The sequence below is a fragment of the Colius striatus genome, chromosome 3 (assembly GCF_028858725.1).
Source record: "Colius striatus isolate bColStr4 chromosome 3, bColStr4.1.hap1, whole genome shotgun sequence".
In the NCBI taxonomy this organism is placed as follows: domain Eukaryota; kingdom Metazoa; phylum Chordata; class Aves; order Coliiformes; family Coliidae; genus Colius; species Colius striatus.
This window is the reverse complement of record NC_084761.1, coordinates 64,289,655-64,433,833: the sequence shown is the minus strand read 5'-3', so window position 1 is coordinate 64,433,833 and position 144,179 is coordinate 64,289,655. Positions and strand designations below refer to the sequence as shown.

The 144,179-nt window shown below is 42.0% G+C and overlaps 4 protein-coding genes and 1 long non-coding RNA gene across 7 annotated transcripts in view; 2 read left to right on the top strand and 3 right to left on the bottom strand.

The window, feature by feature from the left end:
* STOX2 (storkhead box 2) overlaps positions 1 to 42,583 on the bottom strand; it is a 142,924-nt gene extending 100,341 nt beyond the window's left edge. Inside the window, exon 1 of one of the 2 annotated variants that reach the window (XM_061992899.1) lies at positions 42,166 to 42,583. In XM_061992899.1, coding sequence (XP_061848883.1) covers positions 42,166 to 42,526 — 361 coding nt within the window. In that variant the 5' untranslated portion in view covers positions 42,527 to 42,583. The remainder of the gene's footprint in view (positions 1 to 42,165) is intronic. The other variant, XM_061992901.1, reaches the window with a different exon arrangement.
* Positions 42,584 to 62,516: 19,933 nt separating this feature from the next.
* Positions 62,517 to 91,087, bottom strand: TRAPPC11 (trafficking protein particle complex subunit 11). Its single transcript, XM_061993102.1, has 29 exons — positions 90,463 to 91,087; positions 89,393 to 89,562; positions 88,894 to 88,964; positions 87,930 to 88,044; positions 82,704 to 82,803; positions 81,899 to 81,972; positions 81,573 to 81,669; positions 80,642 to 80,775; positions 80,157 to 80,304; positions 79,205 to 79,298; positions 77,813 to 77,892; positions 77,643 to 77,721; positions 77,488 to 77,542; positions 75,372 to 75,517; positions 74,196 to 74,257; positions 73,954 to 74,086; positions 73,204 to 73,334; positions 72,688 to 72,843; positions 71,947 to 72,134; positions 71,162 to 71,310; positions 70,169 to 70,290; positions 69,377 to 69,496; positions 68,967 to 69,032; positions 68,718 to 68,874; positions 67,056 to 67,164; positions 66,269 to 66,360; positions 65,248 to 65,381; positions 64,842 to 65,009; positions 62,517 to 63,430 (listed from the first exon to the last, which is right to left on the bottom strand). Exons 1-29 carry the CDS (start codon positions 90,664 to 90,666, stop codon positions 63,386 to 63,388), a joined length of 3,399 nt encoding a protein of 1,132 aa, XP_061849086.1. The 5' UTR covers positions 90,667 to 91,087; the 3' UTR covers positions 62,517 to 63,385.
* Positions 91,088 to 91,258: 171 nt separating this feature from the next.
* Positions 91,259 to 98,323, top strand: RWDD4 (RWD domain containing 4). The gene is made up of 7 exons (XM_061994033.1): positions 91,259 to 91,381; positions 91,659 to 91,739; positions 94,108 to 94,217; positions 94,566 to 94,710; positions 95,487 to 95,601; positions 96,521 to 96,570; positions 96,728 to 98,323. The coding sequence occupies exons 1-7, from the start codon at positions 91,358 to 91,360 to the stop codon at positions 96,809 to 96,811; spliced, it is 609 nt and encodes a 202-aa protein (XP_061850017.1). The 5' UTR covers positions 91,259 to 91,357; the 3' UTR covers positions 96,812 to 98,323.
* An 11,608-nt stretch (positions 98,324 to 109,931) lies between these two features.
* Positions 109,932 to 134,909, top strand: LOC133625194 (uncharacterized). Of its 2 annotated transcripts, XR_009818496.1 has the most exons (5): positions 109,932 to 110,114; positions 120,758 to 120,916; positions 124,576 to 124,785; positions 130,751 to 130,875; positions 133,115 to 134,909. It is a non-coding gene; the product is annotated as an uncharacterized LOC133625194 (long non-coding RNA). The 2 variants fall into 2 exon arrangements; XR_009818495.1 differs by having other exon boundaries at positions 130,751 to 134,909.
* Positions 134,910 to 138,230: 3,321 nt separating this feature from the next.
* On the bottom strand, positions 138,231 to 143,067 carry ING2 (inhibitor of growth family member 2). The gene is made up of 2 exons (XM_061993691.1): positions 142,553 to 143,067; positions 138,231 to 139,051 (listed from the first exon to the last, which is right to left on the bottom strand). The coding sequence occupies exons 1-2, from the start codon at positions 142,740 to 142,742 to the stop codon at positions 138,381 to 138,383; spliced, it is 861 nt and encodes a 286-aa protein (XP_061849675.1). The 5' UTR covers positions 142,743 to 143,067; the 3' UTR covers positions 138,231 to 138,380.
* Positions 143,068 to 144,179: the final 1,112 nt, after the last annotated feature.

Below are 144,179 nucleotides of genomic sequence, written 5' to 3'. Positions count from 1 at the left end.
TGAACCAGAGACCTCCTGAGGTTCCTTCCTACTCAGCTTCTGGGATCCTCTTCTGTTTGACCTTCTCACTCAAACCAACACACTACTGGCCATTTACTGTCCAGGCCAGCAAGCCCTCACAAGCCCAACACTCACGCAAGGATTTCAGGGCCAACTCATTACAAAGGAAGGCCCAGTGAGCTATCCTTCTCCAGCCAAGGTTCTCTTAATGGTCCCCACTGAAAAGCTCCTAACAAACACAGAGCTGGGAGTCAAGAAGTGCAGAGACAAACAATGTTTCAGCTATAAAGAAGAATTTTCTAGATTTCTCTGTAAGCTTTTACTTCTACAACTTTCTCTGCAAGCTTTTACTGCTCAGTGTACTTTTTTGCATTGAAAGAAAAGTTGTATAGCAAGAATAAATATATCACTTTTCCAGTATTTAGAATAACTGGAAATTTGTGTCATATTAATATCTTAAGGGGAATTAGGAGTGAATTTTACAAGTGGCAATAATGAAACAATGCTGAGAAGGAGCACCCTGACACCTCTTTTCACAGGCTTTTCACTTGAAATTCCAATTACAGTGATCTAGGTACGAAGACAATTCTGACACTAAAAAAAAAAAAGTTTTTGTAATAAAAGAAAACACCGTTTTCAGTTTGCAGGTAGATCCTGAATCACAGATACACCCGAACCACCAAGTACATGCTGCAGCTGGCAGGATGGGTCTGTCAGTTGCATCAAACAGTCCCCGCCAGGCTGCTGGCTCATGTAGTACTGGAAAGCACTGCCGGGATGACCAGGGCCATGTCCCACTGCTCAGCAGCACACAGTGGTGAGATATCTTCTCCTGGGCAGGAGCACGGTTAGCAGCAATGGTGAGGTAAGAACAAAAGCTAGTTCTGTCTGAAAGACACCTCAAGAGTTGTGGCATCTCCCAACACCAAGTCAGTCTATCACCCTTCCATCTGATTCATATCCACATACCAATGCAGTTGGTGCATGGCTGTGCAGGGAGGGAAACGACCTTTCTCCCCTAAAGGAAAACTTGATTCATGCTAAAAGGTGTACCAGTCTGGGCCTCAGGAGAGGTGTCTCCCTGTTCTCACTCACATCCAGGTTTATTTACCTCCCTCCTACTGCCCAACTCAATATCCTTGGCACTTTGGGCACATCTCACCTGAGCAGCAGTGGTCCCATGAGGGGCAGAGGGATTTATGGACAGAGTGATTCACCTGAAACGTTCAAAGTCCACAGATCCCATTTAAAGTTTCACAGCAGGAGAGGAAAGGGAAAAAGAGGAGAAGAAAAAAATAAAACATAAAAACTAAAATACATGTGTCCACAGAAGCCTGAAACACAGATAGTAGCCCTGTTAGCATTGCTGCAGCTCATTTAAAGATAATACTTTTCCACACTGCAGTCATATTTCCAGCTCTTTCACAGACCTACCTGGAGGGACCGAATAATTTGCATCTATCTTTTCCCAACATTCCACATATTATTTGCATTTATCGTGAAAGGGTGAAGAATAATAGTGCTTAGTGTAAGAAATAAATACATTTAAAAAACAAATCAGTCAGCGCTGCCAGTCAGACAGATGCAAAAGTTGACAAAATACAGCCTTTCATTATTTTTTCATTCCAACCAATGCACAAAATACATGAAATATAATAGAGTGCCTCACATAGATTTTTTCCAGCTGAATGGAGCTTTGACAGTCGAGAACACTGCATTTTTCACATAATAAAATGTGATTTTCCATCAATTGTACCAGTAATGAAAATGTAGCATACAGCACAATCCCTTGAAAGCCAAGAAGTCAAAGCCAAGGGTGAGGCTGAAAGTTGCAAACCAAGGAGCCTCAAGGGAAGAGAAGCAGGGGATAGAGGAGAACTGGTCTTCTGCTATTCATTTACTTCTCTGCCAATGCCCCCTCAAAAAGGGCTCTCCCTTCTCCTGAACCTGGTGTTCAACGAGAGGGGCAGCAAGAGCAAAACCATCCATCTGGTTCCCATCACAGCAGACTGCCTAGGCTAGCTCCTGCCAAAGCCTGTCATTAGCAATCAGCATGAGAGAGAGCACGAGAAAACACAGCACAGCTAAGACAACAAACCTAATACTTTTAATACGGTAATCATAACAGTACTACTCAATTTTGTTCTTTATAAAAATATCATGGGAGTCAGATGGGTCATCCCAGTAGCCTCATTTTATCAGAGAAATTAATGTAACAGGCAACACAAATGTTATTTTTTTCTGCCATAGTATATCCATCAGCACCTATTAGAAGCATCTACAGGAGTGAAATATGGCAAGGAGGGAACATTGCTGCCCATGAATATACTTTGTCTCCTTTTAGCTACAGCATAACAGACATGGCTTTTACATCCTGATGCAGTATTTTATGAAAGCTTGGAGAGACGACCGTCAAACTGTGCATGTTCTCTTGCCACAGAATTTCAGGATAACCCTTCCTACCTCCCCTAGCCTTGCCACCCAGGCAGAACAACGTCAGTATTTCCACAATTTCCACAAAGAAATCACCCTTCTTGTGTATCATCCTTTAGTATTTGTTTTACACCCTTTCATTTCAGGTGATCAGGAAAAAAAAAAAAAAACCCTCACAACAAAACCTAATCCCACATCCAAGTGCCCTATAGGAATATGTCCCATGACTTCTGCCGTGGGGAGTGAAGACCTGGAGGGGTATGAGGATCTTGTACTGCTGGACACCATAAGCAGATGAAAGCAGCGCTGCCAGTTGGATTTTTGTAGCCACAACTTTTTTACGCCCTTGGGAATATAATCATGCACATCCCTACTTTCTGATCAAGAATGTCTGTTAATTACGTATCCAAAGTAATTAAATCTGACTGGCGTCAAAAGTGATCTGATGGTAGGGAACAGAGAGAGAGAGGGCAAGCCCTAACCTTTTGCTACTCTCCAAATTTGCCACAAGCCTCAAACCAGACCTCACAGGAGCTCATTATCCTCCCCGCAGCCAACACAGACTCCTTGTTTGGGGCATTTCTCAAGCTGTCTACAAGTCACATTTTCCCCTATCACTTTGACAAGAGCTGCCCCGGATCTGCTGGCTCTATCGGTCCTGCCATCTGAGAAGAGTGCATCAGAGCAGAAGAACACACTGGGATCTCCAGGAGAACAACCTGAGATCAGCTCTGTGTCATGAGCTCCTTGCATCAAAGTAAGAGCAACACTATAACTGACAGCCAGCAACAATCAAAGCTGCCGAGTTCCTTTTCAAAGACTTCTCCTCCCTCCCGTCCCCTGTACTGGAAGCAGAGGACAGAGATGGAAAATGGGGAAGAAACCTCATTTGGGAAGAATTACTATGTCTCTGCCTAAGGATGACATGGCTCCAATTCCCTCAGAACTGTCCCCATGCACATCACTGTCACCTGGCTTGCCTCTCTCAAGCTTCTTTCTTTTGTTAGGCTGTTCCCACACAGATCTAAGAATATCCTGAACAGATGAGTGAATACAAATAACAGCTCGCTCTTCCTTCTTTCAGGAAACTATTTCCCCATTTGTTTCTCTCATCTCTCTGCTGTGGTATTTAGCTCCAAACATTAATGACCCATTTAAGAAGGGAAAAAAGGTCTTCTAGGAATGACTTGCCCTAGGCCATTCCATAGACTGCTCATAAGTGAATCTCATAATTTATACTCTTTTTAGTTGAAGAGGAACATTCCCAGGACCTAAGTACAACTAGACACACAGATGAGTAGGGAGGGAAGATTTTCCTTGTCTCATTCTGTCTCACATGTTTTGCTGTGTTTATTATCCCAGTACTTTAGAAAGTAAACATCACTGGGAGATCAGAGCTGAACCCCAGCCCAAATCTGCTCTGACCTGCTGCCAGATAATCAATGGGAAACTTTTCAAACTGTCTTTTATCTTCCCCTTTGTGAGACAGGGACTTCATGTCTCATCCTAATACGTTGAAGCTAACACAAGCCTCCAAAGAGTCAGACAGGCTTCAGTGACACAGCCCAGAGTGGGACCACAGGAGAGGGCAAGAAGGAATCTTGCCAACATCAGTCCTGATCTCCAGCCTGGCTGTGCTCCCTCACACCTCTGGTCCTTCATTCCTACTGCCTTGGCTTGACACTGCACATTCACCTGCGGGTTGGTAAAAGGTTGCTTGCCAGCTTGACTCCCTCAGGTTGCTTGTTGTATCCCAGAGACCATTCTCCCTACCAGGAAAGAGGTACACAACTGTGGGACACAAGTAGTAATCAACCATAGATTACTTCAAGTCCAAGAGAGCTGGAGAGCAGAACATGATGGAGAATGATAGACAGCTCTGTAAAAAAAATCACAGGAGCAGCTTTGAAGGGAGAGATACAGTAGAAAGGGGTTGGCCCCTAAAAAGGGAAAAGAACAAAAAAGGCCATGGAAGAGCAACCTAAGTGCTGAAGAGTAAGCACTTAGGATGGGGGAAGATACAACCAGGTTAGAGCTGACAGATGAGAATTCAAATTCTCTCCTTCTAATTCAAATTCTCTACCATCATAAGAATATGGAAAAGGGTGTGTCAAAACCCTCAGGTTCCAGAGCTAGTAGAAATGTATCTTTATTTTAACCCTTAAGAGTCATGGATCAAGAAAGCTTTGTCTCCCTTTCACCATTCTTCTCATCTCTGACACATTTTCCTGATGTCTTTCCACTCAGAAAACTCTTGCTTTAAAATAGCACAAGATACTGTGTATAGGAAGCCAGTCTGTTGTTTAGACATAGTCATTCAAATCTAAACAATATAAATAGAAAAAAAAAAACCCAAAGGGGAAGAGATAGGCAGATGGTGGTGAGGTGTGCAGACAGGCATTGCAGCCTGACTGCTGTCGCAATATGCTGAAGCACAGTTTGCCAGAATTTCTAACTCTCTACATTTTACAAGCTTAAAAATGCAAATAGAAAGTTTTCATGTGAGGCAGAAAGTTGAGAGCTCAAGTTTCAGCTTAAAACTACATTCCTAGTGCAAGAATATAAAAACTATGCATCTACACTGAAAAAATCTGATTTGTTGTGTCTCTGAACTGAAAAAAAAATACTGCATTGGAGAGGTAAAAAAGGGGAAATCAGTCTAAAATATGCTTTTCATCAGCTGATTACACACACTTGTTTTTAAGTGACTACACATAAATCATTTTCACAAAAGTGTTAACCCAATGTTACTAAAGCTTCTGAATGTGAAGGAGTACCTCAATACTATTGAGTTACTCTACATTTGAAAAATGGCTTTGAACAGTTTTTAAAAGTCTAATGGTCGCTATTATCTGTACTAGGTACACTAACAGGATAGTGCCTGACAACTGTAAAAATATATCCAAGGATACACACATTAGAAAAAGGGAAAAAAATTTAAAGTATTTGCCTTCCTTTTAACTTGAAATTAGTGCACGCCCTGATGTGGCAGGCTGTAAGGAGAGAAAGCCCCCAGCAACAACTTCCCCAAACATGCTGAGCATCCAGGCTCTGCTCTCTGTGCCCTCCCCAGAGCTCAGCTGCTGTCTCTGCAGCCCCAACTATGGCAGGACAGCCCAGCTGTGATGAACTAGCCTCATTAACAGTGAATTTCTTTGTTTTGATGAGGAAAACGAATAACTATGTTTGCACTCTAAGTGGACTATAAATCACCAAGGCATTTAGCCACTTAGCTTAGCCCTGTCAAATATACTTGGCAATTGCCAAACACAATCCGTATGATAAATTTATGCAGCTGAAGTTTTCAGACCACCGGTAGTTTTCTGCCTTAAACCCCTCAAGACCGAGAGGGATGATGAGAGACATGGAAAAAAAAGTCAAAAGAAAAATAAGGAAACAGGGAATAACCGAAGGAGCGGTGAGCTGAAGTGTCACAGTTTTCCCTGAGACCGCGATAAAAAACACCGTAGCGGTGATAGGATCCGCCGGGCACTTCTGCCACCTCGCGTTGGGCCCGGAGGAGGGCGGCCATCCCCGCGCCTGGAGGGGCCTCTAGCGGCACTCGCCCCCGCCCGGCGGTGAAACCCGGATTCGCAACACCATCTCGGTCGTCAAACAGTCTGTCAATGTTCGTCCATCACTTTGGTAAAGGGGGATAACGGCGAGGCTGAAGGCTAGGATGGCTTCAGGGCTCTTATTTCCTGCACTAGAGATAACCACCCGGCTTGGTCTCCCAGTACAGCCTGCGTTCTTGCCATGGGTTGCAGAGGGGTCTCTGGTCCAGTGCATTTCCTTCCTTCCTTCCTCCTCTGTGAGGTTCGCATGGTCACCTCCATCTTGTACCACTCCTCCACCTCCCCTTCCAATGCAGATTTCCCTTCTTAAATAATGATCACAAAGGCACCGAGATTGGCCTGGCCAGGCTGTTAAGTGGGTCCACCTTAGAGCCAGGTGATGGTTTGAGAACTGCTCGGGGGGGCGCGGGGGGAGGCAGCACTGCAGTCCCCTCCCCCTGTTGCCAAGCAAAAAAGCAGCTCCACACAAACCCATGACACTTCCCCCACAGGTAGGGACAGGCTGCTGTAAGGTCCCCTCCAAAGCCATCTCCTCTCCAGGATGAACAAGCCCCTATCCCTCAGCCTCATGTGCTCCAGGCCCCTGGCCATCAGAAAACCCAGCAATTCAGCTGTTTTATGTGATGCATCACTCATATTTTTAAAAAATTCATACAGTGCTAAAATACATGCATGAAGCCCCAGGTCAAACATTCAATAGTTCTCCAACAAAACAGCAACAAACAGTAACAAAAACCAAACAGCTAAGCATTTGTTTAAAAGGAAGGCAGACAGTAGATCATTCATGGTTTTAAAAAAGGGGCAAGCCTCCTTCAAGGCAGCTAGAGGGAACCTACTTACCAGTTTTCACATGCCTCGATGTGAAATGCACATGAATATACTTAACTCCTTGAAAACTTAATGCCTTCAATATGAGTCATGCTCCAAAATGCTAGTGTGCTTTATACCAAAGGAGTCCTCTGATTCACATACCAGACGGGAGTATAATGATCATATGATGCAGATAAATTATTTGTAGCATGATAGATGTAGTATTTGAGAAATACACACTGTGGTCCAAGAGACTGTGCTCAGCACAGTCCCGTCTAACAGCTCGGGAAAGCTGAAAGAATTATTAACACCTCCATATACATTGATGGGAATGACAGTAATTAAATATTACAAAGCCTGAATAAAACTCGAAGGTGAAGGAAGCACAGGAGGCATATCTGGCCAGGCTGGGAGGTTACTCTGGCAACAGCCCTCTTCCTCTGCTAATGGCCACAAGCCACATCCTTGGGCAGAGCTGCTGAGAAATGCCAGCTGGAGTGAGTACTGCACCCAAGCCTAGCTCATGTACACATTCAGGTGCCCTGGCAAGTCATTGCTATAGATAAAGGAAATTCAGCCTCTGTGCAATAATGACTTCAGCAAGCCAGTGAGCTGACACTGTTAAAAGCTGCTTCTCAAAAGTAGGGACAAACACAGCACCCTGGCTCAGAGACACTAAATAAAACTCACAGATGAGTTGCCTTTCTGCAGTCCGGGAAGATGACACCAAAACCACCCAGCCAGACTGGTTAGCTGGCTACTCTGCTCCTCTGCATCAGAATCAGGATTTCCAATTTGCTCCCTAAGCAAGCTGGAAAGATGAGTTACCACCATGACAAAGCTGCACTGAGACATGATGAAATCACCAGCAAAACTCCCATCAACCTGAGGCAAACTCAGCCACTCACTGCAGCAGGCTCCAAAGAAATCTGACAAAGCCAAAAATTAACACCACTACTATTTTGGATTAGAAAAAAAAAAAAAAGTTATTTCTTGTTCTTTTTCCTTACATTTCTGGAGACATCATTTGGAAGCTTATCTTCCACTAACAATTAATAGGGTTTTTTTTCCTGTTAGCTATGTTTCAAAGGGAAAAGCGTCACACTAATTCAGAACAAGGAGGTATCAGAACAATCAGTGGGCTGCACTGTCCAGGAGTTACAAATCTGGAAGACACACATCTTTCTTCTTTCCATTGCAATCAATCACTATTTTCCCAACTAACCAATGCAGAAAAAGGTCTCCCTTACCATTCAACAAGCAAAAGCACACTCAACCTACTATGACACATTATGCTGGAATTAAAAAAACTAAGCTATTTCTGATTTGTTTTATTTCCTTGCTAATGTGGCAACTGTTCTAGGATCTTTTGACACGAGAGCTATCCTTTGCTGAGAGCTAATAGAGTTAACATCAAAAGCAGTTGTGTCCTGGACCAAACCAATACCAGAGATCAGGTGAAAGCTCCCTGGCTGAGCGGTGAGGCACACTGTGGCTTGCACCAATATGCTATTTAACACATAGACGAGATACTATAGATTCTGTACTAATCAGAAGTGAATTCAGACTGTTGATACATTTAGAGAGTAGCTTACTGAACAAGACAGACTTCTCAGTTTTAAAGGCAGCAACTTGCATCTCAGGATGCTTTGGAAAGGAGGACATGAGACACCAATGTCTTGCCAGTCTTGGAAGGAACAAGCAAGGTAACAAATTCAGTGGCAAGGGCAACAGCAGGGCTTGGGTGAGCAAAGATGAGTTCCACCCTGTATGCAAGAGGCTACCAAAAGGCTTTGCGAACAATTACTGCACCATGGCAGAGGGAAGGTCTGGACACAAATGCTACAGGATCAACAGAGAGACTCGTGCCAGCTTGAGAGTTTTCACAGCACAGGAGGCATTGCAGCAGCCTGCTGGAGCCAGGACCCGGCTACAAAGGGCTGGCAATCAGGGTGCTAATTCATAATGCATCTGTAAACACCTTTATTTTTCTGGAGCTACATCAAGGTCTGGAAGCAGAAAAAACAGTTACCCCAAACCAAAACTTGGCACAGTGGCCCTGCTTGTGATTATTTCAGAGCCAACAAATTCCCAGGACAGTTAATAGCACCATGCTCTGCTTAGAAAGCAGGACTCCATAGAAACAAAATTGGAATAAAGGAGAGGCAGCACTATCATCAAAGTTACAGTTAAAGGGGATTGCAAACAGGTCAGGGATCAACGACACAACCTTTGCAAACACCACCAAAGCACAGACTTTGAGGATATTATAGGCACAGCTTGAGAGGTTGCTATTTCTCTCTGCTGAACAGGCATGAGGCTTCAGATGGAGACTTTTTCTAGACTGGGAAATAATCATTTCAGAAAAAGGCAGACACATTTGGAATAGTGTCCAAGAAGCAAGCAAAAAGTGCCAAAAGACATTTGTAAACATGACCTATTAGTAAAAGCAGAAGATTAAGAGAAGGTTACAGAGGTGGTGAATACATCCTGAGAATATGCAGTCCCGAGACCAGATAATTGTATGAAAAGGAAGGTCATCAGTTGTTCTACTGCACAAAGGAAAACAAAACCTCACTCTACATCTAATAATTTCTTTAGTGTATTATGAAAAATCTTCCTGACTACATGGAAAGTGAAGGCCTGGCACAGGATTTGTTGACAGGTTGTGAAATCATTCTCATCAGAGGTTTTGAAGATAAACATCTATCCTTCTTGGGGGCAAGGAGATGGATTAGAAGATATCTTGAAGTCCCTTCTGGCCCTGAATTTCTAAAAGTATTCCAGTTTCACTAGTATGCTATTTCTTGTCAGTAGCCTTTCATTATTAGCCTTTAAAAAAAAAAAAACAAAACCAACATAAAAAAAATCTTGTCCTTCATTTATTTCTGTGACGTCAGTTCTCATTTTCTCTCTTCTTTTTTATTATTTTATGGAGTCATCAGACCATACCTCTATATCAAACCTCAATGAACAGAACTTCTTGTGTTCATACATATAATGAATACAATGGACAAAGAAAACATCAGCCTTGACAGCTTTATAACAAAATATATCAAATTACTCTGTGGCAGCACACCCTTGAGTCTTTCACAATACCCACAGATATCAGCTTATCGAAAATAAGTAATTTCACTGAGTGGACGAAAGAAAGTCAGAGGTGAGAGACAGTTGTGGATAATTGAAAGATTTAAAACAAATATGTAATAGTCAGATCTGTTTCCTGTTTCCAGAGGTAAAGGAATTTCCTGTTTCCAGAACTGGCTATTAAAAGAATAACCCTCTGACAACAGAGGGTTTGGGGTTGGGTTTTTACCTAATAATGCCAAATAAAATAAATTAACAGGGCCAGTGTTCCTAAGCACATTCTTCAGAGAGGAGTGGCCGCTCATTTGTGAGCCCCGCAGATCACCATACTGCCGGGTGCCTTGGTGGCCAGGCTCAGGTAGAGCACTCAGCAATGGGGGAGAAGGAGCTCTACTTCTTCATGGGGACTCTTGCCATCAGCCTCTTCTTTCAGCCCATGCTGTAAGTTAATACTGAGGTCAATCCAGACTGACGGGTCTGGCACATGAGAACACCAAATCTCAGTTATTGCAATTACTCAGCAAAACACCCAGAGACTCCTTTTCTTCAAGCACGAAGCTGGATGTTTTTCATTCCAGATGTTTTTACAGATCAGGCAGTCAAAAAGAAATATTTTTTTTTAATGTAGATTGCTCACTTGTAGAGCATTTCTGTTATGTTGTCATTTTAGTAGTTTTCATCTCTGCTCCAGTTCAAACTGGTTAAAATAAAAAAATAAAGGGGAGGATCTCTTCAGTTCACAATAACACCTGAAGGCATGCAAACAAGGTTTGAAATTGTAACTATATCTGTGTCCTATCCTGTGCATTTTGAAAACTTTAATGTTTCATAAACTTTACATAGTTAGAATTGTTTCTTAAAAAAAAATAAAGACAGAAAAGTTATATTTGCAGGTTTTCAGGACTTTGAAGCAAATTCCAGGTCAGTCCTGAAGAAGAAAAGCTGCACAGTCATTTGTCCTGTATTGTAGCAGGATTTCATAGTGATTTGGAAAGGAAAACTAACTTGATTGCAGAGAGGTTATCTGGGCCCAGGACCTTCCTGCAGGAGATCATAAAGGTAGACAGAAGCTGGTGCAACTCTTGTGATGAGACAGAGCTAGGTGGTGTGATACCCACCACTCTGCTCAGCTCACACATGCACAGGCTTGCAGCTGGGGAGCCTTCCAGGGTAGTAGAAGAAAAATTACAAAATAAGGAATTTCCAGTGATAGAAGGAAGGCAGCCTGAGACAAACCTCCTCCTTCCTGCTCTTCACAGGGCCCCACTTCCTTCTTCCATACCTAAAATGACATGAGACTCATAGCTGCAATAGTCCTAGCCTTCATCTTGGTCAAAGAGCCTTAAGCAAAAATGTTAGCCCTCTGCAATCACCCTGATCTAGAAGCAGAGAGCTGAGCTTGAGAAGTTCCTCTGGTCTTCATAACACAAGAGTTTCCTGACACTTCTCTTATTCCTGACACTTTTCTTATTCCTGATTCCACAGCAACCCACAGACTTACCCATCTGCCAGTTACACAAAGCATATTTAAGCAGATACAAATATTGTGGAGAGGGGAGGGAAGTTGGAAAAGAGTGCCAAGTAACTACTCTTCAGCTCCCTTGCATCACTCCTGTGATTAAGGGAACTGTAAAGATTTGTTAGAGTGAAACGTGAAGGGTGTCCAAACCCAAAAAGGGGAGCAGGAAACAGTGACAAATAGGTAGAGGAGAGGGGCTAATACTGTCTCTAGATATCACTTCACATGATGCAGAGCTACACATAGTGCTGGTTTGGCAATGGTCACTTTGAATGACAGCAATATGAAAAAAATGTTGTTCCAGATTTTTGCAACACCAAAACTAAACGTTATTTTGTTATTTATATTATCTTGGCTGCAAAATATTTGGGGCATTTGAGTTCAAGCATGAACAAGTGTCAAAGGGAGTGAAAGACCAGATTTCCTGCCATTTTGCATGGAGAAACAGATGCTGAATGGAAATACATCTGCTCACCCAAGATGACAAAACCCAAAATGCCTATGGTAAAAACCTGGCCCATTTTTCCTGGACACTTTTTCCACCTGTTTCCTGGTAGGTAATGACATCCAGCAGCAGTATCAGGAAACAACAGTGTTTAAGGGTCACAGTGATAGCACAGTCCATATGAATTGGTGTAAAATCTGTACTCCAGAACCATTCCCAGGGGAGATGCTTTTACCACATCATACTTCCCACTTGGTATTCTGCACACCAATGAAACGCATTCTTGGCATAAGCACTTTGCAAAGGGTGGTCTTCCTGTGGCCAGCACGAGGGAGAGTTCACTTGAAAATCAGCAAGATGATGTGGCAACATCTGCTTGCTGAGCCTGCTCAGACGTGGCCCGTCCATGGTCTGTGATGATCTGAGAGGCTGCTCCAGGCAGCCCTGAACATGGAAGATCCTGGGCTGATGTGAAACCCTCTTTCTAACATCCTCAACAGCGCAATGCTTTTTCTGGACTGGACATACAGGGAGGGCTAGGCACAACCATGCCAAGGAGACACAGGAAGCTTTGCAATAACTTTTCACAGTGGCATTTGACTTTCATTCCACAAGTTAAGAGACCTTCTTGCAGTCTATAGCTATTCACAGGGCTTGGATAGAGTTATGAAGACACTGTGTCCATCCAACCATGCAGGAGCTGCAAACATTATTGCATGCATTTTGCAGAAACGATAGTGTTAGCCATGATGCCATAGGACTCTCAGAGTCCAGTTCCCAGGATCTCAGGGCCTGGGGAATGGCAGCAAGATGGGGACATGTTCAAACAGCTCCAAACCAATACAGATGCTAAAAGGCAAACTCTCACCTCTTTACTCACTCTCCCTATGTAGGAGAACACGGAGCCAGCCAAATTGAGTGAGCCCCTGACAGCATTCAAGAGCCACATGAGATGTTTCCTACCAGAGGACTAAAGCTGCCTCCTGAACAAACATTTGTCAGAAACAGAGCTTACACTGAAACAATCCTGCAGAATCTTGCCCAAAAGTCAGGATAATACATCACAAGTAGCAGTAAGTTATTCAACGATCTGAAGCACTGAACCTCCAAGACCTACAGTCATTCAGGAAGTCTGGAAGAAGGCAAAATTAGCTCTGATTTCAAAAGCAGTAGAGCAAGTGCAAGCTTGACAGCAAGAACTCTGCATTTCCTGACCTTCAGAAAACATTGGAAAAAGGTATTAAGCAAGGGGAAAATATAAATTAAAAAATAGTACATGCCTAGACTGCCTCTACCCTACTATTTTTCAGCTGAGCACTTCCCAACATACTTCTCCCATGAGGAGGAGGTGGCTTCCAAGGCCAAGAAAGCAGGGTTCCTGAGGCCAGCGGTAATGACCTTTAGTAACATGACTAATGAGAGCAGGAATCAGTAAGCTTTGCTTACACACTCATCATCACCGCCAACACACCAGCAGGAAGCATCTGCCAAGAAGAAAATCTTGTCTAGACCACAGCAAGGCACAGAGCTGTCTACCAGCTGGGGAGTGCAGCGACTGATGCCTTCAGCTCCATTTCTCACTCACTCCACCAGACTATGACACCTTGCTTCATTGGGAGAAACTTTGCAGAAGAACCAGATGTGATATTTTCTTTTCAATGTCAAAATAATAGACCAGAGCAAGTTTCTCCAGTTCTTGGCATATAAGCTGTGTCCCACATAATGCAAGTGAGGACATCAGGTATTAAATCAAGGGCTTGCTGAATGGGAGTTTTAAGTGTAGGATGCCACAGGGTTTTTCTCCCTCACCGTGTACAACTAATGGCCTGGGTCCTGCATATTTCTAGCTTTCTGCATTGTGATTTAATGCTACCATGACTTCAGTCTGAATTAGTAAGACAGCTTGCACACCAAGAAAATATTTATCTAATATTTAAAAACCAGTTCTGAGTTTGGGTTTTAAGCATAATTGAAAAAAAAAAACCAAAAACAAATCAAAACAAAATGCAGCGTGTAGGCTAGATGCTTGAAAAAGCTATTGTGAGATATTTTAACATCATTACTGCAAAAATCCTGTGATCATCATTAATTACTTGGTGCACAAGTAATTCTCCAAATCTAAGGTGAATCTCCTTCTGCAGGGACTAGATGATCTCTAGAGGTCACTTCCAACCCTACCATTCTGTGATTCTGTGAAGTATTTGTACACCATATGCATTAGCAGAATCTAGATGAAAGTTTTTCAGTCAGATAAACAAGCAACTGCTTATGGTGTCAAAACCAAGTACAGAGTCACTTTCTCCTTGTTCTTTTAACCAGTTTCATTGTATGTACTTAATGTTTAAGTGCTGTTGGGATATCATTTACAATTAATAACTTCCATTTCACATAGAAGCTATGGAGGTCTGTCAGCTGGAAGAGAAAACAGCAATGATAAAGAGCAGGACGAGGGAAGAAGGCAGCTTACACTTGCAGAAAAGAAAATATCACCATCATCTCCACATAGTAGGAAAGTAAAACAGCAACAAAACTGGAACAGGGCAAAAGCAGTGGGAAGGGAAGCAAATACTATGTCGGGTAGGTGACACTATGCAGGAAGATGGTCAGACACCAGGGAATAAGACTTTTTTCAGATCACATCAATGAATTTATATTTCATCTACCTCAAAGAGAAATAGGGGGTCTCCATTTTATCCAAAGGACATAATGTTCTTATCACTATTGGCATAAACTCGATAAGCACAATGAAATTAAAGAAAGGATGCAAGGCAGCAGGTCAAAAACATGAAAGAAAGGGTAAATATTTCATCAGCTGGATGGCAAAGCACCTTAGGGCTTTTAAAAGTTAGGGACACTCTTAAGTATTTATACTTAATATTCATTTTACCTGACAGCACTCTCATATTTATATCTATACAAACCCTTTTGAACACTGTCTCCTCAAACTTTTTATGGAATAACTTGCAACTCTCCAGATTTCTCCTTGAAGACATTGTAAAAATCATGTGACTTTGAAGATAGCTCGAAATCCCTTAAAATTACCACATTGACTGCCCGTCACTTTCGGACTGAGCAACCTTAGAGTTAAGAGACTGAGGAATCACTAAAAGCAACAGGTCTTGCATCTTGAAACTGTCTCCTCCTACATGCAGTTTCTACAGTGAGACCAAGACACCATCTACTCTTTAAATCAAAGGCATAAGCTTTTGCCTGTAGGGTTGGTATGGTTGGTGTAGTGCTATAGCACAATACAATCCCTCCACTTTACACTTTTATTTTCTAAGCTACTAGTTTATCTGCAGGGTTTAAACATTTACTTTTAAATGGGAAGATTTAAAACATAATATATATTATCTAACATACACACAAAATCTATATGTATCCGCAGGAGATGGGGACACATCTGGATAGCACACACACCTTACTATCAGCCCTCCAGGGGCTGGTTTAGCCTGTCTCCAAAATTTCAAAGCCTCTTCCAAAGCAGATTCTTCCTGTGCTTAGTTTTATATTGTAAAAAGTAGTAAAAACACACTATGCGCGTTAACAGAGTGTGTCTTAGGACCTGATGGTCATTCATCAGTGACTCAAAAGGGAAAGAGAAATCAGTATTTCTCCTTGTGACACTGTTCCCATATCACTCAGGGAAATGGGAGCTCTAACATGCCTTGCCCCAACCCCACACAGCAAATTCTCAAGGCTGATAGACATGGATTGCACCATGTACCTATGACAACAGTTTACATGGATTAGCTGGTTTGATTCAATTCTCTTTTGAAATATTAATACAGTTTCAAATTATCTATGAAGCAGAACTGCCCAATGTATTCAGGCTCCCTGGTCAGAAGAGGAGAATTTTGCTTTATTTGGGTCTGAAGCATACTTTCTTCCCTGCAAGTTTTCACTCCCTTCTCACTCTTTGAAGTGGCCGGCTGGCTAATACCAGCTATATTTGCCATTGTTGTAGGTCACGGCCCAGCTGGGCAGGCTAGTACCACTGCCTGGATGATGCTCAGTCAGAAGTGGGAAGACCAGGCTTCCCAGTCATGGGTGTTCCCATTGCATGGTCATACAAATTGACTACAAGCAATAGGTCCAATAATTAAATAGCAAGCTCACGCTTGGTGCTTTTCATCCACACACTACAAACACATTAAAAGAAAAGTTTACTATCATTGTTGCTTGCAGTACAGGGACACTGAGGCATGGAGAGGTGAGTTTCCATACTAGGTTCACGTAGTGGGTTGAAGCAGAGCTTGGGAGGGGACCTGTTAGCACAAGTTTGAACCTAAATAGCAAAGAAAATGAAGTTATTATCTGCATTCCATCGACTGCTGTACCATATGGTTAGACATGGGCACGAGTCCAAGCTAAGCACCCAAACGACTCCTTCAGCTCTAATACAACAAACAAAACCCAAAACTCACGTCCTTGTATCAGAGTAATCCTTTAAGCTTTGCCTACGTTTCTGCTGACACCATGTTATAAGGATCTATGCTGAAAATCTAACAAAGAATAAACCCAGCAGATGAGCACAGTCTTTCACACTACATATACCTGATCTCATTTTCCCAAACCCCTCAGCTTCAGAAAGAAGGATTGTTTTTTTATATGACTACAAGTTTTTTCCATTCCTGGTAAGATAGTATTTTAAACTATGCTTTAACAAAGCTTTTGCTAAGAGCTCCTTGGCCCCTGATTCCATCTCCCGCATGTGTCAGGAAGACACTATACACATTAATTACTCTTAAGCAAAATCAGAGAATCTGAAACTTAATAATTCAGTGTCTGCAATACAAGAACTAGCAGTCTTTTATTATTCAATACTGTACAATTTACCAAATCAAAGAAAAAAATAAACTAAAACTAAATATAAACTGTCTTTATTTCCTTCAAAAATGGCTTTGTTCTGCTCTCCCACTGACTGACAGTACAATAAACATGTACGGCAATAAATAGGGAAAATGAACCAGGAGATGAAGGATGGGAGAGGAAACTCTTCACATGGCTGTCTTGTACTGATGGGCTGGATATGCAGAGGGGTTTTTTGTATGTTAAAAATGACACTTCCTTGGGTTTCTGCTCTCAAATCTAGGATCAAGCCACCCTGGATTGCAAACCCTGCCCTCAAACACCTGCCAGACGGCCACCAAGGAGAAGCAGGGAGAAAACAAAGAGTGATAGCAGGACTCTCCAATGATTCTGAAATCAGACAAGCACATTCAAGCCAAAGTGCAGCGACAGTACTTCATGCCTCACATCCAAGGGCTTTTCCTCCTCTATATTTTAACAGTTAAGGCACTTAACCCAAGAAACAGTGGTGACAATGTTCACTGTGCATCTAGGGAGAGAAAAAGTAGGTATAATGACAACAAGCCGTTTCTCCAAGAAAACCTACTTCCTTTTTATGCCCTCCATAAATTCATAAACACCCTGGCAATTTATTTCCCAAGTGATTTTTTTCCTTACAAAGGTCAGCATAAGAATTTAACCTCACTGACAGGCAATGTCACACTAGCGACGAGTCCACCAGAGTTGTTAATAAATATTTCAGTACCAAACCGGATGCTGTGCACTTCTCAAGACAGACTGAAATGTGAAAGCACTCTTATCTAGAAGGGTTCTTGCCCGCTTTAGACCACAGGAGAGCTAAGAGAACAACAAAAACGAAGCAGTTACTGTGAGGCTGGGTATCCACAAGGGGCAAGAGATGCTGAAGAAAAGGCACCTCCATGTAAAGGTGATCACAGAATCACAGAAAGGTAGGAGTTGGAAGGGACCTCTAGAGATCCTCTAGTCCAATTCCCTGCTAAAGCAGGTCCACCTAGATCAGATCACACAGGAACACGTCCAGGCGGGTTTTGTTGTGAAGTTATTCAAAGAAGGCAACCACCAAAGGTATTTCAATACGGCAAAAGTAAGGCCCAGCCAACCCAGAAAGACATTGCAGACATGCAAGAGCAAGTCCTTCCTCATCACTTTGGTGGGGAAAGGTAAGGTGAGGGACGATACCTGGCTCAGCGGACAGCAGGAAAATTAGGCAGAGGTCAGAGCAGCTGCAGTAAACATGCCAAGAGTCACAAAGATCCAGTACAGGTGATCTGATGGTTGCACAGGCTAAAGGGCCGGGGCAAAAAGGGCTGCTGTATATGTATGCGTGTGTGTGTGTGTGTGCGCGCGCCTGCCTGTAACAGGTGAGCCAGCAGGAAGGAGGTCTCAGTGATGACGGCGAGAGGTAATTACAGCCTGCAAAGGTCTGAGCTCATAAAGAATGAATTAGATTTCCTCGAAAGTTTGTAGCCAAAGATTATGTTTGTAGTCCAGACGCATGGGATGAGCAAGAGGTAGAGACTGAAGAACTACTCACTACATGCACAAATGGGATGAGACAGGTAAAAATTGTGAAGTGATTAAGAAAGGGAATTTGAGAGGGAGGGTAAGGACATGGTCCATATCACCAGTAAGCTACACAGAGGAATGTCGTGAGAAAGGCAATTAAAGGCTAAATGGAAAGAGACAAACAAGGGAGATCAGGCAAGTGATACAGAAACAGTAGCTGTGACCCTGGAGCAGGCTGGTGTACAGCAGGCAAGGGGCCTGACTGACCAGAGAGCCAACAGGAACGTGCATGGTGACCCAGAAAAGGGGCAGCAAGAACTGAACCAAGGAAATGCTGACAGGACTGCCAGAGAGGTCAAAAAAGATCAGGGGATAAGAAAAGAGGAATGTCAAAAGCAAAACAGCCCAATACAGATGGTGAAAGGTACTGACCTGACCAAGAAAGGGTATTGAGGCAGAAAACATGTGAAGGTAAATCAGAGTTCAAGAAGAAAAGTTTTCTTATGTCCAGAAGAACGATCATATGGAAAACAGAGGAAAAAAATCCCCCAACTTTTATACAGTGTTATTACCAGAACCCCAAACAAAGGTAGCCTGCAAGCACAAGAGGGTAGGAGTTTATATAGGTGTTTTGCCTTCTGCCTGACCCTGAAATTCTCAAACCAAACACACACATTTTGCAGGGTACATTTGAACTCTGCTCACCTTCTCACCTCTCTGCAGAGGAAAACTACAGTCTGTCAAGACCCCTTTAACTTCATTATCTCCTTTCTCAGTGTCCCACAAGGCTGAATGAGCACAGCAGTTCAGAGAGATCGGTGTTTATTTCCATAGGCCCTGTAGGGCAGGGTCCAGGCAGAACACAATGACAATTGTTTCCTACAATTATTGCCACGTTTCACACCCTTTCCTCTCGTTTAGGAGGAACAGCACCCTTTCCTTGACAACAGCTGCAGCATTTCCTTCCTCATCAGAGACCTGTAGATGGTCAGCATCTTTCTGGGTTTGTTGCTACTGTCCAAGCCCCCTTCCCCCTCCACAAGAAACAGGCTTTCCTCATCTACCAGAAACAACTTGGTTTAATACTTCATTTGAAGAAAAGAATACACTTGGTATTTGTTAAAATCATCTACAAAAATATTTACAAAATTTCATTTCTATAATTACTGCCCCATCCTCCCTAAACCATTACTAATTTCTGGCAGAAGGCCACGACTGGCCCATCACAAGCAGTCTCACAGTTGGGCGTTTTTGTGCAAAGCAAAGGGGACTGCTCTCTTGCACACCTTCAGCAAGGAAGGCTTTGGTTTAGCTTCCTCGTTACTTCAGCATGCTACAACATTCAGTCCCTCGATGACATTACCAGTTACTTTTAGAAGGATGGTCATTTTGCCCCTACAAATAAATTCCCATCATTTCAAATGTGTTAATTTAGGCAGACAGGATTTCCCAACTTCTTAATGTGATTCTGAACTTGCTTAGCGTCCTCAACCCATAGATCTTCCAGAGATGTGTAACCATGGAGTCAGAGAGCACCAGCCATTTTCAAGAGCTCTTCATTGACATTCCTGTCAAGGACTCACTCCAAGGGAATGCCATAACAATAGGAGGGCACACAACAAAGACTTGAACCTTATTTTCTTGTAGTAGATGAAGGAGGTTGAAACAAAGACAGTTTGTTTCCTTTAGGCTTGAAGAATCAGGTTACAGCTCACAAAGCAAGCTGTAGATAGTGTGAGATGATAAAATACTTCAAACTAAGCAGATACACTTTGCAAGTCACATTTAAACTCCACACACCTCCTCTCTTCTCTGTAGGGAAAAAGAAATAAGTTTTATAGGAGGAAAATGTTTTATCTCAGAGAGAAACACTCCATACCCTGATGGGGGAGATTTGAGGAGAACTATGCAGAAGTTTGCACCCAGTGGCAAAAAATCTCTTAAATTAACAGTGTATGTTGGGTATTTCAGTATCAGTTTTCAGTATAAAGGCAGTCTGATAGCTAGAAGACACTTCCAGGCACCATCCTTGCCAGACACTTCCTATCTACAGGCCCAAACACATCCCACCTTGGATCCAGCTCCAGTTTCCTGACCCACCTCCTCTCACTCTCTTCCAGGTAACACTCTTTTAATTATAACTGAGATAAAATAGCTAAACAGTCACTAGCAGGCTAATAATGACAACACACCTACGTGCCTAATTTCAGAAGATTACATCAAGCATTCCTCATCGAGTTGAAACTGCTCACACAACTGCAGGGGGAAGACAGGGGAAGCTTGGCTCTTCACCAAAAGTTGCCTATTTTGCAGAAGAGAAAAAGCAGGAGGAGGAAGGTCCTTTATCACCTTTAATTGAGGTAATGGGAGCAAAATATGGCTATTTCTTAGCCTTCTTTACCTGTCAGAAAGGTCTAAAATACAGCCCAGCTTGACAGCAGCACTTAACCATCCTGCATTCTTCGTTGAGATAATTAAGCCCATAATAGCTGAACCTCTCCTCTGCACTGCGTCAAAGGGTTTTACATTTTGTAAGGTGAAGTCAGGAAATGGCTTAGAGCAAAATGACTTGGGCTTTACCAGTCAGCCAGCAAGACACACATATCTTCCCTTCCACAAGGCAATTAATAGGCTGGACAAAGGCAGAAACAAGAGAGGGCAAAACCAGTATTGTTCATACAGATCGATGCAAGTGAAGATGTATGCTGCTAGACTGCTGCCTTGTAATAACAAAGCTCACACAAAGCAAAGACAAAGGTTCTATTTTATAAAGCTCTGCTACTATTTTAGAAGTGAAGGGTGAGTATCCACAATGTGAACAGAACCACACAGGAATAAATTCTCCAAAATACTCATCAGAGCAATCCTACATGATGGCAAGGAAGCCACCAGCATCCACACTGATACATCTTACCTTATCTGAGCTTTCTAATGGAGGAGAAAAGTTTGGAGGGAAAGGAGACTGAGAATCCAAACCCAGTCATAAAACTCAGCTCCTCAAGAAGCCACTCCTTGTGAAGGCGTGTCGAAGTCTACTCTGTTCAAGTTTTGATCATTAAATACTCTACATTCAATATCACATTGAACTTAGAAATGAATTCTAAACCTGCAAGACAGAGTCTTTTTGACATTCTGCTTCCACAAAAGGCCAAAGCACTGAAATCTGAGCCACATTGGGGCATATGGTCACAACAACAGCTGAACATCTAAGTACAGAACTCAGAGGACGACATACATTGGCTTTCCTCTCCAAATAAATGCATATACCAATTGTTAATTTTTATTGATTCTGTCCAATTCCTTTCTTTCCATTCTCTCTTTTCTCTATTCTCCATAACACTGACTTAAAACTAGACATGTCCCATACAGAAATGCTGTCTCTCAGTCACAAATCTATATGCCTGGGCCAGCTGGGTCGTGCAAAGGACTAAGCTCTGACATTAAGATTTGTTTCCAAAACTTTTCATTTTATTAAGCTTGAAGGTGTGATTCTCTTGCACGCAGTTATGGCATAAATCCTCCTTAATATACATACAATCCTACTTTGCTTTTTCACGTATCAGTGCAATAAGGGAGTGGCTATTCCAAAGCATACCCAGAGATTTCACAAAATCATAGAATCATTTTGGTTGGAAAAGACTTTTAAGTCCAACCACTAATCACACACTGCCAAGCCCATCACTCAACCATATCCCTCAGCATCTCATCTATGCATCTTTTAAATATCTCTAGGGATCGTGACTCCACCACCTCCCTGGGCAGCCCATTCCAATGCTTAACAACCCATTCTGTGATAAAGTTCTTCTTAATGTCCAACCTAAACCTCCCCTGGAGCAACTTGAGACCATTTCCTCTTGTTCTACACTTATTACTGGAAATAAGAGATCAACCTCCACCTCACTACAACTCCCTTTCAGGTAGCTGTAGAGAGTGATCATGTCTCCTCTCAGCCTCCTCTTGTCTAGGCTAAACATCCTCAGCTCCCTCAGCTGCTCTTCATTAAGACTTGTGCTCCAGACCCTTCACCAGCCTTGTTGCAGATCTCTGCAGATCTCACCAACACCTCAATATCCTTCTTGTAGTGAGGGGCCTAGAACTGAACATAGTATTCAATGTGTGGCCTCATCAGCACTGAGTACAGGGGGACAATCACTTCCTTGGTCCTGCTAGTCACACGCATTTAAATCCTTCTCCTAGGATGTGGCATTTCATAAGGCACATTGCTGCTGTAGGATGTGATCTGGCTAAGCCACACTAGTACGCACAAGAAAAGAAACAAGGATGTGATTCTGAGAAAAATATTCAATAATGCTGAAACTATTGCAAATTATTAAATTACTTTTTAAATTGTCACACCAACATCAACAACCCTTGTTCTTAACACTGTCATCAGCCTGTCTTGCAGGCGAGCACAGTGGCTAGGAGCACAGCCCATAACATGCTCAGCTTCCCCTCTTACTATCCCAGCAAATTTCCATTACCTGACATGGGCTGGATCTTACACCCCAGCTTGTGGAAGCAAGCTCCTCCTCTGACCCCTCCACTCTGGCATTTTTGCCATGTTAAGTGTGCATACAGTTCAGCTGCTTTCTTTAGGGCTGACAAAGCAAAGCAATTATTTGGGACACCCCATTACACCTCATTTAAACAGAAGGTAAGCCAAGACACAGGAGCACACTGATGAGCTCTTCATTCAGCATGTTGCACCCCATGAAACCACTTCTCAAAGCACTGCATAAGATGGTGTAAGAAAGGCCACTCTCAAGTGAGCATCTTGCTTCTTCGTATACTCCACGTCACTTCAAGGGCCCAGCTATCACTGTTCTTCCCACCACCTGCTATTTATAGCCCTACAGAGAAAGCCAAAATTGGGAAATTATTCTTATTGGTAGATTCAGCCTTAAGGAATGATACCAACAGAGAGCCACCCCACTATAATTGCGTCATGGTATCTTATTTGCCGTGCTAAATTATTCCTCCAGGAACATTAAAACAACAACAAAAAAAAAACCCTAAGCAACAATCAGAGACCCTATGTGAGACTCTATGTTCCACAAGAGCTCAGGGGGTATATTTTTACTTATCAAACTGTTTCACATCACAGAGGTGATTTATTGTTTTATTGATGTATTGTTTTCTTCTTTTATTGGAGTTATGAAGGAACTATGTTATCTTTGTTCCTCTCGTGCTATTCAAAAGAAGTGACAAAAGAATTCTCCCCACCTTCACAGAGTACACGTTATTATATTTCACATTCACACTATGGAACATATTCACATGAGTAATCACATCAAAGGCATGATAACTACTCACGTGAAGAAACATTTCATCTCCTTTTTGGGCATTTACAGAGATCATGGCCCAAAACTCACTCATGTGCTGCACTCAATTTGTTCCAAGCTCAGTATTTTTAAGTAAACCAGTCCATTTTTGTATGAATGCTGTAGTAAATATCTCCTTTTGTAGTGAGTCCCCGATACCAAGAACCTTTGTCTTCACATAACTCCTCATAACTCTGTAATAAGCTCTTGGGAGGTCTTTCAGTGCCGGGTGCAAATTCCACAGGCTCACTTTCCTGCTCCTTGAAGCAAATTATCAGACAAAGGGAATTATGTGTCTGTAAAAGTAGAAGATCTTATAATAGGCAACATACCAGTGCACTGACCCCCTTCAACCCATAATGGGGAATTCAAATGCAGCGTTTCCAGGGTGGGATCTTCCACTCAACGCATCCCACACTGTAGCTTGCAGCAGGAAGGACTCCTTCTCTCCAGTGCCTTCTGCCCACTTTCTCAGTCAGGTCAAACTGTCATTGCTCTGAGACCACAGGCAGGGTTCTCTTCCCCGGCCCTTGGGACTCAGAAACTACCAGTAGCAGAAAAAGGAGCGTCTCCACAGGTAACTCCTCTGGGAGCCAGTCACCTGTGGCTACAGAAACCGGCTTGGCATTAGTCACAAGGGGAGCCACACAAGGTCTCCCCGCACACAAAGAAGTTGTTGTGTATGCTGGAATTTTCCTTCTGTGAATGTATCCATTTACTTTTGAACATAAAAACTTTCAGATTTTGGGGAGTTTTGGTTATTTTATTGTTTGTATTCGGTTGGTTTAGGATTTTTAAGAGAAATCTTTCATATAAGATATAGAGGATGCTAAAAAAAAAAAAAAAAATCAAAAAAGGACTTTCTCAGTGATTTATTATGTTTTCTGAAAAAGTTACTCCTTTGTTTGTTTCAAACAAACCTACCTCCCAGTAATTTAATTTCATGCTCCCAGATCCTTTCATCAGAAAACACAGAAAAACACCTTCTCCACGGGATTAATAATTAAATCGGCTTCAATAATACAGCAGCTCCATGCTTTCCTCTTGTTATTTTTCCTGCATCTTTTTGTAGTTCTCTGGCTTTTTTCATGCCTCTTTTTGTTTTCCAACTTGGGGAAACAAACTTCATACAATTTTCAACACACCTAATGCACCACAGCAGTTACACACTGGTGTCCTGTCAAATTCAGATTTATTTTCTACTTCTTAACTGTAAGTTTCCAGAATGAAATAAAAATAATCATATATTAAGTTCAAATCAAACTGGTAAAACACTCTAAGATTCAAAAAATCAAAATGGAAGTCTAAGTTCCTGTCCGACTAAAGAAGGCTGAGCAAAAGCTTGGTCCAGTTGTCTTCTAAGACAGAATAAATACAGAAGTCCTCAAAAAATCTGTGATCTCAAAAAAGAAGAAAAAGACACCAAACCAAAACCCAGCTGTAGTTATGAAGGTAATTAACACCTTTGCATTTAAGCACACCTAACAAGCATGTCTTTTAAAGGCAGAAAGACATCCTAATTGTGCTGCTTGTGTACCTGCATTCTCAGCACTGTGCAGTCATCAGCATGAATACCTGGTCATGAGTGCCAAGAGTGTGGGATGCCCAGCACTACCACCATACCCAGTAATACAAACTCTGACACCCAACACAAACATGGGATGGGGAAAGAAGGAAGATTTCATTTAAATGAGTGGCAAACAGACTGAGAGAAGTGCAAGCTGCACCAACCATTCTCCTTTTAACACAACATCTATATTTTTCCCTCCCTCTTTATGATGTATAGTAATAAATTTCAGAAACTGTCAAAGAAACAGGACAATGCTTTTACATTCAAGGAGTCAGGAGGCAACAGTGCCAGACAGCTTGCCCAGACACTGCTAGCTAGTCAGAAGGAAAAAAAAAATTAAAACAACAGATGGGAGTCTATTCTTTGATCAAGTCACTAAAGCTATCTAACGAAGCCAAAGAATAGACCCCTATCTAATAAAGTCAGACGTGCCCTTACCAATGTATTAGTCAGACAGGTAGCTCTGGATTCTACATTTAGAAAATCTTACATATAATGGCCTGGGCTTGCAAATGGCACTATATCATATTTCTAGTGATCCTTTGGGCAGCATATTTTGTACGAATTATACCATCAGGAAAGGTATACAATCTTGTTCAACTGGAAGTAAATTTTGCTTACACACATACATAAACACACACTTTGGAACTGATTAAATGTAAAGCAGAATAACTGGAACAAATGAGCAGAGAATTGCTTGATTTTATCCCATAGTATCTTCCAACAGTTCACCCAAAACCAGTTACTTAAGGCACTACAAAGAACATGACAGTTTGTCCAGAAGATAATAGAAGAAAGTATTTACTCTTGATGGCAAGTAAATAACACAAGTATTGAACTTTACCAGCAGCCTTCACAGGTAACCTGGAATATCAGCAAAGAGCATGACCTCCCCTCTTTACCAAGTCCAGCGTGAGTTTTGCTCCAGCACTTAACAGAACAGTTTCACCCAACTGTCATTATTCATGTCATCTTCACAACCATGATGAAAAGCTGTGAATTGTCTGTGAAAGTGTGTTTTCATTTCTGAAGACTGAGAAAGTATTTCCTGGCTGGACCTTCACAAGTTGATCTGTTAATAATTCATCAGCAATTTTTTTTTTCCCCCCACTAGGGCAAGAAGAGAGGAAATAGATATTAAAAGAAAGAATAAGACCAATTGCAAAGTCTGTGTTTTCATATACTCTTTCTCTCCTGTGATCCCCTAAGCTTAAGGCATCTCTATTTTTCATTTCCCTAGCAATACAATCTAATTGCTACTATCAATGGAAAGCTACCACTTTGGAATTTTTAAAAAGTCTTTATGTAAGATGGAATGAGAAGGCCTGTAGTTACCAAGGTTGCCTCCTCCAGCAACCCACCAGGATTCAAGTAACAGCTCCTAAAAGCTAAAGAGTTGTTCATCTACTTGGCTTCTTCCTTTAACTAGTCTCTTTCCACATCCCCTGAGGTGTAGACACTCAAATCTGCTGACCAGTCACACTGAACATGACCAGTCTTATCCTGCATTAGGAGCAGATTATCACATCTGTTGTATTAGGAATTGTAGCAGATGGGCCAAAAAGCTTAAAAACTGTGTGTGTTTTCTGTGGCTTCAGTGACATCTCAGTCTATGCAAAAATACATAAACAGAGTTTCTTTTTTGTCTTAATCATTTATTCTGAAGAATTCTTTGAGACTTAATGAAGCACATATTTTCATAGCCCAGAGGGCATCGATCATGCTGCAGACACACTGAAATTAAAGTGTGAATGGTCAATGTCTCCTCCTTCCCTCTATTCTCCAGACCAACTTCAAGGCCCACAGACTCCATTAAGTGCTTTCTGCCCAAAGGCTGAGATAACAATGAAAGGAAGGAGATAAGAAGGAAATGCTCACTAACAAGAGTAGTTTGTGAGTCTAAAGCCAGATTGAAAACATGATTTAATGAGGTGAGTTAAACTACTGTGGTTGCACAAGGAGCAGGTCAACTGCAGACAGAAAAGTCACAAAAGAAGTGGGAAAATGAGGTTAGGACAGAAAGAAAGTGAACTTTCCAGTAACTTCCATTTACCAAGTCATTGCAATCTAATTTCTCTGTGTTTAAAACTAAAGACCAGCAGGTTTATTGGTCATTTCAAAACATCTACCACAATTACTTAAAGCAGCTATTGCTGGGTTTCTGGCAAAAAACAAATTAAACCACAGATTAAGTGGCTGGCAAAATGTCTTTCCCAAGAGCAAGTAGCATGGTAAGAAGAGATCCTCCTATCGAAAGATGCTGGCAGCTATGACTCTGTCAACCACATTCAGGATCTGTCAAAAAAATAAACCAAATACAGGTGAGGTAGGCCAACATTGGGGGGGAGTGGCAGGCTTTTTTTTGTTTGGTTGGGGTTTTTTTTTAAAGAATAAGAGCACTGAAATCAAAGGCATCAGCTGTCTAATCTTGTTCATAGCTGTGCATTCAAGCACAGTCACGAAAAAGCCAATGTCCAAACCGTGTGTGGGTGGAAGAGCCAGACAGAGAGTGCTATGTGCTTCTGAGACTCCCATTACACAGAGCAACTGGAGGCAGGAGGACGAGGGGAACCTGTTATACAGGAGCAAGAGTTACAAAAGGACCCATCCACAGCAAAACATGCAGGAAATGTGGAAATCATCCACAAGATTTACCAGAGCTACTGCTAGCTGTGGCTGTTTCCAATGGGGCATTACAAGCTCCACGATGGGAGGAACCTGACCCAACGTCATGGCTGCGAACACGACATTGACCAGAGACCTCTGGAGGTCCCTTCCCACCTAAATCATCTTATGATCCTACAAATATCTGTTTGCAGACTATAAATGCACAGAAGATAAGGCTGCATGTTCAGCAGCAACTTATCCTGATCTCTCTTCTCCTCCTCCCTCCCACCACGTTAGGTTTTGGCTTGGAGCTGGCTCACTGTGGGCTTCTGTGTTAGACCAAAAGTGAGAGTAAAGGCTGAGAGACCTTTATGGTGCTGACCCACACCAGCTCAAACCACTGTGGCTGTACAGATACAGAGGTAAGTTCTATTTCTGTTAAAAATAATGAGGGACTACACTCCTGCAGTCAAACATCTGAAAATGGACCTGTGCTTTCCTTAACAGAGATAAAAGAGGCAAGTTGAGGACAATACTGGTAAAGACTGACTCAAGCACCTTCCACCTCTAAGTTATTAGGTCCCAGTGGATGGTTTCTCAAGCTCGTTTTCTCCCATGTTGTTCAGCCCCATACCTTGCCTTCACCATCTCATGTTTTCAAGGGCCAAAACTATACCATTTACACAGTGCATTGTCTGAAGCAAAACAGCACCATATCCATTCCAAGAGACAACTTAGGAAAGCTCAGCCCTAGCTAGCACCAAATGCTGTCAGTGATATTTGTGGAGCTATCAGGAGAGATGTCTCCAAGGAAGGTGGAGATTATAGAAGCAGCTATAGCAGAGCCAACAGAACTATGATGCTGCAAGCAGTGGAGTGGCAAGCTGGGGAGGGACACTTCATGACACTTCATAAGGCTGCCCATGATCCTGGCACAAAGCCACTGGTAGAGAGGAAGACAAGAGCTTCCATGGTGATGCAAACTTTTAAACAGAGATTGCATTGAGAAAAGGTCAGTCACAGACAAAGGTAAAAGCCACACTTGCTAAGTTCACAGATAAAAAAATTCAAAAGGCAGGAAGAGGAAAGCCCTGAGGAATTCACTGCAACAGCTCAGTTTGTAAAGGAGCGTTACAGATGCTGGGAGGGGATTGCAACTCTCAGAGTTGCAATGTAGTCCAGATAAGTCTGAGCTAGCTCTAACCTAGGGACTTAAGCCACTTACTGCAGAGGCTCATCACAGGCTGCCCAAATAGCAAGAAGAGTTGGCCTCTGCCAAAAGCCATAATTTTTGCCGAAGTTGAAGAATACAAACCATAGCTGTGTGGGCTAGCTCAAAACTATCCCAAATACATTTATGTTCAGCTGCAACACATGCAGAAAAAAAAAATCAAAGAACCTAATGATAAAACAAAGCTTGGTAATTTTTCGAAGGCACTGAGACCTATGGTTTCAAGAATGGAAAAGAAATTGCCACAAGATACCACTTCAAATTCCACCCTCGCTTTCCCAGGATAAGAGTGGGTCACTTCCACTGATGTACTTCTGGATGTTGCTACAGAGAGAAGAGAAACAGATGGTACTGACAAAACATTCTTCAGTAGAACACACAATATTGCCGTGAGGTGCAAATCTCAACTTTTCTTACAATAATTAGTAAAGCACAAGCCTGTAATAAGTCACATACAGTACTAACGCCGATAGGTAACATCACACAAGAACCATTATTTTGCAATTTAGTGAAAGAAACACCATATAAAACCATTACAGGTTCTGGCTCCCTTCTGCAACACTCTGTGCAATCACTGCTGGTGTTTTCATGGTATATAGCAAGAGCACAAGACCACAGACCAGGACCAGATGACATTCCTACTCTTTTGCCTCCGACCTAATGGGCCCTGCAATCATTTTCTCAGTGAACAACTGGAACAAATAAAGTAAGGATAGCCATTTATGAAATATTATGTGTTTATGGCTCCAGATTCAAGCAAACACTTATCTATGTATGTGTGATTGCGAACTCACCATAGTTCTACTAAAGCTCTCAAAAGACTTAAGCATGTAACTCATTCATAAAGCAGGCTGAAGGGGTGCCACAACAAGTAATTACTACAACCCAAGCAGTGAGAAAACAGGTACGGCAAATCCAGGCAGGTTTTGAGCAAGAATTCTTTGTCCAGTGCCTATTTAGAGATTACCTCTCATTCACAAGTAATCTCATACATGCATGTAATTATTGAGGGGTTTGCACTGCGTAAGTACCTATGGGCTTCAGCTCCAGAGCAGAGCCCAGCACAAGATCGATCTGAAAGACCCACCAATTTCTCTGCCTCAAAGCACGTGTACTGTGACAGGGATCAATGTCTGGACCAAGCTTTCCTGTAGACAGTTCTCAGAGTGCCAGCCATCCGTGTGCACAGTTAGTTGGGCTGCTCCAAAAGTTACCAAGTGTCCTCAGAGTGAAGAGGAGAAAGGGAAAAGTGCAGAGCGATCACTGAGGTTCAGGGTAGTTGCCATAGATGACAAATTAGGAGAAGAGAGGAGAGGAAGAGGGAAAAGAGGAGGGAAGGGGAAGGGGAAGGGGAAGGGGAAGGGGAAGGGGAAGGGGAAGGGGAAGGGGAAGGGGAAGGGGAAGGGGAAGGGGAAGGGGAAGGGGAAGGGGAAGGGGAAGGGGAAGTCTGCAGCATGCTGGTAGGGAAGCACCAGCTTCAGCTGCACAGGTACCTGTACAGTTAGGTGTTAAATGCTGGACTTGGTGAGGTCAGTGGTTTTCAACTTGGGGTCTACAGAACCCCAAATCACCTGTGAACTCCTTTCCTAGAAGGTGTATAGAAAGATAAAAGTGTAGCTTATATTTGCCATATTTCTGCTGGAAGGTCATCAATCTGCAAACTAAAGAAAGCTGAGGATCATTACACTAGTGGCTTATTACTCACCAGGACAGAAGGCAAGGGAAAATCCTCGGGAACTGGAAATGGGTACACAAGGCATTGAGCGAAAGTGTTCACCAGCATGAAAAAAAAGTTAAAAAAAAAAAAAAAGAAAGAAATAGCATGTCCCAATTGTTCAAGATTTTCCTAGCCAGCGGGAAAAAAAAATCTGTCAAAATTATTTCCTTCTTACCCCCATCACTCATCACAAAAATCAGCTCTGAAGTCTGTAGCTCGCATTTCTTCCATCTCACAAGATGATTGGTGTCTAGTGGCTCTCAACAGACAGGATATGTTTTGGCCTCTCTCAACATAAATATTGAAGAGATTGGAAAGAGGAGACTGGGATTAATTTAAGTAGCCACTGAAACATGAAGCCCAACAATTATCTGAGCAGAAAAAATAAAGGCAGTCACGCAGTGGCACTCAGATAAATCTGCTTTCCCTCTTTAAGATCAAACTTGTCACTGAATGAGACTAGTTATTGACAGAGAAAAGCAGAATAATGATAGATGTAGTGATTCTGACACTAAAACAGTTTACAGCCTTGCTGCACTTGAAAAGTAGCCAAGAAGCAAGTCCCTACAGACCTTCCAACAGCTATTCAGCATCAGCTTCACTGAGGAGCTCTAGCTATATACCTCTAACAAAGACAATAACAGATAGAAAACACCTTGGCTTGGAAACAAAATTAAAGAATTTGAATTAATAAGAAATCAATAAATGAAAGGCTGCAAGCTACTGCTATAAATAAAAAAGGACAAGATGATAGTAAATAATTCCTTCCCAAGGAAAGAAACCAGAACGAATGTAGGTCAAGTTGCCTACTTTTTGTGACTTCATCTTAAAGTATTCATTAAGACTTCCTCTTTGTATTCTTCCTGAAAGCACCTACAGACCCTGGATGAACTCTGCTGTTTGTTTTTCAGAGTATTGTACACACCAAAAATAAAATTGCTACTCATCCTGATTTTTCAAGCTTAATTCTCAAAGGACTTGCAGTTTAGTCTCAGATGACCCACTCTGGGATTAACCAGGAAGAGATTCCGCCAGTGAAACTCTTACTATGAGTCAGGCAAATACAAGAACATAAAACACACTTGTATTTAAAAATATGAGTCCTCTCACCAGTCAGACTTCACTTGCTATAGGCACATATGGGCATCTGCATCTTGTTGAATCAAAGTAATGGGAAACCTCTGTTCACACAGCACTTAAGATAATATATACACCTTCACACACATACCTGTATGAAGGAACTCCAGCTGAGAAATGCCCTAAGCTGCTACCTTGGAATGCTTAAGCACACAAAATTTCTTTGAGAAATGCTGCAACATTTCACAGCCATACAAGTCCTATGCTCTTCCATTCCCACCTTGTGGGCACCTCCCAATCTGCTGAAAGATGAAGGTCATATCGTATAGCTAGACCTCCTAAGAAAATGCATTAAGTACTACTAAGGTCTCCTCTTTTGATTAAAACAGAGCAGACCCAACACCTATCTGATTTGCTTCCATGCCACATGAAGCACTACATCCAAGATTATCTGTTCATATCACTGAACACCTGGCTGACTTCCCTTCTCTTTCAGTCTCCCACTCCTTGCAGATGTTCATATTCATAAAGGAAGCTTCTCTACAGTGCTGATATCTAGCTTAAAGATGCCTGTTTAAAAAATATACTTGTTTCTAGAACATCTAAGATTGCAGAGAGTGGAATTTATTATTTTCCTGCTGCCTGTTTACACACTGTTTTCGTGACCATTCTTCTCTGCAGCTTCTCACAAAACTAACGTCTTCCTCTTTCATAGCATAGGATTTTTTAATCAGTAACACCAAAAAGGTATTTCTTTTTAATAAAAAGGATAACTGTGACAAATTAGCAATGATGCTAGGAAAGCTCAGTGTCCTCAAAGCTCTTTTCAGTCACACTTCAGAAACACTGGGTGAATGTGCCTCTTTCTCAAATTAAACTGGGAGAAAATTCACACTCTTAAATTTTTTTTTGATAACTTCTCCTGCTAATGACACCTATTATGTTATACATAGTCTTTGCTTTAAAATAGACCTTAAAATCTTGTTTTCCAACTGGTTAAACCACCTCATGAACATGAGGGTAATTAGGACATCCCTACAGCCCAGACAAGTTGCTAACTTCTCACAGCCGGACCAGAGCCACACACAATGTGACACTAGGCACCTGAAAACCTCTGTTCAGGCTCATTCCACTGTCCACAATTTGCTCCTCTTTTGCCTTAAACTGACATATAAACACCAAGTATATGTAAGTCTACCAGAACCTCTTTCCTCTACTCTCTCTCCCAAGGCTGTGGGTGTTCCACCCTTTTCTTCGGGATCTCAAGATTGCCCGGATCAGCCTGGACCACCATGCCAGACAAGGGCCACACCAAAGCCTCACCAGGAGGCTCCAACAAGCGGGCACGCCAGGCAGAGGAAACCTTCACTTGGGTGCTGACCCACTTTTGACTTCAGATGCTAGAGCATCTTAACAGCACCCTTGGATTAAGCAAGGTGTACAGGTTTCCCTGAGCAGAGACAAGGAGGCCCTTCAGGGAAACTCAGAGAAAACACTCAGCTTGCTCTTAATGCCAGCTATTGTTATTTCATCTGTCAATGAAAAGGGAACTTGTCTGGGCATTAACCCTGCAATACGTGCAAGCAGGAGAGCAAACATTTAATGTTGGTGTGCCAGAGTGGGAGGCAAGGACAGAGTCCACTCCCACACAGGCTGAGGAGCAGCTGGAAGGCTTGAAGACAAGGCCGAGCACTCTGGACAGACAATTAACACACCAAGAATCCTTTGACTAAAACATCCTTCCCTAAAAGAAAAGAAAAAATCCCACATTTGAAAAAATTGAGAAAAAATTTGAAAATCAAACAATTTGAAAAAAAAGCAACACAACCAAAAGCCATCCCCAAAACAAAAAACCCAAAACACTAAGCATATAGAAGTTCACTACAGCATCATATGGAGCTTAGAGGACTTGGGTTACCTCTCTAGAATTTGAACAGAGTAAATTAACAGGCAGTGATAAATCCCATTTACGTTGAGTTGATCTCTTTGGGAAAGAATATCGGTAATGAAGTGTACACATTGCTATTGGCACAGTTGCAGGAGATAACGTAAGTAAACACAGTAGTAAGACAACGTAAGTAAACACAACATATTTATTTGGCTATTAAGTCTTCCTCACAATGACCTGGAGAAAGGCTGATGTATCCAGAAACCTATCTATTTCTTCCGTATTCTCTGCATATTGAAAAATATTCACAGATATTTTGACCAAATTGATTTTGACATTCATTTATCTTTCTTCTTAAGCTAAGTTTCACTAGTCTTGGTACAGACGTTTTTAATGGACAAAAAGTTCACATTTATTACAATGAAAAATTCATTTTATAGCCCCACAGTAACAACTAAGACACTGCAGCCAAATCTAAAACATATTGGCAGCACCCAGCTGCTCCTAATGCTAGCAATACACTGCAAGCTTTACAGATGCAGTGCTAAACATCATCTTTGCAGTCTCACTTCTTGAGAGCCTCTAAACAGGCAGTGAGAGCGTATGTTACACACATACAACTTTGAGGCTGCAGATAAGGAGGAGTTACAGGGGCTGCGGTTACTGGTGAGGATGGTCGCAAGGATGTGCTGCCTCACTATCAATGCAGGGACCACCACAGGCTCAGCCACAGGTCTTCCCCTCCCAAAACACATCTTTCTACATTTTTCACTGTCACAGTATAAAGATTTTGTAAAGAAGCAAGTACAGCTATTTCCTAGAGTTTAAGGGAATAGGTTTGCCTTTCTAAAAAAGCAGTGTTTGATAGAGTTGGACATTTCTTTGTTAATCATCTAATATGGTCAAGCTAAAAGGTTTAGCAAAAAGGCTGCTGTATTTTACTCAGACTTCTGCTGTTTTGGTGTCACATCTTATCCCCCCCACAGAAGTCATCTCATACTGCATGGGTTAGAAGAATATCCAGCTCCAGAGAACACACTACAAAAGTCACTATACTGTGAGTATTTAAATGCACAGTACAGTAACTTTCTTTCATAAGAAAAAAAACAGGCTTAATAAGTGCTGATGGCAATATTACACCATTGCTTTTCTGCTATAGAAAAAAAAGCGACTAGAAAAACCATTATTCAGATTCCTTGGGTAGTTACCAATCTCTGAATGGGCGTTCTACTGCTATTGTAGCTCAGAAGAGGAGCCTGATTAAAAACAAAGCCATGAAGACCTGCTCAAATGCCAACAGGAAAGCACTTGTTTCATCAAAAGATATATATTTGTACATTCTTAACATTTACATATTTCTCATCACAGGTCTCAGGTGAAATCCCAGGTCATAAACTGAGGGATCATGTACACCAGACAGAAGAAAGCATGTTTACATACTAGGTAAAGGGATTTTATTCCAAGAAGAACAGAATATTCCTAAAAACCCTTCCACATCTGGCCTACCCAGGGAGCAGTTTCAATATTGGAAACCGCAGTAACATCCCCAGCAGTCAACAGCATTAGAAAATAACCAAAACATTTACATTTTTGTTTGTAAAACAAATAAATAAATTTTGGAGAGAGCTTGAATTTTCAGAAAACTGTTAAATTTCTGCTACTGAAGAAAACAATTACTAATAAGTTCCCTCCACTCTCACGTTTTGCAGCCACAGTTTCTGCAGGGGAAAACACCATCTGGTTGCAGCTTTTATTTCTTCCAAACATTTCATCCTTTCCTTGGCCACCAAGAAAAGATGAGCCTGGCCATCACATGTTTGATGAAGCCAAGGGAAGGTATGACATTGCTCAGAAGGCAGCTTTGGATGCCAAGAGTCTTTAAGGACATCTGATCCATTTGGGTTGCATCTTTTCTGCTACCCTCTCTAAACGGATGCCTCAAATGCAGACAAGAATGTGGTAAATCTTTGGTATGCCCTACTGGGAGACACTACAGACTTGTTAACTTGACCTCGGCACAAGGGAAGGTTATGGAGTAGATCATCTTGAGTGCCATTACAAGACACATACAGGACAACCAAGGGTTCAGGCTCAGTCAACATGTCTTTATGTAATGCAGGTCCTGCTTGACTAACCTGTTCTCCTTCTATGACAAGATGACTCACTTAGTGGATGAGGGAATGGCTCTGGACATGGTCTACATGAACTTTGGTAAAGCCTTTGACATCATTTCCCACAGCATCTTCCTGGAGAAACTGCCTGCCCACGGCTTGGATGGACCTACTTGCAATGAGTGGAAAACTGGCTGGATGGCCAGGCCCAGAGAGTGGTGAGGAATGGTGTTCCCCGGGGCTCAGTGTTGAGGTCTGTTCTGTTCAATCTCCTTATCGATAATCTGGATGAAGGGATCGAGTGGACCCATGGCCATCCCTTGCCATGGCCCCCAGGCATCACCTCCAACTCAGACTTTTTAAAACCAAAAACACAAAAGAACAGTGGGACAGATGGAAAGGTGATTTAGCAAGCAGTCCACCAGCACATGATGCTGGCAGCCCAGGAGCCCAGTGAATAACACCTGACAAGGGCTTTATTCAGTGCACACCCGCTGAGACACTCCCCTGCAAAAACAAGGGCCCTTTGAGGAGGGAAATGTGGAGAATTTAATTAAATATTGGACCCTCGTGCACAAAGAGATGAAGAGAGTGAGGGCCCTTGTGCCACTTCCGCTTCGGCAGAGCCCCACGGCCGAGAGCTGCTGTCGGCCACTGTGGTTCCCTTACACTATCACTTCTTTATACGCAGAGTGCACTTAACTTACAAAGCTGGATGACTTATTTGCCACTGGGAAGGACTCTACAATGAAGCTCTTTGTGGAGGGGAAGGAGGTGGGGAGACAGTACTAGCTGGCCATTAACCTTGTACATCACTTGAGTTGCACAATGAATACCATGCGCCAGTGTATTTGAATTTGCTTCTTCAAGAGAAACTGCTCTTGATGAAAAAAATAGATCAAATTTAATAGGTCAGATTTTTACTTCCTGTGTGTTTTTTATTTTCACAATACATATTAGATGACCTGCATTAGTCTTGCAGAATGTCTACAGCTTTCTTTAAAGTGCAGAAAGAATTTCTGACTTCAAGATGTCACTCCCAAAATACAAACACAAACCACATACTGAGAAATCAGGCACTTTATATGCCGGCCATGCTTATTTAGCTCTTGCCTCTCTTTCTCTCACCAGTCTCTAAAAGCTGCTTTTACAAAGTACATTAAAGGCCCAACCCAGTGCTCAAATTTGGGAGTACATTCATAAGCACCTTGGCCAGACCATCAACTTAAGTTTACCCTCTTTTAGTTTTTTTTCAGGCTGCAATACCCACCTGACAGATTTCAGTGCTCACCAGATCTCTAACTGGCTCTAAGTTGGGGTGGGAAAGATAAAAAAAAACCTGTAGTTTAAAAATCCCTAAAGTTCCCATGGTAATACCATGAGGCATACAAAAGGTGTAGATGAGTGTGCAGTAAACTCCTCCTCAGAGGTTTTATTACTGTGAAACCTTATGCTCCCTCACTGAAGAGTAATTTTCATGATATAAAGGAGATAATTGGGAGGAAAAAAGACAATTCATGTTTTATGACTGGCTGTAGATGAATAACATTTAATGTCCAACAGTCTACACTGCACCATAATCATCCACTAATGACTGCAAAACTCACTGTAGAAATTACCAAACCTAAACTGGTGGAGTGTTAATTTAATGTTGGGTGGCAAGAGAGAACACGGCAGGGAGAGAAAAGAAAGAGAGCGCTTAGCTCCAGCTCCCAGAGCAAGAAAAAAAGTTTCCCCCCATGCCTGGCCGAGCAGGAACAATGTACAACAGCCCAGCCCCGCCAACTTTGCTGAATTATAACTCCTGCTAGTTAGTTTAATTGTTGCACATACATTTCTTGAAAATTCCATTTTCAATATCAGCTTCTAATTGGAGAAATTGCTCTGGGCATGACGGACAGGTTATTATAAAGTTTGGTCACTTCTTTTCAAGCAATCATTACAAAAGGGCATGGCCCTTCCATGAAGCGTATGAAAACCTCTGAGAGATGTCTATTGTCTAAGACATAGAAATCAAGTTCAAGAGATAGAGAGGGAAGTCTCATCTAGGAATACAAAAGGGAAGGAAGACACAAAAACAAGGTGGAGCATCCTGCTACACCAGCAGTCTTGCATAGAAGAGCTGAAAAGGGGCAGGGGGTGGGATCAACTTCGAGGATGACAAGTATCAGTGAGTGCAAATGGAAGGTGTGTCAAAGACAGAAATCGTATTAAAATAACAACGCTCATTAAAGACTTAAGTTGCAAAAGCTTTGCAAAGTTACAGGAAAGCTTCAAATCGCTCTTACCAAAGACAATGAATTTCATCATGGGACCTATAGGTTTGCATAAGGTTTCCTTGACCCTCTAAATCAGCGCATTTGGCATGTGCTGCTTTGGAGGTGTCATTTACTCAAAGGCTGATTATGTTTCCCAAAGCTTCCCCTTCAGCCAACTCAAAAGACTAGATACATCCACCAATTTCCTAATATCCAAGTAATTCTGTTCACCACAAAAATGAAGGCAGAGCAAGTTTTTACGGCGTAACCATTTAGTTTAAGAAAACTGACAGAGAAGTATGTTTTCAAGTCACACACGAAACACTTCATCCCTTGCGTCCTCCAGCCTTTAGCTATCTAGAGCAACTAAAGCAAGCGACGTGCTTCATATCGCTGCCCTATTTTGTGGTACAGTCTAATTTTACAATTCAAGAGTTGGATCCCCAGACACTGGAATCTCATGTGGACTTCAATCCATTTACTTCCCAGCTCAGATACACCTGCACCAAGCATATTAGGACTGCCCAGTCCCTGTTAACTATACACTACACTTTCATGAACTTTTCTTTATGAAGCCAGGGTGATTTAAATGTGCAAAGACTACTCAACTACATGTCTTCTCCTGGTTTACATTTTACAATCCCAGCAGCACAAAACATGCTATGCATATTAAAGGTTTAGTATTCCCTCCTTCCTCACCAGCCACTTTTTCCTCCAGTTACTATCTCTTTGGCAGTCACAACCCATTACTCACCAGACCAGACAAGGCTCTGGGTCATAACAAGAAACATCAGCAACACCAGCAGAGGTTTAAAAGTCAGGCTGCAATCATAATTTCTGGGTCACATTAGCACTTAATGATGCAGGTGAAGGGAAACGCTATCCAAGGCTCTCCAGTATCTGTGCATGGAGGTCGTGCAGCTGAGTGGAGGCTGTATTTCTGTCCCTCTCCTCCTGCCAGGCAGCAGTGGGAGGTCAGGACCCTCTTCCAGCATAGCTTTGGGGCAGGCAGTTTGTCCTCCAGCTACACCATCCCTGCCAGGCCCCAGAGGCAGGTGAGGCAGGAAGCCATCCACATCTTTTTGTAAGCAGCCATATAGCCAAGGGAAAATGCAAGAATTGACATTGTCCCAATACCCCAAACAGCCCTAGGGTGCCAAAAAAGCCTCCCCACATCAGTCCCCTGCACCTCCTCGCTGCTACACCCAGTTAGTCCCCTGCACCTCTTCGTTGCTACGCCCAGCCACGGCAACCTTCTGTTCCCACCATACCATCGGAGGTACTGGCTGGGCCAGAGCAATAGAAGACAGCAGCTTCACCTTCATCAAACATACCATGGCACTTTTTTCCCCTTGACCACAACAGTTACTTATTAACAGTAGTAAAACATTACAGTTTCTCACCTCCTAGCCAGGCAGGTTTTCCTCTCAGCCCAAGATACCCACCTTTTTTTTAGAAAAAAAAAAAAGCTGGAAAGCATGGAGATTTTTTTTGTTTTAGGTGTACTGTTCACTGCTTTAATGCTGCAAAGTCCAGAATAAAGTGTGAGAGAACTCCTAAATAAGTCACAGCTATTTACACATTAGGCACCTAATTATGTCAAAAATACAATTACAAACATTTAAGCTCATGCCCACCGGCCAGGCCCGTTACTTTGATTCTTCTATAACTACCTAACTTTACAGTAAGTGCTAGCTGAATCTACTTAAGATATAAGACCTCAATTATAAAGTCTGGGCATGGAAAAGAAGTGGGAAAAAAAACCAAAAAAACCCAACAAAAAAACCCCAATGTTCCCATCTCATTTACAACAGCTAAGAACATTGTACAACAGGTAAGACTCCAGCAGGTCCCTGCTCCTCTTTAATCAAATACTTAGAGGCATTTTCTATTTTCAAAGTCAAATTAAAACTTTTAGCTCCAGTCTTTTGTAAATTCACAGTGAAGATAACCCCAGAGGAATGCATATTATTTGCACACCAGTGAGCTTACTTATTAACATGAACTTCTAGCAAATGTTCTGTTTCGTGTTTCAAAACAGGCCACAAAGACCTGTTTACATTCCACGTCTGGCTTTAGTAACGTCAAGGTCAGAGCACACCCTTCAGCAGCCCTCCTGCTCAGCAGGATGAGGAACGTAGGGTCCAGAGACACCACAAAAATCAAAACACTAATCCTTACATTGCATTAGGAGATAGCACCCGCTTGGGAGCTCTTCTTCCTCAGTCCAGATGGAGCCAAAAACCCCACAAGAGTTGCACTGACCAGCTGTCACTAACCACTGCCTGCATCTCCAAGCTTAACATCACACTTTGTTCCAAAAGTAAAGCCATAAGCATTTACCAGCCTTGAGTGGAAAGCACATGCAGGTTTTCTCCCCTTGTTCGCTGGCTGCAAACTGCGGTTCCATCGAAATCTCAGCCACAACCTACCTGTCTATAAACTTTTTGCTTCCTCTAAGTATTAGTGGAATGCAGAAAGCTTTTCCATCACCAGAATAGGATTTACCACCAGTTCCCCAATGCCGCTTTGTTGTCAGAGATTCAGAGGGAATTTCTCTATGATGAGGGAAAAAAAAAAGGCCAAAAATTCATTTTTAAATGTCCATATTTAAATGGACAACTTGTCCTCAGCTTTCCCCTCAGCATCAAGAAATGGTAACATTTAAGTAAGTCTGACGGGAAAAAAAAAAAAAACCAAAAACGAGAGGGAAGTGTCTGAAATCTAGGTGAGACACAAAATTGTAGATGAACAGAGTGACCAGACTCTGTATTGCCTGTTCAAGAAGGGCAGTGACAGCTAAAAACATTCAAAATTGAGATTTTAAAAAAAGGAAACTGAGATACACTGAATATTCATCGTCCATTCTTTACAGCAACTTTACTCAGGTACTTATTTAAAAGAAATATACAGGAGTATCCCCTTTAAGGATCTGAAACTCCTAATGCAGAGATAGCATCTCTAGCTCCATGACCTGTTCCAGATGTCCACTGTCACTGCCACGTATGATAGAAATCGTACACAAGGAAGAGACAGTTTGCTTCACCATCACCACTGCAGTGGCTCTGGGAAGCAAAAAGACCTTGACAGCAATAAAACAAATCTTCACAATTTGTTTTCTCTCCATAAGAGAAGCTGCTTGTTTCAGGCTATGAATTCTCCAAGTTACCTCCAATCCTACGGAAAACTTTAGGTCTGCTGCTTTTCACAACTTCCCAGTACATTCATCAAATAGCTACAGCTCTGTTTCTTGGTAGGGGGATTTTTTTGTATGGTGTATGTCAAAATAAGTGTTGCGAAATTTTTTGCTCTTCACACTAAGACTGATTTTCTTTTCCTGGGCCCTACTGCATACAGACAGGACTCCCTTGGGGGATCACACCATCACTTGAACCTTCAGCCCACCACGGCATGACACACTTGCCATTTACTGCTCCAAAAGTCACCTGCCTTGCACCACAAACATCCATACATTCCTCCTCCCCTCCTACTGCTTCTTGCTATGGAAGACACATTCACAGCAAAACAGTGACACCAGTTAGAGCAACCAAGCAGATCCAAGCATAAAGTGAAATAATGGTTTAGCAAGTCTAAAAATGCTAAAATGAACTTTTAATGTGTCTAATGCCATAAATGATTACTATTTCTAACGAACCGATTATAATATAACTCTAACAAAAAAGCTCGCACTCTTTGTAAATGTTAGCGGTTACTGCTGAAGGGTGTAAAGCTCTCGTAGCTCAGGAGGGTGCGGGATCCCTCGTAGTGAAACGCCAGAGCCCAGCGCTGCCGGCAAAAGGACAGCCGGCATTTCGCCCTGCCGGGGGTACAGCCCAAAACGTACGATGCACGGATTTAAACGTCGCCCACCGGAGGAAACGGCGGGAGACAGCTCTCCGCCCTGACCCTGCAGCTGCTGCCTGGAGCTCTTCGGGCCAACCCCGACGACTCGCAGCGCATCCCCGTAACGCCGCAGGCCCCGGCCCGCCTCACCCCTTTCCCGCCTACCCACTGTGGGGGCTGTAAACCCCGCGGCGGGAAGGGACCCCCCACCCTCGTCCCGCCTCTGTCCCCGACCCTGCCGGGCGCAGCCAGGGCCAGACGCTCCGGGGGCAGCTCCGAGAGCCGCCGCCGCGACCCCTGCCCGGGATGGAGACCCGCTCCCGGCGGCACCTACCCAGGCACTTGATCTGGAAGCCGCTGGGAGGCTTGAGGGAGCGGCGCGCCCAGCCCTGCCGCAGCACCTCCAGGTGCTCCTCCTTGCCCTGCACCAGCAGCACCTGCTCGTCGATCCAGCCCAAGAAGAAGGTCTCGGCCACCGCCGCCGTGGCTCGCCGGTCCCAGAAGTGCTGCATGTTCTCCCGCTTGAAGTCCGCGAAGATCTCGTAGCCGATGCGGTGCCGGCCCAGCTCCGCCGCCGGCCCCGCGCCGCCGCCGGCCCCCCCGCCGCCCCCGGGCCGCCCTCCGCCCGCGGCGCCCAGGACGATGGCCAGGGAGTGCGGGGCGATCTGCAGACACCGCTCCGCCCTGCGCGGCATGGCCGCTTACCGCCCGCCGCCGGGCACGGGCACGGGCACGGACATGCCTCCCCGCTGCCGCCCGCGGCCGGCTGTCCGCGCTTCGCGCCGCTCCGCCCCCGCCACGGCCCGGCCCGGCCCGGCCCGCTCCGCCTCCGGCACACCTCCGCCACGGCCCGGCACACCCCCGGCCCGGCACGGCGCACGGCGCTGCACAGCCCCTGCACGGCAGGGCTCGGCGTGCGAGGCAGGGACGTTACCTCGCGGGTGGCGTCCCCGCAGCGGGCAGCGGCCGCCGCCTCCCGGCCGGGAAGCCCGCACCCCCCTGCCGGCCGCCTCCCTGTCCCAGCGAGGGAACACGAGCACCAGCCCCAGAAACGGAACGAGCGTGTTCTGGCTGGCGGTGTAGGCTTCTCGGCACTCGCCAGATTCGAGCGATCTCAGCCTTCCCTTCCTGGTGGGAGACACGGGAGCATCTCCCAGCCACCTCTAGGTCATCCCAGCAGGTCTCATTGTCTCTGTATTTATGCTGCTTCCAGTGGTTATGCAGCTATAGGTAAAATACTTTGCAAGCAGCACTGACCCTGCCGTGCCCAAATACCTATAAACCACCTTCACCCATAGTAATCCTGTGTCACTTTGTGTCTTATAGCTACTGAAATCTGCTAGTGGTGGAGATGGTGCAGGGTTCATTCCTAACTTATGCGGCTTTTTTTCCAGCAGCTTAATATTCTGCTTTCGCTCTGATCCAGGCCACTGGCTGCCCGTGCAGCTGGAGGGAGAGCTCAGCAAAAATGGGCAAGGCAACAAGCAGAGATGGAGACCCAGGTCGTTACCTGGCCTGGGCCATGTGTGGTGGCAGTAGGTGACTGCTGAGCTGTAGGTGCTGGCAGTAAGGTGCCACTTCACATTTGCCAAAAGGCTGACTGAGGGACCTCACAAATATCTTCTGAAGAAACCCTGAAACCCACAGCAAACCCAGGTCTTCATTGGTGAAAAGAGGGCTCGAGCTCCTGAACTGGTAGTGGCCACTGGACACCTTGGAGCTATGCAGACCCTGCAGGCCATGCAGGTGACTCCAGCAGCACCCTCGCTTGGGCCCACGGAGCACGGCACTGCAGCACTGTGCAGGCACTGCAGCACTGTGCAAGCGGGCAGCAAAGCACACCGGCGCACTGCAAAGGCGTGGGATGCAAGGAGGAAACTGCGGTGTGGAACAGAGCAGCAAGAGTGGAGGCAGAGGAAAGGGGAGAGAGGAGAGGCAGCAGCCACTCTGCCGGACAGTGGTGTGAGGCAACTGAAGTGGCTGCAGCCACCACATGCTTTGCTGTGCACAAGCTGCAGTGTTTTACCAGTTGCTCCCTAATCCGCTCACATCAGCATTCCTTGTCACTTTTGGCCCATTTGGTTCTGTCTTCATTCAAGTCCTGTGGTGCTCTTCCTCTGGTTCCATCCATTTCCTTCTCTGGGGCACTGTGTAACAGACTCCTCTGCTATTCCCACTCCCTACTTTTTGCATTTCATCCAGTGCTGTCTAAGCATTGTACTGAGGAAGGTCAGATTTACCAACAACCCATGAAACCAACATTACCAAAGGGGAAATTAGAGGTAAAATAAATTGTCCAGAATCACAGTGAGTCATTTCAAGCCAGCAGCTGAGTCTGTTAATGCTGCCTTGCAAGTCTCTAACCCCTTCCCAAACATCCAGTATAGCAAGATCTCAAGATGCAACTCGCCCCAGCCAGCAACAGTTTTTGTGGTGCTGCTGTCAATATTTCAAAGGAGCACTTTCATATTGTCCTTCAGCCCTGTGCTTTGCAAGAGGAGCCCCTAGCACCCTCCTTGTCCTCCAAACTGCCTCCCAATGTTCACCTAAGTCATCAATTGCCTGGTAAAAGAGCTAGTCTTAGTGTGTTGAAACTACTGTCATGAGCTTGTGATACTTGTGTTATTCTTACCTTGTGCCTTCCTCCTGTCTGCATTATATCAGCCTTTTATCTTGCCCATCATACTTGCATTTCAGTTCTCCTGGGCAGGGCTCACCTTTGTGTTGCCTTTGTGTGGAGTACGTCACATTGATATCTCAACTGCTGCTCAGAGTCATTGGGTAACTTAAGGGCTTGGATAGGTTTTCAGTTTTTATTCCTACTTGCAACAACAAAGGAGCCAAATTAAGCTTTTTGACTGTCTTTAAGTTTCTGCACCAGACCATATGCAGAGGACTTAGATGTGGGGCTGTACATTTTGCCCACAGCCCCCAAATCCCAAGTGCTAGTGGAATTTGTAGTCTTTCTGCTGCCTCTGGAAGAAGCACATGTTCGGTGCAGCATGCCTGGCAGCCTCGGGTCACAGCATCGGCGTGGCTCACTCCATCAGCTGAGCTCCTTTGCCTTCCAATATTTCTGAAGTATCTGGTGTGGCGAAACATGCCACGCAGTCATTTTCCTCTCTCTGTGAGGCATTTGCAGTAACACTTGTGGGCTGTCAACATCTTCCCTACCTCTTGTTCATTCTCCTGTAAAGGCTAGTCCTCAGCCTGCTAATCCTCTCCCACCCTGCTTTCATCACCTCTTCCCCCGCACCACTTCATGCCTCTCCCCTGCACTCCCTCCCTCTGTCAGCATGCTACCCCTCTCCGCACCTTGCACACACGTAATGCCACACACAAGATTAATCACAGAATCACAGAATGGTGAGGGTTGGAAGGGCCATTCAGAGCTCATCCAGCCCAAATCCCCTGCTAAAGCAGGTTCCCCTTTGATCACAGGGCACAGAACCACATCCAGTCTCCAGAGAAGGAGACTCCACACCCTCCCTGGGCAGCCTGTGCCAGGGCTCCTTCACCCCTACAGGAAAGAAGTTTTAACTTGTGTTCAAATGGAACTGTTTGTGTACCAGCTTATGTTCATCACCCCTAATCCTGTCTCTGGACACTACAGACATTACAGTGTCACCCCATCCTCTTGACAGGTTCCTTTAGGAACTTATAAGTGTTGATGAAAAGTAATGGCAAGTTAACGAAAGGGAGTACACCATAATTTCTCCAAAACATACTTGTGGCACAAATCAAATTACACCATGTGCTGAAGGTTAGGTGCCCTCCATGTAAAAGCCAGTGCTAGGATTGCCTGAGCGGGACCTTGAGGCCTTAGTTAAGAGACTCCCTTTGTTTCAAGGCCCTGGGAAAAGTCTGTGGACAACAAGTATGTACTGAGTAAACAATTCCCCATTAATTATTCCTCTTTTATCCCCATCTAATTACTGATTTGAATAATTATTTCTCCTCAGCATTTTGCAGGATTTTGTTTATTTTAGTTCATTTCTATTTTGTAGCTTGCTGGTTTGGGGTTGAAGAGCATATCCTTTTTTGTCAGCTCTCACTTCAAGGGACCTCTTCCAAACAACCGAGATCTATAGACAGACCAAAGCTTATCTGATATTTCCCCATAGAAATACAAGCAAGCAGACAGCTTGCCTTCTTCCAATGGCCAAGTAATGAAGGTGGGTAAAGCGGAACTCCCAAGTGCCTCTGAAGTGTTTGGAAAGGCAGAAGTTGACTCTGCTAGTGGGGCAAAACCCTTGAAGATTTGCACATCTCTGAAATGCAGCAGCAGGAAGCCCACAGCAAACCACTTTTTTTTGGTCTAGGTAGGAGAAGAAAGCCAAACAAACCTGGTAGAGCTGTGTTTTCCACCTGTCTGAACCACCTGATCCAGAGTTGAGGTGTAGTACCTCTGCCTGTTGCAAACTTTGTCCCATCAAGAACTCTCCGGGAAAAGCATATTTCCCCAGAATTCATCCAGGCCTCAGAATGGAAAAGAAAGGCTGAGGTGAAATGTGCCAATCCTTGGTTTGTATAAGTAAGGCAAGTTACACGATTTCACAGCCTGTATATTGTGCCAGCCAAGTGATGTACTTCAGATGCAGTGTTCAGGCAAGCACCTTATTCAGGATTTATTCTGTGAGGGTTTTTGAAAGAGTATTTCCTGATGAAAAACATTTAAAAATATCTCTAATGGTTTTATACAAGACAGAATGATACTTTCCCTCCTTACTGCCCATCCAGTGTTGCTGCCTGGTGACAGAATCCTGCACGCTGCCCAGACGACTTTCCTCATTCCCAGGAAGAAACTGCTCTTCTCGTTGTGTGGGTTTTCTGGTGGCTGTAGTGTGTTTGGCAAGAAACTGTCAAGCCACCACAATACTAGCAGCTACAGGATACCTGCACGCTTTTCTTTAACATACATACATAATGTAGAAGGCTGACTGAGCTGGAGACTTGCACCAGTGGCCCAGTGACATAGAACTTGGTGCAACTGCCGTCGTCAAGTATGGCATTTATTGCAGCTCTAATGAGGCCAGAGCTTAGAGACTTCAGGAATAAATGCTGAGAAGAGTTGCCGCCTTCTTCTACCCCAGATCAGAGCTTCACAAGCCCAGCCGAGCCTCCTTGGACATGGAGTCACTGTAAACTGCCTCCGGCTCCTGACTTTGTTCTTGTGGATGTGCAGACAGGAGAAGTTCCAGAAGCAGGTATGTCCCTAACACACAGGCCAGATGCTCTTCTTGTCATGCTCACAGAAAAACAAGGAGCAATCTCAGAAGAGTGAATGCTCTAAAACAACGGAGATCATGAGCAGTAATGGTGACTTGCATCGAAGAAGAGCAAGATCACAAGAAGGAGGATGTCAGTAGTTGTTCCTTAAAACTCTTCCCTGGAGTGTGGCAGCTTTTGTAGGTAAATATAACTTTACATTTGCCTAGTTTGCATCACATGAAGACACTGTTTTGCCACTAAGAATTCCTAGAACAGTGCCTTGTTTAGATTTACTGGTTTGTTTTGGTAACTCTTGTTTAGATTTACTGGTTTGTTTTGGTAACTAGTTTCTGCAATACAGGAATGATACTTCTTACATTTGTAAAGTGCCTTGAGACTTGCTATTAAAAGTCATCCCAGGAATAGCTGTTTGACAGTCTCTGCTCTGATAGGAGACAAATACTTCTGTGCTCGATCCTGTCCTGCCTTCGTCCATCAAGAAGCCCCGCTCAAAAGTCCTTTCTTAGGCAGAGCTCTCAGTGAAGTCAAAGGGAGTTTCCTGTGTGAGGAGTGATGACCTCGGTCCAAACTAAACACCCAACTAATAAGCAGTGTAGGAAACAGCTGACTACGTCATTTTTAAGCTCTGTGCTTTTACCTGACTCAGACTTGCTGGCGTGAAGAAGGATCCTGGGGGCAGGATGCGACCCGAGGGAGGAGAGGAGATCCCTGGAAAATCTTTGGCAACAGTATTAAACGTTTGCAATGAGGTGAGTGCCACTTGAATAGGTGAGCCTGTAGGTAGACAATTATCTATTGTCTGCTTAACAATAGCCTACACATACAGGAGAAGTTACACTGACCAAGAGAAAAATCATCTCCCAGCAGACATGGAAAACAAGTTCCCACTTTACTCACAGGACACAGATAATATTGAGTACAGGTCTCTCACACTCAAACCTGGTGCCTACGTTTAGACAAGTAAATAACACTGCACTAAAAACCATGGACTGGAAAGCCCTGTATTTATTTATGAAGTTGCAAAGAAGAAAACAAGACTTACAGATGTTGTGAAGCCAAAAAAGCTGGTAAACAGGTCATCACAGTGGCACAGGTAATTCCCTGCATGGGAAATTCTTGACTGTAAATTAGTAAGAAGGGAAGAGAAAGGTATGCTCATGTATTAACCCTCTAAATACATTTCTCTAGAGTAGAGAAATTTTTATGTGCCTTCTCACCTATAATTGCCTCTTATCTGCTATGATATTGATGGTTTCTTTTGGCCAGGTTACAGCCAGACACTAAGGCCACAGCTTAAATGATGTGTTTGACAGAGACAGGATTTTATTTCAAACTCTGCAGCTCTGCTCTACTGAAGCCATAAAGGACACAATGCTTGCAGGCAACATGCAATTTTAATTATGGAAATGGCACACCAGTTTGCCTAAAATAACTGCCTGTTACATTGCCTTGCAAGAACCACTCAAAACACATTCAGGCAGCTTAGGAACTGATACACCAAAAGAACCGGTGTTTGTTTTTATGACTCCCCTACTAGCAGTGGAAAGAAACTGCAAATGAAATGGCCATTAATTTTCATGAGCACTCTGGAAGAAAAAGCAATAAAATCTATTTCTCTTCCCTTTTTCATATTTCCTCTCACAGCCTGTGGCCTGTGTGTGGAGGCTCTTCTTGTTCCTGACCCAGCCAAGCAAAGGTATGTGGCTGAGCCCAGGTGGTTCTCACATAGCAGAGTTAATGACCCTAAAGTCAGCCCATGGAGGTCAGGAGGTCTCCACCAGCCTTGGCATTTTAATCTGAAACTTCCCTGCTTGGAACAGAGGTGTTTTCCTCCTACCTCCCCTACTCATGCAGTGCCAGGCAGGTCCTGTAAGTGCTGTGGGCAGTGCAAAGCTGCACTCGGGAGAACAAAACTGCAGTGAAATATGTATACCCCTAAGAGTGTGCAGATGGAAATGGCATACATAGGTGAGGAGGGTAAAGGAAAATCCTCGTTCATATAACATACACAGATGACAGCTCCAACCTGTACTGACTCGATTTTCCTGTAAGGGACCCCAATAGACTGGGGACCAAGGAGAGAGCGTGTTGACCCGTGACTCTGCACTTTCATTCAGGAAGTGTATTCTGTGCCCAAGCAAGAGGGAAAGGTAGGCACAGCCATCCACTTCTAAATGAACAATAAAGTGAACTCTTCCACTGTCCAGAAGAAGAATTTAAGCAGAAACTTCTATTACAATATTCCCCTGGTAGGGGAAATATTAAGAATAGGATTCTACACAACAAGCTCATTCTCTGTAACTGGCCAGTGACATCTTTACACTGTCTGTGCCTTGATCCACTGGCCACAGTTCAGTTCAGAGGATGTGAGCCAGGCTTATAGCCTTCCTGAGCTCTGCTAAACCAAGGGCATGTCTTTCCAAGTCCCAGAGATTTGCAGTACGAGGATTTCTGCATTCAAGCAATGAAAAATGCCTGTGGGAAGGGGGACTAACCACTACCACAGTCTTTGCATATAGGGGAAGGCTGGATGTAGCAAAAGATGTTGGATAACACGTTCACCTCAGGTTTTAATTCACTACTTCTGCTTGCTGCTTCTCCAGCCACTGACATCCTACCAGCACACATTTAACACATCTGCATTTTTTCTTGATCAGGATACCAATTTCTGGTGTTTCTTTGCTTCATACAGATGCTTCTGGAAACAAACAACATAGCCCTGAGAAAGAAATTACCATCATGGCATATTTTTTCCCCCCTTTTTTTTTCTTTTTGCAGAAATGTCTTATCCAGTTTGTTCTGTTCAGTAACCTTCCCTCTTTTTGCTTCAGGCTGTAAGTTTCTTGCCCTCAAGGAGCCAGTTTAGTCAAAGCCATGCTTGGTTTACAGATATGAAACTAACAGGCACCTTGCAGCTGCTTTTAAAAACAGTCTGATACCTGCTATGGTGTGGTGTGAATCACTCCCTTTTGTTCATTTAACTGGTGAGGAAGATTCCACCAGAAGACTGGTGGAAGAGCTGAGTGAGTGCTCATTTGGGCAGGAAAGGAGGTAACAGTCACTTTCTCCAGCCAGGCTGGCTGCATCTCTTCCAGCACTGGATTTGTACCTGCCAGGTGAGTGCCAAGAACTGGTGCACATTGAGATGATGGTGTCTGCCAGCCATCAGCTACCTTCTCTGCCCCTCCACAATGTCCCCTTCACTCAGAGCAAAGACAGAAATAGGAAGGCTGATGGGCTTGGTGCTCACTTGCAGGTCGCCTTTGGCAACACAGAGTTGGTGAAAGAGGGTGGTGAGGTGGGTGTAAGAGAATATATTCATGGTTTAATAGCCCTTCATTTTAGCTGAGCCTTTTGCGTAAATGGTAATTTGGCTCCCTTTGCCTGAACACTGCTCCCTTGCATTAGACTTCTTATAATAGCTGTAATTACAGATGCAAGCACTGCTTTTATTTTATGGGAGCCGAGGTAAACCTGCCTGATGTCACAACAGACGATCCTCAAGTACAGCCAAGTCTGTGAGGCAGTGTCTCCAGACGGTGGGATTTGGTTGTGTGAGTCACGGCAAAGAGCTGCTGGTTTCCTCGCTGGCCCTGCCCGCTCTAGGGACTGATGCCTCCCGCAGGGATTCTAAGCAGCCATCCTACTGCTCTCCTGCCTCTTCTCTTTGCCTCAGCTTGTCAGGATTAGACAGTTTAACCAATGACCCCAGTTGTCATCAATCTTAATACTGGATGCGCCAAGATAATACAGGCAATTCTCTGCTCAGTGAAGACAGCCATTTATGAAGTATTTGTGAAACCATTTCAGCTAAAGAAGACAGACAGCTCTATTTTGTGCCTGATATTGCCTGACAGGTGTGGACACACCCTGGGATAACTCTCTTGTCATCCTGACTAGAAGGTCAAGAGCCCACATTTGACAGAATTGCCTTTGGCACTCTGACAGAAAAATGAAAACACAATCAGCATCCAGAAAAAAACTCCACAAAAAAAACCCCAAACAACAAACCCCTTTGTAAACCAGGTGTGCCAGACTTAACATTTCTTAGAGCTTAATTCCTTTTAAATTTTGTGGCTCCTCTTTGAAGATTATCCATGGACCCAACACCAGGCTAAACCAGAAAGTTTACTGTTTTAAACATCTCAGGCATGGCGAGCAGTCACACTCTCTCCACTAGGCTCCTCTTTTCTCCTTTCCTCCCCAGCATATCATACATCCCCTCTCCTCTCCTCTCCTCTCCTCTCCTCTCCTCTCCTCTCCTCTCCTCTCCTCTCCCCTCCCCTCCCCTCCCCCTTGCTCATTTTCATGCTTCCCTAAGGATCTCCATGCAATGCCACTCCACATTTGCTATCTCCACATGCAGTAGAGTTCCATGTTGGAAGAAGAGAGCATGAGCTGGCCTTGGTTGTGGCAGCAGCACTACTGTGATCCTGTTGTGGCTCCTGGGGAAATGCTGGCCCCACCAGGATGTGAAAGGTGGGCTTGAATGGAAAGTTCACCAAGAGCTCAAGAGCTTAGGGCTGTGAAACCTATCAGGGAATAGTCTGAGCTCTCATGGGCTGGTGCAAATTTCAGCAGCTAAATCTGAGCTCACTTTATTGGTAAATGTCAGATCCAGGAGAAAACATCATTTCCTGCTAAGACAGTAAAGATGACTCTTATAAATTAATATGTCCTGATTTTCATGGAATTGATATTGTTTATTAAAAATGTTTACATTACCTCTTCATATTGCTGCAGATGCTATGTGATAATAACCAAGAATCAGGTAATTTCTTTGTAAGAAAGAGTTGGGAACGAATAATTTTTACCATGAAGAACCTTGTCAGTGTTTGTGGTAGACTTGGGAAAAAAGGCTTAGGCTTTTCCTTCTCCTCGCTGTAGGAAGTACTGCAAGTTACAGAACATAACAGCCTGCTTTTGTCCTCCTGCTTCCCTTTGCTGAAAGGGTACATTCAGAGATGCTGCAGCTATCCACAATGGTCAGCCTGCACTTGACCCTTTGGTCTTTTCTGAGGCCAATCTACTGCTGTTTTCAAAGGGTGGGTGGCTTCAGCTGGTTCATACTCACATGACCATGAAAACGGCATGAGTTTATCAGAAAGGGGGAGGAAGGAGGAAACCTCAGGGTTCTCTTACTTCCTTTTCAGCTCAGGCTCTGGTCATATGAAGCACTGGAGGCAGTGCTCATGGGCAGACCCCTGCAAAGATCAGAGCTGTCTGTAGCCCCACTCAGACCGGCGGGCAGCTGCGCAGGCCTCCCTCAGCTCTGTGGAGGGCAGCAGGAGTAGCTGGGTTGACTGCTGTTACCTCTTACCACACACCCTGAGCTGTGGTCACCCTCAGGGGAAACCTGAAAGCACAAGGGAGCACAGCTGACAGCAGAGCGTGAACAGGCACATCTGGCACTTGCTGAAAGCCAAGGGTGGCTTTCGGTTCGGTTGACAATGTTGGAGTAATGAGGGACCTGGCAGGCTTGTTGCTCCACCAGTGCTGGTTTAGGTGTCCCTTGGATCTTGGTCTCCATTCCAACAACTTCCCCTTCTCCAGCACCAGAGGGAGAGGAGGGGGAGAAGAAGGAGGTGGCACCCAGATCAGGGTAGAGAAGGGATGGCTGAGTCATCCCTCTTTCTGGAGGTCAAAGCCCAAAGCAAGACTTCTTCAGGCCCTAAAACGGCTGGCAGTACTTTACAGCCAGAGGCCCTCACTCCTCCAGGTCTGCAGTGCCTCAGGGCCCCTTGCTCGGTCCAGTTCCCATGACCTGTCAAGTTTTCCTCTCATACAGTTTAACCACTGCAGTCCCCAGCATTCAGGTTTTCTCATAGTGTTGCACTAATCTTTCAACAGTTCTGGTCCTTTATCTGCCACTTAAGAAGAGATGTGAGCATTTTAATGCTGTTACTCTACAATATTGCTCCAGCCAAGCTGATGTGTAATTATTTTCATTTGATCCCTGTGCAAACCTGGGAGAGGTGTCCATTTCTGCCTGAGACCACAGCAGATCCACTCCCAGCTTCCACGGTGGCAAGTCCACTCAATGAAGAGGAGCAGTATTTTTCACCATGGACAATTTCCACCTTGTGCCCAGCCCTGGCCTGGGATGTGGCCATGGCTGGGTGTCTCGGTAGGGCCAGTGTACTCCTAATGTGCATGAAGCCTTGTCAAGGGCTGCTGGGGCAGAGCATCTCTCTCATGGGCACACTCCCAACAGCAGCCTACTCAGGTAGGTAAGTCCTGTTGGGGCTCATCTCCAGAAGCACTTGGTTCACATCTTCACCTATCAGCCCTTGGCAGAAGCACACCAGGCTGCAGTTCTGTGTTTGCACACTGTGATGGGTTATGCTGAAGAGGAGCTGGGGTCCATCCCTGCCAGGGCTCTGGGAAAGCCTCAGCTGGGGATGGGAGGCCATACAAGGGCTTGGAGTGGCCTGGCTGTGGCTGCTGGTACATGCTGCCTGTGGGAGCACCTACGCCCTCTGTGTGCAATGCACACAGCAAAATAATCACGATAGAGAAGCTAAAAGATCCCAGTTCAAGATTTATGTAAGTTTGGGGGGCTTTTCTTTCTGGAAATAGCTATAAAAAAAATCAATCACTGGTGTGCATATACCCTGGGGAGACTTTCTAAGAGAAGCATCCCTGCTGTGTGCCCCAACAGCAATGCAAACTGTGGCTCCATGACCCAGCAAATGCAGCATGAAGCTCACATTGCAAGACTTCTCTATCACATAAGCAGTTCCCGTTCTTGGAGCTACCTGGCTTTTCAAGATGAGGTCAAGGAAAATACCCAGCCAATATGAAATATCCTGTGGTCACTAAAATGTTATTTCATTATTTTGTGAATTTTCAGCAGAACAGGGGAGGGTGAGTAGAATGCACAAGCAATGGCACAGGGTGGGGAGGGAGTCTGGGGTATGCCTTGGCTTCTTGGCCTGGAGATTCGCCTGACCTCGAAACAAACCCAGAACACAGACCAAGTGCACTGATTTTACTGGGAGAAAGACAGCCTATAAGCATGAAAAAGAAGTTTTAACCAAGTATTTACCACGTGTCATTAATCCAAAGAGAGCTGAGAGCTTCCTAGAAAGTAATTTCGCTAAGGCTTAGAGTGGAGTTCAAGTGGAAGAGCCCACTGCTTATTTGGTTTGTGCATTTTTTTACCATGAAAAACATCCTTATGCTTTAGAAGCTGCAGCACAGGCCATAGCTGCCCTGGGAACACATGCTTGGGGAGTGCCCAGCAGCCCACTCCCGGGCAGGCAGGAGCACAGTCTTCTTTCCAGACTATGGGTACAGGGTAGGGGAAATTCCAAGAGCCTCCAATCCTGGTTTGCAGCAGATGGCCTTCAGTATTATAACCTAAGAAGGCAGGTTACTTGCAGTAAAGTCATCTGACAGAGTTCAAACAGACAACATTTGTTGATCTCAGATGGATAAATTAATAAAACATCAAATTAATTTGCCTAGAAATAAGATGGCAATCACAAGCCAAAGTTTACCACAATGATTTGCATTACAGTAACAAACATGAAGCTTAATCATAGCTGTACACCTCTATTTCGCTGTACAGAATGCTGTGCCTCTTCCTCATCATGGACAGCTGATAATTCAGAGTGCTTGTAAGTAATGCCAGTTTTCCCCTAGCAGTGAAATCCCAGGTAACTCCCATCTCCTCTGCTTGGCAGTACAAATTTCAGCCCATGGGGTAACCCTGGCACAAAGAGCATTGTACCAGATTCCCCCAAGTGTAAAGGGGCACAGCTCCTTTCCAGTCAGGGGAGCAATATCAGGTTGCTCCTGCAAAGAGCACGGCCTCTTAGGGTTGTGTAACTAACCCAGGAGTTAAAGGAATAAAAAGTTAAAATTACCCCTTGAACTCCACAGTACCTGGCTCAGGGGAATAAGAGCATTCCTCTCTCACTACCTAAAAACCTTGTCACTGAGTTAATTAATCATTCTTGTCAGCATCCCCTTCGTTCCTGAGCTTTACATGTATTTGAACTAAAAAACTTCTCAAGTCCAAACCCACTCCAAGTGACGAGTATCTTCAAGGTCATAAATTTACGCAGGCGATTGCTATGTTACCTACATAAAAATTCTTCAGTGGAGGAGGAGTGATCCTGAGAGAGAAAGACTTTATTAAAAGACAACATTTGACTGACCTCCGTGCAAACTCCTAGGCAGGTAAATATCTTATAAACAAGCTATTTTATAGCAGATAGAGAAAAAATAACATTTTCCTTGTTATAAAGACCTGCTAGTTATAAACTGGACTAAAATAACTTTATTTTGCTTTTTAGATCCCTGGTGTTAAACCCAGGAAAAAACATCATACTGAAAACAAGCAGTAAGCATTCTAATATTTTCCCAGATTCAGTTAGGTTGGAAAAGACCTTTAAGATCATTGAGTCTAATTGTAAACCTAACACAGCCATGTCCACCGCTAAACTGTGTCCCTAAGCACAACACCTACCCTTTTAAGTGTCTCCAGGGGTACTAACTCAACCACTTCCCTGAACAGCCCATTCCAATGCCTGATAACCCTTTTAGTAATACAGGTCTTTTTTCCTAACATCCAATCTAAACCTCCTCTGGCACCCCTTGAGGCTGTTTCTTCTTGTCCTGTCACTTGCTACTTGGGACAAGAGACCAACACCCACCACACCACAACCTCCTTTTAGGTAGTTGTAGGAGGTGATAAAATGTCTCCTCAGCCTCCAGATTGAACAACCCCAGCTCTCTCAGATGCTCCTCATAAGACTTGTGCTCCAGTTTTGTTGCCTGTCTCTGGACATGCTCCAGCACCCCAATGTCTTTCTTGTAGTGAGGGGCTCAGAATTAAACACAGTATTCAAGGTGCAGCCTCAGCAGTGCTGGAGTACAAGGGGACAATCACCACCTTGGTCCTGCTGGTCACATTATTTCTGATATAAGCCAGGATGCCATTGGCCTTCTTGGCCACTTGAGCATACAACCAGCTCATTTCCTTCTCACTGTTATTATTGTATGTGTTTCAATACTTATTACAACTTTTTGCTTTGTCACTTGTGGACTCTCCTGAGTAAGCACAGCTCTCACAGCCAAGTGAAATCTGTTACTGAGCACATATGAGCAGGTACCAAGCTTCCAGGAGATGTTAAGGCTGAATTCCCTGATGTCAATAAAACAGGGGATGTGTATACATATACAGGTGTATGTACATACATGTTTTCTATGCCAGGCTTATGGCTGGTGACCCTGTGTCGTGGTTTGGGCCCATCAGGGAACAAAGACCACGATTAGCCTCAAGTACCGAAGAGGCTGAGAATTGCTCGAGGGCAGGGAGGGCTTAATTGCCGCTTAAGGTCCAGGACAAAACAGACCAGGCCACTGGTCTGGGGTTTGGGGAAGAAAACAGAAAATAATTTAATGCAACATCAACTAAAACATACCCACAAAAACCCAAAACATAACCAAAACGAAACAACACAGAGGAATACGTCAATGAAGAGTCCAACCAGCCTTTTTAAGAACACCTTCCCGCCACACCTCCCCTCTTCCCGGGCTCAGAGCCCTGATCCCGGGGTTTTTACCTTGCCCCCCCCGAACGGTTCGGGGGGGCAGGCAGTGGAGGTCTCAGTCAGTCTGCTCCCAATAGCTTCTGCCGTTTGTCCCTCCTCAGGACGGGTGAGCTCCACACCAGTCCTCCCTGCGAGTCCATGGGGTACCTCACACACACGGCAGCCCTGCACGGGCTGCTCCGACGCGCACTTATTCCAAAGGCTGCAGCTCCTCTCTGCCTCTCGTGTGGGGCTGCTCTGTGACGTGCAGGCTCTCCAGCACGGCCTGGGCCATGGCCGTCTCCCCACACAGTCCCTCGCCCGTCCGGGCTCACTCACATGGAGCTGCTGGTGGCTCTCAGTCCTGCCACGGATCTCCATAGGTTTCAGGGGCACAGCTTGTATTCTCGCCACGGCCTGCAGAAGGGTCTCCGGTCTACTGCTTCTCCTTCCTCCTCCTCTGGCTGAAGGGTCCGCGTGGTCGCCTCCATCTTGTATCCCTCTTACACCTCCTGACTCGCATTCTAAATTCCCGTCCCCTAAATAGTGATCGCAGAGGCGCCAGATTGGCCCAGCCGGGCCGGAGGTGGGTCTGAACCCAGGAGCCGGGGGAGGGTCTGCAAACTCTTTACCGGGTCTTCACTGCAACCCGCTCCCCCTGTTACTAAGCCAAAAGCTGCTCCTTGATAAACCAGAACACCCTGGAAGCAGCTCCATGATTTTGCTTACATTTTAGGGTTGAAGTAGGCAATTCTAAATACCTCCAGCACAGTCTTGCAAGGCAGCCACCCCTCCTTCTACTGCTTAAAAAAACAGATGGAAAGAAGATTTCTAAGATGGCATCATGAAACCAAACGGTGAGTAAAATCAGGCCAAGTTCATCCTGTGCTGCAAGCTAATGGAATATCTTCTGTGCAGGACAAGGAACTGAAATCACAGAATCACAGACTGGTCGGGGTTGGAATGGGCCTTTAGAGATCATCTAGTCCAACCTCCCTGCAGAAGTAAGTTCATCTAGATCAGGTCACATAGGAATGTATCCAGGTGGGTTTCGAAAACCTCCAGAGAAGGAGACATTTTTTTATTGGGTATTCCTTGGCATACATAGATGTGTGTATGTACACTTGCATGGATGTATTAAAAGTACATAATAAGAACTATTTGGATTCAATGTATTACAATAGCTACTCACTAAAATAGTTTGAGAGATGAATAATTTAAATACTGCTTTGCAAAAACAAAAAAAAAGCAAGTATGGAAACCCAAATATTTTTGCAAGTTCAAGGCTTCCCTTTAACTACTTAAAAATATTGAAAGCAAGCCCACAGTAACTGCTGAAGGGTGCAGATAAGACAGAAAAGCCCAACATTTGTGTGCAAAATGGTTTATAGGGAGAACGTATGTGCATGCTCTAAAGTAGAATTACCATTGGAGGTCTTCAAGACCTGCCTGGACATGTTCCTATGCGACCTGATCTAAGTGAACCTGTTTCTGCAAGGGGGTTGGACTAGATGATCTCTAAAGGTCCTTTCCAACCCCTACCATTCTATGATTCTATGAACAGTAAAACTTTTAGCAAGAGTAATTAAAATCTTGGTCTGAAGTTCAGCTTCATATGTCCCAATCGAATCACATGTTTTTTAGTAACTCCAAAATTCAGGCAAAAAACCTGCCAGCTGTGTGTTTTCATTTACTTTCCAGGGTGAAATCTTTGACTCCTAGATCTCCACATCCCACTGGCAAGCTCAGACTATGGTAACTAGGACACATAGTTACCATAGTTTTGCATTGATTCAACACATCCTCTAAGCGTAGCTATACAAACTTGATTTCTGTTGCACAGTATCATGTTCCCCAACAAATTATCTAGAGATCTGGCAGGGAAGTTTGACATAAATGTCTTGAAAAAATAGAATATTTACATTCTGTTCAGGTGAGGGAATTTGTACAATCCTGAATTAATCTTTGAGGTGTTTTAAAGTCCTATTCAAATACATAAATGCCTGAGTTTAGTTATCAAATACTTGCCATCTGTTTGGAAGTAAGAAAAATGAAAACGCTGAGAACTGTAGTTGTGCTTTGCTAAACTCTGATTCATTCCCATTAGTGTTTGCCACAACCTACCCCCAAATTAATGATCATTCTTTTTCATGTAGCTTATCATGCTCAAGGTCTACTCAATGTAACACCTCAGAATGTGAAACAGCCTTGTGTTTTAGAAAGTTTCCCTGGCCCCAAGACAACAAGGTGAAGAATGCAAAGCCTTCTAGAATAAAAAGTGAGGAAGGCTGGTTACTTCTAACTTGAGGGGCTTTAAGACATATGACCAAACATGCATACACCAAGATGAGAGGCTTTTGGAGCCCTTGGGATGTGAAAGAAGTGCTTCCGAAACTGGATAAAAAGGGAGCAGAGCTCTTTTAGACAAATTGTCTAGAAGAGGCAGAATTGCTTTCTCCCAGAAGGACTTAGAAACAGGAGAAAGAGCAAGCAATCATCTTTTAAATACCCAAGTGAGCATGCACACAAGTAAAACGGTTAATTGGCAGGTAGCCATCCTTTCTCCTGCAAGCTGCTATTCCTGACCTAGTTCATGCTGCAGGGAACTCCACCTCCACCACAGGGTAAGCAAAAACAAGTCTCAGAGCTGCATTGAGACTGGAAACCTCTGAGTCCTGCACCATGCCTTGGTATTTCCACAGCAGGAGAGCACATACGCACATTCCCATGCAGGGCAATGCCAGCTGAATTCCCTCCTGGTCCAGAAGCTGAGACAGCTCTCTCATCTGGCTTTTACTACAGAAATCCACAGGTACAATCTTACAATTAGTTCCAACACAAGGTGCCACAGAAACAAAGGAAGGGTTTTCCCTTGCTTTGCCATGAACAAGTAGAAAGCCAAGGAATATCTGGCATCCAAGGTGCAAAGGGCATTTCAGCCAGAGTTCTGGGGTCCAGGACAGGAAACAGAAGAACTACCTCCCTGACCAAGTGCAAAAATCAGAGCTCTTTCTATAGGAAACTTGCAGAACTTCTTTAGAAAAAGGGTCCCAATGATCTCTGGAAGCAAGCCCCTATCTTCAGAGGCAAGTAAGCAGGGCTGCCCGAGTCTGAAGGGAACCAGAGAGCAACCTTTTTGGGCAGTGGGGACCTCGCTTATGCTGAGCCCTCCCTGCTCCCCACCAGCAAGGGGAAGAGCAGACAGGGTCCACATGGACAGCTTTCTTGGCAGTAGGGAGGGACTGCTACATCCAAGAGGCAGAACAGAAGAGCTGGGCAAAGATTTGACCAGTTTACACCACTCAGGACCAGTCTGTTTCCTACTTGATCTCAAGTTACCTCCATGCTTTTTTGCAGGGCATGAAAAGGTGTAGTCCAGCATAGTAGCCCTTACTAGCTCCAGAATTAAACAGGTCTCAGGTGACACTTAATACTCCCACTAGGTTTGTTCAGCCCTCATTTAAAATAAAAACAAAATCAAGAAGACAAATCTAGTGTTTATTTTAGTAGAAACTTCAAAGAAGTTGAAAGTATTTTCCCCTTATTTATCAGACTGCAGTATCCAGAACTGTCCCCACAGTGTGCTCTAAAGAACCAATTCCCTAAAATTACTCACACATTATAAAACTTATTTTCTGAACCTTCTTTAAGCACAACAGGCAATTGGGATATAGCCTAACTTTTACTGACTACATAACTTGCTTTCAGCAACACCTTACAGCTACTCAACAACCATGCCCCTGGGCAGGTGAGAAGGGTTAGAATCATAGACTATTTTACAAGGCAGTATGGTGGGGCAGTACCCCATTGAGCAAATGTCTGACAGGACACACCTGATATCCCCAAAGCTGAGAGATGCAAAGCAATCTGCATAATCATTTTAAAACTGAGAAAACAGAACATGGTCACAAGTCCTGCACGGGTCTCCATCCTTCCCTTTAATTAACCAGGTAAAACACCTAGTCCATGGAACGGAGCAGAGATTTCTACTCTGCTCTATCCGTCTCTTGTTAAAAGCATCCCTGGAGGAGTACTGGGAAGGTAGGCTGGGGTAAAATACCCACATTTACTGTTGTTCTCCTTTGGCCTAACTTCTTCACCTAAAAAGAATACAGGAGCAGAAGCTCATTGCTTCTCACAAAAGGGAGCAGCAGAGCAGGTTTAAGGAATGAGATGCTTTTGAGATGTTTTTTATTTCTTCCTATTCTACATACAGCAGCCTCAAACCCAAAGGAGCATCCTAGCAGCAGCATTCTTACCTCAGGACTTCCACTCTCCCAAATTAAGGTTGAAAAATCATGAAGAGAAACTTTTTGTTCATTAGGACATACAAAAAGGAAGCTGGTAGAACCTCCAAAACCCCCTGTGTAAATCAATGTTTTAAGAAGACACCATACAAGGCCCTAAAAACTGATCAGGAATTCAAGTCTTTCTTTTAATCCTTAACTCTTCCTGAACTACTTATAACTACAGTTTAGTGGTCAGAAGCAATGAAGAAGGGATAGAGGACACTTCTTTGCTCCAGATTTCACTGTAGGCCAAGAGATCAAAGGCGATGGAGCATATTCTTCCCCTCTCACACACTTGGTAGCATAAAATGGGAGGAAACAATATTGCTAGGGCTGTCTCCAGCTCAGTAGCAGTCTGAACGTGTTTATCTTAAACTTTTTCCCCTAAAAGCTATTTTTAAACTAGCCTAAAAGTAGCTTTCCTTTGGTGCTTAATTAGTTCCAATTAAAACAGACTACATTTAAACAGTATACGTTGAAGTTTGAACAGTGCTCATCAAGACACAGCAAGCAATAAAAACTGCACCTACACTGAAATATATGTGCCATTTTTATCTCCTCAAGACTTCCAAAGGGATTTGGGTTATGAATCACAAACATTCCCCTCAGCATTAGAGTCTCATGAGTCAGGAAGACAGTCATCGTTAATCACTTCTCAAGCATTAACAAGGTGGTTCCTGCTTGCTACATGTTTTCATTCACATCAGCCATTTACATAGCATAAAAGGTGTGCCTAGCACTTTACAGACAACTAAGACAAAAATCTTTGCAGCATTTACAGCTACAATAAGATCACACTAAACAGAGAAAAAAACCTCTTTGCAAATGAAAAAGAAATTACAACTGGGGCAAAGTGGCAAATATTTCTTTTCCTCCTGCAGTGTGAGATAAGTTTGCATTTTCTGTATTTCTATGTTATTTTCATATAGTTCTTACGTTTCTCATCATTTTAAGAAGTCTATTTACACAATTCACATAAGACTTCAATATCACTGCAACCATGAAAGCATTTTTTATGCCCTCCCCTTCCTCAAAGGAATGCAAATCACTGTTTTGCTGTCAGACCGTTTTGGGGTGGGGGGAAGGCACTCCAGTTCACCACCCAACACTTACACCACTTGCATCAACATGTCTTAAGAAGCAGCAGCAGAGGTGCCAGAGTTGCTGTAATCTGAGTGTCTAACCTAAGAGAAAAAAAAATCTGGAAATGAAATCTATTTTCCACTCAAAAAAAAAAGACACCTGTAGACACCTATGCTGTGACTGCCACATTGTTCATGATATTTAAGCAAAGAGTAAGGAAGGTTTTGTTTGTTCCTCCCAGCGTGGTTTGTCAGTTGTTTTTTGCTCCGAAGTGGAAAGAACCTCAAAATATGACTACATCTGCACTCCATGGAAAAGCTGTATATGCTCATGCATATATTTTCAGGACTGCCAATTAGCCTACAGTCCTTTCACCGGTAAGGAACGTTTACATGATTCTCCAATGCTTGTCTTCAAGTATTACAGCTGTTATTTTGGACTTTAGTGCCATAAATGACTGTATCAGCCCACAAGACAGAGCAGAGTTAGGAAACAACAGCTGTGAAAACAATGTGATTAAGGACACAGTTTCAGAATACTCTGATACAAGCTGTTTATTAGAACTTCACTTTGACAATAAATAAGGTATTTCCCAAGCGATCAAAATGTAATTATTTAGAAAGTTAAACAACTGCAGTTTTCACAAGGCATTCTTTTTTATATACACCATTTACTGTATTTTAAACATCAGTTCATCCAGAGCTGTACAAGAGTAGGATGTCCATTCTTTGAAATTCACACAGCAGGAGACTACCAAGACATATCCTTAATCTTGAAGCTGTATGTGTTACAATAACCTGAAACCCTCTCAGCTTCAGGTTGGATAGTCTAGCTGTTACGAGTGAATCTCTCTGTTCATAAGACTAGGTGCTGTTGAATTCAAATTTAGGCATTTGGCTTACTTGGGAGAAACAGTGCCTTTGAGATCTATGCTTCTGAAGAACTAGTAAGCTGCTCCAATCCAATGGTATAACGTAACCAGTCGCAGTTTACTCTGCTACTGCACGCGCTGCTCTGCCCTCAACATAAGTGGCACAGAACAAACTTCTGTAAAGGATGATAATTTTCCATCTTGTAAGTCTCAGCAAGTACAAACTTTGCACTTGAACTTACTGTAAATGATGAAAAAGTATCGTGGTTTTGTGCAGATGAATTAGTGTTTCTTCACACAAGACACTGAATATGCCTTAATAATACTTTTAAGAGTTTGATATTTAAAGGTAACTTCAAAAGAATGTTCCTGTTAAGCACCAATTTTTCTCCACATTTATTTTAGTTCTGAAAAGAGTTGCAATGTAGGATACAATTTAATTCTTCCAGTTTGATCAAAGCCATGTTTCCCAAGGGAGATTTTCATATTCTGTGCAAGGTCCCATTTTCCTCAAGTGCAGAGGTACAAGTGTCGAGGTTACGCAGCTGCAATCGAGTTATCATCTGCTTGACGACCCTGAGGCTTTAAGAAAATAAAGACAGAATGAAACCAAAACAAAACCCAGAACATCCTCCACACATTGGAAAGACTAAGGCTGTTAGGAAACTCACTTTGCAACACGTTCTGTTGATCAATGTAGCTCTAGCACAAGAGTGTGACATTAAGCTATCCTTACTTACAGCACAAACACAGAGGTCTCAATTTGGCCCAGCAAGTATTTGGGAGAGGCCCCAGCTCCTTACTGCTCTGTTAAATGCCAAGAGCATCTCTGTGCACATTTGGACAACTGAGCACGAGGCTAGGCTGATCCAGAGCTCAGAGTTTTATTGCAGTACAAAAAGCTGGTAATTTGAGCCAAAAAACAGGAATGAGACTGACAGTTTCATGGAGGAGTTTTAAGCAGAATCACTGGGGATGGGATAGAGCAGGAAGTTTGAAAGAAAAAGCCTCCTTATAATAAAGTTTTATGAGTCCTGACAACTCCAAAGCAAAAGCAAAGATTTCTGAAGCGTGAGAGATTCCACAGGAGCACTGGAAACACCAAGCTTTTGAGGAAAAAAGCCTTTGGTATTGACTTAAGAGGACATCTTGACAACTGATCTAGAAGAGCCACTGATTGACAGCATATGCAAAAAGAGAGTTGTACCCATCTCTTTTGGCTAAAACAAACTTGAAAGAATGCCAGGCCTGTTTCCTGGAAACAGGATTATAGATGTCTGAACAAGTCCATCTCAAGTCATATAAACAAACTCTTCAGGCTCCCTGCTTGCTAAGAGTCCAACTAATAAGTCAATAAAATACTCTGGGGGCAGCAGCAGTGGAATAAGAAAGCATTGTTTAAGAATCACTTAAATCACAAAAAAAGTCAGAAGAAGCCTATGATCTATTTTTCATAACATGATTGAATTGTCTTCAGGGTTCTACCACTTCAGAAAAACACCTCAAACCCTAGACTGAGTGATTCACAGAGAAGATATGTTTTTAGAAGTTATTTAGGGAGGTGTGGAATGCCACAGTATTTCTGAACCCAGTCATATGGCTTACTCAAATACTTTTCGCCAGAAGTACTACAAATGATGGCAATAAAATATTTAATTACATTTTGCTCACTCCATTGTACTCAAAATACAGACAACTTTGAAACTCTTTTACAGAGTGAGACATGGAACAACAGCGACAGGCTAAGCATATTCAGCTAGTTCATCAACTTGTAACCAAGCACCTATTTAAGAAATCTCTTTGTTGACCACACAATGTACTGCTCAAGACTTTTCAAAGCAAATAACTCTGTTACAAGCTGGCCATTTTAGTGTTAAAACTAAAATGAGAGATCAAAACCACTCAGCTTTAAACAGAGCTGGACTGGTAGTCCTCAAAAACCAAGCAGCCCCACGGGAAGCCTTTAAAGACAAGGCACTCCTCACAGTCTTACCTTTACAAAAATGTGTGTCGGTATGAACCGTCTGAGCAGCTGATTAGTGAAGTTTGGGAATCGCAGGAGGTTAACATGAAGAGATGGCAACTGCTGATACCCAGCCATCAGGGGATAGAAGTTATACAACATTTCCTGCTGCGTGCCAGGAAGGATTCTCAACCGGATCTTGAAGAAAAAAGCCACAAAGATAAATAAGTCCTGTGACCAAAAGCAATCTGCTGTTTACTTTCCATTTATACACCATTTACTTTCTGATGTTGGAAAGAATGCAGCTGCCTTCCAGCTCCAGTTAAACTCTTACGTTTAACACCTATAACATGAGCATGCATCATTGTCAGTCTAACAAACATCTTCCTCACAACCAGATAAGCCAGTACAGTCAGTACATGTGACAATTTTGTACCTGTTTAAGGCCAGAGAACATGAAAGCATCACTGGGTTCCACCGACACCTCCACATCCTGGACCAAGTTGGTCTTATTTTGCAGGTGATACCTGACAGGTAGGGATTCTCGGACTCGACCAAATGATGGCAGATCTTTGGAAAGAAAGTAAGTAATCTCAAATGCAAAACACGTTTTAAAAGTTCCATACTTAAAGAAATCTACCAAAGAACAGTGAAAAGTTTGAAGAAAGATGCAATAACTAGGCATCTAAAACTTTTCTGACAAGACCTTTCAGAAAAAAGATTAAAGAACAGAACTTCATTACAACTTTCTAGTAATGCTTGTTCAACATCTAGTTACAAACCCCCCAGCTGCTAACATGGTCCAATAATACTAACTAGGAACTCACTTTGCTTACTGGTGGGTATTTTCAGCTTTGCAAAACCCTATCAGATACTGTGAGGAAGCTCCTTCAAAGTGTAACAGGAAAGGATGGTGGAAGAACATCAGTAGAAATGCAGGTGAAGCTAGGAAAGCATAGGAATTCTGTGTGTTCAGTAAAGTTTCCACTTTCTCTCTGATCTTATGCAGGTGAAGTGCCAGGGGAGAAACAGCTCATCTTCCTGCAAGCACCTCCAACTCTCCCAGCTGTTTCTCTCCTGGGATGCAGTCAGGGCACGGGTAGATAGAACAATTCTTGCCAGAGACATCTAAAAAAACCTACTGGAAAGGTAGCACCAGCAGAGCCAACTCTGGCCTCTGTGCTGCCATTAACACTGGTCAAGGAGCTGACAGCTTTTAAGAGAATGTACTCGTGTAACTACCTTCCAGCTCCTCCCTTGAACAGATAGGGGGAAAGAGGGGCTGGGCTTGAGGCAATCTGAGTGATGATACAGCTTCTTTCACTAGCTCCATGGTATCCAGCATCAGTTTTCTGTCTTTTGCTAAAGTAAGTGCAAGTTCTGGATGCTGGAAAACTGTAAAACTGCCAGTTCTAGAAATTCCAACTGGAATGTGTACATTGCCAAATGAACATTACCTGCACTAACATGGAGGGGGATGCTCTCTACGACCGCATGTGGCAGTGTGATGACTGTACTGACAACGGGGACACTTTCCACAGGTGAACTTCTGCAGGAGAAAGTCAAGTTATACAACACACAGCATCAAGTGAGTACACAAAACAACATCACTTATACGTGACTAAAGTCACAGAATTTCTGTGGTAAAACGAAAAAATGCAAATCTTTAAATGGATAGTTTGAAGTGAGCAATAAAAGTACCATAGCATGGAGATAAAATAGCAAAAGGCAAGTAAGAAAACTAAAGATCTCCAAAATGAAATAAAAGGAAACTGGAAGAAAGATACGCCTCAACATTTGTTTTTGAGAACTAAGTGAATACATAAACCCACAGTCTAGGGTGGGAAGGCAGTTAGTTTTCCCATTTTAAAAATCAGTTTGTTTCTGTCACAAAGCTATTCCTTTAACTTGGCTTCTCAAGGGAAGTATTTCATGACTGGAGAAAACAGGAAGTGACAACACAGCTTCATAATTGATCCAAGATCTTACAAAGAAGAAAACTTCATGGAATGCTAAAACCATAACCACATAACATTCAAATACATACATCACTCAGAGATAATCAAAGGTCTAACAAGCTAAGCAGAAATTACTAAGGTCCAAAGTCTAGTCTAGTGCTTGCTACAAGAAGATCCAAAACCCAAAAGGCCAACCTCCCCCACCCCAAACTAAACCCAACTCACCATCATCCCAAAAATCAAACCAACTTATTTCCTCTCCCCATCCGGGCCAAGAGATACTCACCTCTTCCAGGAAATGATGTAACATCCAGTTGCCACACCACTAGCATTAGTAACTGGAGGACATCGAAGGCAAAAGCACTCACTGGCACTCTCACCTGTCTGTAAAACAACTATCAGCAAGATTTTGTTTAAAATCAAAGCATAATCATTACTGCTGCAGCCATCAAGTCCAAAAATCGAACATGACAAGTGTTCAGACAGAAAGTCATCTCAAGTGCAAAGCATACCTACATAATATATAAACTCAATAAAGACTGAAAAGCATCCCAATATATGAAAGGATGACATATACAAATATGACAAATGTATTTAGCTTCTGAATGGCATGGTGAGGTCTTTCATGTACACACTGAACAAGTCATTGCAAATTTAGAGTTCATACAAACACACACACACACAGAGAACTATGCAAAATCACACCAGTTCAAATTCTACACTTCTCCCACAGTAAATTCCAAAGACATCAGCATAAGGCATCTCTTATGTTTTAAAATGTAAATGAACATGGACATTTCTCCTCTTCACCCAAATGGACTAGAGGTGGGGAAGAGAGAGAAGAAAAGAAAAATCTACTGGTTTTATGTTTCCACTCTCATTTTTTTCCTCTCCTTGCACTTGAATGCGATAAAAGGAGCCCTACAAAAAAGAACAAAAGCACAACCAAAAAAATCTCTTCACTTATAGAGCAATTAAAAAAATTCCAAAAGTACTAAGAAAATAGATGTTTGTGTTAATAAAGACTAATAATTAACTTTGAATAAGTCTTGAAAAACAACTAAACAGTGGAGAGATGAATAGCTGGTATCTGAGAGAGTTAGTTCTTTAGGAGGATCAACCAGAAGCCATGAAGCACAAGGTGGCAGAGATGAAGATGAAATCTCATAGTTTGAAGACTAAGAGGCCTGGGAAATAAGTGGCTATTTTTGCCAGGTAACCCTCAAAGCCACAAAGGAACTAGAACCTTGCAAGTCCTTGATTACATAGGCGCACAGTGTCCCACAATCAGGCAGCCAGCCAGACTGCCTCATTTTATTCCTGGTTTTGATAGAATACATACACATCTGTAGCACAGCAAATGCAAAGACAATGTTTTGTTGGAAGACTTAGGATGAGTTCTGCTACAAATTGCTCCATTTATTTGACCTTAAAGCCAACATACTTCTAACTGTGTTAGCATAAAAAAAAAGATGTGTACTTCTAATTGTTCTTTACAGCCTTAGCTGTCTAATTTGACACTTTTCAGTTTCATGACTGCAACCATGGACATGGATCACTTTGGATGCTCCCTCTATCACACAGCAAAGGGTTTGCATTCCAGAAGGTGTGCATAGCTCAAACATTGGAAACACTGAGTATCTTTGCATGTAGATATACAGGAAGTTGCATTTCAGCAGTACTTTCAGGTGCTTTCCCCTCATATTTGTTATATTTAGAATTTTGGTTACCATCTATCATTAAAGTCTATTTGCATGATCTAGTGAAGAACTACAGTTTGAAGCATATTGCTATCCAAGTTGTGTTCTAGCAAGCAACTATAGTATGAAGCAACTTTCCTCTATTTAGAGTTTGCTAAACAAAGGCTGCTTAAAAATGTTGCCCTTTCTTACTCTCAGCTTATGCAAGAAGTAACCTCTGATAGAGAGCATAATCTAAGAAAACTTACCATTCTCCACATAAGATTCCAGTTGATCTACCGGGGTCATGAAAGTTGACAGCTGTAGCTGGCTGGTAACAATAGTGAGAGGCCAAGGGGAAGCGCTCAGGATGTCTGTCATCAGCAGAAATGGTATATCTGCAAATACTCTGTCCAAGTGCTCCAACTGTCAAGACAGACAAGCTCTGGCTATTTCCAACTAAACACGGTGCAACAACTGCAAGCTGTGATTCCAAAATATCAGCAACTTTTGCATACCTTTGTGGAGACAAATTTGACAGCAACATCAAAAGGAAATACTGTTTCTATGGTTACAGTTTCATCCTGTATAGGGAACAAAAAAGGTGGAAGAAGGGAAAAAAAAGTTACATGCAGTTTCAGGCCTGGCTATTGATGTCAAAAATTACTAATGTGAAGTCACTTTTAACTGCCATTTTAATAAGTCCTCCCCAGGGCAGAATGTATCTTTAAGAATGAATATAGAAAACTTCTCTGATTCAACTTACGAAACTGCTCCCCCTAAATTGGGCTACCATACTGCTGATTTAGCACTTTTTTTGGCCTACTGGGAGGCTTCTAAGAGACTTGGAATTACAGCCTTCAGACTGAGACTATTTCTTGTATTTCATGAATGTATCCCCAGCAATTGGTGCATCTTTCCATCCTACCCGGTGACACTTGCAGAGGATTTCTTTCCCCTCAACAATAGTGTTGATCAAGTAAGAGACATAAACCAGAAACATCCTTGCACCAACTGTTCCACAACGAATGTATATTGGTTTTTCCAGCTGCAAAATAAAAGAGACTGTATGAGCCCAGCTATACATAAGTCACATTAATTAGGCCTAGAGCTGTTCAAAACTTATGATCTTACTTGGTCCAGGAAGACAACAATAGAATGGGGATGACTTTGACCAGAAAGAACACCTTAAAGGTGCATCACCTTAATCATGCAGGGAACATTTTTAATTAGAGTAGCACAGTTCCAGCTGCTTTGCTAGTGATGCTCATCTGCCACTTTACATCACTACTGTGTAGTAAATTATATGCCCAACCTCTAATCTACCAGTTGCAATTTTGCTTTGGTGCAACATCTGCATATCTGATCCCCTACCATGCTGAATGCCATTTGGTGACTATTACCGTCCACTGTCCAGTAGGCAGTGCCTTTAATTGACTTTTGAGATTAGCCTTCTTATTTATTTCCTCTCAGCTGTATCACTAATCCCAGAATATATCTTATTCCCAAATTTAGTCCACAAGGGAATCCAGCAGAGGAAACACTAAAACTACAAGGAAACAATAGGTAAAATATGTCCTAAGTATCTCATTTATTGGTTCAGATATATCTGAAAGTAAACACACTTCCTGTGTTTAGTTTCCTCTCACTCCTGTAAGTCTTTTTCAGTTGACCCCCATTTTCTTAAGTGCAATACAAAAACAAGGTTTTAAGCTTCCACCTTTTCCCCTGGTTGCAAGTCTCCTACAGGGATATCAGGAAGCAGTGCAGGAAAGGAGTCATCACATGTATCTGTTCCCTGAAGAGTCACCTGAGTTTTCTGAGTCAGGTTGGCATCTTGTCCTAGGATTAAAAACAGTCTTCATATCCCCACAGGCTTACATCACTGAAGCATGAAAGCAGTAACTAAAACTAACAAGATACTCATCTGAAAGCAATGCATGAGGAATTAATGTGTTCATTTGGTTGAGGGAATGTTTCAAAAGTACCAGCAGAGGGTAGATTTGACACCACCTTAAGTTTTCCAAGTCAGAGGGTTCACATTTTGCAAAGTTTTTGTTTCAGCTAAGCCAGAAAACAAAACCCCAAGCCTCAATATCAGAAATCATATCTACATGTTCCCTACCATGTAAGAAATGCAACACAGTTATGTGATGCAAATTTTTTTTGGTAATCTATATTACGTAAAAGAGAAGTTTTACTGTTCTGTGATTCTTGTTTTCAAAAGCATGGCTTAATGGTTTTACATCTCTTTAAAAATGCTCTTCAAATCTGTGTTCTAAATATATAAAACCAAATATTAGGATGTTAAATGACACCATTTTTCAGTCAGAGGCTGACTAGAATAATGGCATTACTGCAGTCTCACCTGGGATAACTTTCAAAGCAAAACAAGCCACACCTTGCCAGAGAGTTGCAACTGTAAAAAATGTATCACTTTCCCTATAAAAGAAGTGTCAAATTTCAGTTGTTCTTTTAATATAATCAGCAAGCTCACACTGATCTTGCATGTACGAGAGCACAACTCTGTCTGGGAAGCTATGAGTGTCTGGGAAGCTATGAATGAGTCTGTTCTTCTCATCATTCCTCATCTTCACATTACTTCGGCTCTTAACTACCACAGGAGAGACATTTACTGTATTGCTCCGCATCGCATCAAAACCAAAGAGTCAATTAGGAGACTGCTGGATCAAAAGAAAATAACCCCAAATACCTGGCTTTAAACCAGCTGTAAGCTTAACATCTTTGGCCACCGTATCCTCATGTGACTCGACAGTCACAATCAAACAATACATTTCATTAGTCAGGGCAGGAGGTTCATGACGGAGTTGAACAGAAATGTTTGGCACTCTAGAAATGATCCTTTAAGAAAAAAGACTCAGTTATTGTATGCTTCCTAAATAACAAGTTTTTAAGCCTAGTTTAAAGGAGATTAAACCAGTATATAGTTTAAAAGAGTTCTCACAATTGAAGTAGGACGTGAGACTCCACAATTCTACAAAACCAGTTTGCAATGCCAGCAGTAAGGGTTTAATGGTTCTGATGCTCTGCCAGGAAAGAAAAAAAAGTATCTCCCTCAACAGATATAATTCTTCTGAATGTATCTAAATTACTGTTAGCCTATTTACTAATTATTACTTTACAACATAGTTTCTTGAGGATTCTTTGTTTGTGCAATGGCTTTTGTAGGAGAATAACACCACCTAGTTTGCACAAAAATTTGGGAACGGTCTGCCTAGCAGGTCAGGAGAACTAAAGCATACTCAGTAGGCTCAGAGATCAACGAAAACCTTTTTTATACTTCTAGCTATCTGGAGCTTCAGAAGTCCTGAAGAATTAAGATAGTACCCATCTTATCACCACTTAAACAAAGGCATATTAAAAAACTCATATTAAAGAAGCTCAGATGAGCCTTTCTTCCTCTTTCAGGCAGAGCACTGAGAACTTGACAGGAGACTCACAATGATACATTATGTTTATTTTCAAGTTTTTACTCACATAGTGCTTGCCTGAATAGTCAAACTGTCCCAGTGCACTTCATCATCTGGAAGCTTGGGTCTTCGCCTGAAGGACCGTGCTGCCTGCAATGCTTCCTGAGATGAAGCAGCATCCCCACCTCCTCCGCGCCAGTTCAGAATCACACATCGGCCAGATTCACTTCCCAGAATCAAATCCACAGATGTGATCTAATACACAAATTTAAACATGTATTGGTAACTTTGTCTTCAAATCCCCTACTGTAAGAATATTGTTTTCCAACATATAAAGGCAGAATAAAAATGTCTATTGTCAAAGAGTTTCTGGTGCCTTTTCAGACTGAAGACACCTCACCACTCCAGAATTTCATTTAATGAAACAGTGATGGGAAAGTTATCCAGGTTCATGTGTGTTCAGTGTAATATTTTGTAGTTTCCTACCCTTCCACAGTGCTGCACCATCCCTCTCCCCCTCTTTTTTTGTGTTGCACATATTAAAAACCAAACCAACCCACACAAAACCAAAACAAACCCCAGCCACAGGACCTGAAGCAATACTCAAGTTTTTGTGACAATGTTTTTCAAGAATTTTTTGCTCTAGCATTGTCAAATATTTTACTCTTATATTTAGTACTTAGTTTTAAGAATTCAAACATCTGGAACCAGAGTGACGTTAGTAACTGGTGCCAGATTAGAGGCAGCTTTGTCATTCCGATTTCTTTGTAAGCATCAGTAAGAAACATGTTAAAACAAATTGACAAACCTCAATCTTCTTCCCTACGTCTTCAGTTTTTGCAACAAATTTAAAAGTGAACTTTCTAGTTTTGCCAGGGACTAAGCACATTGTTCCTTGTGATGACTGTTCTAGAATATCACTTTTTTGGTAGGCTTCTTCTACCACACAGTATTGGTTGTAATCCTGCAATGGAGGAGTGTGGAAAACATTCATAAATCCAGACTCAAGACATCTTTAGAGATGGCAACATAGCAAATATTGAGGCTCTCTGTTACCAAATCACGCTACTTAGGTTCTTGCTACTTCTGACATTATTTCAATTAGACTTAGCAAGTAATTACAATGCAATTCCTTCGCACAAGATACCCATTATATTAATGGAACTTAATGCAGAACCATCAGGAGAAATAAGATATTAAAATGAGTTATATCACAGTACCAATATACTAGTCAGACTTTTTGGTGTGTTTAAAATCACTAATAGGTATTACTCCATTCTTATGATAAGCTTCTCTCACTAGGTCAGAGATAAAACACAGTTACCTGATTATTGAAATTGATGCAGAGCTTTGAAAACCTGATAGGATGAGGACAATCGGCTCTCAAATATACATCAAACTGCACTGGAACATCAACATGAAAACTAGGAGCAAGAAATTTTGCCTTGCACTGCACTGGAATTGAAAAAAAAAAAAAAGGAACAAACAAAACGAAAGGAGCTGGTTAAATACAAACTACAACAAATTCCAGAAACACTCTTGAAATAATTGTGGTAAGGGTTGTTCTGTGTATACTCTAAAAATTTTGCATTGGAAGTAAGTGGGACAGACTTGGCTACTAACATGGTCACAAAAAGCCACTTTTTAGTACTTGGCCAAAACCTTTGCAGAAGAGAGGAGAGGCAGACATCCAGCAGGAAAAAAAAAAAGTAATCCCACACACTTAGACACATTTCTTTTGTAGGTAACGCTCACTCATGCGCCCTGTGGACAGTATTACTTTGGGGAGTACTACTTTGAAGATCTTCTGCTCTCTTTCCTCAGAATCTTACTTCAAAGCACAGAGTGGCAAAAGTATTTAAAAAAACAAGCAATTCTTTAGTAATTCATATCAGGGATAAGAGACCACTGGCTTCTCTCACTGATTTAGATGAAGAGCTGAGTAATGCTGAAACAAGAGCTTCACTGTTGTTGGCTCTAATACGCACTTCATGATTATCTTCCAAAACAGTTATTTTTAAGATATAACTACATTGAAATTTATAGTCTGGTGTAAATTTGTTTTCATACTTACGAAATGGTATAAAATCTTGGACTTCTATTGTAAAAACATTACTGCCTGCCAAGGAAACACGGTCAGTCCACAACTTTTGTGATGCTTTCACAGCAGCAACGTCACATTCAGCTTCAGGATCAGGGCTTTCATTCTGGATCCAAACAGAAGATTACAAATATAAGAAAGACTACAAATACAAGAAAGCTATCAAACACTGATCACTCAAGATTATTTACAAGGGTAATAGTTTTGCCACTTACCATTAGAACTTTTATTAGATTTTTTTCTATTCGAGATTTCTGATCTTCTTTAAGAGTTGATGCTGCAAACAGAACCAAACCAGAGGTTACAAAACAGAGGCAAGGCCTCTTACTTTTCTTTTTTTTTCCCCCACTGTATGTTTTTTGAGAGATGTGATCTAAAGGAAATATTTCTTTAAGTTGTTTTTTAAAAAATCTAACATACATCTAGCAGTAATGAAGGATTCATTCAGTTTTCAGAACTTCTTCCATTTTAAGTGTTTTCTCATCCTTCCATTTGAACCAAGTACAATATTTTGTGGTTAGACAAGCACTTCATAATTTACTGGAGGAAAATCCCAAGAGAATAATGCCTATATATTCTTGTTAGTTACCTTTTAAAAATGGAAGAAACAGTAGAAAAGCTTGCAAAGATGCAAGCTCAGGTGATATTAGCAGAAACAACTAGGGAAAGTGATGGGAAGAAAAAAGAACTAATTAAAGTAAGCACTCTTCTCTTGAAGATTAGGAAAGGTGGGTTTGTGTCCTTGGCTACTGTTTAATACAAAGCAGAGTAGCCTGGCTAGCTAACAGAAGATGCAAACCCATTTTTTACCTTAACAGTGGTATTTCTTAACAATCTAGGGCATAAAAGGATTATTTATGCAATGCCAAGTAACAGATACAGTACAAAGCAGGGTGCTTCTGTTATTCATGTGCAGCTACCCTATGTCACATTTTTACCCCAAAACATACCATAAGCACATTTCATCAGCAGAGTTCTAGTAAAAAGTCTGAGAAGCACATTTGGGATTTTAAAGTTAAAAAAAAAAGTGCTAGCTTTGTTACTTATTAGGAAAAATGTTTTTCCCCTTCAGCTGTGTAACAGCTCTTCCCTATCCCAAAACTTGAGGAGTTTCTGTCACATTATTTGAACAGTCTCAAACAAAGCTCTGTGCCTCAGATATCCTGACACAGTCTACTTGAATGCAATGAATTTTATAGTAGAAGAGCAAGAAAGTTGTACTTCCAGCATATGAGAGAAGGTAGTAAAACTTCAGCACAGGTTTACAGTTACTTTGTAGTCAAATTCTATGAAGTACTGTAAGCACTGAGTCTGACAACGATTTGTCAGACTTCTAAATACATGTGCTTTAATTCTTCTGAATAGACAGAGTATACTTCTTAAAAGAATACCTCTGCCCAGTAGCTCTAAAGAGTACGTTATATAATCTTTTATCTGGGCCATCAGATATGAACACTTGAGAGCTGTTGTCAATATGGAAGTGAGTAGAGTCCACCATCCTTCACTGCGATATTCACACATAACATAATCCAGGAGCCTGCAACACAGTAGAATTGGGAGAAAAACAGTTACACACATGAATATTTTTAGAAGCTCAATTTATCATCATTAATGCAAAAATCAATCTAGCATTTGTATTAGTGAAGATTAGTGAATATAGAAGTATAGTGTTCACAAATGGCAATGACTTACTGAAAAGAGCATGAAATCATTGTAGAGAAACATTTATTCCATGAATTTTCTATTTCAGACTAGAACCATTTTCACCAGAGAACATGAAAACTCATCTGTCTCTAGCAAAACTAGCAATTGTATAGAACTAGCAAAACAGCAACTGGATAGAAGAGTTTTAGTCCAGCATTGCATTAAAAATACACTTTACACTTAAGTTTTAGAAAACCCCATTATAAAGTCCCCTTCCAAACTGAAGAATTTTAATGTTCCTTAAGCTCCCTTATCCTCCTGCCCCCTTCAAGTGTTTCAAAAATCTACAGCAACATACACATGAATCCTTTTCAGGCAGAAACTGTCTGCCTTAATAGTCAGTAATATTTGCTATTAATAGCAAAGCAGAGAAGTAAATTTCATTTAAAGTCTTCAAGACAAGTTCCTGCCCACTTTAGAAAAATCTACCTAAAATTAAACAAGAAATGCTTGTTCATCTAAAAGTTAGGCTCGATACAAATTGATTTGCTTTATCCCAGCCCATCTTCTCTCCTCCATGTAGCTTCCACTCACCTTGTAACAACAGTAATCACTCCTATGTTAAAAATACTCCCTTTGTAACATGTCATCTCAGAAATATATTTAATAAAAACATTGTGAAACTCCTACTTATCATGACCTTGATTCTGTCTCCCCTTAAAAGTACAAAGTTAAGAAACTACGTGTAAGAGATATACTTCAGAAAAGATGGTAGCTGTACCCCAGCACTAAGCTTTCCCAGCTCCGCAGTCATTAACAGCAGAAAATTATGCCAACAAAAACAAACCCTTTCGCTAATTCTCTGGTATATAAACAAAAATTAAGATCAGCTACATTTATATATGTTTAAAATTTTATGTTTATGAAGTCTGTACTTAAATGTAACTCCATTCTCATTGCAGTAGCAGGCAGGTTTCAGAAATCACTTCTGGGGGAAAGAGAGAAAACAGCACTCAATCTGAGCTAGAAATAAGTAATATTTGCCCAATAAGGCAAATCCCCACAACAGCTGTCCTGGTTTCAGCTGGGAGAGAGTTAACTTTCTTCCCAGTAGCTGGTACAGGGCTGTGTTTTGGATTTAGTGTGAGAATTATGTTGATAACACACCGATGTTTTAGTTACTATTAAGCATTGCTTATCCTAAGTGAAAGCCTTGTGAGTTTCCCATGCACTGCCAGTGAAGAGGTACAAAAATCTCTCAGGAACCATGGCCAGGATAGTTGCCCCAGACTAGCCAAAAGGCTATTCCATACTATTGACCATCATGCCCAGTACATAAACAGAGGGGATTTGGTGGGGATGGGCAGATCACTGCTCAGGCATCATTCAGTGAGTGGCAATCAATTGCATTGGGCATCACTTGTCTTTCTTGGGTTATTTCTTTTGCTATACTACTTTGCACTACAATTATCCCAATATATTCTTATTGTTATTGCTATGCATTATTTCATTTTAGTTAAATTCTTCTTGTCTCAATCCACAGGTTATATTTTTTTCCCCCCAATTCTCCTCCCCATCCCACTGGGAAGTGGAGAAGTGAGTGAGTGGCTGCCTGCTGCTTAGTTGCTGTCTGGGGTTAAACCACAGCAATACCTTACAGCAGGAAGTTTTTTTACTGTAATAACTGACAGTTATTATCTGTTTTGCTTTCTTTAATAGAAGTGGAATTCATAGACTCCAAAGTTTGTGCTTAAATCCAGGTACAAAGAGCCTCTCAGATGAGCTTCCAACATTATTCCCTAGCAATAAGACACGGAGTTTCAGAGAGAAGAATAGCACATGAAAAAGTAGGATGGTACTCACTTCAAAGCTTTGGCATAATCTTTAGCGTAGTAATATTCTTCTCCCATTTGAACCACTGATTAAAAAAACAAACACACACCAAAGTATTCCAGATCAATACAGAAAGACTTTGCAAAATTCATTTTTTAAAAATGTATCTGATTATCTATACTCACTCAAATGACTTTTCATTCTTGGACACTTGTACTTCTTGAACTGTGCGACAGCATTACTCAACAAAGTGATTATTAGTTCCTAGCAATGAAACCATTACTGATATCATTATATGCAAAAATTAGGATAATGTTAGCAAACAGGTTTTTTTTTTTTGTAGAGTAAGACTTACTGAGTGAAGGACATTTTTCTCTTTCAACTGTAGGGATAAAATCCCCATCTTCTCCTTTTCAGGATCACAAAGATCAAAGCCTGCAGAAAACAATGAAAAAATCCATTACGTTGGAATTTTGTCCAGACCCAAAGGGAACTCTTTTATGTGTTGAGCTATATGCAATGCAAGCTCCAGCTGAAGCACACTCAAACATTCTTTCACCTAGGATGTGGAGAACTGCTTTTAGAACTCATTCATCATCCTTGTTCTAGAAGGAAAATTGTGGAACAAGTATCTTGCCTTTTCTTTCAAAGTAGTTATCTGAAGCTACCCAAAAGTAGCAAACTACAGTAAGATAACCTAATCTTTTGACTCCTTCTATTAATATTTAAAGGGCCCATGTTAAGATAAATTTGTAGCCCTTTTCCTACCTGATCGCAAGTAAGGATTTAAGCTTATGTTTCTCTAGTAGTACAGAATGTCAATATATGAAGACTTGTAAAGGGCTTTAAAAGACTATAAACTCTTGCTGGAACTAAAAAACCTCAATATATTAACAAGAGAAGTTTCATATTAAACTGTTTAACTTCATCAGTAGGTTCTATCATTCTATCTAAATTAGTAAAACCTGAAGATAAAAGAGACTAGATAGTACTATATTTACAGTAAACAAAATAAAGTCTCTAAAAGAAGGCAGCAATACAAAGCTGAAAGAATATGCAGAGAATGGAGGAGAACAAATGGACAGGGAAAAAGGGAAGCAAAACTGCACTCAACCAATGATCACCTCAGAACTGCATGTGTATTTATACATAGTTCAAAGTTGTGCATTCAAAGTCTGAATTTCTGAAAAAACATCCTCCTCAATAGGAAACTCACAAATTCCTTTCTTAGATTAAAATCTAGTCATATCATCCTCTCAATCCATTCAGAAAAAAAGAAGTTATGAGTTCCTGTCTACAGTTGACAAGATACCATATGGATAGCAGGAGGAATTTATCACAGTTGCACTGAGGGACATGGTTACTTTTGGTGTATGCACTGCTCCAACTTCTCTTCCCAGGAATGTAAGTCACTGCAGTCAGGCATGCCTGCAGCACCCTGATTACATGTAGCTTAGGTAGCAACAGAAAACAACAGCAGAGCTTCTGTGCAACTTTGCCAGAGGCCTGATCCTACATAAAGCTGAGGTTTCTTTTCCTGTTTGTTACAGAGACCAAACACATGTCCTGAACTTCCGACCGACAGCCATTCCAGTCGTACCACCAACCAACAAGCGGGTGAGGTCCCAGCCCCTTGTCTGTCTGGGTGGAAAAGCGATGACATGCTGCTGCCCACTAAGTCAGCTGGCAGGATGAGCAGCTACAGAAGGCTGTCTGCACTCCACAGATAGAAGACACGGAAACGTACTCAATACGCCCTGCCGCCACGGTCTTTGCCCATAGAAGTCAAGCACTCCAGTTTGCGTTTCCAGGGGATCCGGACTGGGATATATCACAGAGGACTGTAAATTCAGGCAAATATAAGCACAAAAAAGGGTTCATGTTTCATTTTGAAGCATTAAAAGTGATTTGATGCTCCAGTACACATGCACAGAAAAGAAGAAATTTGCTTTAAAACTTATAACCTTTCCAGCCACCTGTACAAAAACAGTACTTCAGGAAACCCAAACATGTAAACACTTTTCATTGAGTCTGACATCCTGCTTTGATCACTTTCATTGGCCTCAAATATTGCTAATGAACAACTGGGCAATCCTTTTAAGAACTAGTTCCTAACAACGTAATCTGAAAATAAAAAAAATAAAGAGCACCAATAGCAACAAAGACATTTAAAAGTAACTGGGACATGTCAGTTAGAAACTAGTTACACTTAATTAGCACGTGTGTTTCACTGATTGCAGAGATCAATGTATCCTGCAACCTTTACTTCCAGGAGAGTGTCAAAAGAATCCAAAACGACAGCAACTACCCACCTCCACATACACACACTCCCTAATACTAACACTCTCGTTTGTGTCCTGTAAGTCACCAGATGCAGCACATAGATGGAGAAACATACAGGAAAAGCAAACCAGTACACTTTCAAATATCCAGAGATTTTGAAAGTACACTACTTTTTTTTTTTAAAGAGTATTTTAAAAGCATGTCAAAATTATTTCTAATAATCATTCAGTTGTTCTGGAGTAACTTTTCCAACATATAACAAATACTTGTAAAGTTGGTAAGCAACAAAACCCCATTTCTTTTCCTTGGATTTAATTTACACATATTACAGATTATTCCTCTACCATCTGAGACTAAAATATTAGCTAATTTACTATCTGGTTATTGGCAAGGCATTTCCTCCCCTCCCAACTTACATCATGGTTACAAAGCATACTTGCTAGCTGTTTCCGTTCCTGTGCATAGTAGGCTGCCTGTTGGTAATAGAAACCTGGATTCTGAGTTTGAATTGCTGTCAGTCCCAGCTTAATTGCCTCATCAAACAGGTCACCAAAAGCCTGAAACCTATTAAAAAAATCATAGCCAAGATTATGTATTGAACAGCAATTTGAACTACAAAAGTACATTTCAATTCAAAGTTCTGGTTAGTCTTAAGACGGATGCAAAACTTCAGAGAAGTATCATTTAAGTTCTACAGCTGCATTTATCCATACTCTGTTCATTCCCAGAGAGGAGTGGTCAATAATCAATTCAAAGCAGAAAAACAGCACATAGCTCTTATGATCTAGTGTATCTTTCTCAAACAGCTCAGAATTTGTATCTTGCCTCGACAAGTAAAACAGTGAACTCACAAGGTTACACAAGAACTAAACCAGAAATATTACTAAGCAAAACCACATACTGTTTAGACATCCAGGCAGCATGCTCAAAAGCCAGCTCTGCACTTCCTATTTTTTTCTTGCACAAGTCAATATGCTTCCTGAACTGAGCAATTGCATCCAGTGGAGTATTATGCTGAAAACAGAGGCGACAGATCTAGAAGAGATTAAAATAAGAAGGAAAATGGCTGTGTTAGGCTACTAAGGATTAGCTTTAAAAAATTCCCCCAAATAATACTACTTAAAAAAAAACCAGACTAATTTAAGGTATTTCCAAAGAGCTCAAATAACACCAAAACAGAGGGAGAAAAACAGATGTGAATCACAACAACTGAAATTTTGTGGTTCTCTGTTTCATCTAATTTTATTTTTCTTCCCCTTCTCCCTCAGGTCATCAATGGAGGGGTGCAAAACTCAGACAAGTTCAAGACAGAACCGCACAACCACCAGAAAGATGATCATCTTTGAAGCCTGCAGTCTGCAAAAGGAATTTGATGGCATCCAACTTCAGAATTACGGTAAATGGTGGGATAGTTTTACCTAAAAGCCCCCAAAACATTCTAATATTATGGTCTGATTTGCAGTTATTTTTCTCCTCCTAAGAAGCAGTAACTGAACTATACTGATTTAAGCTTTGCAAGACGACAAAAATATTCAAGTAACATGGAATGAAAAAACAAAAAAATCATTCCCCCTGCAGAGAGTGAAAGGGAGTTGAGTCTTTCAGATGACTGCATCTCAAATGAACTCCAAGATACTCCTTCAAGATACTCCCAAACTTCAGCTAAGGATCTATCGTTTGTATGCAATTCAGAATTCTTTGCAAGTCTGAGGAACTGGTATTCCACTGACAGCTGTTTCTAACTCCATAACCTTAAAAGCAATATAAAATAGAACTTCTAAATCTTTAAATGTTAAAGGTGCATCAACTATTTTTTTTTTAGTTAAGGTTACCTTGTAGTTTATAAATCCTGCCATGGTCTTGATTTCCAGAATGTTTGTTTCATGAGCCCTCAATTCATGCACAAGATTATAGGCAGTTCTGTAATTTCTAAGCAGGAATACTTAAATTAGAATTAAATCTTACACTATAATAACATTTAAGAACAATATTGCCAACAGCACAGAACAGCCTTTCAATAAGTGTTCTTCCAAGTGAAGAACTCAATCCTTATATACATATTTAAATAATCTTGGATGCAGGAAAATATTTATCACATAGCCTTGGCTTAGCAGTAATTTGGGGTAGAGAGGGTAGGAGAAGATTACATGACTCTTACTTGAGAGCATTCTGCGTATCCTGCTTCAGCTCATTGAAGAATGCTATTTTGAACTGGTGTCTAACAAATAAAAGCTGCAAAACATAACCAGTGTATGTCATTCACAAACATCCAAACATACCTGTTACCTACAAAGCAGACATAGGTGATAAATTTCAGAGCTCGACATAATATTGAACAAAAAAATGACTACACAACTGTTTCCTCATAGTTCTCTCTGGCACCATGATGCAGCAGTGATCCTTCAACAGATTTCATCTGTTCCAAGCCTCTGACCCTGGAACAGGGATGAGGATTTATAACACCCCAAAATCTTCACACCAACAATGCTGATCGTTGGTTTGGAGCTCAAAACTTGAATCCCAGCTTCCAAGAGGAGGAAGCTGACAACTGCAACAGAACATTGAGTGTCTGAGCAGAGATTTACAGAGATTTAACAATTTGAAAAGCAAAAATAAAAGAGACAAATCAAGTGTCTAAAGGAAATTTCTCAAGATACTACATTTAAACAGGTAAAATCATATAAATAACTAAAGGCTTTTGTGGTTTTTTTTATCAGAGATCTTCATTTTTGGGATGAGCCCTTCCTCCAAGGAAGATGCGAGGCAGTCGGATAAATCTAAGAACAAACCAAATCAAAATCAAAGTTTAAGTTGTAGAAAATAAAAACAGATTTACTTTTTATACTGAGAGAACACATTAAGTTGGAGGCAAGGAGGTAAGTGTTTCAGCAAGAAACAACCCTTATTTTCATGTTTTAGCATGCCGTAACTCGCACAGTATTTAAAAAATAGGGTAACATTACCTGATGGGTGGTTTTGTTCAAGAACTCCTTATGAGATTTAACTCTTCTTATTTCTGTATAATAGTAAGTCTGTGCATGCTCATAGAAAGCATTTTCCAACCTGCAACAAAGTTGCTCATAAGTTTCACTAAGTATCTCCCATATACAAAGAAATCCTGAAGTTTTCCATTACTTTTAAGCATGCTTAATTTAGGCAAAAGTAGCTTGAGGGACTACTAAACTAGTCTGTAAATTACCACACAGGGTAAGAGTCTGCAGAAAAACACCCAAACTCTTAATACCAGACTTTACATAGGGGCAGTATGAAGTAGAACAAGCAGGTTTGAGAGCTTTATATATTAGATTCTCATGAAAACATCTCTGGTATTTAATGTAAGAAAGTCTGAGGATAAGTTATTCAGATTGTGCAAGGCAACAGAAAGTGGAGAGATGCCTCAGTCAAAGCAAGTAAATCTTGCTGAGGATCCTAGGATAAGTTTGAATAGATCAAGATATTATTCGCTGGACTGTGTAGGCAGGAGAAGGAAGGAAAAAATGGCAGCATTTAACACCATGAGAGCACAGGCTAGGTTTCATCATTCTGTCCAAACATCAATAGCTACCCAGTTTGCAGAGTTAACAGACTCCTGTTTGCAAGATAATTAGCCCAACAGCAAGTCACAGGGAGAAGAGAAAGACAAAGAGGCCAAAAATATCGAATACAGTATGAGTTGGAGGAGGGTCTAAGAAGTATATGCTGTATGGTCAAACTATATGGCATAAAATCAACCAGAACAGGACCAGAATCTAGGAAAGGAATACAGTCAATAGCACTGATGCACACAGGAGATAAAGTACCAGTTCTGTGACCTGACTAAGAGAGGAATCACTGCAGACTTTGACTAGGCAGCTCACAACTTGTGTTCTGCTCGCCACAAGACAGAATGGTGATGAAAACCACAAGGCAGTCTAATGGACAGTAATTGCTACCTAGGAGTTCAGTCAGAATAGGAAGACAAGATAAATTAAGTCTACCTAAAATATTTATTTTAGCATTGTATTGTGGCTGTGAAAAAGAGACAAGCCAGTCCAAAGGGTAAATAAAAAAGTTAGCCTCTTTTCCTATGATGAAACCTCAATGATAAACGTCAAACCAAAAGATACCAGGAATTCTGACACGACTGTACACCCAAAAATACATTTTTAAATGTGCATCAAGAGCTATTAACCTCTAATGACACAGTCTTATCTTCAAACTTGGAGACAGCTGCAAATTTCATATGAAAACGCAGCGATACGCAGTTTGCCAAGGCTTATGCTAGTTAACACACAGTAAACATTCCTTCTTTAGCACTGAGTAAAATCTGAAAAACTAGAAGTAACAGTTACTTTATTTTGATCAATTCTGGTGACATGGACACAGTAACAGCACCAGCTTATGTTGAGAACTTCACAGTTCATATATAATTGGAAGGTGAGAGCAGGAAGAATTAAGTCTCTCAGACCATGACTCCTCCTCTCTCTGAGCATATCTGGAAAAATTAAAACTGATTTTAATAAAAATAATGATTTGCCTTATTTTGAGCCCTTTATCTTATGTCTACACAAGACTCTTCCCTTCCCTGTTCCACTTTCAAAAGCCTTTGTAATTTATTTGAAGCTCTTTCCTGTAAATGTTAAAACAAAAAGCTCAAGAAATGTAAAAAGTGACAAAGACATACTTGCAAACAGATAAATGCCACTTAAGCATAAGTGAGTGGGGGGAAAAGGTATAGACCTGATAATATATAGTTACACCTAACAAAGTATTTGTAGGAAAAATTATTTAGAATCAGCAGGGCCAAAGTCACTGAAGAGGCAGAAAAACCCACTTTGCTGGACTTGAGAAAGGGAATATCTTAGGATATCTAACAATGCTTCTTCCAAAGAAACATGTCTGACAGTCATTACTCAACCTCACAGAGAAAGGGAAGTTGTGTGTAACTCATCAGGTTGCAGAATAACCTGAAGAATTCCAGCAAACAGAGAAAATATTTACTGCTGGTCTATGACAAGTGTGCCATGTCACAGACATCCCAAACAATCAGATCTCTCAACAGCTCCATTAGAATCACAGAATCATTTAGGTTGGAAAAGACCTTGACGATCATCAAGTCCAACCATAAACTCAAATCCACCACTAAACCTTGTTGCCAAGTGCCACATCTACATGTCTTTTTAAATACCTCTAGGAATGGTGACTCCACCACTTCCCTGGGCAGCCTGTTCCACTGCTTGACAACTCTTTTGAGTTGCCCTGGTGCAACTTAAGGCCATCCTCTCTTGTCCTGTCACCTGCAGCTTGAGAGAAGAGACCAACACCCGCCTCACTACAACCTCCATTCAGGTAGCTATAGAGTCATAAGGTCTCTCCGCAGCCTTCTTTTCTCTAGACTAAACAACTCCAGTTTCCTCAGCCACTCCTTATAGGAGTTGTCCTCCAGACCCTTCACCAGTGTTGTTGCCCTTCTTTGGAAACACTCCAGAACCTCAATGACTTTCTTGTTGTGAAAGGTCCAAAACCAAACATGGTATTCAAGTGTGACCTCATCTGTGCTGAGTACAGAAGGACAATCACTCCCCTAGTCCTAGTGGCCACATTTTTTCTTGACATAAGCCAGGATGCCATTGGCCTTCTTGGCTACCTGGGCACACTGCTGGCTCCTGTTCTGCCGGCTATCAACTAACAAACCTGGGTCTTTTTCCTCCAGGCAGCTTTCCAGCCACTCTGCCCCAAGCCTATAGCATTGCATGGGGTTGCTATAGTCCAAGTGCAGGACCTGGCACTTGGCTTCTTCAACCTCATACAATGGACCTCAGCCCACTGATCCAGTCTGTCCAGGTCCCTTTGTACGGCCTCCCTGTCCTCAAGCAGATCAACACTCCCATCCAACTTACTGTCATTTACCAGTTTACTGAGGGTGCACTCAATCCCCTCATCCATATCATTGATAAAGAAATTAAAGAACCTGGTCTCAACACTGAGCCCTGGGGAACACCAATTGGGTTTAACTCCATTCACCATGACTCTCTGAGCCCAGCCATCCAGCCAGTTTTTCACCCATCTCAGAGTAGGTCCACCCAAGTCATGGGCAGACAGTTTCTCCTAGAGGATGCTGTGAGAAATTGCATCAAAGCCTTTACTAAAATACACAAAAACAAAATCCACAGCCACTAAGAGGGTTATCTTGTCACAAAAGGAGATCGGGTTAGTCAAGCAGGACCTGCCTTTCACAAACTCATGTTGGCTAAGCCTGATCACCTAGTTGTTCTGTATGTGCCTTGTGATGGCATTCAAGATGATCTCTTCCATAACCTTTCCTTGTACCACAGTAAGGCTGACAGGCCTGTAGTTCCCTGGATACTCCTTATGGCCCTTCTTGTAGATGGCTGTCACATTTGCCAACCTCCAGTCCACTGTGACCTCCCCGGTGAGCTGGTCAGTCCTCCCCAGTGGACTGCTGATAGATAAAGGAAAGTGGCTTGGTCAGCACTTCCACCAGCTCCCTCAGCACCCTTGGGTGGATCATAACTGGACCCATAGACTTGTATGTGTCTCACTGGTGTAGCAGGTCACACACACCCATTTTCCCTAGGATTATGAGGGCTTCAATCTGCTCTCTGTCCCTGTCTGCCAGCTCAGGGAGCTGGTTACTCAAAGAATAACTGGTCTTACCATTAAAGACTGAGGCAAAGAAGGCATTTTTCCTCATCCTTTGTCACTTATGTTTCCTGCCACATCCAATAAAGGATGGAGATTTTCCTTAGAGCCCCTTTTGTTGCTGATGTACGTATAGAAGCATTTTATTATTGTCTTTTATAGCAGTAGCCAGATTAAGTTCCAGTTGGCCTTTGGCTCATCTAATTTTCTCCCTGCATAATCTCTCAAACACCTCATAGTTCTCACAAGTTGCCTGCTCCTTCTTCCAAAGGTCATAATTTTTTTTTTCCCCTTAAGCTCCAGCAGAAGCTCTCTGCTCAGCCAGACTGGTCTTATTGCCCATCAGCTCATCTTTTACCATATGGGGACAGCCTGCTCCTGCACCTTTGAGATAACCTTCTTGAAGAACATCCAGCTTTTCTGGACCCTTTTGCCCTTCAGGACTGCTTCCCAAGGAACTCTGTCAATCGGCTTCCTAAAAAGGCCAAAGTCTGCTCTCTGGCCAAGGTGGCAGTTCTGTTGAGCCTCCTTCTTACTTCTCCAAGAATCAAAAACTCATTTTATGATCACTATGCCCAAGATAGCATCCAATTATCACATCACACACAAGCCCTTCCTTGTTTGTAAACAACAGGTCTAGTACGGTGCTTTCTCTAATTGGCTTTCTCCTCTTCTAGCCTGTTTCCTCTGTGTGTTGTATTTCCAGCAGAAACCCAATAAGCTCAAGTCCTCCACAAGAACAAGGGCTGGTGATTGTGACTTCTCTCAGTTTTTCATAGAATATTTTGTCTGCCTCTTCATCCTCGTTGGGTTGTCTATTACAGACTCCCACCATATCTGCCTTGTCGGCCTTCCCCGATTCTTACCCATAAACCTCCAACCCCATCATCACCATCATCAGGCTCCAGACAGTTAAAACACTCCTGAAGATACAGAGTGACCCCATCACACCTCCTTCCTTGCCTATTCCTTATAAAGAGTTTGTATCCACCCATTGCAGCCCTCCAGTTGTGTCAGTCATCCCACCATGTTTCTGTGATATCAACTAAGTCATAGCTTTCCAGCTGCACAATGGCTTCTAGCTCCTGCTGCTTGTTGCCCATGCTGCATGCATTGGTGTAGAGATGCACTTCAGATGGGCTCTTGATCATGACACCTTTTTTGGGAGAGAAGCCCGACTTACTATGTGACTGTTCTCAGGCGTTTCCATAGTTTCTAGTACATTAATAACCCTCATGTCTTTGCTGCCCCGTGGATCTTCATCCCCCACCCCCACTGAGATGGCAGACTGGAAGGACCTTGCTAGAACACCATCCCTGAAACACTAGCATGCTGCCCCCAGGCTTGTCTGTAGTGAGCCTGGTTTTAGCCCTTCCCTCCTTCAAATCTATTTTAAAGCTCTTTCAATGAATCATACTAATTCCTGTGCAAGGTTCCTTTTCCCTCTTTGAGACAAGTGTACCTCACTCATTGCCAGCAGGCCTAGTGTCGTGTGAACTCACTCATGATCAGTAAACAGATCAAAACAGTGTTCTGCAGTCACTTACCTTATAATATAACCAACAAGATGATCAGTGTGTGGAAGCACAAAGAGAGATTTTCCAGAAAGATCACAAGCATTACATAAAGCCGCTGCCCTCTCTGATGCAATAACATCTTCCCCTAGTGAAGTCAAGGAAAGCACAAGTAAGCAGCATGCAGTGCTGCAACATCAAACTAGCTCTAAAAGCCTGACCAGTACAAGGTATGCAGAAGTCTACTACAGATAAAACTAAGGCCACATTCTGTCTCTTTCTTCTTTCAGAGTACTACATGATTCATCCATCAGGACACATTGCTGAAACTTTCTAGGAGTGGCTTAGCTAGTAACAGCCTAAAAGTATGGCATAAGTTTTTCATCTATCTCACAGAATTAAATATCCTCTGCCTTGAGAGATACAAGAGCATCCAGAAAAGACAAATGTATACAACTGAAAGGACAAAAAACCCCAACCAAATCAAAAAATCAGTTTGCCAGACACTAGAAAGTGAACAGCTACAGCTGAAGCAGCAGCTCTACAGAAGCATAAGGTTAAAACATGCCACATTTCACAGCTCCACTTCACAATTTTATCAATTAAAACTCAGCTAAACCAAAAAGCTTTTGTAGGTACCAAATACCCTTCCTCTTCAGTTCTCTTTGCTTTTACAGCTTTTCTTGATTACAAGTAAAGTTTAAAATGCAACTTACTTACAAGAAGGTAAGTCATATGTATTACACTAGCAAGCCATTTTTGATCCTATATGAACAGATGGACTTGGACTGAAGAAGGATAAAAATATCAAATGTTTAAGGTCAACTACCCTGAGCACTTGTTCCCATCTGTATACTTTCCTGCAGCCACAATGCATTCAATGTATGCACGTGACACTGTATTACGACTGCAGATAACATGACAAATGACAGTCAGCTCAGTCCCTCAAACCTTCTGAAAAATGAGATCACCACAACTGCGCACAGTTTTCTAGTACCTGGAGGTAATGGTGTTTTCTTCTGAATCAAAACCACAGCGACTTTCGTATTTCTTCCCTGCAAACTTTGCCTAAAATAAAACCAACACAGTACAGCATCAAGGTTTCACTTCTTATTTCTGAATGATCAGAACAAAACAAGATTTCAATCTAGATGAAAGCATTGAAAGAATGTTATCCAGGGGAAAAAAATCCAAACACAACAGCATGCTGCACAAATATTATGAACAGGGAACACTGCATTCCATTTTTTGTTCAGATCAGACTGGATAATTGTGTCGAGTTTAGCAAACAAAACTTCAGGGGCACTTTTTACCCAAGTAACCTTTGCAAATAAACCATTTTACAAAGTTTCTTTAGTGTCAGTTATACGTTAAAAAGTCAAGTTTAAGTTCTCCCTAAATTTGTGCCTAAGGAAAAAGAATGCACAAAAGCATTCTGCACTTCATACTTAACGTTAGTTTGTAGGACATTACTATTCAAGACAAAAAAGCTCTACCTGACAATTTCAACTCGAGTAGCACATTCCAACTGTTTTTCTTTCCATTGTGGCTCATCCCAGTCTAGTTCATAGAACACGACCACAAGTGCTGGAACCAAATTCAGGTGTTTGTTCATCCAACCAGTCTTCAGGATTCCTTTTGGAATATACCATTCATAAGATGTCCTCTGAAAATATTAAAGTTATTAAAGCAAGCTATCAAATAATTTATGGGCATTTATAGCAGGAGAAAGGCCTTTACATTCTTGTCACATGAGAATACGCTTGTCATCATTCTTCCCCTCAAGCCTTTGCTTCCTGGCGTCAAAGCTTGATGTCTGAGGTATCAGCAACAAAGAACAGATTCCAGGTAAACCAAAGAAAATGCCCAAGTTCAGAAGCTTGTTTCACATGCTTTCATGAAACACTAGGCTCAATTTAAAAGGAAGCTCTCAAACAAACAGAGCCAGGAGAAACCAGTTTGGATTCTTGTTGTTTGCCAACATCACAGAATTATGTAGTTTTTCGAGGCTTAAACCCATTGGCATTACTTAACTGCCACTGCAAAGCAGAAAGTTGTATGGAGATATTCATACTGCAGCATTTCACTTAGTTAAAGGTTTTATGGGTTTGGTTTTTTTTTTTTTAATACACTGATTTCAAGTATCTAGTTTCTCCAGAGATAAACTTCAGGTTTCACTGAAGCTCAAATTTTACAAGCATATCTCAACACTGAGTAAATGGATAGCAAGTACTGTAACAGGGGAATCCCATTGGCCTTCTCTGCCAAGGTGCCCTGGTTTCCTACGCTTCCACTATGCTAAAACACCCTTGGCTTCTCCTTAGCCAATTTTGTTTGAGCTCGAGCTTCGAGCTCCCACGCGTCCCCTTCAACAGCGGACGAAGGGACGGCAGAACTCCGCTTCAGCCACAGCAGCGTGAGCATTGAAGCCGATAGGCTGTGGTCCCTCGCCACAGCCCTTGCCTTCGGGAAGCCGCCGCCCCCGACCCACCGCCGCCGGCTTTTGCCGCTGGAACGCCGCGAGACGCCAGGCCGTGCCGCGGCCGCTGCACACGCCGCTCGCTACCTTCGTCCTGCACTTGGGGTACTCGTGGTCGCCGGGGAGCACTTTGAAGGAGATGGGGACGCGGTCGGCCCTCCGGTTGGCGCAGAAAGTGTCCCACACGGCGCGGTGCACGGCGTTGTACACCACGTCCAAGCCCGTGAGGGTGACGAACGCCATGGGCCGGCAGCACAGCTCCACCGGGAAGTCCCACTGCGTCGGGGTCATCGTGTGCCCGGGCAGGCGGCCTGCGAGGCGGCGGGACAGCGGCTCTCAGCACGACGCCGTGGCGGCCCAGGCCGGCCGCTCCTCCCCGGTCCGGCTGTGGGAGCTCCCTGCTGCCCCGCCGGGCGCTGACACGGCGCCGGGCCCGGGCGGAACGCCGCTCACTGCCGCGGGCCGGAACGCAGCGCCGGGCAGCGCCAGCGGCAGCCGCCGCGGGCTGGAGCTCAGGGCTGGAGCGCAGCGCCGGGCCCCGCCAGCGGGAACCGCCGCAGGTCACTGGAGGTGCCGCGGGCAGAGGGAGGGAGGGAGCGAGGGAAGAAGGGAGGGAGCGAGGGAAGAAGGCTGGGCCGCCGCCTCAGGAAGCGAGAGCCGGGCCACGGAAGGACAGCGAGAGCGACCAATGGGCTCCGCCACCGGGCCAATCAGGAAGCGTCCGCGCAGAGACGTCGCTGGGGAAAGAGCCAGTTAGCTAAGGCAGGAAGGGAGCTGCGCCCAGGGGAGTCCGCCAATGGGAAGAAAGGGAGGAGATGACGACAGGAGAAGGGAACCAATAGCAGCCAGCGGCTAGGTGACCCTCGCTGCCGGGTCACGGGGGTGTGGCCGTCGGGCGGGGCCGCTGGGGCCTCCCCGTGCGACACCGGCGGGGCCGCGCCGCGCCAGCGAGGCCCGCCCAGGCCCGAGGAGGGACCGCGCTATGGCTGCTAACGAGGACCAGGAGGTGAGTCCTGTGCCCTGCCCGCGTGGGCTGGGCCGGGCCGGCCGTGAGGCGCCGCTGCCGCCGGAGGGACGGCCAGCCCTGGAGGGAGATTCCCCCGCGGCGGACCCGGGTCCGGGAGGGAGTCTCCGGGGGAGGTGTCAGGGCCTCGGAGGGGAGGCGGGAGCGGGAGGACAGAGCAGACCGCCTGAGCGGGGAGGAGGTGGGTAGGACGGGCCGGGGGCCGGGTGTGAGCTTCGCGCTGGGGCTGAACTCTCAAACCCCCTGCTCTGCTCTGCAGATGGAACTTGAAGCGCTGCGCTCTATCTACGAGGGAGACGTGTGCTTCAGGGAGCTTAGCCCGGTTTCCTTCCAGTACAGGGTAAGGCACGGTGAGGGTGTGCAAGTCGCTGCAGCACAGCCTTCACCTAGCACAAGTTACTCTGCTGTCTTGTGGTTGGTGTACAAGGGTTTTTCTAGAACAAATGGGTGTTCAGTGTGCTACATCTAAGGGCCGTTGTTTCAGGATCTTTGGTACAATGATTCTTGATAGTACAATGCTTCACATTTAGGAGCCTGCTCGCAGCATGGGTTTATTATCCTTTAGCTCAGCTCCCTGCTTACACATCTATGTACTACACAGCTAGAACTGTCAAACTGGTTGAAGGAGCCAGCATGCTACATAATGCTTAAACTAGCAGGTCAAAGATACCTGTATATTATAGAGACTTTTATACATAAAGCTTTGAACCTTATTGTGCAGTTACAAGGTTCTAGTTCAGAGATACCTGACATGCCTTTCCTGCCTGCTGAAGAGAAAATTCACAAAGTGCTTTGGGCATGTGCACTGATACAATCTTCTCTGGAGAGACACACAGGGCACGCTGAGGTTAAGATTTACAATTAGATTATGGTGTGAAAGTCTTGCCTGCTTTCTCAGATTTATAGACCTAAGAAGTTGTTTTGAGTATGGACTAAGGCAGATCTTCGGATTACCGGAGAACTTTTGTGATGAAAACTTAGAGACAGAAGGGAGACTTCTGAAAGTAACTTATCCATGTAGTGGGGAGGAGTCATATAAAATAACCTTGTTGTGACTTTTTAAGTAACTTCAGAATAACATTGGTAATTGTAATGATGATCATGATTAGCGTTTGAATCCCATCCATGTAAGTGCAGCCTCCTTCCACGATAGAGACGTTTTTAACTTCCTCAAAAGAGCAAACATGACATGCCTACAAGCATACAGTATAACGTGTCATTCTACATTTTACTAGCTTTGATCAGTGCTGGTTTTTTAGACAAAAAATAATTGGTATAAGTTAGAACTTAATTTAAATCCTGTAAAATTTAACATCAGACAGAGGCAATCCTGTCTTTCCCATGATGAAGAATTTGTGTTACAAGAAGACATAGCGCAATTGAATGCCTGAGAAGGTAGAAAGAATTAGTATGCAATTTTTCTGAGTCTCTTTTCTCATGTCTCATACAAAGCACAGCTATTTTATAATCAAGTGAGGCTATCTAAATTTTAGGCGGTGCTGGCAAGAAGGAGCATAAAATCATTGTGGAATCATAGAATGATAGGGGTTGGAAGGGACCTTTAGAGATCATCTAGTCCAACCCCTCTGCCAAAGCAGATCCACCTAGATCAAGTTGCACAGGAACGCGTCCATGCAGTCACAAAGCTTTCTATGTGCATTTGTGCAGGCAGTGCTTCCCTTAGAGAAGAGCTCTGTAAATCATACCACCAGTTCTCTTCTTAGCATCAGTGGGAATTGGACTGCAATACTGTAGACAATGTCTTGATAAATGTTGCAGATTCTTGGTAGAGGGGTGGATGGATGGACTGATTGATTTCACCCCTAAAATATTCAGATGCCTCTGAGTGTCAGTTAGTCAGTTATAATTTGATGAAGACAGATATTACTTGTTCTAAGACGAAGGAAATAAGGGAGAATTTTCATGTGCTTTTAGAATATGGATTTCACCCACTTTATTGCACTAGTCTTCCAAATCCTTGTTGTGAAACAGTTATTTTTGTTTGTTTAGTCTGCTGTTGTGACCACCTGTACTAGGTTTGGGTTTTGTTTTTAATTCTATGAAATTTGAGTTCACTAAATGGATTTGATAAGCATGATCATTTATACTCAGATTTTTAATGTTATGCATTTTTTTATCCAGTCTCACTCTACTGACTTTTGAAATCTTTTCCTACTAGTTCTTTCTCATAGTGAAATAAAACATCTGTGTGGATGAGATGTAAATATTGAAGTTCTTAGGTATTATTTTCGTCATTTTAGGTCACTAGTTTATATGTCTCTTTATTTCAACACTGTCTCCTGTTTTGTTTGCATATTGCTCTGAACCTGGATGCCTGGGGGGAAAAAAGGCTTCATCTTTTCTGTACTTACATATGATTGTGTAATATTTGGCTTGCAGATGCCACAAAGTAGCCTTTAAAACCAAGAGACAAAAAAACCCAAGATCAAGTGTAAAGAGAGCTTTGGATGTTCCGGCTGCTTTTCCTAGGATGAAAACCACAGGGTAGAGGTTGATACTGGTGTTGTATTTTTTAATACTCTTTCTCGATAACAGCTTCATTTTCCTGATGATAACCTTTATGAATATAGTTGTTACATAAGGAACTTGGATATTCTTAAAGAAGCAAAAGCCTTGCATTTTGGCATTGTAATCCTTAATAAGTGACTGGAAACTGTTGATCTATCAAATTTTTCTTTTCCCTTCAGATAGGGGAGAGTGGAGATCCCAAAGCCTTTCTAATAGAAGTTTCCTGGCCAGAAACATATCCGCAAACAGCACCAGTCATATCGATGGATGCTTTCTTCAACAACACAATGTATGTATTTATGTAAGCTTCACTCCCTTGCCTTATCATAGAATCACAGAATGGTAGGGGTAGGAAGGGATCTTTAGAGATCATCTAATCCAATCCCCCTGCCAAAGCAGGTCCACCTAGATCAGGTCACACAGGAACGTGTCCAGGCAGGCTTTGAAAATCTCCAGAGAAGGAGACTCCACACCCTCCCTGGGCAGCCTATGCCAGGGCTTCCTCACCTGAACAGTAAAATAGGTTTTTTCTTATGTTTAAATGGAACTTTTTGTGTTCCAGCTTCTTTCCATTACCCCTTGGTTGACAAGTTCTTCATCTGTCTAGATAATAGTCGAGTTTTATGGTTTCTTTTAGATCTTCAGCTATTAAACAAAGTATATTGGAGAAGTTAATGGTAGAAGTTGAAGCAAATCTTGGAACTGCTATGACATATACGCTTTTTGAATACGCCAAAGATAATAAAGAGTTGTTCATGGAAAATCAGCCTGTTAACACTGTGGTAAGTAGATAAATTCCTATTTTAATCTCCTGCTCTTAAAACCAAAAAAGAAAATACAACTCTAAATACCTCATAGCTCTGTCTTTAAGCTTTAGTCAATATGCACATGTTAGTGGCTAGATAGTGACACGCTGGGTATGGTGCCACAACGCTCTGTGGTCTTAATTGTTATATTTAATTGTTATTTTGCTGCTACAATTTAATTGTTATTTTGTGCACTGTGGTTCTGTCCCACAAAGTATCAAAAATTGAGTCTTGGAGTAGAAGCAAAACTAAGAGTTGAAAAAGAGCTGAAATGGAGATTAAAATGTGCATATCTACTCAGGGGCAAATTATTGTGACCTTTCTGGGATGCAATGGATTGCATAAATGCACCTCCATTGTCTTGTATGAGTCAGACTGGGTCTATTTGTGGCTTCTGTATTCTGTATTATGGGCCTTTGTGGTACTGCAGATCTGCTTTGGGGAAGAAGGAATGGTTTCCCTGCTTGGGAAGTCTTAATTTCTTCAGACTAAATCACACTCCATGATTAAATTTAAAAAGTGTAAGAGGAGCCCTTTACAATTCTGAAAAGGAAAATTTCCAGTCTCCAACATATGTTTTTTAAAGCTCCAATCAAGATTATATGTTGATGAAAAGCTGCAGACTGCTGACAGCAGTGCGTCTTTCTGACAGTCAAGATATTTCAGTATGTCTGTCAGGTGCAGTAATCACACACTGAAGCATCTGTGGAACTAATCTGCAAAATATTAACCACCATTTTTATCCTTCTCAGACTTCAGTAAGCAATAGCATTGCAACTGGAACTCCTGACGTGCCAGCAAGTAAGAAAAAAGATAAAAAGGAGCAGTTATCCAAAACCCAGAAACGAAAACTGGCTGATAAAACAGGTTCGTTCATGAGAATCCAAATTTCATAGCAGTGATGTCTTCCTAGAGTCAGAATCAGTAGTCATTTGTTCATGAGATTAACTAAGTCTGTGGTCTGTTTTGCTTGATTGAAGTGAATTAATCTTGCCTGAGATGTTAGCTCTGGCCAAAGCAGAAAACACTCTGTAGAGTAGGAATTTCAAGATATTGTGGGTTTTGGTCTATTTTTTTAATTTCAATTTGTGTCAAAAGTGAAATTTTCAGAAACTAATTATGGGAGTTCACTTTCAACAAAAGATGTGGTTTGCTGATATACCCTTGTAAATAATTGACATCACAAAAATGTAATTTCTAAATGAAAGTATTTGGTTTGGAATTCCCTCAGAAGCTGTTTAATTTAGTTTGTGTCCTCAAAATAGAGATGTTTCTGCAAGTAATTTATGCTTTCAGTGAGATGGTGGGTTTTTGATTGAAAGGCGTTTGATATTTCAGGTACTCCTGCTGCTAGCTTTTGTGTGTTCAATTTGAATTTTTAGTAATGATCTGGATAATCCTGTCCTATTGCAGCCATAAGTTGTACCCTGTGATAGCAATTTCTGCGTATAATTTACCTAACCTAATGTATGATTGACAGATGAAGTGTTAAGGAAAAGCTGTGTAAAATTTTGTTCCTTGGGAGAATTCAGCCTCGCTGGTCAGCCCAGCTCTTGTTGGAGTTGCTTTCTAAATTAAGTATCAGACAGACTGAGGTGGTGTTACTTAAACAGAATTACTTTGAAGAACAAGATATGTGTAAGGCATTAGTATCTACTGTCTTCATGGCTTCGTAGAGGAGAAATTCAGGTTTTTCGGACCTTTAGGTTTTTGTGTGTTGACTTTAAAGAAAGAGAAAGCTTCCCCTTGACTTGTGTGTTGAAAACAAAACTTTCTTGTTCTGCAGATAACAAAGGAGAACTTCCACGTGGATGGAACTGGGTGGACGTAATTAAGGTAACAGGACTGTATTATACTCAGTGTTATGAAAATAATGCCTATGTACAGTAACGATAATATTTACTTCTATTTGAAGAAAACTAACCTGATTTTCTTTCTTTTCTTCCTAACTTTGGATTTTACTTTGGTGTCTGATTCATTTCTATGTGTCCAGCATGTAAGTATTTTCAAGTTGGTTTTTTTTTTTAGCATTAAAAGATTTGCAAAATGTAGAACTGTTGCTCATTTTGGATTCTGATTTACATACTTCTCAAATGCTTTAAAATGCTTAGTCCTTCTGAATATTACGAGTCAGAGGGCCTTTGATTCTCCTTCGAACTTTGTTGGTTTAGTATTTCTTTCCTATTTATTGAGCAATTCATATGAGCAAGCAAATGCATTGCCAATATTCTGTCTTCAGAATGCATTGCCAATATTCTGTCTTCTGCCAAAAAAGGTGTAAAATGAGGTTAGTGGAGGTTCTGGAGGGTTCTGCCAGGTTCTGGAAGGCAATAAATAAGTAAACAGGAGAAGGAAACTGTCCCAAGCGGGAACACTTTGCTGTCTCCTACAAGCTTGAGCATTCTCTGCCGCAACTCCAGTGAATAGTTCTTTTCTACTTGCTCCCTTAGCGTTGATTTCTTCCACCCTCTTGTCTTTTCTGATTCGGTAGAAGTCAGTATAGCTGCTTGACAACTTTGAAAGCAAACTATTTTATGCGATTATAAGTAATTCTTGGTGTAGTACCTAACACCAGTTAAGTAAGAGCAAGTAAACAATGATGATGGGTTTGGGCAGAGTCCTTCTGAGCAAAAAGTGGCAGTTCATAGTGGATGTCTTAGGTTCCAGATAGATTTCACAATACCTGCACTACATTTAATAATTATCAACCTAGCTTTAAAAAGAGAGAACTATTAAGTTGATGTATCTTTTTCTATTGTGTAAATTTTTGCACGGGAGTTATCTTTGAGGTGTGTGGAGTTACTTTTTCCCTTCATTTTTTTTTTTTGGAGAGCTGGTGACAGAGCCTTCAAATTAAATAGAAACATCATACTGAGGCTTATCTAGGGTTTTGGGTGGTTGTTTTTTTAAAATCAGTGTTCATGTTCAGGAAATAAGCTCATTTAGTGTTAAAGCTGAAGAAACAAGTTTTTGATGCTTTTCAGTCTTTTGCTACAGTAGCATAAATAGTCTGTGTGATTATATGTGTGTTCTATGTAAGATGGAGATAATGTTGTTCTTGTTTCCTAATAAATGGAATGGCAGTCTAAACTTTGAATACTTTCTTTTTGTGTCTCTTTTATAGTTAAGCAAAACTGGTTCTAAAGATGATGAATAAAGGACTTTGGTACAAGGAAACTCCACCTTTTAATACAGTCCAATTTTGTGTCACCATCTTTCTCTTAATAACTTTCATATTTGTCAAAGTAAACATTTTATAAAGCTCAATTTCCTAACTGGCAAAGCTAGTCACACAAGTTTATCTATGTGGTCTTCTTTGGAAAAAACAAACAAACAAACAACAAACTTGCCTTAAATGAAGGTTAGAATGTGACAAAGGATATAGAGGGCCATTGTGGTGAAGTGAATAATGCTATCTGCAGTGTTTATTAATTTATATCTTACTCTGTAGTAAAATCCTGTTATAGTGAACCCAATGATACTGTAAACATTTCATCATGTTCTTACTCCAATTGAAGAAAAAACCACTATAACAGTGATTGGTCACTTGACAGCATAATTCATCAAAATAAATTATTCCATGGAAACAGACCTTTGTCATTTGTTTATCTAGTATGAATGTAGAAGGAGAACATAAATATTATTACGTTGTAATTCAAAGCTTCTGGTCCCATTTTCACTAGTTACTGGCTGAAGTAGTGAATCCTAGTGAAAGCAAGGCCAAATATTCTAGTCTGCTCCAGAAATGAGCAGTTATAGCAGGAGTATGTCTTCGTTCTCTTCAATAGCCAGTGTCTTTCTCCAGTGTGCATCTTCACAGAGGGGTGGATGTCTGAGGGGAGGGAAAAGTGCTTTCTCGCACATGTCTCAGTGAGTGGTGGGTTTTTGTGGCTCTTTTGTTGGAGAAATGAGCGTTCATTGGAGGCATTTGCTGACTGAGTGGGGGTACAGTGGAAGTCTGCCAAATGTGTTGGGAGAACTCTTTGGGGTTTTTTTTCCCCCCTCTAATTTGTTCTCTTGTATCAGACAGAGAAGTCACCTTTACTTTTCTTTATGGTCCGTTACTGAATACAAGATGCCTTAATGTCCTTTATTATTTTTGTTTGGTTTGAGATGAACTTTAATAAATGCCTATTTATCTGCTGTGGTTATGTGTTTATTTTTTATTTTCAATTATGTATTGCCTGCCGCACTCCTAGGGCTGAGTTTGAACTCTCACATGATTTTCTGTTACAAAGAAAGCATTCTTAAAAATTGGTGGAAGAATTGTGCCTTCCCTCCTTCGGTACATGTTTGTGTGTTCTTCGGGGTAACTGTTTCTGTTACTAATAGGAGGGTCAGGTGTCTCACTGAGAGTGGTAGGAGAATGTCCCTTACCTCCAGTACACACAGTATGTCTGGTGTCTCTTTCAAAGAGTGCCTAGGTACGGCCTTAGGCAAGAGAGATGTTGGAGGCACAGGTTCTGATCAGTGCTGCTGAGAGCCTTTTTAGCCAACAGAGGGTAATTTACATGACTATCATATTAGGAATTCACTTGGTGGAGCATAAGTGTTTTTGCTGCCATATCAAGAGAGCTTACATGCAACATGCATTAATATACTTATCTAAATTCTCTTAAACCATTTCTGTTTTACCAAAGGAGGATGCACTTAATATATTGCAAAATTGTTGCTGGTCTTCATGTCTATTTTTTGTCTTAAAAGAAGGAAAAGTTAGTGAAATGTTATGACTGCAGATGAATGAAAAAATAATGACTTTTTGTGTGGTTTTCACTCTTCTGAAGAGACTGTGAAGAGATCTGAAAGAAATACAGTCCGTACTGCTGTCAGGCATCCAACAAGAAGCTGTAGTTGTTCCTGAAACACTTGAGTTACAATCAGTAAATGTATATGCTTCCTCTGAAAGGAAAATACTGTCAAGTTTTATTCTCAACTTCAGAAAGTCACCATTTCTTTTGGAACTCAACTGGCATTTGGTAAAAGCTGGTGAGGTACACAAGAGAGGGCTTTTTCACAGTGATGCTGTCTTGCCTTTGATGTAAACTAGAGGCTCACAGCTGCAATCTGAGCAGGAGTGTCTGTCGGGAAGCAGTGCTGTGGAGAGAAGTTGCTCTGGTAGTAAATACATGGTGAGCCTGTCACAGGAAAGGAAGGGCGTTTAGCTTCAGTCACTGTCAGCATCAGAATGGGCAAGGCTTTGTTCACAGTATCTCCAAGGGGAATTGACTTGCCTTTGCTGGTATCCTCGGTGTATAAGTCAAGTTGCCATGACAATTTATCTGAATAGATTAGTTAGAGAGAGTGGAGGAAGGACAAATAACCACATCTCTTGCTTTTAAGGTATGTATAACTGAGTAAGGGCGAGCTTGGTAACGTCACGAAACGGCTGATTTTTCAGCTCCTGGTCTGCCTATACATCACATGCTTTTGTGAAGGTACCTGAGCAATCTCCTCTGGCTCTGTTAGTAAACATGTGTTTGTTTGGAGGCCTCCTTTCAGTGAAGGATTTTGCATTATGAATTTTCGTGTCCGCTCTTTGCTTTTTTGTAAAGGTATTTTGCGTTCTTAAACCATTTTGTCTTACGATATAGTGGTTGGAACAGGGTCATTTCCAAAATTTAGATGCTGGATATTATAGAGAAACCTGAGCCCTGATAGCCGAGGGAAGGGAGAATGTAATGGTTCTTATCAAGAATAGCACAGCTGTAAATAGAGATCATTATTACTGAGAGAATTCTAAACACTGTTGAAAAATATACCATCACCTTTTTTAAAGTAAAAAGCCACTGATAATAGAAAAACAGTGGTTTGTGTTTTATTTCAGTAGGGTGTCTTGATTGTAGGCCTACACCACCTGATTAAATCTGTGGGTTTTGCAGCAGAGCTTGGTTTGGGCTGAGAATACAAGTGTCAATACTAATAACAGTGGAGTAAAGGTAACAAGTGTCCAAATTACAGGATGATTAAAAAGGAACCCCCCAGCTCAAAAGAGACTGGGAAGTACTGGAGAGAGTCCAGCGCAGGGCCATCAAGATGATCAGGGGACTGGAACATCTTTCATAGGAGGAAAGGCTGTGGGAAGTGGGGCTGTTTAGTCTAGAAAAGAGGAGACTGAGGGGGGAATCTTATTGATATTTACAAATATCTATTCACCAAAAATGGCGAATGACAAGAGGTTGGGGCATCACTTTTTTCTGTTTTATCTAGTGACAGGACAAGGGGTAATGGGATGAAGCTGGAACACAAAAAGTTCCATTTAAATATAAGGAAAAACTATTTTACTGTGAGGGTGAGGGAGCCCTGGCACAGGCTGCCCAGGGAAGTTGTGGAGTCTCCTCTGGAGGTTTTCAAAACCCACTTGGACATATTCCTTTGTGACCTGGTCTCGGTGGACCTGCTTTGACAGGGAGGTTGAACTAGATGATCTCTAAAGATCCCTTCCAACCCTGACTGTTTTGTGATTCCATGATTCTATGAAGTTGTTGACTTACAAAATTTTCCATACTGCATGAGTACTAATTGCCTTAATGAAGCACTAGCTGAAAGGGCTTTTTAAAAAAATACTTTTATTTGTAGTGCTGCAACAAGTACTTGGAAATGTCATCTGATCAAGCAGAGCTTACTTTTTTCTCCTTTTCAAAGTTGTCTCTGAGAATCTTTCCTTGGGACAAATTTGGTGCAAAAAATTGAGGTGGTAATGCCAATGCTTAAAGGAAATTCAGGTTTTTTAGCCGAAACTTACCTTACATATTTTTCTCTTCAGTCTTTTAGTACATATTTGGATTGTTTAATATTCATAATGCCTTTGAGAGTTAGTTCATTTTAAGATATACTTTTTTCCTTCAAAACTTTTCAGAAAGTTATTGTTCTTTTTTGTTTTGTTTACTTGCTGTTGTGAAGGTAGGGACTTTCTTTCCCTCTCCTCCCCCTGCCCTCTACTTATGTCTTTTTTTTTCCCCCCCTCTGTCCCCCGCACCCTTTTCCTGTACCTCTCTGCGTCCTTAGGATACCCTGGAGTGTCTCACTAGGCAATGTACTTTCCAGCCCCAACTTATGGGAGCTGTTGGAATGGGATGTGTGCAGATTCAGCTACAAAATGAGTTGGTATCTGTGAAATACAGTGATGTCTTCTCAAAAATCTGTCCAGCTCTTTCTGTTGTTGATCCAGATATTTGAAGAATAGTTTTCTAAAGAGTATGTCAGAGGCACAAGAACTGTCACAATCACATTGGTATTTTATACTTCATTTCAGATGAAACTTCAAAGAAGCCTTTAGTTGTATTTGCATGATGTTTGTTCAGTGCTGTTTGTACCCAGACCAAAGGTGCTCCATTACACTGTAATGTGTGGAATCCCAGAGAATGATGGAGGCTGCCTTTGAGTAAGAGCAGTGAGAGCTGTTCAGTAGCAGGGTGTACCCAGCATATGCTGCTCGCTGCCTCGGGTAGCCTGGCATAGCTGACATTGAAATCAAGGCAGCTGATGTCTGCAAAACCACTGCAGCTGGTTCGGTGTAGGGTGGATAGATAAAGCAAGCCCAACCCGTGGGTGATTGAGTTTTGATGAGTAAAAGAACAGTAGGAAAAAGCCAGCGTTTCTTCATGTTGGACCTTTGGTAGAACTGCAAATACAGGGAGGCTGGATGCCTTTCATCTGAGGCAACACAAGTGGGCTTGGGTTGTACTGCAAACTGTACAGTGCCCAGAGCACTTGTAGCTAACAGCACGGCAAAGGGGGAAGGACATATACATTCATCAGAGAAAATACCAGAAATGTGAGAATTCTGAGTGGAGGGGGAAAAACATCCCTGTATGCTGAACAATAAAAGCATAGGGAATAAATCTTCATTACTGCAGGACAATACAACAAAACAAAAACTAAGCTTATAGTTGCAGAGCTAGAAATTCTGGCACGAGGTTGGGTTATGGTAGAAGATTAGAGGATCGTAGATTTTCTTTCCATCGCTGTCACCTATTCTTTCACCTACATGGTGTCAGCTTCATCTCAGAATGGGGCTGCTCCCTGGTTGTGAGAAGAATTTGTCTGTCTGTTCCTGTTGCTCTCTTTCAGAGCCCATGGAAGCAGAAGTCTGACGTACTCTCAGAAATAAGACAAAACATATTGCCTAGGCACTGAAGAATCATGCTAGAGTGTTTGATGTGAGTGAAAGAAAGAATTAACTGTTTCTCTTCTATCTCCTTCATTCAGAACAAAGTAAGAATTGACTCCAAATGGCTGAATTTCACAAGACATCTAAGAATCTATATCCAGACACCAGTGTCCTATGTCAGATTGAAAGTTTGTCTGGTTGGAAGTTTTACATAGTTGTCTCTTGCTACTGTGCCTGAGCATTCATGCTTGTGGTTCCTACATAGATAGCAGGTGTTTTAAATATACATGTTTACAATACAGTAGAAATTTGAAAACTTTTATTGTGATTGCCTTACTGCAAGTTGCCTTTCTTCTGAGGTGAGGTTTTAGCAATGAGAGAGAAAGCCAAATTGTAACTGCACAGCCTTAGTGGAAAAGAATGGGGTTGTATGGGTGTTTCTGAGGGTGTAACATCTTCTAAGGTATCTTTATTAGTGGTAATGATCAGTGAAAGGGAAAAGTCAGTCTAGAATGAGTTTGGAAGATAGTGTTCAAGAAAAGACAATATTTTCCTTCTCAAACAATTGTCTGTTAGTGTCACCGAGAGGCAATAAGCATCAACATAGGCTTGTATGGAGTCACTCTTCAGAGCAGGGTCTTACTTTAAGTCGATTAGGTGTCTGTGTCAGTAATGCCTTTTATGATTTTCTGCAGGAAAAACAAATGTGAAGGAAGCATTACTATCTGAAGAGCTGCTGTCTCTACCATAGGGAACCATTTCATCTCTACGTGTAGAAAAAACTGTGGTTCAGTTGACCTTGAAGAGAGATGTTTTATAGTAGTACAGGGAAACTGTAGCACCCACTGATAAAAAGTACGTAGCCTCAATAGATAGTTAGCAATTTTGTATAGCATTATCAGTTTTATAGTTTTCTCTGAAGACCAGCACTAGAATACTACCAGGTTTTAGTTAACTGGCATACGGCATGAATATGATTCCCACCCCCCCATGCCATATGTCTTTAAATGAGAAAAGTACAGGATGTAGTATAAAAACATTTCCTAAATTAAAATAATATTAAAGATATAAATCCACTCAAAAGGAAGGAAATCAGTCTTACTGAGGAGTAAGGATGTGCCAAAATTAAAGCTGCCTATGTGATATTTATGTGAAACAGAATGCATAGGAAGATTTTCTTTCTGTGACATGTGAGTTGGTTTTTTTTCCCCTAGTAGTGTCCAAGCAGATGCTTAGTGCTTTGCTTCCTTGTGTCCCTGTTGGTAGGGAAGCAGTACAACAGAAAGGGTTTTAGTATACTCCTGAATCTGAAAAGGCATGAAGGTTTTCACTTGGAAAAGTCAGTAAAGTAACAGATCCCTGGAACAAAGAGACATTTCAAACAGGATGACTAGGTATAGAGTTAAGTGAATTTGCTTTAATAAAACTGACTGGATCTGAGTGGCTTTAGTGTCTATTTCAGAATCTGTCTTCACGCAGTAGATCTGTGACATATAGATGCTTATGGATAATTTCAGGTTGACTATATAGCTACATGTAAGCATTGCTTGCAATAAATTTGTGTCAGTGCAGAATGCAATGTGTTGTTAATGAGCTCTAGTTGCATCCTTTTTCATCTGAAGTCAGGAAAGGAGACATAACTGGTTGCATCTCTGGGATGAAAGAAATCCACATGTATGCTGTCAACAAAGGCTACGTAGGCTTGATTATCACATATTTCAGTCAGCCCGAAGGAGTTAAAAAGGTGAAGTTCTACAAGATAATTGTAGTAACTTATATGAATGCGGATCCATTATTTTTGCATATTCCTTTCTTTGTTAGCTTGCCTTTTGTGATGTTTAGAATGCTCTGATTTCAAGCAGATCTGTTAGCTAGTGTGTGTATGTGTCAAGTAACTGTTCGGCCAGGTGTGTTGCCACGCCTTTCCTGATTGCATGTCATGATGAGAGAGTTCTCTAACTCTTATCTGTAGATATGCACCATGAAAATATTTCTCCTCTGATTTTTTTTTCCCCCAGCATGGGCAAAAAATGGTACTCAGCTTCACTGTTTTCTTTGTAGCTTTTATTTTAAGGGGTAATGGGATGAAACCGGAACACAAAAAGTTCCATTTAAACACAAGAAAAAACTGTTCTGCTGTGAGGGTGAGGGAGCCCTGGCACAGGCTGCCCAGGGACGTTGTGGAGTCTCCTTCCTTGGAGGTCTTCAAGACCCGTCTGGACACGTTCCTATGTGACCTGATCTAGGTGATCATGCTTCTGCAGGGGGGTTGGACTAGATGATCTCTAAAAGTCCCTTCTAACCCCTACCATTCTATGATTCTGTGTAGAAAGGTATATTGTATGAGGGAGGAAGAAAAAAAAAATAAACTAGTGACTGGTGCTGATGGCTTACAGCTGGAACTAAGATAATCTGTGTCCCGTTGCATATAATGTAAAGCACAAGCTACAGTAGGTCTCCTTCCTGATTTGTTTTCTCATGTATTAAATGTATATAGTTGAGGCCTCTTCTGAAACCTCTGACTGTTAAAGATTGGGCAGGATCTTTTTGTGATCATCACAGTAATTGTTGTTTCACAGTCACAAGCCATGCTATGTTAGATGCTGTGTCCACTCAAAGGAAGCACAGGTGGTCGGTGTCTGGTAGGATCAGGAAATGGGGAAGAAATGTGTTCTGTGAGGAGACACATGCTAAGTATGAAAAGCAAACTCTGAACTTCTTTGAATATCTGTCCAGGGAGAGAAGGTAACAGAAGTACTGAAGAGGTGAAAGTAAGGGAGAAATAGCTTCAGGTCTGGAGCCTTAAGGGTGTGGTTGGTTACTATTCTGTGAAAATACAGTGATAAACATACATTGTTTCTCCACATGGTAAAACACCTCTAAGGTATTTTAAAAGATGATAAAATATTTTTTAAAGTGTTAATGATAAACCATTGAGGGGAGGAAAGAATATCACTAGAAGAAAGTTACATAGAGGAGCAAATCTGGAAATTTATATTTGAAGCTGTGAGATTCCCGTGTAACAAGCAAATGCAATTTCCCCTATGTGAAGAGATGGAGACAACTCCAAAATCTAGCCTCATTTCTCCTGACAAATTCTGAGTAGTTTACTATTTTGAGCATTGAAATTTTATCTGCTGGAATGGTGGTTCACAAGATTTGGGTTTAATGTGTGTTTTGCATATGTAAATTTGGCTCATTGGTATTTAAATCTCCAATTAAAGTCTATGACTTGTGAGCAAAAGGGTTAAAATGTGATTTGCCACACTTGTGCATATATGCACAATCTGGGTAACCTGCACTGTAACATCCTATCACTTAAGTTACGAATGTGCAGAGTATTTCAAGGACATCCGTCTTATTTGAGAAATACTTGTCTTCTGATTCACTCAAAAATTTTTGCCATCAAATGCAGCAAAATAATTCAAACTGCATTTTTTTTAAATTACAACAACCTGTTCTCATTATGCTTATTTGTGCTAGAATCAGAGGCAGAAGGAAACACATTTATGGAAGAATCCTATCCTCAGTTACACATTTACTGTAAAGAAAGAGGTTGTGACTCCAGCTGATGGACCTGAGATGGTGTCAGAAGTGATCACCACAATGTGAAATCTGGAAATTTTGAAGAAGTGTCAAGAGATGAGACATCAAACATTTGTTGCAAGGTTTTGGGGATCTTTTCATTTAATTTTGGAATTCAAATAAATGTATCTTTTTAGGGTACAATAAATGTATGGGTTTATTATACAAAGAAAGGACATATTGTAAACCTAGGATGCAAAAGAAGGGATAGCCTGTAAGGTTGGCTTTTGTGCTCTACGTAAATCAGGGTTGCATTTGTTTCCTTGTGTTAATGTTTCTTTTTTTCATTGCTTTCAGGATTTTGTTGGGCAAAAGCCTGATGATCCTGTCATCCCAAGAATATTATTAAAAAAAATTATAATTGGAAGAATGAAACTAAATGAAATAATGCAAAAGCAGAAGATGTTGTGTTGCATATAATGGGGAGTCAAAGAGTTCTGACTGAAGAAGCAGTGCAGGCAGATGATAATCAGGCAGGTGTTAATACTTTTTGAGTACTGGCAAATCATCAAAAGAAAATATAACTGGAATCAGACTCAAACATTTCAGATGAGCAGGGATCTGTTTATCGTGTCAGCTTCATTCCTCAAGCATAAACCTGCAGCTGAATGTGATAAAGAACTGCACCTTGTTAACCAGTGGTTAAGAACAGATAGGATGGACAGTTTGTTTCAAGTATTTACAAACTGCAGCCTACCAGGTTAGTGCTGAGTACCCTCTGTTCAGAAGTTGTTTGGTAGAGGAATAGATGTATTTTTCCTTCCAATCCATTAAGGAGATTAATTCACTCTTTATTAGTCTGACAGTAGTTCACTTTAATGATTCAAGTTTTATTGGTAACCACTTGCATGAAAGAAATACTCTACTACATCTGAAGAGTTTCCTTCAACACTGTATCCTGAAAATGAGCAGCAATCCTTTTCTCATCATAGTATGAAATGTAGCATTAGAAGGTATCATATGAGGAAAAATTTTCCCCAAATCTTTAATTGGGGAATCATTAGAATCATTTATTAATTATTCTAACAACACTGTAATCAAATAAGCATCTAAGATTTTATCCCTGTGTTAGAGATTACAGGATCACAGAATGGTAGGGGTTGAAAGGGACCCCCAGAGATCATCTAGTCCAATCCACTGCTCAAGCAGGTCCATCTAGATCAGGTCACACAGGATTGCATCCAGGTGGGTCTTGAATACCTCCAGAGAAGAAGACTCCACAACCTCCCTGGGCAGCCTGTGCCAGGGCTCCCTCACCCTGACAGTAAATCTTCTTCTCATGTTCAAGTGGAACTTCCTGTGCTCCAGCTTATGTCCAATACCCCTCATTCTGTCAGTAAGCACTAAAGAAAAAAGACTAGCATCATCCTCTTGACATTAGTGTTGATGAGATCCCACCTCAGTCTTCTCTTTTGCAGGCTAAACAGCCCTAGTTCCCACAGCCTTTCCTCATCAGAGAAATGTTCCACTCCCCATATCATCTTGGTGGCCCTGTGCTGGACTGTCTCCAGAAGTTCCCTGTCCCCCTTGAGCTGAGGAGCCCAGAACTGGACTCAGGACTCCAGATGAGGCCTCACCAGGGCAGAGTAGAGGGGAAGGAGAACCTCCCTCAACCTGCTGCCCAGACTCTTCTTGATGCACCTCAGCATGCCAGATAGTGTTACCAGGGCCCAGCTGAGATACATAAAACAGAGTTAATAAGGCTCAAACCTGTATCTGTCCATCTGCCAAACTGTGTAGCAATTTGGTAGGCAAGAGCTGCACCTACCTGAGGTAATGGTGTTCTTTAATCATGTTTTATGACTGGAACAGCTGCTTAATTTTCCAGTATGTTCTTACAGCTTGTCTTTTAGTCGTTGTTACAGCACATTTTACAGGGATATTTTCAGCAGTGATCCTGCATCCAGGCAGCAAGCTAAGAACAAATGGCTGAGCTCTTTCCAGAAACTGTAAGATATTTCAAGAATATAATAGAATCATAGAATATGCTTCACTTACCCTCAGAGATGAAGCATTCACTCAGCTGGGATGATCAGCAGCACATTATTTCTTTAAAGAAGAAGAAAGGATGGTTTCAGTAATAAGTTGAAAGATTTGGCACTCCTCAGAACCTTGTGGTAGGACACTCAATGCTGAAGTGAGTGTGTTACTTCTGTAATAAATATGTAAAATAGAACTTCAGAGGTACTACTTCTCAGTAACCCTAAATGCCTTCTCCTGTTCAATGTACTGTTTAGTCCACTTAAACATATGTACCTTCTTCTGCAATCTGCAGATGGCTCTTTAGGCTTTACTAGAGAAGCAAAAAGCCTGGAGTTTGGCCAAACAAAATGAAACATGTGCTATGAAATTCTGTTTAACTGCAGAGAGTAAAATTACTACTGCAGAATAAGCTTAATAATGCAATAATAATTGCATTATAACAGCAACACACATCTAATGAGTATTTTTCAGATATTTTCTGGTTTTCATATGAAAAAAAAAGGAAAATCAAATGTTTTCTCTGAGATTCAAAGCGATTGTGCATCAGAGATAAGAAAGTAATTTAGTACTTATTTCTGCCACTCTTTACACAGAGTAGTGCTCAGATGAGCAGTTAAATTGTTTAGAGGTATTTTAAAGCTATTAGCCTTCAGTCCAGTAAAGAAAGTTTCTTTTTCTGGGGTATCTTTAGGGCTATTTATGTCTTTGAAGGCTTCCCCTGTTGCTTACTGGTTAGTATGAGTGAGTTCAATTTAGTTCTTAATCAGCCTTCATATCAATTTCTCTGTTAATCAAAGTAGCTTGTTAAAGTTCTTGGCTTGCCCTCCACTTTGTTGATATATTTCACAGAATCACAGAATTTTAAGGGCTGGAAGGGACCTCAAAAGATCATCTAGTCCACCCCCCCTGCCAGAGCAAGACCACCTAGAGTAGGTCACACAGGAACTCATCCAGTTGGGTTTTGAACATCTTCACACAAGGAGACTCCACAACCCATCTGGGCAGCCTGGTCCAGTGCTCCATCACTCTCATAAAGTTCCTGGTGTTTTGTAAGTAAACTGAGGTTCTTATGCCAGAGCCGTACTTGGTCACACATTGTTAATTCCCTGTTCCATAAACAGAACAAATCTTTGAGTTTAGCACCTTGAATGACACTGGTCTTTTCTGTTATGCACAGTCATGTGGTGATGTAGACATTTCCACACTCTTTCAGTTCCACTCTTCCACAGCATTATTATCTTGTAACTTTTCTCCATCACTTAACATGTTTTTCTTTATGTTACCCTGACTGAGACCAATTAACTAAATTCCAATCATTAATTTGTTTTGTCAGAGTCTGCTAGAAGTTTTCAGAGGCTTATAGAAAGGTCTGTTTTGCTGCAAGCACACAAAGATCTTTATTGCCATCCTCATGCATGCTATGTTCTCTTCCAGCATAATATTTTCTGAAATAATTTTAATGGTAACTTTTAACAAATGAAGTTAAGAATTGTAACTTCTTTTCTCTCTGTAGTCTTGCAGCAAGACTTCAAGATTCAGGGCTCTCCAGAAGCTCACTGTTGCTGCTTCAAGAGGAAGACCTGGGACTTAGATTACAAGCTGTCAAGCAAGCAAACTTAAAAATGTTGTGACATCCACCTTGTGAAAACAGAGGTTAATGAAAGGAAGTATGAAGCACATCAGAGAAGGAATCCATGCACAGGTATGTGTGCCTACTATCACTTTCCATTATTCACCTCTGCCTTGAATGCTGGGGGCTGCTTCTTTTCATCAAGCTCTGGAGCTTTAAACAGGAATAAATTGAAGATGACAATATTTTTTTTAATATTGGTTTGTGTGTAACTGTGTTTTTAAAGGCACAGGGTAAATGTGCAATAATGTTATGCTCCAAAGTCTGGTGCCTTCACTCTTTCTTTAAATACTTTCTCCAAGTTCTCTTCTTTCAGCTTGGTTTTCCCACTTAGGTGTTTATGCCAATCTTCTTTGTCTCTCACCTGCGATCTTCTAAGACCTCCTGATGACCAGTGTTCAATTTGCTTTGCCCGTTACCTCAATTCTCTCTATTCAGGAAAAGCAGTACAGAGGAGAGTCAAAATCTTATCAGCAGTTGTTAATTTGTGTTTAATTACAGTCTGTATGTGCTCATTTATTGCTATTAATTCTTCCTTCGTAACAAACTCAGCTGAGTCTTGCAAATCTTAAGAAGCTGATGAAAGTATTAGGTATAACCTAGAGTAACTCTTGTTCTCTTAGCCATAAAATGAGATCTAAGTGAACTCTTTCAGCACTGTTTTTTTGGGAGCGCTTTTCTATTACATGAACTCACAGACAGAACAGTGTATTGATCTGTTGAGGAAAGATGTAACACAAGATATGATGTATCAATGTTTGGCTCATTTGATCTTAATCTTTCCCCTCAGTCCTCATCTTGGATCACTTTTCTTGTCTATGGATATGTGTTCTGAGATTCACAAGTTTGTAAAACAAAAAGTACATTATTAAGCACAGTCCTGCTCTGGATTTTCTTCCTACCCAGCCGTCTTTATCTCCTCTTTTGCATCTTAATGAGATACACTTGGCTGTGTCCTTCTACATACTCAAAGCATGCATGAAGGGATGCTATTTGCTTTTCTTGTTGCAAATGTAAAACAGTCAAATAGAAATAGTAATGCACAAGTCATTATCTGGGATCATTAGAAATTAATCTAGTTCAACTTGTTCAGAAAGACCTATTTATCAGTCTAATGGATACAATGCAGACATTACTTCATTGTAGTAAGAGTTATCACTGTTGCCTTCCAGTACATTTTGATTCAACTGGTTACATGCTTGATAGGTTTATTCTCTCTTAGCTTTATCACACCAATACCTGTAAGAAAATTGTAAGTTAGATGAATGCCAGAAGCATGACATTTGCTTAAATGTGTTACCTTAGCACAGAACTGTGAGTGTTGTAAGCAGGTTGATACAAATCCATTTTGTCCCCATTCCACCATACACAAGCAGGAAGATTCATAAATGTACAGATTAATTAGCCAGCAGAGACCACATGAGGTATCCAATCCAACGTGTCTACAGACAAGTCAGTCTGTAGTGTATCTGACTCATGTGTAAGCCACTCATCTCATAAAAACCTTACATTACTTGCTGTGAGATACAAACATATAAAGTAACATAAGAGGAGGGAAAACTAATGAAAACAATTCTAGGAGGAGCTTTCAAGGGTATTTTTGCTTAGAATTCCAGTTAAGACTGCATATCTAGTGAAGAGCTTCTGATATCTCTTTTTGTACCTGAAAGTTGAGGAAAATATTAATTAGAAAGAAATATCTTTTACAGTTTTCTATCAAAATGAAAGTTGTGATGTAAAATCATAGAATCATAGAATGGTATGGTTGGAAGGGACTTTTAAAGATCATCTAGTTCAACTTCCCTGCAGAAGCAGTTCCACCTAGATCAGGTCGCATAGGAATGTGTCCAGGTGGGTCTTGAAGACCTCCAAGTCAGGGCTCCCACACCTGAACAGTAAAATAGTTTTTTCTTACGTTTAAATGGAACTTTTTGTGTTCCAGCTTCATCCCATTACCCCTTGTCCTATTGCCAGCTACTATAGAAAAAAGGGATGTCCCAACCTCCTGACACCCACCCTTTAGATATTTGTAAATATTAATAAGATCCCCCTTCAGTCTCCTCTTCTCCAGACTAAACAGCCCCAGGTCCCACAGCCTTTCCTCATAAGGAAGATGCTCCAGTCCCTTGATCATCTGGTGGCCCTGCACTGGACTCTCTCCAGAAGTTCCTTGTCTCTTTTGAGCTGAGGAGCCCAGACCTGGACACAGGACTCCAGATGAGGCCTCACCAGGACAGAGTAGAGGGGGAGCAGAACCTCCTTTGACCTGCTGGACACATTCTTGTTGATGCATCCCAAGATGCCATTGGCCTTCTTGGCCACGAGGGCACATTTCTGGCTCATATTCACTTTATTATGAACCAGGACTTTCAGGTCTCTCTCTGCAGAGCTGCTCCCCAGCAGGTTAATCGCCAGCCTGCATGCATACATGCCTGCAGCCCAGTTATCATAGAATCATGGAGTAGTTTGGGTTGGAAGGGACCTTTAAAGGTCATGTAGTCCAGCCTGCCTGCAATGAGCCAGGGATATCTTCAACTAGGTCAGGTTGCTCAAAGCCTCCTACAACCTGACCTTGAATGTTTCCCAGGATGGAGCATCTGCCACCTCTCTGGCCAACCTGTACCTGTGTTTCACCACCCTCACTGTAAAAATTTCTTCCTTGTATCTAGTCTAAATCTGCCCTCTTTCAGTTTAAAAACATTACCCATTGTCACAATGGGCCCTCTTAAAAAGTTTTGGCCTCATCTTTTTTGTAAGCCCACTTTAAGTATTGAAAGACTGCAAATTTTCCCAGAGCCTTGTCCAGGCTGAGCAACCCCAACTCTCTCAGCCTTTTTTTGTAAGAGAGGTGCCCCATCCCTCTGATTGTTTTTGTGGCCCTCCACTGGGCTCATTCCAGCAGGTCCACGTCCTTCTTATGTGGAGGGCTCCAGAGGTGGATGCAGCACTGCAGGAGACATCTCACCAGAGCAGAGTAGAGGGAGAGAGTCACCTCCCTCAACCTGCTGGCCATGCTGCTTTTTTTGGTGCAGTCCAGGATGTGGTTGGCCTTCTGGGTTGTGAGTGTCCATTGCCAGTTCATGTTCAGCTTTTCATCTGCCAAGTTACCTTTAAATGTGATCTAACTCCATAAGCAATTTGATGTGTAGACTGTACATCTGTTTAAGTTGGTCCTATGCCTGAAGAATATGGATTTGGTCCACTGAAGAACATGAACTCTTGTGTCCATGCTTACCCCCAATGGTTTCACACTGATTATTGTTTGTAACATTGTTACTTTCCCAACAAAACAACTGTCAGTATGAGTTTCAGATCAACAAGTTAGCCTCTGAAACAAAAAAAATGATATTTTAACCCAGAGATGCCAGTTATAATTTGATTTATTGGTGCTGCTGGTGAGAGCAGAGAAGTATGATTAATTTTAAGCCTCTGCTATGAGGTTGCTGATGTTTACAAAATTTCCATGCCTTTTCCTGAGGTCACCAAAATTTAAGTACTGTTTTGTAGTGCAGAGATTATTGGTGCTTATTTTAATGTGGTAATTATCACAAATTACTATGATCATAACCCATGTATTTTGGATAGTGCAATAAGGTGTGCATATTGTTCTTGCAGAAGGACTTAGATTTGTGCCCAAGGATGTAAATTATAAAATATGCTTCAATTTTCAGTTATTTTAGCTGGTAAATGTGTGGACAGATAAGGTTTGTAGGTAAGACATCATAGATTTAAAAGCAAGTTTTTCTTTTCCAGTGGAACTAAACTCCTTGAAACAAATAAAGAATCTTTAGGCTGTAAGGTTTGTGAAATAATGAATATTTTCTGAATCCCACAAACAAAATGTTCTTGAGAAAGGACATTAAACTTGTTGTGGTTTAGCCAAGTGTCCACCAAGTCATAATATCACTCCCCCTCCTAAACTGTACAGGAGAGAGAGAGAAATACAGCGAGCAGTTTGTGAGTTAGGGACAGAGAGATCACTCAGCAATTAGTGTCACGGGCAAAACAGACTCAACTTGGGGAGAAAAAAGGTTTAATTTATTAAAGGAACAGTAAGAACAGGGAGATGAGAAATAAAACTGAATCTTAAAACACCTCCCCCCACCCCTCCCTCTTCCCAGGACTCTCCTTCCTTCCCCCCGTGCAGTGCAGGGGATGGGGGTTGCAGTCAGTTCATTAGAAGATGAACTTTGCCGCTGCTTCTTGTCAGGGGGAGGTCTCAGCACGCTTCCCACTGCTACAGTGTGAGGTCCCTCCCGTGGGAGACAGTCCCTCACGAACTTCTTCCACGTGGGTCCTTCCCATAGGCTACAGTTCCTCATGAACTGCTCCAGCATGGGGCCGCCCATGAAGGCAGCTCCTCACACCCGGCCCCAACATGGGTCACCCACTGGGAGAACAGTCTTTCAGGTACCGACTGCTCCAGCCTGAGTCCCTCACAGGATCACAAGTCCTGACAGCAAACCTGCTCTGATGTGGGCTCTTCTTTCCCCACAGACTCCCAGGTCCTGCCAGGAAATTGCTCCAGGGTGAGCTTCCCACAGAGTCACAGCATCCTTCAGGCATCCACTCACTCTGGTGTGGGGTCCTCCACTGGCTGTGAGTGGGTCTCTGCTTCCTGGTGGCCTCCAAGGACTGCAGAGGGACAGCTGCCTCACCATGGTCTGCACCACAGGTGACAGGGGAGTCTTTCTTTCAGGGCCTAAGCTCCCTCCTCCCTTCTCCACTGACCTTGGTGTCTGCAGAGATGTTTTTACATTCTCACTCCCTGTTGCTGCTGCAGTTTAGTAATGGTGCAACAACTTCTCCTTCTCAAATATGTTATTCACAGAGGCATTACCTCCATCACTAATTGGCCTGGGTCAGCTGTGGGGTCCAGCTTAGAATTGACTGGCATTGGCTCTATCAACTACAGGGGAAGCTTCTGGCAACTCTTTAAAGAAGCCAGCCCTGTAGTTCCCCCCACTGCCAAAAGCTTGGACCAGGCAAAACTTTAGGCCTCAAAATATAAATCAGGATCAGAAACCCAAGAAAATGTTCTTGTCAAAAGAATGGTGTTAAACTAGTTCCTTATTTTGTTTTAATCAACATCAGGTGCTGAAAATAGATTTCCACCTGGACCAAAATCCCCGTCTCTCTTCTTCTCTGAATTTGAAGGGAGTTCAGTTCTGGCAGGACATTTGTATCTTCCTTTCAGGATGAATCTATCAAGTTGCAGCTTAAAACTGTTGTAATTGATACTCATCTGGTTTGTTTCTGTATAGTTGAAGAATGTTTTGTATGTTTAGTTCCTGCTGGTTACCTTTAGCAATAGTTGCTGCTCTCTGAAGTGTGTGTTACCCACCAGAGGGAGCTGGAGCCAAGAACTGTCAGATTTTCATAGAATCACGGAATTGTTGGAAAAGACCAGTAAGATCATGGAGTCCAACTGTTACCTTACACTACCAAGTCTACCACTAAACCATATCTCTAAGCACCGCGACTGTGTGCCTTTTGAATACCTCCAGGAACGGTGATTGCATGACTTCCCTCTGGGCAGCCCGTTCCAATGTTTGACAACCTTTTTAGTGAAGAAATTTTTCCTAGTATCTAATCTAAGCCTTCCCTAGCACAACTTGAGATGACCTTTCCATTCCCAGTGGGTTCCCTGATGAAAGTCCTCACTTAAACTTAATGGAGATTTGGATTTAGGTGTCTGTCCTCAAGTGAGCTTGGAGCAGATGGGTCCTGGATAGGAAATCAGTGCACCTCCCTGTACTTCAGTTATCACCTCTTTTGGGAACCATCATTTCAGTGTCAAAGCAAGCAAAGTAAAAACCTTGTGATGTACATGTCATCATTCTTTCGATTTTATGTATGCTGTTCTTTGTAACATGAATAAGGACACCAAAAATTATACAAAAGAAAATCAACTTTGAGAGTAAACTAATTACCTCTGAGAAAATTAGGCCAGGCAGAAGCAAGGGTGAACAGGTTATCTGTGCCTCTAAAAGGAAATCTCTCAAAATTCCTACCTACAAACAGGCTGGAGGATATTTCTGCTACATACTAAATGAATATTTTGTTTATCAAGAAATGAATTGGCTGGAAAAGGAGGTGTAGTTCACGTGTATTATGTGGTTTGATTTTGTCCAGCACAGAAATATGTGTCAAATGACTAAAGTGTTTATTTTGATTTAGAATTTTGGGACACAATTTTTAAGTCTATCCAAGCTTACATATCTTTATTTTTCCTTAAAAATCACAGTATTTTGACATATTCTGATTTGTATTAATTCCTGATGATGCACTGCTTTTGTTCTGATGTTCTTTTTTTTTTTTACTCAGCTATTTTTTTATCCATCTCAGCTGCAGTGGTTTCTTAACCATATATTGGTTAAATCTTGTTAAAATTCAAACCATTTTTAAATTATATCAAGCCATGCTTTTATTATTACGTGTAAAACTTCAAGGCCTCTACAATGATTTAGAATTAAGTCCTAGTTCTATGGTGAACAGGTTGGGAGCCCAACAAGTCCCATAAAAAGCACTAAAAGATTTTGAAATTGTTGATGTAGCTAATTTATTTCTTAATAAATGTAAGGCATCAACACATAAATGTCCCTGTCTTGGGTGTGCCAATAACTGACATGGGCAGTGAAAAGGAAACTCCTTGGGCTTATTTTATGGTAACCAGTTGGTCAAGATGAGAGGAGCTGTACTGTTCTCATGCTTGGTTTTCTTTCTGTTTGTTAAATCATAAGATTAATTTAGATTTCATTAACTTTTAATGAGGATCTTCCTTTGACTTAGAGGACAGGAGCAGTTCTGTTCCTTTGCAATAAATGTTTCCTTCTGCACTTGGAATAAGTTGTCCACAGAGAAATAAGTACATATTGAGACGTGGATATAAAAAACTGAAAGGTGGTAAGGAACAGCTTCTTACAGCATTTCTGAGTTGTAGTTCACCATGGTAAGGCTTCATCTGGAGTACTGTGTCTGGTTTTGGGCTCTCCAGCACAGGGCCACCAAGATGATCAGGGGACTGGAGCATCTTTCTTGTGAGGAAAGGCTGTGGGATCTGGGGCTGTTCAGCCTGGAGGAGACTGAGGGGGGATCTCATTAATATTTACAAGTATTTGAAAGGTGTGTATCAAGGGGATGGGGCAAAGCTTTTTTCTGTAGTGTCCAGTGACAGGACAAGGGTTGATGGGTAAAAGCTGGAACACAAAAAGTTCCACTTAAACACAAGGTAAAACTTCTTTCTTGTTCAGGCGAGGGAGCCCTGGCACAGGCTGCCCAGGGAGGGTGTGGAGTCTCCTTCTCAGGAGGTTTTCAAAACCTGCCTGGATGTGCTCCTGTGTGACCTGACCTAGGTGGACCTGCTTGAGCAGGGGGGTTGGACTGGATGATCTTTAGAGGTCCCTTCCAACCCCTGCCATTCTGTGATTCTGTGATATGAACATAAGCAGTCTTGAAGAATAGATGGAGTTGACTTCTTTGTACTACAAATGGCAAGAAAGCTCACACAGTTAACTGTAGCTGTTCACTCATATACAAAGCTGGTCCTTGCTGCCCCTAAACTGCTTGCTACTTGCTCAAGTCATTTCTAATTTTCAGTGCTTTGACTTCTGCAAAATTGATAGTCTACTGGTCATAAGAATTATGACTGATGTGAGACATGGAAACTTCCCCAGGTTATAACCAAATTTTCTTTCTACACCACCAGTTATGAGTAACCATCCTGTTAGACCTCCTGGGAGATTTTTTTTTCCGAATTCAACACCTTATCATAAAAAAATGGTAACAGTCACTTTAAATAACCTCAATTTCAGCTCAAGTTACTGTTTCTTGACAGCATTTTGTCATATCCTTCAAAGGAAAGTACAACACAGTTTATATTAAATTGCTGTCTAATGGACTTCCCTTTATGGCTTCTACAGTTAGAAGCTGCCTTATGTACTGCAGCATAGGGTTTTAATAGATTTTTTTGAAATTTCTGAATCCTATCTAACTTACAAAGGGCTCATTATCTGTATGTCAGCGTTTCAGAGAAGAAGACTTATTTCTGAATTTATTTTGCTGTCAATTTAGTTAAATAATGGCAGAACTTGTCAGGATGATTAATAGGCATTTTCCAACATTTCAATAGGAATTAATCTGTCAAACATTGTAAACAAAAAGAGAAATGTAAAAATTTCAAAAAGATTAGCAAGGGGCTCACAAATTTAAAAACAAAGCAAACCTTAAATTATGCAGTTACCAGTTGTACCTCCTCAGCTGTGTCACACTGTGCTGTGTCACACTTTGGATACGCACTCTAGGATTTTCTTATTTGAGAAAAATAGAAGGAGAGAAAATCTTACAACATTTCTGGAAAAGGAGATACATTATATTATAAATTTATTTCAGGTGCAGTTAACTACCTGTAAAATGACTCTTCACTTCTCTTTTTTAGTTTTTTTAAATTAGTTTTTACACTCCTCCTAATTATTCCTGACAGCTCTTCTTCTTTGGTCTCTGCACTTCATTCCTGCTGTCATTTCAGTCTCTGTTTCAGTTCTCTCTCTTGTTTGGGTTTATTTTCCTCTCCTACTTTGTGTGGGGGTGATACTTACATATTCTCTGTTTTCACATTTGAATTCTCTCTCCCTTAGAATTTTCCTGCATCATACTTTATTCTGAGGTTGGGGAAAGGAAAAGAATATATGCCAGCTGTAGATTTGACAAAAATGCTCAGCTCTGTGTTTGAACCTATCAATTTTTTTATTACATCAGGATTTTTCCTCTGAGGGACTCATGCCAGTTGCTGCATGAAATACACATTTCTTCAGCAGATACTCTTACACACAGAGATTGCTTCATACTTGGATCAAGGAAATTCAGTGACAGATTCTATTTTGTGTGCTTATAGAGTAGTAGGAAGTATTTTTCACTAGTGAGAACTTAAGACGAAAAAATTCTTCTTCATAACTGAATATTGGCCTTCATTATATGTGATATAATGTTGTAATCATCAGCTATCATTACATTTTTGTAATGTAAGGCAGGTCTGATGATAATTTCTATTTAATCCATTGCTCTATAATAGTGGTATTGTCATTATATAATCTAAATCCAAATGTTATAAGTGATTAATACTAAGGTTGTGTTTTGGAGGTATGAACTCCCTCAACCTTTCAACAACCTATTGTATATTCCACTGACAAACTGCTATTCAAGTACTTCTTCCAAGCATAAGTTGACAGGTGTTCTTTCCTGGTTTGATATGCCAGTCCAGCATGCAGCTTTACACAACATTGACATTGTCAAACCAGTGCAACAGCATTCTCTCAGTTGGTGTCCTACTCCCAGGATCAGCTGAGTTTGTCATTCATCTTCATGTTGTAGTTAGGTGACAAACTTAATAGGTTTTCTAAGGATGACTAGTCTACTTCTTTAGCACGTAAAGTATAGCACATATAGGAAAGGATAGCCACAGGTATTTATCCAGTATGTTTTACAGGATTTGAATGATGAGGGTTTAGGACAAGTCCAGTGTCTGCCACTCACATTAATTTGATTTTCAAATGTAACTAACGATATTCTATATCAAAGACAGAAACAGGTTGCAAAGTCAAGTCAGCTGCAAGGAGTTAAGACAAAGTGTTAGAAAGAAAACCGATGAAAGAGGAAGGAAGAAATAGACCATACTTAAAGAAAAAGATTATAAAGAGAATAATCCAAAGTGTATGTCAATGTCCTTACCTGGTTCCTTTTTTTATCACTGGTATGTCTGATTTGCAGACAGTAATAGCATAGGGAGTACAGCAAATCATATTGTGTGCTACATCTAGATTCAGCGCAGGCATAGACAGGGGCCAAATATTTCAAATGAAGCAAAGTCAAACCACATTAGAAACCCAAAATACTGTACACGACAATCTTTTATAGCATTAAAAGGTGCAGCTAACTGGTGTATTTGGCAGACTGATAGTTTTTTTATTCCTGAATTGTCACTGCCAGGGCAGCAAGATTGCCTTTCCAGTTCTCCTCTTCCAGTTATGTCATAGTTAGCATAAGAAATCCAAATCAGGCTGCATCAGAGTGTCTGGGGTTTATTCTGTACCTTGCTCAACTAGTTGATTCTGACAGCATAGATCTGATGTTGTCATATACCTCTTGCACCATGTTGTGCATACACATCTGGAAACAATCTAGTCTTCCTTGTAAATGCACTTAGTCTTCCGGTTTTATCTCATATGATGACAGAATAAGGCTACAGGTATGTTTTCTCAGTGTTAATTGACTCTTTTTTTGTACAGGAATAGAACAGAAGCCACAGTGTTCAGTGCTAGCAAAGGAAATGTGATTGTTAAGCTGAATTGCCAAGATTCTGTGGCCACTGTTCAGGGAGAAGCTGTAACTACTGATTGCTTCCTGATACTTGCGTCCTGTCACACGTGGCAGCTGCTCCAAGAGCATATTCTGTATTACTCTATTACTTTCAGAAGACTCAGCAGGGTTGCCCTTGCTTTACACTGAGGTGACCTTAAAATATTCTTTAGAGAGCACATTTTGTTTTCAGATAGTGTTACAGATTTAAAAACAATTGCTATTTTCAAAGTGTCTGCAGTGGAGTAGTAGAAACCTCCCTCTTGCTATGAAGAGCTCTGCTCTTCCTTACAGGGCAGCAGGCTCTTGTGCAAATAGAACTTTTCAGTGTTATCACCTTTGCCTAATCTAATGCTCTTCAGGGTTGCAGCAATGACTTCGATCGCACTTGCTTCGTTAATTACCTGGGCCATTATATCATGGCATTCCACCATATTCCAGACACTAATACCACTAAGAAAATACTTTGGAATCTGAAGGCCATAGGCATGTGGTCAAGTTACCTTCAGTTCTTCTTGGAGGTGAGTGGTTTCACTTCTGTTGCCATTTGTTAAATAAGGGAGAACTGTTTCTTTGGATTGATTCATTTCTGAAAGGATCATGCAAATGGAAATCTCAAGCTATCAATGTTGTCATTCCATATTCTATTTCAATAATCTCTTCTACTTTACAAAGGTACATTATTTAATTTCCTGCTGTTTCACATAAACATCTGTATCAAGATGGCCATGAAAAGCAGTGTGCCATGTGAGTGCTCTGAAATCAATCATGAGACAGAGGACACAGGCTTCAGTGGTGAAGAAGTCTATTCATTCTCGTGAGAATACAAGAGGCCTGAACCATATTTCATATTTTCTTAGGTTCAACCTAAGGAAATATAAATTAAGTTCCAATGGTTGTGATTGCTCCTTCTCAATGATGTGTACTCTCTAATCCTAAAAATCTCCTCATTCTAGAAACCAAATACATGATTTTCAGTGCTGAATTCAAGCTTCTGCTGCTCTCTCAATACTTTATCAGTAAATGGAATACTGTTATAAAAATCTGCAATTTAATGCATGTTTTATATCTTCTTGTAAATAGTACAGGATTCAAACTTATATTTGATGGCATTAAAGTCAAACAATGGCTTATTCTAAAAAATGTCCCCAGTTGTTAAATCCTGTGCAGCTTAGCTTAGGGAAGGGATGGAAACATTCCTTCTGAACCCCATTGTGCTGAGACAGTTGCAGAGAGAAAAAATTGCTAATTTCTACATTCTCTGTAAGCCAAATCACATCAGGCTGTACACGTAGTGATCAGCATGCTGTATTTCACTTAGAAAGTGAAATGATCATCAGTGCAGATACTTGTGTACCTGACCTTTGTATACTTACCAAAAAGGACAGCAAAATTCAGGTAAACCGTTCAAGCACACGATAGTCACAGCAGAGCAACCCCAGGCACCGTTAGTTGCAAAATAGTCTATTCCTGTGCCACAAAGGCACCTTTTCTCATTTTGATTTTAACCTTAAATATGTAGATATTTGTCATATAGTACTCTGTTTAGGCTTTTGTGGTGGAATTTGTGGAATTTGACTGCAAAAATCAGTGATTAGGTTTTGACTGTCACTGTAAATAGAGGAAAAACCATAAATGAAATCTGAGACATTGTGGCCATGCAGAATTGTTCCAGGCAAGTTCAAAATACCCAGGTATTTGATGTTTAGACATGTTTTTTATTTCAGATTAGGGCAGGTAGCAGACAAGACAACATGACAGGCACAATGTTGTGTTTGAAAACATGTCTGAAACCTTTAAAAGGAGATTCTGCCAAAAGGAACAGTATTTCTGTTCCTACAAATTTCTATACTTTGTGCCTGAATTGCCTTGCCTGATTGTGAATTGCAAAGGGATGGAGTCAGAACTAACATAAATGACCCCAGTGCTGAGCCCTGCTTAAATCATCCGGTTAGAGACAAGAAGGTTAAAAGTTAGCCAAAGGACTCATCTTCACAACACCTTAATGCGGAGACTTTTTTAGAATGTGTCTCAGCCAAATTATAGCAAAAAACCCATGAATTAAAAAAAAATATTTTAAAATAAAACTCCAAAACTGAACTCCTCTTTCCTCATGGTGTCAGTGAGGCTGGAGCTTCAGCCCTGAGTTGTAACTGGGTACATACATATCTATGCTGGGGAACTGGAGACCGCTGTCCTGGGACTGCTTAGAAGATTCATAAACCAAGCCACTTCAAACTTTAAAACATACAGAGACAATTCTGTAGGCAGAGTAATTACTAGTCATAAATTGGTGAGCGTTTTGGGTTTTTTTTGTCTTGGAGATATGTTGTTTACAGGAATCTCAGTGTGGAACAGGGAAGTCAAACTGCCATGACGTTAGAATGGAAAAGGGACTTGTGGAAGGCATGGAAATTGTGCTAGTGAGGGATACAAAACTCTTTGTCTTTGCAGGCAAGGGATTGGCTTCCCTTACAGATCCTCTGACACTCATTTTTCAGGTACTAAATGCAAATTTATTCAGAAAGTAAGTTTGCAGGGGAGGACGGGGGTGCGCATGCTTATGGATTTTTAAAACTGACTGTAGTACCTAATTAAACAAAACATTTACTTAGACAAGAAATGACACAAAGCAGGCAAGGTGCTTTTGTGGTTTGGGTTTGTTGGGTTTTTTTTTATTAGACTATGTTAACTTATGACCTTTTGAAAAAGGAGCATGTGAAGAAACAGTGAGGTCATTACATCCGTCCTTGCCAAAGTAAAGAGTACAGGATTCTTGAGGGAGGGCTACTGCTTGGCTTCTCTGAGAATCGGTAGGAGTTTGTCTCTGGAACTGGCTGCATCATCCACAAAATTCTACATACAGAACAAATCATCTGTTCATGTTCTCTACAACTAACTGCTAAACATTTTTGTTAAATAGGATAATTGTTCAGTCAACCATCTTTTTGAAAAGAAAATTATTTTCTTGAGCCACAATGGTCATTAGTATAAAGGGCATTCTTTTAAAATCCATCAGACACTCACAGAAGGGTCTCTAAATAAAGTTAAAATCTGAAAATAGGCAATTCTTTACACTGTATTCGTGTATCTGAAGGAAAACTTTAAGTTTGGTTAAGGTCAGCTGTACTTCTTAGCTTCAAAGCTACTGTGGGACTCAAACTGTGAGCTAACACTCCCTTTTCCAGAAATGGTAGAAGACAAAAGAAGTCACTTTCTGGGGTATAAAACCCTTTAACAGTAATAAAGACCTCACTGGAGCAGAAAGATGCAACTCATTCTTCCCTGTGCCTGTTGGACCGAGTTGGTTTTCCCTGGCGTTTGTGAGGTCTGTGGGAAATGTTTGGATAAGATCTTTTGGTGCTGTTCCCAGAACATGGTTCATGTGATATCAAAGAATCCTGATGTTTTGCCAGGGTCCTTTTTGTCATTGGGAATTTAGAGACTGGGTTTGTAAAGATGTGACTGAGCCAGAACACAAAGAAAACTCTTGAGCAACCTATTTTAGCAAGCCTTCTTCTGTCAAAGGCCGCCAGGGACCTGTCCCAGGAGACTCCACCCAAAAGGAGAATGAGCAAGGGAAGGACAGGTGACAATTTTAACTTCTTTAGCACTGCAGGGTTGGATCTGAAACATCGGTTGTCCAGGCCATGGATTTGCACTGAAATATGAATTATCTGAATAAATAAATTAGGTCATTGTAACCTTCCTTAAAGCCAGAGCATCCTTGACTTGAAGCAAGGAAATCAATGAGACGAAGACCAGACTGATGTACAATTATTATATTCCTTCAGCTGCAAGAATTAGTGACCCTAGCTGCCCGGGAAGTGGGAAGGAGCAATTGTGACTTTGCTTACTTAAATATTGTGGTTTCCTATCTTTTTTCCATCTGTATCCCATAAGTTTTGTCCAGTGTCACATGTGTACGTATGCATACATATACAATAATTGATATGTCCATGTGAAAGGACTTATGCCTAGACGTCCTTTTTGTTTTAAGGTACATCAATCGACACCAATGCCACTTAACTACTTCTGTGAATAAATACACTAAGATTGAGAAAAAGGTGCATATTTTTAATCAGATATAAATGAGATAAACCCAAAAAGTGCTGACATAAATCTGCAGAAAAGTTCTTGAGCTCGTGACTGACTTGCCAGATGATCTCCTGCTCCCTAGGTCACAGTGGTATTCATACCATGGCGCACTGGCTCTCTGAGTTCAGTTTGTAAACCCTGTGCCAGCTTCATCTTCTTGAAACCAGCACTTCCATCCTCTTCCTACACACCACTGCTTTGACCTATGCTGGCCACTATCTGGTGCTTCCCAACTACACCGAAGAGGAGAAAAATCAACTTTATTATACTGTGAAATTCAGAAACCTGAACAGTAGGTATTATTTTTTGTAAGCTGATTGAAAAGTGATTGCTGGATGTGGTATATATAAAAGTAACCAACAGTATGGATGGTGAATATTTGCATGAAACTACTCAGAAATGGTCAGCACAGTAAGGATTACTGACTGAACATGTTCTTTAGTTGTTAAAAATTCATGTACTCATTTTGCCAGTCCCTTCAACCAAAAATTAACGCTTATCAAAGAAAATATTTTGAAACATTATTCCAATGTTTCTTGAATAGGTAGAAACCAAAGCATAGTATCCAGGTTTGATGCTTAAAATACCCGAACACCCATCAGATTTCCTATGTGTGTGGAGAATAGAATTATTTTGTTATTAGTTACACATGCAACAAGAAAAAGAAGAGCTGGGAATCCTTTTAGGAGGTCATTTATTTAAGTGGTACTGAAATTATTTATTATTGAGCCAATCTTTCTGTTGTGATAGGATGGGCCCTTCATATATACAAACATCCCTGTTTCCATCCAGGTAGTAGGTGCTCCTTCTATCAATAGCTAGAATCTTATCCTTTTGGGTAGCTGTGTTCTGCAGCTATTGCCTCTGTGTATGGTTAGAAGGGTATGTTTAGAATCTCCGGGTTTGGTTAGAAGGTTCTTCTCCCTAATCCTACTCTCAATGCTCCTGGGAAATGGCACCATTCTTTACATCCTGTGCCTTTCAGTGTTCCTCAGTCATGGATCTGGATTTCACTGGGAAGAGAAAGGTCAGCCTTGCCATGGGCTTTGTGCCACTGTGGTAGTATCACCTTCGACACAGTTCCACTCGCTGTTGCCAGGGGAATGCAAGGAACGTGCAACAAGGGTCCACCCAGCAGCTCACTGGCAATGCTCAAAATGTGCCCTTAGGTAGGGTGGATCTGATGGCTCTGCTCCCCTCCTGTCCTGCTGACTAAGAGTAAATACTGCGTTCTTCAAATGATGTAAAATCATAGAATGGTAGCGGTTGAAACGGACCTTTAGAGATCATCTAGTCCAACCCCCCTGCCGAAGCAGGTTCACCTAGATCAGGTCGCATAGGAATGTGTCCAGACGGGTCTTGAAGACCTCCAAGGAAGGAGACTCCACAACCCCTCTGGGCAGCCTGTTCCACTGCTCCCTCACCCTCACAGTAGAGTAAGGTGTTTTTTACGTTTAAATGGAACTTTCTGTGTTCCAACTTCATCCCATTACCCCTTGTCCTGTTGCTAGATACCATCGAAAGAAGGGATACCCCAACCTCTTGACCATTCAGATATTTGTAAATATTAATGAGATTCCCCCCTCAGTCTCCTCTTCTCCAGACTAAACAGCCTCAGATCCCACAGCCTTTCCTCATAAGAAGGATGCTCCAGTCCCCTGATCATCTTGGTGGCCCTGCACTGGACTCTCTCCAGCACTTTCCTGACCCTTTTGAGCTGAGGAGCCCAGAACAGGACACAGGACTCCAGATGAGGCCTCACCAGGGCAGAGTAGAGGGGGAGGAAAACCTCCTTTGACCTGCTGGACACATTCTTCTTGATGCATCCCAGGATGCCGTTGGCCTTTTTGGCCACAAAGGCACATTGCTGGCATTACTGTTTAGAGATAACTTTCAGAGGAAAAGGTAGGAAGAAGGAGAAATATCAAATTACTCTGGAGCTTTGTCTGGGCCTCCAAGGTTATGTCAGCACTTTCCCACAGCTGAAGAACTGATCCAATCCATTTCCCCAGCCGAAGGGCAAGATCAGTTATAATTACACCAATGCTGACATGATTGTCTAGCCTGTCTTGTACCATCTTTGTCACTGGAGATCTTTACTTTCCAGAGTAATATATTCCAGTGCTTCACTGTCATTACGGTTGGACAGCTCTTTATTGTTTTGCCTTCTCCCTAGTGTTTTATTTATACGTTCAGTGCTCCATCCGAAGGACATTAATTATTGTCCTTTTCACTTAGACAGATTGTTCCTCTCAGAAGAACATACACATTACTGAGGACAACCTGAGTTCCTCTCCTCTCAGAAGCACATAAACACTCCTGAGGACAACCTGACCAGTCGTCTTGTTTCTAGGCTTTGTTCTATTTTTCATTAGAAATCATTGCATTCTACACCTCTTCACTTTTGTTGCTTATTTGAACACTCTCCACCCTTAAATGTGGTTTCCAAACCAGAGTAGCATATAATAACTTAATGTGTCTTAAAACAGCATTTCTATTTTTCATCTCCCAAGATTTGGGGCTTTTTTTTGCAATCGCACAAAATCAGTGACATGGTGATCTTACTCTCTTCATTTCCTAAGGGGGGAATATGTGTGTGTGTGTGTGTGTTATAATTGTCATTGATTACTGTACTACATTAAATAATCATCAAAGTGCTATTCCTTAAGATGAATATCAAATTAACAGTAGAGGTGTTTAACTGGTAGATACTTAAAATTGTTGTTTTTTCTAAATTTTAGGTTTAAAAAATATTGAAAAATGAGCTAGATGTGTAGTTCTTGACAGTTACAGGTGATGCCAGTAGAATTGTTTTTGAAGTCATGATGGAAAATGGGTAAACTCCAAAATATGTTCCTCATTTGTTATTACATGAATGGTACACTCTACAATTAAGTTCCCCCACCAAGTCACTTTCTGAGAAAGAAAAAATGAGGAAGTTTGGCTGATGCTTGATAAAATAACTTCTTGAAATACAGAGAATAAGTTGATAGATGTTGTGCTTCTGCTGTTAAGTCAATGATTTATAATGTTTGGAAAAACTACTTTGAGTTATCTTTTCAAACAAAATTACATCAATTTCTTCTATTCACTTGCATCCTTTCACTATGTATGATAAAACTGGTTGGTCAGCTTGCCAGCGTTTTGCTACCTTAAGAAATGAGACAAATGACGACCAATGGTTTAGAATGACAAATAAGTTAGTTTCTGCTTACCTGTTCTGATCTTCTAAAATGAAAATGAGCAGGAACATTGAGAAGTCATTACTAGATGAGTTCCTGTGTGACCTACTCTAGGTGGTCCTGCTCTGGCAGGAGGTTGGACTAGATGATCTTTTGAGGTCCCTTCCAACCCTTGAGATTCTGTGATTCTAGAGAGTTGCACGATTTGTTTGAAATTAAGCTTTGTTGTGTCATCATTGCTAAGCAGAGCTTTCTTTATGTGGGACTCAGGTTTTAAGTATGGCTATTTGTGAACGGCCTTCTCTTTCCCAGCTGAAGTACATGATGATCTTCCCACTCGAGTTAAAATCTAATCACAGTGACACAAACTACACAGGGAGATTCTGGGCTGAAGAAGGCACAGTCTAGAACCCAAGCATCAAACAAAATAAAAGGATCTAGGGAAAATTTAGCAATAAAGGCAGCCAGCCATCCCCAGCTACCCAATGAGATTCTGGCAGAAGGTGGCAGGATTCCAGTGTCAGTGTTCATATCAAAATAAGACCTACAAGAAACTTAGCGTTGCTAAGGCTTGCTCAGTAGTAATGAGAGATGACAGAAGCTACGCATGATGTTTCTTTAGATCAATTGGAAGCCCATTCAGCCTCTACAATTGTGCTGTTTCATGATCTTGCTGAGGATGACAACATACATGGTGATCTCTAGTGGGTTTTATTTAAGGTTTAAACATATCTGCTTGAAGCGATACACTAAAATAAAACCATATCAAAGCTATTATATAGTCTATTTTAATGGAGTTGTTTATAACAGCACCATCTTCAACTGAAACTCATAACAGTCCATTAAATGTTTTATCTTCCTACGTGTTTCAAAAGCACAGCAGAAGCAGCAATACCAGTGTTACTTATTGCTTCAGTTACTTCCTATGGAGCTTTATGAACCCCGACTCAGCAGGAGGTTAGCCATGTTTTGGAGCCTTGAATTAGATGCTTTCAGTTGACACACTTAAGCCTTCAGTAGAAACTTGGACATTTTGCTGAAGACACAAGCAGTATCTTACAGCAATGAGCTTAGTGCCACCTCATTTGTCAGAATTTGCATGACTGGCTTTAGTTGGGGAGCTTGTACACATTGCCTCCCCTCATTTCTCCTACATATGGCAAACACCAAACAGCTTCAACACCATTGCATGTTTTTTTTTTTCTAAATAGAAACAGCTTTTGAACAGAGACAGAACCTGCTTTGTGCACATTCCCTGTTTTGCCAAGGTCACAATTTGAAGCTGCACCTTTGGTCTCATCAGTTCTGGGAGCTGTTGAATGGGTAGGAAGCATCTGCTGAAGAGCATGTTTGCACAACACATTGGGATAAATGGGCAGAAAGGAAGGATACGAGCTGTTAGAAAATATCAGTGGGAAAATAAAAGGTGTTTGAAAGCACAGTCTGCCTAAAGAACTTAGCTTCAGCTATAAAGCATTAAATGGAAGTCTGTCATTTTTATATTCATGGAATAATTCCATTTAGAAGCCGTACTTAATTTAGTGAGAAAGAAAACTAAGACTGTAATCCAGGCACATTTTACATATCTTTAGATGCAGATTTACTTTGGCCATAAGGCTCAAGAAGAAGCCTTGTCAAACGATCTGTTGTTTTGGCAAGCATACTAACATGATCTTAATTTAATAACAACTTTTTCCTACCGAGTTTTTTGAACAAATTTCTGCCTGGAATCTGTATTCCAAAATATCAGGAGTTTTTTTGGGTTTTTTAAGTCCTTCATCAAGAGGCAGAATAGAGGTAGGAATGTTTCTGGTTACAGTCAGGGCGTTCCTCCTGTGAGGGACTTGCATGATTTGAATTATTGAGAAAAAGTTTTGAATTTCTTCTCCATTCATTTAGTCCTCATAAGTTCTAACAGTCTTTTACAGTTGGCAGGTACTGAAGCTGCAGTTCAGTTACTCTGGTGCACTGCACAAAGTGAAGCCTTTGAAATCTGTGAGTGCTTTCTTCCCCGCTGTTGTACCTCGTGCCAGCAAGTACAGATGACAAGTCATTAAATACAAGAGAGAGAAGTGTTAGCAAAAAAAAAAAAAATGTTATTAAATGTGAGACTTATGTCTGACCTGTTTCCCCCAAACCAATTCTGTCTCCATGGCAACAGCCACAAGTGTGTGACAAAACATTCGGGGATCTCTCTAAAGAAAAATTTAAATACTTAAAATGTCACTTTTCAAGGAAGCGTGGTATTTTATCCTCAAGCAGGTTTCAAAAGCACAGAGCATGTTTACAGGAAGACAAGCCTTGTGGCTTGTAAATCTTCATCAGCTAATGCATCACCCTCCCCCTGGCAAGCAGGGCCAGCTGCTGCACAGGCCCAAGGATGAACACGTACTGTTAACTTACCTGCTCCGGCAGTGCTTTGGGAACAAAAGTGACGTATGTCTTCTGAAGTCAAGTGTACAATAGCTCTGGTATGATAAAATCACAAATTTTATTGCAGTCTTCTTAAAATCAGCCAGAAGTACTTTTACCATTTACTACAAATATTTTAATAGTGCAAGACGGGACTCAACATTATTCTTACCTTCTATTGCTGAGTAAAACGTAATCACAATGTAGATAAATTTGACACGCCAGTGTATACTATCTTGAGATTACAGATTACTGCATTGAAACATCAGAGCCACAGCATGTATTTTCATGTAGAAAATGCTCATTGGTCTGTTTCTGTATGACTTCAATTATTATTCAACATTTCCAAGTTTTATGAAATTAATGCCAAGATTTCTTCACTGATGCAGAAATTCTGATAAGTTAACTTATACTCAGAAATCCAAGTCATTTACCATTTTTTAGACTTCTTAAAAACTCTCTCCAAAGCCATTTAATAGTGAGATTATCCCATGTCTCAGCTCTGCTGGTTAGCTTATACAACTCACTGTGTTAAGTGACAATACGTTTGTTAGCATCTCAGTGTTACACCTTTGGAAAAAACCCCCCCCACATTTAGGTTTATTTTCTTAAAGACTTTACTATCTGTATGTATTTGAGTGTGTTTTTGGTATCTGTCCACAGAATAAAAGTTTGGGATCCATTTGAACGCCAGCACGCCATTATTCCAGGTTATGCAGGCATGCATTGTGCTGTGATCAGCAAACTCCAGCTGCTGGAGAAAAGGGCAAAAGCAGTCCTACTTGCAGGTCTGTAAAACTTATTATTATACTGGTAATGCTTCCACAGTTTCTATTTCTCATCCTTCTCCAGTACTAGATGGCATGTTAGTATTAAACTCTTACAGAGCAAAATGTCTCAGTAGGCAACAATGTAGGTATATTGTGGGCTGCAACTGTAGAATGGTTTTGATGTTATCTTGGGTTTATTTTCATTTGAGAAATGATGGGTACTTTCCCCTTTTAAATGGGATATTGAGGACTTAAAACTTTGCTATCTGATGAGGTCAAATGGAGCCCCAGAATAATGCTGTATCTGCCTAGCAGCAGCTGACAGGCTAGGGAGCATGCAGGCCCCCTCCTTGTCCCTGCACTGGAGCACTGGAGGGCAGGATCCGTGATCCCAGATACCAATTGCTCCCTGTCTCGAGCACTAAGCTGTTTTAACGGCTCTGATTAAAGTGGTCCTCAGACAACAGTTAAAGACATTATTCAAGGCCTGAAAAACACAAAGTCCAGAGAGGACAGGGTCAAAAATAGTCAAAGAATGAGAAACAGGAAGTAAGGCAATAACAGCACCAAATAATCTTCATGCAAATAGCAGAAATTTGGGGGATTTTTTCGTGGTTGTTTACCACAGGTTGCATTTACTCTGGGCTTTTAAGGTCCATTTAATTTTAATTTCTACCACTCAGTAACTTGTCATGTAACTCAAATGGCAAGAAAGCAGCACCTCATACAAGCCTGAAAGGGGGACACAGCTTCTGTGGCACAAGAATGAACGCTGGGGCACCTGTGGGCAAATGAATTAATTGCACAACCTCTGTTCACCTCCCTCTCCATAAAATAAACCAACCAACCAACACTGTTCCTCCACTGCCAGCAAATGCAGCTGCTGCCATAACCTCCCATTGTACCTGTCAAGGCTGCTGCCTCCCAGATGAACCTTTCCATGTTCTTCACTGGAAGGTTACAATTGCAAGAAAATTGCAGTCTTTTCCCCAAAAGTATGAAACAAACTTACACACCTAAAACTTGTCATATTTTAAAATTCATACTGCATATAATTATATAGCATCCAGTTTGCCTCCCACAAGAATCTGTGCCTCACTGAGACCATGCAGGGGCAAAATGAAGTTTGGGATGGTATCTATAAGCCTACCATTTCCTAGGCTGACTGCTGACCTAAATAAAACTTTCAGTATTAGGTTTTTCCAAGATGTAATTTATACTATGGCTGTCAGGAGTTAAGATAGCAGTTGCCATGGAGCTTTAATCTTTTTTTAGGCTTTAGTCAAAGGAAGCTAGAAATCTGTATGCTGGGTAGAACCCTGCTCAACAGAATTTTATTTAAATTGGGACAGGATTTTATCCTAACTTCTCTTCTGAAAGTTATTCTCAAAGGTTCTAGAATTCTTTTTAGTTTATTCAGTTTCCCAGCAGGAGACGAAAGTTTCATTTTAGGCTTCTCAAATCACACTAGATTGAACCACAGAAGTACCCAAGTTGTTTCCTCCTGACTCCTCCAACTACAAACTGTAACTTTCTACTAGTCTTAATGTGTGCAGCTGATCACTATAGTGAAATTCATTCATCAGTTTTACCATTTTCAGTGGAAGGACTCGGTAAGAACACAGAAGCAAAACTTTTGGGAGGATTTTATTTTCTACGTGCCCACTAAGGGCTAATCCCTACACTGAAAACCAGGCTTTTGAAATAGAAGTAATTACAGTCTGAATCTGTGTGTATGCTGCTTATAATATCTAAGAGCAGCTTGCAATGCATGAAGTGCATCTCTGAGAAGTATGAAACTGGCCATGCTGTACATGGTAATATGCTAGAACACAGTTGCAAAAGAACAGAGATGCAGTCCGGCCTCACTTGCAATTAAAACATTGCTGACTGACTTAAAACTGAAGAAATAGTTAGGAAAAAAAAATGCAGAATTTGCCATAAATAAGCTTTTAGAACTCTTACCCTACCCCAACCAAAAATTCAGAAGGATTCAGATGTAATATGAGCTTGATTTCATGAAGAAACCAGAATTCAGAGGCAGATGACAGCTTCACTTAAATGAAACAGAATTGTCACTAAATAGAAATTTACTGGCCAATTGTAGTGGAAATCCACGATCCTTGAGCTGTTCCAAAGACTGCAGGGTAAGCAGAACATTGGCACAAGACAGAGGATTTCAAACTTTTTCAACTCTTCATGGCATGTATTTTAAAAGAGGCATGGCAATAGTAAAAGCATCTTTTTTCCTTCCAAGATATGTAAGTCTGTGGGACTTGAACAGTTGCACATTAACACCTGGTTTCACCACTGACAGCAAAGTGTCTCACCCAACTAGCACTGGACAGAAAAGCAATTCTCGTGGGTTTGAGTGATGGCTCTGTTCAACATTTTGAGAGCATCAGATGCAAACTCAACTGTCCATTCCACTGAAAGAAGACTTCTTTGGTAAAGTATCTACTAGCAACCAGAAAGAACCTGAAGAAAACTAGAATCACAATGACTACAGGCAAAAGGAGCATTTTGGATCTCTTAAAAACAGCTATTCAGAGACGTAATTATTCACTGTGCCCAAGAAAAGCTATGCACTGTGAATAGGATTCAGAAAGCTATGATGGTCAAGGAAACTGCTTGAAGTAGCTCAAAATAACTTTTGAGAGGTGAGATGAATAAGAAGTGCCTATCCTCAAGGGCAGATGCTTTACTCTGAATTGCAGGTAGATACACTGTTCAAGCTTTCCAGCCTGCCTTGAGCTAGGCTCCTATAGGAACCTCACAAAACAGCAAAAGCCACTACTTTCCTAACCTCGTCTGACTGGTCCAGTGCAGACCTTACCAACATACAGCTCAGTTCATTATCTGGTCTGTGGCATTCCACAGGTCAAACCATACTTGGACTGCCTCACATTTACTCCACAGAAGGTAGCCAGGGTTGCTAATCCTGACAGGAAGGAAGATGTGCTACTTCTAAGCCATAGCATAAACGAGTTGCTTTCTTTTCTTCCCCCACAGTATGTTTCTTTGCTGACACTCACTGAGTAGACAGGCTGCCTTTCAGGGCTAACACATCCATCATTTGATTTTAAAGCAGGTTTCAGCAAGCAACAGCTACCAAGATAGTATTAGTTTTGAAATATGCAACAGAAGAACTTTGGACATAGTACTTGATGTGTTAAAGCATCTTTGTGACTTGCAGGGGCTTTTATCATTGCTTTATTAGCTTTAGGTATGGGGAGAGGGAAGGTCTAGATTTCTTTGAAATGGCAACATTTAAAGCCAGCTGGGCTTTCTTTTCTTAATAAAAGAAATATATATGCAGATGAGAGGGAGAAAGAACTCCTAACCTCTTAACTTGCTGGTATGAGAGTTGCTGCAGTTTTGTCCCCATAGACTGGCTGGCTTTTAGGGGAGACCAAAGAAGGTGCAGTTCAGCCCAGCCAAGTTTGAAGACTAAAACCCCAGACTAAGACTCTAAGAATCATCCCTTTTGCAGTTGGGAATGGTACGAGCCACAGCAGTGCTAAACTGATAATTTTTAAGTATGAACTCAGACAAAGTGAAGTTAGAGGCTTTTAAATGAGAAAAATTCTTCAAAGTTAGGAAACACCATCTTCTTTACAAAAACCTTCTTCCACTCTGAGAGCATCCAAAATAGAAAGTCCTTAGATAAAATCAGGGAAGAACGAGGCATTTCACTTACCACCCTTCTGTACCAGTTTTGACACCTGTCACTATCACATCACCATTTCTGTATGTGTAGATTAGTTAGTGCTTGGCAGGGAAATAGTTACAACTACTTTAAATAGAGATATTTTCATTGTGCTTTTTAGCAGTCAACAGGTATGAATTTAGACCAGCATACAGAATGCTGCACCTGAAGAACCGGTACCTGTCACAGCTGGTAATTAACTGGATTTGGATTCAAGCAGCTTACATGGTAGAATAAAGTAATATGCAACAACTGGAGAAAACCTGTATTTATCTTGTGTACTGTTTCAGACCTGTCAGAATTCCATAATAATAAAAAAAAGAGATATAATACAGACAGCAAATAGTATTAAATTGCTCATTTTGTTTTCAAAACAGTAAGCTTCTTACTAGGTGTATTTTTTTGTTTGCTTTAAAGGTTGATTTGAATAAATTATTATCTTGTCAAACTTAATGGGACAATGATGAAGCAACAACACTCTTGCTCTGATATCATTCCGTCCAAATAGTTTATGGGGACATTTTGCTGTTGATGAACTTGCATTGCTTCTAAAGTGAAAGGCAAAAAGCAACAAGTGAAAAGGTACATCGTATTTTCCTAAGCTTCAAGGAAACAAAATAGAGCCTATGCTGAATAAGGACCTAGCATTAATTTCACAAAGAGGAAGCCGTTTTCTGTGTAGTTACATACCATTTTATTGACTTCCAAAGTGTTTGTTGCACAGATTTTTCTTCCTTTTTTTTTTTTTTTTGCCAGGATGTGTGTTGACTGTCATGAAGTAAATCTTGAAGGTAAACTGGTTTAAGAGTGTTTACTTTTTATTTTCACTTCACTAGTGAGGTTCATCCCCTTAAGAAAAAGAACTCAACATTAAGAAGCAACATCAGCATCCTCTACTTACCTTTCTGATGTCAAACTAGCATCTTACGTGCATCTTCAGCAATTACCACTGGTCTTCCAGACGCAAAACCACGAAATACGGGTTTAGTTAGAAAAGGTGATGAAATGCTAAATGCCAGGTAACATCAGATCTTTTATCACATATGTTTTAACAACAAATTAGCCAGAGTATTTAAGAGGTAATTTTAAACTCACCCATGTATGTTTCAGGCACACTGCTAATCTGCTTACAAACTGAATTACTGCTGTGTTTGAGCAAATGAATGTATTGGGCAGGCAAAGGCCACTGCCCCAGCAATATCTTCATTGGAAACCTTGAGAATTCATATTCCCTGCTAGAAGGGCCATTAGCATATGAGAAAGCATCCCTGCATTAGAGACACTTATCTGGACTGCTTTCAGAATCTAAAATTTCCTGTGACACCACAACATACACTTCGTACTTCAGTAATTATTCCAGATGAACAATTATATAAAGCTCCCAGCTTTCTCCTCTGCCTTGGAAAAAAAAGTATGCTTGATTTAGCCAGCAGAAACCCAAGAACATTTCAAGATAAATTAGTAATGTTAATAGTTACAATTTCACTTGTTCTGAAACTTCAGTGTTTAGTTAAGTGATGTTTGGTTTTTAATACCAGGAAGCATCAACATTTTTAGGAGACAGTAGACGTAGATACAATCCCCAGCCCAAGGTTTCCAACCTGTCTTCTCAAGAAGGAAATTTAAGAATCATTAAGCCATAACAAATAGAAAATGGAGCAAAAATGCACAGGCGATGACTTACAACACTTGGTCTCCAACAGCTGGCTTCATCATTCTCCATCAATAGCCGTGATCTGGCCCTCTCAAGAAGCCTGTCTTTGCCACCTTTGGAAAGCAAGATAGGTACCTTGGGCTAAGGTTTTCCTTCTCTCCTACCCTGCTGACGGTCGGAGCCCTTACAGTAGTTTCCTGCAAGAGCTGCTTGCTCGCTGTGGTGCAGATCTCCCCAGCGGAGCTAATCCGCTTAATAAACCTACAATTTTAGAGCTAAATTTCAAAACACTGGCTTTACGCTCTCCTGCCATATGTTAACTACTGTTACTTGCAAATGCTAAATCCTGTTAAGGAATCAGATCATAACTGTGGAACCAGACTTAGTATTTTACGTCGCTGATAATATTTAGAGCCCCGTGCACGGATTCATACCATCTGGCCCCAAAGCACAGAGCCACCCTTTATGCCAAGCACAGCTCAGCCAGGGCTCTGGCCCAGCCCTCTCAGCCCTCTAGTGGAGATGCAGGAGGGACCTCAGATGGCCTCCATCCACTGTGGCTTGCTTTTGCTCATCTGCCTTCTGGACCGCACACAAGTCAGCACAACTGTTTTTCAGGCAGGCTTGGCCAGAGACGGTGTTGCTTCTCCCTCTGTGCTGACAAAGGAGATCTTGGTAGGACTGAGCACTTCTGACCTATGGGCACTTTCTGAGAGCTTTCAGCCCAGCTAAAAATAAGACCCACACCCAGCCCTACAGAGCTGCTGTCTGCCCTGCCAGGACAGGCTCAAGGAAGAACACTGTTGTGCAGGAAACATAGGTGCAATGCTTTGGTACACCACTTGCTTCTCCGTGAGCATCTCCCTTTGCAAAGGACCAGCAACAGCTGTTTTCATCTTTTTTCCACTCTTCTAAGGAGATGTCAAGGTGAAATTTGCTTTTAACTACCACTCAAGTGGTAGTTAAAACCTGAACACTAGTTCAGATACTACCAGCATACTTGAAGACTACACTGTTACATACCCTGTCAAAAACCTGCTGGGGTCTACTGGCTCTGTGCCAGTCATGCTTATGTTTTGTTTTCTATAATCTATTAAAGCTTTTATTGAAAGCTTCTGCCTTTGGCCTTTTTAGGTAGTTGCCCAAGTCTAAGAACTGTGGTGCTGTGCCTAAACCCAGGTGTGGCCACACAGATGCACAAATACCATTTAAGGAAAAGCAAAGTTTACATCCCAGAGAATACCAGTCATGTTTCAGCTCTCTAGAGACTGATTATGACAAAGATTACATCACAAGTGCAGTTTCCATTCCCCAAGATGTCACTATCCCCCTCCTCTCAAGGGATCTTTCTACCATTTCAAAAGCTTATATAGGTAGTGGCAAAACATAAACCAGCAAGGAAATAATTTTGGCATCAGAGACACCATCTTAAGCAATAAAGACCAAATCAGGGTGCTTGACAGAACCCAAATGAAGCCTACTAAGAATACCCAAAACTGCGTATAGGCCATAATTCTCTCATATCCAAAAACTGACTCTCAAGTGTAAAGTCACAAAGACAAGAGTTTAATATTGACCAAAAAAAAAAAAAAAAAAAAAAAGCTTAAGTTAGTGGCAATTTCTCCCTTGAAATAACATACTGGTCATATGAAAGTCACTGAAGAGGTCTGCTTTTAGCTCGGAAGACTTTTACAGTTACAGATGAATCCCAACACCCTAATGCCAAATGTGTGATGCTAACACAAAAGCTGAAAACTTAAGACCTGGGATAAATAACAAATTCAGTTGTTAAGATTCTAGCAGTTACACAAGGCCTCTCGATGCCTCTCCCATAACATAAAAAGTTCTTCAGTATCTTTCCCACCATCATTATTTCAAGATCGACAAGGGTCTTTAAAATACTAAGGGGGTTAAATTGAAACCAAGCGCCATATGCTTGTAATGTCTTCTGTGAAAGTCTGAAGCCACCCTGTTTCAATTTTTTGGTTATTCAGTGCAGAAAGTTAAAGATCACAGAAGGTATAACAGCTTTTAATACTCCATTAATATTATAGATTAAAAATTATTGCATAGTCTTATGCATTTCCTAAAACAGCGTTCTCTGGAAATTAAACATTTTAATATAAAAGGAGCAACTCTTTAAAACATGAATTGCTTTCACTACCTCGACCTTCTGTCCTTTTTTGATTTGTCAGTACATTTGTCCATCGTTTTCTCATTGTCTCCTCTGCACTTGGGGCAATACCATTTCCCCTTTGGTTTGTAGGTGAGTCCAACACACGAGAAGTGGAACCACTCGATAGGGCACTGTTCGTTATCACACCCTATCATTTCGCCATAAGACACTTGGTTGCATAAGCAGTAAGTTGGTTCATTGGGATCAATTGCAAATTCTACAGGTGAAACCTCTCTCTCTTGTTTGGCTTTGGAGCGTTTTTTCTTCTTGGAAGATTTCGATCTTTTTTCTTTAGGTGGCTGATCATCGCAGTCATCAATCCCATTCGCTATATGGCACAGATCACGGCTTTCGCTAGTTCGCTGGCGACGAGGTCTACGTGAAGATCTCTCCGGCTGGCAGGACTCCGTCTTTGCCTTTTCTAGAGGCTTTTCGTTCTCAGACAGATCTTGAAAGCACTGAGAGTGCGTTTCCATTTGCCGGGCTCTATTCTCTACCAGTTCTAGCATCTGAGTTACTATTTGGATTTTCTCATCTCCAAGCTCTTGGCTGTTGATTAACGCACGCTGAAGGTGCTGCTGCAAGCGCTTCTTCTGAACAGGGTCGTTTTCTGCCTTGTATTTCTCATAGACATCATCTATTTCTTTTAACGCTTCTACAAAACAAAGATAATAGGAATAATTACACGAGATGGAGCACACTCGAGAAAATATAGCAATGCATTTCTAAGCGATGAGAAATCGTGGTGGGCTAGGTGGGATATTTTATTCAAGTCCCATGGGGCCAAAAAAATCAATGTTTAAGATTGTGAGAAAAAAAGACTCTCAAGTTCTAAGAAACAGCAAGCTTATTTCAGCCATTAGGAAAAGAAAGGATAACCCAAGGAAGGGGACCGTAGGTGCTGCAGCAAGGACAGTCAGATTCTGCCTCCATCTGAAAAAGCAGGTATTTCTGTTGCAAGTCCTTACCACAGTAGTTCCAAACGCATGGTCTACAAACCAAACCAATATCTTATGGTATCACAGGAAGAAACTTAGAATTCATATAACCATTACAGAGAATATATGCCAAATGACACTCCAGAATTAGGATATCCAAGTCCTCTGCCTTCCCCATCTTATACTTAGTGTTACACTTCCAAGTAGCCACAGTCATAAAAGGAGTATGACGACTGAAGTCACACACTGGCAAATTTACAGTCAGGATTTAAACAAATTTAAAGCACTTAAGATGCTTTTACTGTTACCAAGACAAATTATAGCAAGTTGTGTTTTAAAAATGGAGGCTGAACTTCTCAACAGTACGCTACCTATTCTTAGTGCATCACAGGATATTTTTACGGAACTAGTAATGAGTGGCTCACAGACTGAGTTAAGCTTTTCTTCTTGCACGTCATGGAAAAGACGAGTTGCTGTGAATCCTTCATAATTTTTAGTTCTTAAAAACAAGTTTACTGAACTCAAATGAGATTAATAAATACCTGAGAAGACAGTTTTAGTTTGTACTCTTAAAATCCAGCAACTTAGAACAATATAGCATTTCCCAGATCAAAAGTTACAGTACACAGATACATGAAAGACAAAGAAATTGCTAATGTGGAAGGAAATAAGATAGTAGAACTGACAATGAAGCCTGATGCACAGCTTCAGATACAGTACTGGTTCCTTCAGAAACCAGTTAAGAATTTTATTTGAACAGGCAAGGGAATTTATGACTGATACTAAACTCTTTAAAGTGAGAAGATACGCAGTACAATCTATCGCTCCCTAAAGAGCCACATTTCACAAACTCGTTCTCATTTTTGAAGCATTTGTCTGCACTGTACAGTTGTGAAATGATTCAAGCTCGTGCTAAATGGAAGCTGTAGATATTATCTCAACATTGTTCACTGGGATTTTTTTTTTCCTGCTGACATTTTGAAACAGTAGCTTAAGCATGAGCAGCTGCTTTTACTATAAATTCTGAAACCTGTACGACAAACAGGAGCCAACAGCATTTTGTTCTTTTTCAGACTTTCATGAAGATAAAAATCACTACTCTGCCTGTCCAATAACTCACTTGACCTATTTTTCCCCCCCTCAATACTAACATTCCAGCCACCATTAAAAACACAATCTTTGTTTCTTAGCATCTTCAGCTGCATCACTTAACTGTTGCCCTGACAGAGGAGGAGACGACAATAAAAATCTTACTCTCTGAAAAGCACGGAGCAAGGTACTTCATACGCTGTTGAATTAAAAAGGCATAACCAAGGTAAAATATTCTGCAGCCACGTTATCTCCCACCCAGCCTCTTTTTAATGAGGTGAAGAAAAATGTTTAGGTACAGTTACACACATTTCCCATATTGGGAATGCCCTGCCCAGAAGAACCCACAAGCAGTAACTCTTCACTTTTTCACACTCTGACAGAGAACAACATTTACCTTACACTGATTATTACCTATATGCAGCCTGTGAATACAAACTGAACACTTTGAATGAATCACCATCCATTAAAAACAGGAAAGAACTTTTGGAATGACAGAGATTCAAGTTCACCGAAAGCTTTCTTGGTCCCTAAGCTTAGAAAAGGCATCCATATGCCCAACTGAACTGCTCTAAAATCCTCATTTGAAAAAACCCACAAAGACAACAACCAAAGCCTCACCACTCCCCCTCAAAAAACCCAATCCAAAAAAACCCAAGGCCAAGTGTTCATTACAGATAATCTGATTAACTTTGGTGGTGCTAATAAAAGATAAAAAGATTTCAGTTTTCCAAGCACAGGAATGGCTTTGTCCTGCCTGCATAAACTATCACGACCTTTTCAAGTAACTGAAATAATCTATCACTCCTTTTACATCTTCAGACTTTGACCTAAAATGTTTTTATTCAGTTTTTAGGGGTTGAGATTTTTTGTTTCTGTTGTTAAAAAAAAAAACAAACAAAAAACAAACCCCCAACCCAAACCAAAACCCAAACAGCTGAAGGCTTTGCTAAAACTAGGAGCAAATCTCTGATTTGGCCCAGTACTGTATTAGTGGCTGGAGGAATACATATAATAGACTTAGCCTAAACGAGAGACTGAATTTATTCAAGGCAGCTGCAGAGCACTGGCTGGTCACATATCAGGTAAAGTGTCAGCTTTGGCCGAGAAGTCAAAGTGCTGCAGACAAGCCTATGACCTTTAGACTTTAAAAACACAGAAAACTTACAAAAGCCTGTTCTTATGTATCTCCGTGGGTAATTAGAAAGATAACTGCAAGAATCCATTTACAATAGCTGCCTTCTGTTTAACGTCTGAAAGGCCTTAAGGGTCCCCTCTAGCCCAGCTGAGGAAATCCTCCCAGCGGCGAGGACGCGGCTGCAGTTCCTTCTCCACGGGGACGATTTTCCCTCCGTCCCCCTCCTGCCGGGGGCTCCACGCCACTCGACCTTTACTGCACAGTTCAAGCGGCAACGCTCTTCGGCAGGAGATACCACCTTATGATCAGGCGGCAGGGGAGGCATCAGAAGTGAAAGATACCACAGCCGCGTAGCCCAGGAGTTCGAGACAGAACCGACTGAAGTGATATCTAACCTGCTTGGGCTGAAGTTAAGGCTAACGTCCCGCTCTACGGACCCCCGCCACGACGCAGGGATGCGCTGCTAACACTTAGCGTTGCCCTCTCAGCGCCCGGCGGGCCGGGCCACAGAGCAGCCATGTACCGCGGGACAGGGACACGGCTCGGCCGGGGCGCGGCACCCGCACCTCGCAGGGGCGGGTGGAGGCAACTGTAACACCGGCGCCCGGGCCCCTACCGCCAGCAGCACCGCACTGCCCGGCGGGGGGAGCGGGGCGGGAGCAGCCCCGCATGGAGCCGGGGCCTAGCGCAGGGCAGCGAGGCATCGCCGGATCCCGCCGCCCAGGAGGCGGGGCCGCGGACGGGGAGGGCTCTCGGTCGCCCGCCCCGGCGGAGCGCAGCGCCCGGCACCCCGGCCCCGCCAACGGCTGAGCCCCGCGCAGGCCTCAACAGGGAGCCCTCCCCGGCGCCCACTCCCCTCCGCCGGTCCCGCCCCGGCTCCGGCCCCTCCGCGCCGGGCGCATGTGCGGCGGGCTGCCGCCCCCCTTCCTCCCCCCGCCCCCCCCCCAGCCGGTGCCCTGTGGCGGAGGCCCCGTCCCGCGGCGGCGCCCACCTTGGCACTGCGTGTCCATCTCCCGTAGCAGCGAGGCGTTGCGCTGGATGTCCAGCGGCAGCGACTCCACGCACTCCAGGTAGTCCTGCACGTAGAGCGAGAGCAGCCGGGCCCGCTCACCGCCCGGCGCTGCCGGCCCCGCCACCAGCTGCGGCCCCGCCAGCATCATCCCCCCGCGCCAGCAGCACATCCGCCGCAACCGCCGCGCCGCCCGCACCGGGCGCGGGGTTACCCGCGGCGGCCCCGCTCCACTCCCTCCTGCCGCCGCCCCTCTGCCCGCCGGGGGCCGAGCCGCGCGGGCCGAGCCGCTGCGCCGCGGGGGCCGGGGAGGGGTGAACGCCTACACCGGGCCGGGCCGGGCCGGGCCGCCCCTCCTCGGGGTCCAGCGCTCCTTCCCGCCGCGGTGCCGCCGCTGAAGCAAAACCCACTCGGAGCCCCCGCCCCTGGCCGCCGGGCTACGCGCATGCGCGAGGCCCTGCCCTTATAAGGCGCGGCTGGCGGCGCTGCGACGGGTTCGCATTCTCCCGCCTTCCTCTCTCGCCTGCTCCTACTGGCCCGGCGCGCGGCGAGGGGCGGGAGCCAGCGCGGAGGCGGAGCCTCTGTTAAAGGCGCACCCCGCCGCTGCTTCCGCGGCCGGGGCGGAGCCGGGACCGGCGCACCGCGAGGTGGCTGTGACCGAGGGCGTGAGGTCGGGGCTGCGCGGTGTTCAGGTGCCCGTGGCGGGCTCGGCTCGGCACGGCACAGCCCGGCTCGCCGGGGCCGGCCCGGGTCCCCTGCGGCGCGCGCGGCCCCGCCTGCCCCGCCGTGAGACGAAGAGAGCGGAAATGAGCGCCAGGTACGAGAGGCGCCCGTTACCTCCGGCTCGCAGTCCGCTTCTGCCGAGGGGACAGCGGCGCAGCGACCCTGCCCTGAGGACCGCGACGGTCCCTCAGGCGGGCCCCATCCTGCAGTCGCGGGAGGTGTTTGCTAGCACCGATTAACGCTGGTCTTCGACCAGTTCTTCCGTGTTCATTCGCTCTTCCCTAAACACTCTCTGTCCCTGGAAACTCTGTTTCCGAGAAACAGAATCATTGAGGGGTTTATTTCGAGGGTGTGTTGTAGCTGCGTTGCTGGGATTACAGTTGTTCCCTGTACAGGCCGTGACTCCCCGCATGGTGTTTTCAGTCGTAACCCTGAACCTTTTTCAGGAGATTGTGCCAAAGGTATTTGAGCCAGCAGAAGACCGACGAAGTTTTCCATTCGATGCTGAAGCCTTACCCTTTTCACTCTTCTCTCGTTTTCTTGTAATATTTTGGCATACAAAAAAAATAATCTGTCGGCACAGATGGCACCAAATCTCTCGAAATGCAGCCTTCCGGAGGCATTGTGTCTGCAGGAGCGGAATGCGAGTAAGTTTTATTGCAATGAAATTCATATAGATATATATCTGTTAAACTGTTTGCAGATGGCTTGCGTATTTCTCTCCCAAACTGCTGTGAGCTATTTTCTGCAACAGTTTCTTTCTGCAGAGCAGTTTTCACAGCGAGTTGAGGTTTGTAGTGATAGCATAGTGAGAGACTATGGGTAGGGAAGACAAGTTTCTGCCTGGTACACGAAAGTGTGCTCCATAGCCAGCTTTTTTCACTGT

What these genes read in the sequence shown, in the direction of transcription:
- TRAPPC11 (XM_061993102.1), bottom strand. Translation starts at nt 90,666, where the DNA reads ATGACCCCGACGCAGTGGGACTTCCCGGTGGAGCTGTGCTGCCGGCCC. An exon ending in ACTTGCAACCAGGGGAAAAG is followed by an intron (nt 69,497 to 70,168) that starts GTGGAAGCTTAA and finishes TTTATTTTGCAG; the next exon opens with CTGGAAAAACCAATATACAT. An exon ending in CCCCCTCCATGTTAGTGCAG is followed by an intron (nt 65,382 to 66,268) that starts GTAATGTTCATT and finishes TTCTTTCCAAAG; the next exon opens with ATCTGCCATCATTTGGTCGA.
- RWDD4 (XM_061994033.1), top strand. Translation starts at nt 91,358, where the DNA reads ATGGCTGCTAACGAGGACCAGGAG. An exon ending in CGGTTTCCTTCCAGTACAGG is followed by an intron (nt 91,740 to 94,107) that starts GTAAGGCACGGT and finishes TTTTCCCTTCAG; the next exon opens with ATAGGGGAGAGTGGAGATCC. An exon ending in ACTGGGTGGACGTAATTAAG is followed by an intron (nt 96,571 to 96,727) that starts GTAACAGGACTG and finishes CTATGTGTCCAG; the next exon opens with CATGTAAGTATTTTCAAGTT.
- ING2 (XM_061993691.1), bottom strand. Translation starts at nt 142,742, where the DNA reads ATGTGCTGCTGGCGCGGGGGGATGATGCTGGCGGGGCCGCAGCTGGTG. An exon ending in GATGGACACGCAGTGCCAAG is followed by an intron (nt 139,052 to 142,552) that starts GTGGGCGCCGCC and finishes TTTGTTTTGTAG; the next exon opens with AAGCGTTAAAAGAAATAGAT.